Below are 124,657 nucleotides of genomic sequence, written 5' to 3'. Positions count from 1 at the left end.
ATGGCCAAACCAAAAACTTTTCGAAAACACCAAAATAAAGCCATAAAAGCAACGTAACAGTGATCATAGGAACTGTGACCGAATTTTCACAATAAACGACATAAACAACATGTACCACAACACCCTGCAGCCATAGCTGGCTGCATGAGTCACTCCACAACAGCAGGAGCATCAGTCGGAGTATCAACATTTTTCAATGCACCTTTAAGATCAGCACACTAAATCAAAACACAGATCATACTTTGCAGCGGTCATCCGGAGCGAAACATTTTATTTTATTTTAGGCCACTGAATAGCAGTGGCAGCTCGGGGTGGACAACTCCTCTAGAGCATGAGCGGGTGACGTCACTCAATATGGAGTACTCCCCCCCCCCCCCCCACTAAATTTAATGCTCAAGTGACGTCACTTCACATGGACACCTCCCCCCCGTTAATAATAATTAGCGGGTGACGTCATTCCACATGGGGGGGGGGGGCGAGGCGCCTCCTCCCCCCTCCTCGGCGTCAACTCACAACCCTCGCTACAAAGGCAGAACCCTCACGTCACGTGATCTCCGTAACGCTGTTGAGACATCAAAGTAACAAGTATAACCCGTAAAAACAAAGTTTTTCACTATAAATCCTTTATATGCGTGGCGGCTAGAGTCCTCTCGTCCTCTGGCTTGAGATGGCTGCCACCTATGGGTCAGATGATTGTCTGCCAGTATTAAGCAATTGGTAATTAAATATTTAATTTGTTTTCCCTAAACAGTGTAAAATTTAGGAGAAAAAAAATTCACGAATATTAATTGTCTCGCACAACGAGTCTGTGTGCAAAATGTCAGCTCGATTGGATCACGGGAAGTGGGTTAAAAAACGACCGAAAGATTTGCACGGTCGTAAGCAAGCAAGCACGCAAGCACGCAAGCAAGCAAGCGAACTTAATATAAAGGATTTAAAAAGGACGTCATGAAGAACAAGGGATTATAACCTTCAAATGAAATAAGTCTGTGTCACTGCGCCCTTACAAACTGCACACACGAATTGATGAAATGAATATCACGTCGAGGTCTGCTTTTCGCTTGCAAGTTTCAGATTCACTGCAATACCCCCGCCCTTGGACGGGCAAAAGGCTCGTGATACAGGTTCCAATTGAAAATAAACTTTTGACTTCCGGTTGTGACATGCAAAAATTCTCATTGTTGGAACATGTAGGTTTTACTAAATCACGATTAAACTACCGTAATGGAATTGTTTTTATTCCATTGCAAAACAGAAGATTCTGCTCCCCTGCAAAAGCACATAATAGGTGACGTGCAGGAAGGAACTAGTGGTGAGACATTACGCAGAAAGTCATCGTGTGCATGAGCTTAGACACGCACATGTGAATAATAATAAAACAGCGTACTAACAAATAGTTTAATAAAACAAACAAAATGCCTTCGCAACCAAAGTATTTAAGAACCATGAGTCAATGCCTTTCCTAAGTCTCACCAGACCATGTTTGAGGGAGTCTTCAGATTCAGTGTGAATGTGTGTCAGAAGTAGTAGAGTGATAATTACAGCCAAGCAACGAGTATCTTCTCGAAGATCCCAAAGAATAACGAAATAAGTTGTTCCCAAACGTCCCCCTTGCTGTGTTGGTGAATGCAGAGCATGATAGGGTGCATTAGAGTGCTGTACATGCAGTCCTTCCTACCAAGTTATCTTAACTATTTCCCTGGATAAATTCCAAAAGGAGCCCTTAAAAAAGCGTCTTAATGTGCGAATTCTGAACTGGTTATGCTTTAAATTGTAAGCGAAGTTTCCGTCTGTATAATTAGCAGGTCTCCGCAGTTTTAGTTATTGTTCAGTGATAGAAATGCATGATGCTTATATGTACCGAAAGAACCAAGAAGATGTACAGTATACCTTCTAGTTAAGACCTAAGGACGTCCAGTCGACAGCCAAATAGGAGACAGTGCACGTGTAGAAGTGATTTGGGGCCACCAGGTGACATAAATAAATAAAAGCCAAACTGGTCCTTTGTTTTAACTGTAGGAGCTAAACTGCGACGCTAATGTAAAGCCTCCCATGTGTGCTTTGATTAATGCACATTGACAGGCTACAGTTCACGTGATGGCAAAGCACAACCTGTTTTGAGTTTGTCAATCGACTACAAAATATGTGAAAAAAATATGTTGAATTTTTTTGTTTGGGTGCAGATGTGTGGCTGGCAAGCTTTTTTTGCACCAATCTGTGTGTGGGTTGTCTGAAATGGAAATGTTTACTCGAAGGTCATTTAAATACACCGCGACGCCTGTGTGTGTGGTTACTGACGGAAGTGATAAGGCTTGAGTAGGTCATTATCAGAATTGCCAGCTGCACTTATATGACACTCTTTGAGTTATTAACATTTCAAGTATGTCATTTTTTTCAATTATACATACGATATTTTTGTTAATGGACGTAAATGTTGGACTTGAATAAGCTGTGCCACTGCTTATTCACATGGCATGGGTACATTTGGGGGGAGAGCGGAGGTGCAGTGGTTAACGCATAGTCCTGTGGCCATAACTAACATCAGTGGCGCGTGATATCTGAAGGTCAAAGGCCATTACCAAAAGGCATTGGGGTCCTTCACTCAGCAGTGGATTGAAATGGGTTGAAATTGTGTTCTTTTTATTGTGGTGACGTGTAGATAGTAAGGGGTTGCAGCAGTTAGCGGATTGGTTAGAGCGCACTGTCATAAGAACACAGGGCCTGTTAAATTCCTGGCCAAGGCTGACATCATTGCCGAGTGATTACTCAAACGGTCGTGGGCTCCACCTTCATCAACCCTCACCGACCAGCGTGGTAAAGTATGGCCAAACAAGCCCCATGGTGAAGCCTTCATCCGGTCATGGATTGATAAAGGGCTCTGAAATGTTAAAATGATTGACGTTGGTGTGCAATACAATACTGCAGGAAAATACCACCACACTGCTTTGGTTTGGTATGAACTTATTGCGAGAACACATTTTTTCGTATTACTGGGGTGGAAGCCAAATGGATTATGTGTTCTACGTAGGACAGCTACAACCTGGTTCATTGGAGATACTTTTTTTGTAATTCCACAGTAAACTTTCGAATTTGGGGAGCAGCGGTGCAGCAGTTAGTCCACTGCCCCTTATGAACTCATTCACCCGAGTTGTATTTATTGCCACGGCTAACATTCGTGGCGAGCGATATCCAACCCCTATAGTAAAGCCTCCCTATCAGGGTTAAACAACCCCCCCATGGGAGCTGTCATAGATACTCTTAGGTTTTTTCGGTAAAGTCACATAGGTAAAAATAAATAATAATAGAAAAAATAATATAAATATAAATAATAGAAATAAAATAATGATAATAATAGTGCTTTATTATTTTATTTCTATTATTTCTATTTCTATAATTATTTCTATTATTTTTATTATTTATTTTTACCTACGTGACTTTACCGACAAAACCTAAGAGTATGAATCCTTGCAGTCACGAAAGCTTCAAATCTAGCTGTCATAGATGACCGGACACGGCGTGGAGGTTGCCTTCATCCAGCAGTGGATTGACAAAGCACACTCAATTAGTATAATCGTTACTACACGTTTGGTTTTAACCAGACTACGGTTTGTATCTTCAATGGAAGTTTCGCTTTGGCTGTAGAACCCAGGGCATCGCATCATTGACTTTGCCCTGCATTGGATTGAGGGTTGTAACACCAGCAGCTAATTGTGTATACAATACCGTAGTTTATTATAGAACTTTGCCGGACAAACGAACGATGCGGGTGTTGAAACGAGGGATTAGACTCAAAAAATTCCATATGCTGGAATCTGTACAAATGAATGCAAGGCAAACGTATAAGCGCAGCTTGAGAGGTCTAAATGGATAACAGCACGAGAGCATACTTGAGTGCTTAAACTGCATTATCAAGTGATAATTGTCTTCAACACTTGAAGAAATCTTCGCTTCTTCGCGGTGAAGAGTGCAACGGCGTTCACTTTACTCGTCCATAGCCTTCGTGGTGTTGGCAAGATGCTCAGGAAACGCTCAGCATGGTGAGTGGCACGCCCGCACCTAATCCGCGTACAAAAAAACACGCGCTAATGCCGCCCGCACATTCACATGCAGGCACGCTGGCAACCAAAGACAAAGACCCCCCGTATAGCCTTGACAGACTGTAGGGGCAAGTGCTGTTAGAAAGCACCTATAAAGGCCGGAGGAACGGTGGCCAGCACCACGCCCGACCGCCTTTGTCTCCCCAGTGGGCGATGTTTACACACCGCACCGGTTACTCATTTGAGGCTGAGTCGGCCTAGGGGAGGCCCAGGACCGGTTCAGATAATCGTCACTGGTCGTGGCCGTGAGCGGAAATCGAACTCGGGTCGCCGGGTTCACAGCGCAACGCGCTAACCGCTGCACCACCGCTCCCCATAGTAACACACGCGCGCACGTGCGCACACAACCCCACGTGTGAACAAAAATCACTTGTTTACAGCTCTATTTCGTGCAAAACGTTGAAACACGTTGCTCTTATTAATCTCTTCTGAAGTACCCACATTCCGGGAATTCTGTAGCTCCCCAAGTAATTATCATGCGTTCTGTGCAACCCGTGTATCTGTGTAGAAAACTGCGTGCTCAGCCCGAGGGAATTCATTCAGGGCAGCTGCCAATTAAAATGGCCCGTTAAAGGCAGTGAGTGGGGCAACTTATGCGTTCCTGGTGATGCAATAGGTGTTAAGTGCAGAGATTACGGTTATGTTTAATTCACGTCTCGAAAACGTTGAACGCTTCACCATCACTGTTCTCTTAAATGATCATTTTAATCCCCCCCCCCAAAACATTCGTCAATAACACTGCCTTAAAAGGAAGACTATATTAAGGGTGACATTTCAGGAAACGCCCCTTCTTCAAGCTTATGAATAGAGAGGTACAGTGGATAAGCATTAAAGACTGCACTTTACACCATGATGTGCTATGAATAAGGCTCATTCCCGATAACATCACGCATTATCAACTTTTCCTTTTAAGCAGTGTTATTCCAATGTGTCGATTTTGTTGTGTTATTTGTGCTTGCTGATCACTGCCAATGCAGTACAGTATCAGCAAGTAATTATCTTACTTAAAGCTTGTCTTTTTTTTATGTTGGACATACAGTACCTTGTATTGCTCCAATCCATGCTACAGCTGCAAGCAATGCTAAAAAGACATAACACAGTATCAATGTCGTTCTTGATCACATTAAATCGTTTTAACATGTCATATAAGATTAAACCATGACATGCCAAACTTCACAGGTGCAAAAACCAGGCCAGGGAGACCTCGTGTGTCAACCAACGTAGGTGAGTTATATGTAAAAAAAGTATGATAACGATGCCCTTTCGTTTATCCAGGAAATGCTCATTGAGTTTCAAAGACTTCCGTTCAAGAGGGTACTGCATCGGGATGTTTGTGCCAAGCCAATCAATGGGTGTGGGAGGAAACTGGAAAACAGTGCCTGGAAACAACCCTACACGTACAAGGAGAAAAACGTTCAAAGCAGTACCCGGCCGCACCAGGGTCGCAAATGGGTACCCGTTCCCTACCCGTACCCTACCCGAAATGAGTGACAAACGGTGACTCACCAGTGACTCACGGCCCTACCCGTACCCGTACCCGGCCGCACCAGGGTCGCAAACGGGTACCCGTACCCGGCTGGGTACGGGTAGTCGGGTATCGGGTAGGGTACGGGTATCGAATACCCGGTTGCGACCTCTGGTTCAAAGCTCTGCATCGATGGATTATTTCCAATTGTCCTGCCATCACCTGGGCACCTTGCAGTAAACTTCGTTGGGGTTTGGCAACTTCACAGATCTCCGTGCGAGCCACCAAACTTCACCTCCAAAGTGCTGGTTCACAGATGTGCGTCACCGCTCCCAAACTACGATTTAGATTTGTAAATATGCAATACAAATATTTATCGGGGTACAAATATAGTTGTGTCACATCCACTCTTGGGGTTTTGTTTGATTTTATTACACCAAACAAAGAACAGTTATTGCTATTAGGTTCAAAAGTAGGCTTTACAAATGTTTAATGATCATGAAAGTCAACTAACTTTACCGTCCAATACACTATAAACTTTTAAGGTGAATTAACCTTGAATGCTACCTAACTGTAGAGGTTTTTACAAGTCGTGCCGCGCGTTATACGGTATGATGTCCGATGTTTCACTCTACGCGCTGGGAGGTCTTCAGGTAACATTATTCAGGTTCCTGAAGAAGGGCACAGCACATGGAGCGCAACATGCCAGACAATACGCGGTACAACCCTAAAACACTATGGGGACCTCATTTAACATAACTCTGATAATGTGCACATTATCAGAGTTATGTTTTTTTTGTTTTTTTGTTTGTATTATGACTGCAGGTATTGCGGTCTATGCAAACATGACTCCTTGCAAAAAGGTGTCAGTTTTGTTGCCAGATAGAAGGGTAAAGAACCAATTATCAACCCTAAAACAGTTGAACGCGTTTAAAATATTGAACACATTACAACGCCTTCACGGCCGAAGCAAAATTCTGAATTGGAATACTGGGTAATACTTCTTATTCTTGGTTCTTTCGGTAAAGTCACGTAGAATGGAAATAATAAAATAGTAAAAAATAAAACATAACAAAATAATTCTCACGACGTTTCGAACCAAGAAGATGAATCCCTGCAGTCACGAAAGCTTTAAATGGGTAATACGTGTTTTTTTGGTTGTGTGAGGCTTATTTGGTGTTTGTCCTCTATCTTAGGTGGATTAGGAAAGGCAGTTGACATATTGGCAGCACGTTGATGAGAGTTGTGCAATTGTTGGTGCCGACGCTGTTATAGTCAGGAACAATTTCACATCTTTGGAAACGTATTTTTATTTATATTTCCACGTGCTGTTGCTCACACCCATCAGCAAAGCACATACACAACAGACAAAATCCCAATTTTCCTGTGCAAACTCGAAGACCCAAGTACTGTTTGCGAGCACCTTTCAGAGTTGAGAGGTCAAACAAGAGTCCAATGGTGGTGACAGCATCACTTTTAGCCATAATTAATTGACGTCACTGTTCATTCACCAGCAGTTACTGGGTGTTTAATTCACTTGTGTATTGAAATAAGTGCCATACACTGTATATGTGAATAGTTTTTTTGTTTACGAAAAATCAATCAAATGGATGAAATATGTTGATATCCCGTAAAACAAATAATAATGTTGTACCAGCAAACAGAATAGCCCTTTATACTTCTTATGTTTCTGTATACATTGATGTTTTAATGCAATGAATACATTTTAACAATTCGAAATTTGACACGTGACAGTAACGGCTTGAGGAGGCCTTCATCCAGCAATGGATTGATAAAGACGGACGATGATGACACATGAGGAATTCCATCACAGTCGGCTTTAAGGATGCTGCTGCAGAAGCACATGTATATCTGAGCACGCGATGACAGTGATAACAATTAAGAGGAACAATGCTTTATGGGAATCAGCAAGTTCCTCAACTACTGTAACACAAATACATTTCCACTTAAAAAAAGCTATTTCTGCCTGCTTCGAATTGTACATATATTGTATGATACTCAAACAGCAGGATAAGAGTTAGCACACAAAATAAAATATTTGGGCATATTATTTGATCCTGAAGAATGTGTTGCATTTTTATTTAATTATTAAAACAAAGCTCTTTTAAACATGATAGAAGGTAGGTCTCTGGGGCATATACTGTACCATATTGTCCTTACCGAGTGACTTAGCCTACACAAATAATTATAACCAGCTTCTTTTCTAGCCACTACTGAATAAAGGCTTCTCTACACCGTCTGAGCCACATCTGTTTTTTTTTTTACCATACTTCACTAGGGTGGTTAATGCGGGTTTGTGAATGTTGGTAACCCGGAATCTGTCCAGTGATGCTATCTGTGGCCAGGTTCTGACCACAGTGCTGCTCACCGCTGCAATCTACACAACCCTATCATACACACATTCACCATGCCTCGAATGTGGTTGAGGCTTGGCCAAAGTCTCAATTACAAACACAGTCGACTTATGGGAGGCCCATGACCGGTTCAGATAATCGTCACTGGTTGTTGGCCATGAGCGGGAATCGAAATCGGAGCGCGCTGAGTTTGTAGCGCAGCGCGCTAACCGGAACGCCACAAAGACACACACACACATGCATGCACAGCTCTTCCCAGGGGCTTTTTTCGACCATGGGCAGAGCGGCACCAAATGCAGCCACGTGCTGCTGAAATGGAGGCTTGAAGCAGCATGCGCTGCACTTCACAAGGAGTGAGTGACCTCTTAAGCCAGCAAGATGGGAAATCAAAGGGCAATAAGGGGCATTGGGGCAGGACATTGCTTTTTGGAAGGCGGGGGGAGGGCTATAGAGGGAGTGAGAGAGTGTGAAGGGTTAAGGAGAATGCTGGAGGGTGATAAAAACAAGTGTCCTGATGTGCAAAAACAGTGCCTTCACTGAGTAAAACCAGAGTCCCAGATCTAAGAAAGTTGCACTTTGAGCCCCTAGTGAGTGTCAGGTCAACGGTTCATCCCTGCTGTGACCTTTACATTCTATGTGATTGGTTGATAAAGGTCTGCAACCATATGGTCAGGAGATGGACATTACAATACTCTTTTTACGTGGCACGGGCATCGGAATGAGTTTTTTTTTCAAATACATACAGTATTGATAATGACATCCTATAGTGCAGTGATTCTTAACCTTTAATGCAGCCTTGAAACCCTTTGGTTCTCAACCGTTAAAATATGTATATCGTTAATAAATACACAGGTTTGATGAAACTAAGTAGTTGTACTTACCTGCCCGTGCTTAATTTGTTTTTGGATGATTTACCTTCAAAACATTTTGGCCATGTCTTGCACCCCTGGGGGTGTGTGTGTGTGCACTCCAGGTTAAGAACCACTGCTGTAGTGTAATACTTAACAGTATTGCCGCACGATCCACATCATACGACTCATCCTCCCCGTGTATTTTAAAGCAAAAGCTGGGGGGTGAGTCTTATAATTCCCCTTACGTTACATGTGCGTGGTGTCACACCGGGTACACATTTGGAGAATATACCATTGGAACCTCATTTGCCAGTAAAAATATGATAATTGTTTTTTTACCCTTCTATCTGGCAACAAAACTGACACCTTTTGGCGTCATCTGGTCCAACCCATGTGAGACTAGGCTCTAAGGAAAGCTGTCTCGGGTGTGGACCAATCAACTTCAAGGGCAGTGCACATTATCAGAGTTATGTTTTTTGTTTGCATTATGACTGCAGGTATTGTGGTCTATGCAAACATGACTCCTTGTAAAAAAAGGTGTCAGTTTTGTTGCCAGATAGAAGGGTAAAAAAACAGTTATCATTTGGAGAATATGCAGATTACGCACAATTTTGTTTTTACTATTCATCAAATCGTACACAAGAGTCAATGCTCATTTAATTAAATAAGCTAAAGCTTAAGAGTGTGATTGTGCTCATTGTCCACAATGTCACCTATCACCCCCTTCCCCCCCCCCCCCCCATTGTACGGCACTGTTATTGAAGACAGTTCTGGCCCCAAAAAACTGTGCCGTTGCAGCAATGGCTTACTATGAAATATACTCGGGTGCATCTTTCCCTGCGTTTTATACTGCATCAGCTATGTTTGAGCCAGGAGTGAACATACACTACTTAGGGAGGGGTCTTTTCAAACATTAATCACACGCGGCCAGACCCGCTGTCTCGTTTGAATTCCTCACCGGCGTTGCACATCAGCCAATGTTTTCTCTGGAAGTTAGGGGACCCCAGCGTGTCTGGTGGCAATGTGACTTCAAGATAAGCAAAGTCACACAGGCTGCACAACATATTCTTGGTAAATTTCCAATATCTATTTTTTAACAGTCCTTAAAAAACTTGCGCAGGCAACTTCTGAATGTATTTAGAAAACGAGTTGCAACTTCTCTTCTTGCAGCTCATGTATCATTTACAAAAAGAGTCTCATAATATTAACGATTATGTTCATTTACAGTGGGTGCTAACTTTGTAATCACTTTAAAAAATACTTGCAACGTATTGTTGTTGTCTGGCTCTGCAATGTGTAAAAAGGTTTGACTTGGTGTGCGCTGGGAAGTGCTTGTGCTGACTTGCTCACAGAGTTGTTCGGACCGAAGCATTGATCAGGTTAGAAACTACGCAAGGAATGCCAATAAGCCTCCGGGCAAACTGGCAGACCGGTTATTGCCCCCCGCCATTAATTCCACCCCTCGCAAATGAACTGTGCAAAGAGTATCTTGAGGGATTAAATGCACATGCTCTCTGCTTGGTTTGTTGTCACGATGGTACAGTAAGAATATCGATCCATTGATTAACGTCGATGCAAAAGGCTCGCTGTATGCGGACGATGTGAAACTGTGTGCAAATGGAACACGAGCGTTACATTTACACTGATGGAATGAACGAATATAAATGAAAGAGACAACAATACAAAAACAATTGAACCGTGGCCTTAAATTTTTATGAATTCTCGAATCACTGGGGCATCGTGATCATGAAAATTATTACATAAAAATGAAATAAATGTACGGCTTCTTTACTTCCCAACTTGTGTTAACCAGCTGAAACATATTTGACCTGTTGAGTTTCTACAGCAACTAGTCTTATTAGGCAAACCGTGCACCTTAAAAAAGACATAAGTCTTGAAGACCAATATGCCAATCAACTAAAACATGTTTTTTTACGTGAAGATGAAAAAAGTTAGGTTTATTTATGTATTGTATTACCCATATTGATCCACAAAAGCACATGAGTGTATTTATATACAATACAAGTTGGAAACGTACCTTCAGTTTTATTCCTCACCACGGCTAATATCAGTGGCAACTGATATGTGCATCGGTCTATTTTGGACTTGTATCCTGAACCTTCACCAACCTGATTTGACCAGTGTGGTGAGGTAAGGTCATGCGACCCCCATGACTGACATGGCATGGGAAGGCCTTTATCCTGCTGTACATTGATAAAGGGCTGCAAATTATAACTTAGTACACGTAGATGTGCAACCACGACACCAAGGCATCGTGGTTCACTGCCAATGCGTGATACGGCTTCATTGGCCAGATGTCAACAGAGCATAATAACTTTGTTGTGCGTTTTAAACACCCGTCTGCATCCACGCATTCTACTTGCCAGGCCTGTTTATGAGTGACGTTTTAAAATGTTACAGCAGCTAGGCACTATAAATAACAGCAGTATTACCAAATGTACATGCACTTTTTGCTCTTTTTTATGAACAAACGCACAGGTATATGCTTAAAGCTTGAAGCTAGGTTTTAAACGGTATTGTGTGAACTTTAAAGAAAATATTGCATTTCTCGCTTAAGTCCTAAAGAGCAAGCAAAACATTTCAAAATATTTTTTTCTCAATAAATGTTTGCATTATACGAGCCGGAGCTGGATACTTTGATCTCACAGTGAGAAATATTGGACAATTATTTACGGATACATTTTTTAATACCATACAGCCACACTATTAAATGACAGTGTGTGTGTTTTTGAGCTGCAATAAAAACGTCCTTTGATGAAATATGACACTCAAGCATACATGTGCAGTACAACCTCTACACGAAAGCCAATGACCAGTGGGTGTCACGACTCACCCCCAACTTGTGACCGTGATGCCATTCAAGAATCACATTCTCTTGAATAGATCTTTGCCATCTCATTCGTATTGTTTATGTCGTTTTCTGTATCGTTTACATAAAAAACATATTAGTCAGTCAATTGTTTTAATGTCTAAAACAAAAAAGATTCTTGAATACATTCTTTATATGTACCCACATTTTTACCATCTAATTTGTATTGGCTGTCATTGTTTTATATCTTCTTCGAACAGTTTTAGTTTGTTCCAGTTGCCTAAATGTAACATTAACATTTGACATATAATATGCATACAATGATAACAATCAATTCTTATCGAGCCCATTCAACGCATATATCGTGAGTTTTATAAATTAATATTAATGGACGATATTTCTAGATTTGAAGCATTCGTGACTGCAAGGATTCATATTCTTAGGTTTTTTCGGTAAAGTCAGGTAGGTAAAAAATTAAAATTAATAAAAGTAAAATAAAAATAAAAATCACGACGTTTCGGAGGCAACACAAGCTTCCGTCTTCAGGTGGAACCGTCACTTGATACAGCTGTCGTGCTGTGACGGTTCCACCTGAAGACGGAAGCTTGTGTTGCCTCCGAAACGTCGTGATTTTTATTTTATTTTACTTTTATTAATTCTAATTTTTTTACCTACGTGACTTTATCGAAAAAACCTAAGAATATGAATATTAATGGACGATTCGATGCATCATTTACACCCCTGTGATGGACCATGATGTACATTGTGCTGCACATCATGAGTCATTACTGGATTATAACGTGCCTACTAAGCCAACGCATCACATTGTAGGAATGTTGGAATAATCTGCTAACGTGCACAAGGGGTAGCCTCCACAAAAGGCACCATTCACGGATCACCGCAGGCCACGTGATGGGGATAAATGTTCTGCATAAAATCAGCAACAACAAAAAACAGCTAATGCTAAACTGTGCCACAGTGATGAAACAGCTCGGGCAAGCAATCTCCCTGTCCTTTTCGTTCCAATGACAAAAGCTCTCCTCTGACAGCAACAATCATCGCTGAATGACTGTGCCCGAGGAGGGCTGAATTGCATATTCAGGCAGCTCTTGTTGTCGCGTTTCGTAGTCCCATTGTACGTTGCTGCATGCATTGGGTTACAGTCCACCATGTTATGACAAGTGCTGCAACTGGCTAGAAGATGCACCCATCCTAACACAAGCACGTGCACTGCTTCGTGCAATAAACCTCCAATCCTGCTCACCGTGAGTGTCACCGAACCGTGACTGGAATTTCACCTTCTTATGGCCACCTGGAGCGGTGGCGCTATGGTTAGCGCCACCGCACTACGATTCCTGAAACGGTACTGGGCCCTCAACCCGCACTGATCAACATTGTGAGGTATGAGAAGAAAAATAACCCCTGTGACCGTCACGTGGACAGAGAGGTATTTATCCTGAGGAGGGTACTCACAAAGGGCTGTCGAAAAACAACAACAAAATTGAGGGAAGCGACATTTGAAGTGGCGCAAAAACACTCAAGATTGAACGATCGTACAATTATTTTCACAAATCCCACGTAAACCATTCACGTAATAATTATTTAGAGCACTTGAAAACAAAAATACGTAACTTAACTCCCCACCCCCCCTCTCTGACTTCGGTCCAAACACAGTTGTTTGCCGGGAACAACGGAGTTACATTTATTTAATTACTTATACAAAGAATCATAAAATAATGTAGCTATCTTAAACGGGCTAATTTGTCCAGGCAGAGAGTTTTCATCGGATTGTGCGCGGTATGTTAAACTCCTTGTGCTGGGAGGGCGGCCAACAGAGACTGAACTGCGTGGGATTTGGTTGGCAAAGCTCTGCACCAAACCCCAGTGAGGCTGAGAAGGGGGGCTGCGCTGACATGCATTCTGATGCGATCGGCCTTTAAAACAGAGCGCCTTTGTCGATGTATCCTTTATTTATTTCTTTAAACTTCACACAAATGATGCCTACACGAATACGAATACGACCCCACCTCCTCCCTTCCCATTTGCCTCCCCACCCAGGCCAGCCACACTCCACAAACCCCCGTCACTCGTGCACACCAACGCACCCAAGACAAAGATACCCCCCCAAAAAGCCTCGACGAGACCGTTGTGAGCAACTGACCGTCTGCCAGCAACTATGAAGGCCAACGTGGCACGCGATGGAGTGGGCGGCCAACAGCACGACCGGTCACGTTTGTCTCCCGAGTGGCGATCTTTACACACACGGCACCAGGTACTCATTTAGGGCCGAGTCGACATAGTGGAGGCCCGGACGAGTCGCCGCCACCGCCACCACCACCTCCCACAGGCTCATAAAACCCTCACCGCACACGCTGTGGTAAGATGTCTCAGTCATCAGACAGCTGCCTTTCCAGAGGAAATCAAACCATGCGTCGAGTCTTGGGTGTATGAATAGCCTTGCTGTTGAGAGCTATTCATAAATGAATAATTTACATTTCTAGAGTTGCAGAGGTCAGACAAACTATTATAACAGTGATCCGCGCGTGTTTGTGTGTTGTCTCCATTGTTTAAGAATCGTGGTTAAATACCGTGTGCATACAGGACAATATATTAATATTTTTAAAATGATAGATTCTGTTGGCAGTGGTGTAGAAGTACAAAAAAAACACAAACAAATATCAGTAATAGGCTAGCGTTTGCAGGAAATTACACTTCTTGCTAAAAATGTTATCCCATTATACACAGTGTATATATTTCAATGTTATAAAGCCATAATGCCTGTGTCAGTATCACCAGGAATCCATCCACAAGATCTCGTCAGACATCGAAAGCTAAGCAACATCTATCCCTGGCTAGTGCGTGGATGGGCGACCACCATTCATTAAAATGGTGTTTGTTGTAAGCTGCGATGTTGTCTGCAGAGGATAGTTGCAGTCAAATCCATTGCTGTACTGAACCTCTATGCTCCCACCTCCATGCTCCCACATCTATGCCACGCACCTTTCACCAAGCCGTATTGACCAGAATGGTGAAGCATGGTCAAATAATTCCCATGAAACCCATGGCATGGCCATGGCCCTAATGGCATAGGCCCTCATCCAGCAGTAGACTGGCAAACGTGCTCTTCATGTACATATACACATACGGCATATATACAGTCCACCGTCGACACTATTGTGGTGGTATAGCTCCTTTTAGATCCTCACTACATTCATAAAAACACGAGTCAATGCACAAATGCAGTAGACATTTCACAAAGCGTTGTGTGCCGCTCACAACGGCAGATGCCCCCGAGCGGCAATTCCCTTGGCATAGTTCATTGAAAGGGACAGCTAAAATAAACTCAGAATAAAATAAGCCTGCCCAAGAGGATGGATGCATTCATCTGGCTGCCGTTACTGCTGCCCATAACAGAACGTGGTGCCTCAGGCAGTCTGGCACGCTCTGCCACAAAAACCTCCTCCAGGCACACGTGTCAAGATGTCCACCCATACTACACTGTGGAGTGCTAAGCAGCGAGGGCTGTTAACATTGAGAGCCCCTCCCACGCCCCACAGGCCACTCTGGAATTCGTCCAAGCGAGGAACCCTGCCTCCCATACGCATTCTGCCAAAACAACAGTTCACACTGTGGCAGGGACAACTTTCGGCACTTTTTAATTCGCATTTAGATCATGAATCATTATGTTGTTTACATCCCTCACTCCCCCCCCCCCCGTTATCTGCTGAGTTGTGTTGCCTTCATCGTAGACCTTGCATGTGAAGTGTGCTCTCATTTATGTTACAGCATCTGTGAAGTCCTTAATACTCGATTTAAAGTCTCTCTGTCTCCTCGACAGACCTGTTCTCCACCTGAGGACGACTACTTGCGCTGTGGCCGAAACGTCGTGAGAATTATTTTATTATGTTTTATTTTATTATTTTATTATTTCCATTCTACGTGACTTTACCGAAAGAACCAAGAAGATGAGTCCTTAATACTATTACAACGTAGGTTATCGCCGATTGTACTTTAGCTTTAGCTCTCCAACGTGTTTTTGGGTTGTACCGCGATGTCCGACTTTTCGCTGCGCATGCTTCTGTTCAGTTCCTGAAGAAGCCCCCAGCACGTCGAGCGAAAGGCCAGACATCGTGCCGAAAAAATACTAAATTCTGATAATTACTCTTTGGTTCTTTCGGTAAAGTCACGTAGGTATAAAATAAAATAAATCACGACATTTTATACCTATGTGACTTTACCGAAAGAACCAAAGAGTATGGATTCCTGCAGTCACGAAAGCTGCAAATCAAGAATTCTGATAATTACCTACTATAATCACCCAGAAATGTCTGTCCGTCCCGCGCGTGACGTCACTCCACATGAGGCCCACCCCTCCTCATTAATATTCATGAGTGGGTGGATTTTTACACGAACGCAGAGGAAAAGTCGAGCTGAATGAAATAGTTTATTACGCAAAGTCGCTTCAAATATGACGTTTCTTTGCAGAAAGCGACGATAAACAATAAATCTACGAAGCACAGTGCTGCATCCGTGCGTGACGTCACTGCAAAAGAGCCCCCCCCCCCCCCTCATTAACACTGCGATGTGACCCCAGTGACCTGAGATTGTTTCTCAGCCACAGTTAATGGCAGGTAGCAAGTGATACCTGAACCGGTTCCATGGCCCTCTTAATGTTAATATAAAAAAAAAATTCATATGTAGCGTCACCGTTGGTGCAGATTGCATCTCACAATCGCTGAGTAGGAAGTTCGCACACGCTGGAAGGCAGCCAGACGGTGAGCTGGCGTCAATAATTTCCCAAGCTCTGCAGTCCTCTATGGAGATGGTTTCTGCCAATTATTGGGTGTTTATACACGTCTTACTAACCTGTACTGCGGCATTATGTCCCATAGCGGATAAAGATTATTAACTAACTTAACTAACTACAAACCTGTACTGAACAGCACCGTAACGTATGATCAAACAATCCTCCCGACTATCACATCAAGTGGAGGATCTGTCTAGCGGTAGATTTGCGAGGATTTCAACACGATTAATGCGTTATTATAAGCGTTCTTACAATCCAGAACGTTCAGTGGGAGTGTAAAACGTGAGGATACCTTTCCAACTGATTGAAATGGCAAAGTGTTGCACATTGATCTGTGGCATCCTGAAACAGGAGCCCTTGGTGCAGCTTGACTGGACAGGTCAAATACAGACGGCAGTAAGTTGCATGACACGTAAGAAGAGACTTAGACCGTGCAAACAGCTCTTTTGTCCGATCTTGTTTTGGAAATAACAGAGCACCTCTGTGAAGGAGTTCGCTCAGTGGTTCAAATTGCACATCAGTTTGTTTCCTGTTATCGTAGATTGGGGAAGTGCTGATGATTTGCTGAGCACCTAGACATTGGCAGCATTGCAAGTATGTGCTTGGGTGGCCTAATCGTACGGTTGACGGAGGTGATGATGAATCTACTGCACAGTTCTTTGTGTTTGCACTGTATACCACCTCTCCGATGTGTTTTCAGGGTTTTTTTTATACATCAACGTAGACTCAAGGGCACTCCACGGTTCCAATTTGGTGAACACTTCAAGCAGTGAACAACTGTCCATTGTAGCTCATTCCACGGAAGCATATTTGTGATTCACCCTGCGTTCTTGACTGGATATAAACAGGTAACATCATTCTGTACCACGTTGCTCTTCTTTCACGTGACATCATCATCATCATCACCGAAGTGTTTTTTTATTTTAATGGTGATGATAAAAATTACACTTTGGTGATTCTTACGCAGTATGGAGGAATAAAGTTTGACATTAAGATTTTCATATCGAGCCAAGATCATCGGGAGAAATGGGGTGAGTCGCAGTGACGTTTACAGACAATGGTGGCCAGTTGCTTACTCGATGTTCAATTGTTTGCAGTTGTTCACTACATTCAAATCTTGAGTGTCCTTGAGTCACCATTCATGCGTAAACTATTAACTATTTTTATTTCAACAGGTAAGACCCACTGACTAATATAGGTCTTTTTCAGAAGCGACTTGGTCACAAGTGATAGCTCAAGCCACGAAGTGGCTTATCATGTGGAAATTTATATCAGCCAAGTACACTGAATGCCATGATTCTAAACACCAGGCGAGTTAGTTAACATCTCGCACCCGCAGCATCCGTGTGATGTTTTCATGCGGTTGTAATGCCAGAAGGTAGGCTCAAACATTGGGTTCAGTAAACACTTGTGAATGCACACCCTTACGTAAGCAGGCCTGCTTTTAATTTAGCTCTCACTAAACTGGCAACTTTGTTTTTTTAAGCTGACGCAAACCACGTGCCGATATACAAATTCTCCGCCATACGCTTGCACTGCTGGTCATAAATTGTGATACCTAATAATGCCTGATGTAGAACACATGGATGAAAGTCAGAAGCATCACAGTCAACTTGATGTTTGAAACGTTGAGAATCGTATGTGCGTCCGTGAGCTGTACGCATCGACAATCAAATACCATTTGAAAGATAGCGGTCCACCCATTAATAAATGCTTATTTACGACAACCAATTTAATTGCAGTGTTAATTAAGACACCGTGTGCTACATATGCACGTTAAAAGGCATCATTTTGACCGGTAAGAAAACTCAGCGGGCTCGGATGGTGCACGTCGCTGTCAGGGACGGTAGCCGGTGGGCGAGAGTAACAGCAGAGTGGCAGCTAAAGGAGGGAGGGACCTTGTCCGATGGTGGAGCGGTGAAATCAACTCGTGTGCAGGTACTAAGTGGATTGTTACATCTCTGAAATGGAAAGGTCTCGTGGAGGCATTCATCCTGCAGTGGATAGATCATGGTTTATGGTGACGATGATGATGATGATGTAAGTTAATGGAGTGAATGGTTGTGAACTATCTTTTAGGAATACAAGCTAAATACATAAATAGCCCCAATGTAGTGTTCAACGTTTTATGTCCATTTTGTTACAAGTTTCGTGATGTTTTTTTCACATTTTAGTTTTCTGTGTGCATATCTGTCGACACGTGGACTGTAGCTGGCTTTAAATTAAGTTGACGAATCAAGTCGCGATGAAAGTGCAATTTAAACGGAGGTGACGTTCAAACGTACAATCGATCCCCTCGCAACGATGACAATTGGTTCCACGAAACCGGTCGTTTAGCGAGTATATGATATAACACTAAAGGCTTAATTCGTTCCGATAGCATCGAAAGTTACGACCTTTTTCACTCAAAAAACGTACTTCATAATATTTAAACTATGGATATTAGTAGATAAAAATCCTAATAATATTTTAAATAGATAATATTAAAAGAAACATGATTAATCAATGCATTCATATTTACTGAATCTACAACAGCCCGTCTTTAACAGGGGAATGGTCGGTAAGTAAACACATTGGGCTCCGTGGTGGCACTACACTATACACTACACTATACACTACACTATACACTACACTATACACTACACTAATATACACTACACTATACACTACACTAATATATACTACACTATACACTACACTAATATACACTACACTATACACTACACATTGGGCTCTGTGGTGGCACTACACTACTATACACTACACTATACACTACACTAATATACACTACACTATACACTACACATTGGGCTCTATGGTGGCACTACGCTACTCTACACTACACTAATATACACTACACTATACACTACACATTTGGCTCTGTGGAATCCGTCGTTAAGCGATTAGTCGTTAACAGGGGTGGTCGTTCAGCGGGGTTCGACTGTACACTACCATATACAACACCACTATACACTACACTATACACTACTATACACTACACTATACACTACACTAATATATACTATACTATACACTACACATTTGGCTCTGTGGAGGCCTGTCGTTAAGCGATTAGTCGTTAACAGGGGTGGTCGTTAAGAGGGATTCTATTGTATTACATTCGTGTCGTTCAAGAAGTGACCGCATGCAGAATGGAGTGTGAGCTGTGTTAACACGCCCGTGGAGCGCTGGTCACCAACGTAGCCGATGCACGCATCTCAGTTTGCTGCAGGACACGGATAAGCTCTGAGCTGTGGTGATAAGAGCTAAACAAAAAAAACAAGTTGCTAACTCTTGCTCAAGACATTAGGCGAGAAATAAATAAAAACAAATGATCAATTAAAATTATCTGCCTGCTGCACAAATGTACTGCAAGCTCTCTGCCCCTCCTGGTATGGTCACACCCACGGCATGGCTTGTTATGATTATTTCAGGGAGGAAAAACAAGTCTAATCGGTTGTTAGGAATACTTGGAGTTTAGCAAATGTTTTTTTCTGTTCGTGCCAATGACTCCCCATATATGTAGGAGTTTAACAAAATTCCCCGCGCACCCACCATGTCCTCTGCGTCAGAAGCTCATTGTAAACAGGGGTGAGTTCTCCATGGATACAGCCGCTCACCATAACACCTCTGATTGTCACGGTTGGATATATACGGTGCGAAAGAAGTTCAACAATACATTCATATTCAAACCGGCAAAGTTGTTCTTGAACAGGGGAATTAATTTCGAATAGAAAGGTATTGTATGATGCATTTATATGGATATACAGTACATATATGCGGTTAGGACTATGGTTAGATACAAGGGTTTTGTCTTTCATTAATGTGGGAACTTTTAAAGTGGAGCTATTTTCCAAGTCCAAAGGTTCAGTCCCACATGGCTATACCATCCACCGAATAACATTTTAATGTTTGTAATCGGTCAGATAGCTCAGCTGTAAAGCCAGCAACTCACAATTAAAAGGTTGCGAGTTTTTAATCCAGTGTGGGGGTTGACTTAAACCATCTTGGCTTTGGGGTCGATAAAACGAATCAGCACGTGTGCGGAAGTCAACAGTGGTTGTCATATGGATAGACTCGACCCCGGCCATAGGAATCAGAATTTCCACCAATGGCCAAGGGCTGTAAATGCGTACAGTGTTGTTAATCCACTGCTGGATGAAGGCCTCTCCAATTGGTAGGTCGTGGGTTTGGTGAGTCTCAGAAATTATTCCATTAAGACCGGTGTATAGCTATATACAGGGCAGCCCAAAATTCAGGACACATAGGGTTATTATATTTATTTTAACACATCCCATAGGGTTATTTAATTTATTTTAACAAATGTTCAAACTGACTTCCATGATAACATTAATGCACGCATGTATTCTCTTTAGAACTAAATTTAGGACTATTACTAATATTACTGCCACCTTCTTTAGCGTACACACAATCTAATTGAACGAGTAGATTTTCTTTCCCATTTCTAAATATCATTCGAAAAGGAAGACGAAAATGTTGATATTATTATTAATACATACAAAATAACTTAAAGAATAAACAATAAGACTAATATTTTAATGTCAGTGTTAAAATAAGTTAAATAAGCCTACGTGTCCAGGCGTTTGGGCCACCCTGTATATATTAGTATTCAGTTTCATTTATTAGGATTAACCCTGTGAGCCATTCGGCTCTTGATTTGGGTGCAACCGCAACAAACAATACAATTACAAGATACACCTAAAATTAATTGTACACAAATCTAAACATCACGTACGTAAACAATAAAATCGTACAGAAAAAGCACCACCCGTCCATGCTGCGTACAAAAAGTGCAAAAAATTCCATTTCGATGTTTGATCCCAATAACAATCATAATACAATACAAATAAAAAATGTAAGTATAAATCTATACTACATAAAAAAAATCGGGCCAAACCAATCCCCTCTAAAACTTACTAAAACAATGCTATGTAAACAACATAACAGTTTTCCCAACAAATGTGATTAAAAGTTTACAATAGCGACACTGACAACACACATCACAAAACCTAGCATCCTGATTGAAAACACAGCGTTAGTGCTTTCTTTGTAACAGTTCTGGCTCGTGAGTAAAGAGTTCTAAAATCATGCACAGGTGCCAACCTGAAAGCTTTGGAACTCGCAAGTTACTTGGAACCCCTAAGGGGGTCCGTGGTGAAGGCTGCAGCCCAGTCAACACCCATGCACCCAACCCAACCCGACCCTCACGGGTTCCCCAGAAGAGTTTCTCGACAAGGTGCGACTTGCCTGCTCTCGGCGCTTCCGTCACGCGGCCTTGTGTTTGCCACAAGGCCGTATCCATGGAGTCAACATTGGGGGGGGGACCAAATCTTCCAGAAAGAAAAAAAATCTAAATTTGAAAACTAATTTCCTGCCTAAAATATTACAAAATTCACTAACGCATAGGATAGACTTTTTTTTACAATAATGTCTAATAGTGTATTGTATTACATTGCTCTGTTTTTTTTTACCTTTTCTTGTTTCATTGTATGTAATGGCAGAGATTAGGGATTAATAAAGTACAACCATAACAGGGAACATTTTCTCGCTGTGTTTTTCACACCTGATGATGATTGCTTGTGTTGCAGTCGAAACGTCGTGAGAATTTTATTGTTTTATATTTTTGTTATTTAATTTTTTCCCTTCTACGTGACTTTACCGAAAGAAACAAGAATATGAATCCCTGCAGTCACGAAAGCTTTAAATTAAAATTACAACCTTAACCACAATCATATAAACAAAAATAAATGTTATTGCAATATATTGGGGGGGACATTTTGAGCATATTTGAATATTAGGGGGGATGTGTGTCCCCGAAAATATATAATAATTATTACAGCCTTGGTTTGCCAGCAGCAGCTGACTTGTCTGTGTTGACAGCGTCACGTGCCTCGTTCTTCACACGCTCTGCTCCCAGGGCCCCACCCAAAAACCACGCAAGATGACCACACGAAAGCACGCACGTTCGTGCAAGAGACAAAGATCCCCCTATATGATAATATACAGGATCTTGGGGCGAGTGCTCTTCGCGAGAATATAATTATGGCCAGGACGGCACACAAGGGGAGTGGTGCGATAGCACCACGCCCGGCCACCTTTGTCTTCCAAGTGCCGATACAAGTAAATGTGTTACTGGAGGAATCCGATGAGCTCTAAAGCTCTTTTTCACAGATGTCCAGTTGGGGCACGGGGTAAGAACGTTATAAGAACATACGGTACAAACGCATTCCTGCGGAGGGAGCTGGTAGGAACGTTGGGTTGCTCGGTCAATGGCCAGGGTCAACGGCGGTGTGGTGTATTCCGCAAATATGCCCGACTGTGAGGGCGGGCACAAGCCGGCGTGAGTAGGTTAAACGTTGACTTTTATAAGGGCACCACGGGGTGACCAGCCCCTCCCCACCCATCCCCACCCCTCCCACCCCCCACCCAGCCCCACCCTCCCCACCCCACCCTCTCCTCCCCACACAAGCCCCTCCCCACCCTTCCAACCCAGCCCCTCCCCACCCTCTCCACCCAGCCCCATCCCTCAAATGTTTGGATGCACGACGGACGGACACAATAATCCCCTGTGGGCTGGTGTAACCAGAAGGTTCCTACCAGTAAAACACGACATGAGTACAAAGTACGGGAAAGGCAAACAAACCACGCATGAACATACAAACACAACTAAACCATCCCCATCCTACCAGGCAAGGCCCCGTGAGATATTAAATTATTTTTCAGAAGCGACCTGGCCACAAATGATAGCTCAACAAAGTGGCCTATCGTGTGGAAATGTATAGCAGCAAAATAATTGGAAAATAATCTCAACGCATGTTTTCGGCTGAGTCGACCTAGGGGATGCCCAGAACCGGGTCAGACATTCATCAATCGTGGTTGGCAGTGAGCGGAAATCTGACTCCAATTGTCGGGTTTTCTAGCACAGGGACAATGAACACTTGTCCGCTTACCCCTGCGGTCAGTGCGGAAGGATCTGTGTCACAGCCGGATCGTCTGTTTAACCAATGACGCGCCTGCATTACACAGACCACAAGTAAAAAATATATATATTTTTTAAACTTTTTTTTAAAACACGCTTTTATGAAATGAACTAGTAATGGCAGAACTCCACGACTCCAGGAAGTGGCCCCGAAGCTTGCCATAACGTAAGGGACCATGGCCAATTACAGCCAACGCCAGTTGACCGTGGACAATTAGACCCAAGCCGAAACATAACATATAAAAAAAAATGTTTGAAAAATATATATTTTTATGATAGAATATAGTATTGTCATCAGTATGACGTAAGTATAGCAAGTTTAAAGTCGATACCACATTGGGAAGTGGGTTAAAATTGAGTTACAAGATTTGAGGATACAACAACAACGACAACAGACAGAGTGAGTTAAAAGAAAGCGCGTAATAAAAATATAAAATAACCAAACCACTTACGCCAATCTCCGTCGTTTCGACTGGGCACCAAGGTGGCGAGATGTTAACTACCTCGCCTGGTATACAGGATGTCGTGGGTTTTATCCCTGGCGTCTCTATATTTCGAGTTTTCATGTTCTCCCTGTGTGGATTTTTCCTCCGGCTTTGCCTCCACATTTACAATCGACACGCGTTTAGAGCATTTGGCTGCTATAAATGTCCTCATGAAAAGCCACTTTGTTGAGCTACCTTTGTGGCCAGGTCACTTCTGAAAAAAAGCTGATATAGCTCAGGGGGCCTTACCTGGTAAAATAAAATAATAGTTTAGTTTAAATAGTTTAGACTGGCAGCTAGTAGTGCAGACAACTCGTGCATACATCACGCACACACGCACGTGTACGGACGCCATTGGTGTGCCCAGAGAATGTAATTGTGGGTGGGTGGCTGGAAAACCAGCTACATCTACGCATGGAGCATCATTGTTTAAGTTGGGTGGCATCATCGAGGCAGAAGAAGAAGAGGGCGCAGGAGGGAGGGCAAGATTGTTTCTAGGGGGGCGGGAGTGGGGGCAACTGGTTTCGCCGACCTCTGCCCCCTTCCCTCTGTGTAAATATTAAACATTGAAATGCACACTTTATTCAACAACACGGTAAACAAAACAAAAAAGTACGCCACAAACCCCATTCTGCCACGTGCTTTAATAGGTAAATCAATATACGTGTGGTGTAGCTGCCTCACATCATCGCACATCATAGAATTTACCGTGGCACTTTAACCAGATGGTAAAATAAGTCGAGATTCGATGGAATGGTGGGGGGGTGGGGGTTAATGAGAGGGGCAGCTCAAATTCCTACAAACTTCTGCTATAAATAGTTTTTGGAGTATTTTTTTAACCATCTCTTTCCAAGTACTCAGCGTTTACTGGAAAGTTCAGTAAAGGGAGTAAAAAAAAATTAGTTGAACAAGTATGCCTAAAATATTTTAAGTTGTTCAAGAAAATAAGGCTGTATTTACATGGTTGTGTGGCTCGTTTAAATTCTTTCAGCACCTTTAAGCGGGATAACCTTAAATAAAGTCAATGCATGTGATGTGTGTAACGTGGCAATTACACCGATGATCATAATGCTTTTTAATACTTTTCTTAATAAGAAATGCGCTGGATTATTTGCCAATAGGGCCAACACAAAACACCCGAAACAAAACACGTTACATCGAAGAGACACAGTCATTACAGACACATGTCTGGATTCACAGAGACTACTGTGGGCTCAGGTGAAATAATTCGACGGCCATCAAAGGAAGTGTGGTCTTGTAATCCGTGGGGTATGCGAACGCTCACCGTTGTGTTTAATCCTTCACAAATCATCCGCCGAGACAGACAATTCTGCAGTGGCAGACTTCCGAATCTCGAGTTTACGTAATGTCGCGGTGGCAAGACACGGACGTGAATAATACATCAGGTTGTTCCACGCGGTTCGTCACTCTCTTCAGCGCAGCCAGAGAAAGGGGGCACACGAGACGGTCACACACACCACACACACACACGTCCGTACAAGGGCTCTGGGTGAGCATAACTTTCCGCAATCGTTTCCTGTGATGTGAATAAAATGACTCACTTGGGACTACTCAGCGATGGCCGCTCCCCTACAGGCAGACAAATGTCCATTAGCAGACCGGTGCTTAGTCACGTTGTGCTCCACAGGTACAGCTAGCTGCCACTTGGGGTGCACTATATATAAAAAAGCTATGCTCTGAAACTTGCATTTATGTATTGAGCGCAATATGAATGAAAGTATTATTATAGCATTGTTAACATTACTGTGTAAAGAGCAAAAGCAATATTTAAAAAAACTCAAATTTTATTTTTTAATCTACTCTCACGATACACATTGTTATAAATGTTGCCTGTATCAGCCGTTAACATCGGTGTTTTGTTTTTTTGCTGCTGACATTATGTTTGTCAAAATTCTATGACTTTTTAAAGAGTAGCTGGGTGGTTTGTTTGGCTTGTGATGACCATGCTTAGAGCAATGAGTGAACACCGCTGACAATCTCAGTTGTAATCCTGGCCAGTGACCTGTGATTAATCCTGGTTCTCAAGTGATTGAGTTGAGATTCTGAGCCTAGTAACCATTGACCATGGAACAATGTCCAAAAAACTACTAGAGTTTTTACTTAATTTGGCAACATTTTGACTCGAATAATTAAGCATTTACATTTGACTGCCACGTGATGAACATCTCCTTAGCACAGCAGGTGGGATAATGCATTGCTTCTAGTGTGGATAAAAGGTCACTCGAACGCATATCCTAAATTATAGTATGACAGTGTTTCCTTGGTCACCATTAAGGGAAATTTGAACAAGAAACCCATAAACATGTTTTAGCAATTGACTGAATTCGGCTTCATCTGGTTCTGAAGATTAAAATGTTTAAATGTAATTGGTGACTTCCATGTTCTAAATCACTCCGTACAGGGTATGGAGGAGTGTTGTCTAGTTTTTGGTAATACAGTGTTCACTTCGTCAGAATTGTATGAACTTGAAGCCTAGTCGATGACAACATTGTGAAGTCTTAAGTCTGTGAATTGTATTGAGTCGGTTTAGTCGACTGAAGCAGTCATACATTTAGTCAGACTTTTCGTAATTTCCTACCCCAATGTTTTCAGCTCAGCGGATCGGCGAACTCAGGTGCAGGCGTCCCCTTGTTTAACGAACCTTCAGTTTTACGATTTTTTTTGCGTGAACGCAATTTCACAAATTATGGACACTTTTTTAAGTAACGAAATCTAATTTCCACGTTCACGAAGTTTCACTCCGGCCACGCGCCGTGAGAGCATCAAACGAGAAGCCACCTGCGAGGCTACGTCATCCGTCCGCGAGGCTATGTCATCCACCCGTGAGGCTACGTCACCCGTGCGTGAGGCTACGTCACCCGTCCGCGAGGCTACGTCACCCGTCCGCGAGGCTATGTCATCCACCCGTGAGGCTACGTCATCCGTCCGTGAGGCTACGTCATCCGTCCGTGAGGCTACGTCACCCTTCCGTGAGGCTACGTCATCCGTCCGTGAGGCTACGTGATCCGTCCGTGAGGCTATGTCATCCACCCGTGAGGCTACGTCATCCGTCCGTGAGGCTACGTCACCCGTCCGTGAGGCTACGTCATCCGTCCGTGAGGCTACGTCACCCGTCCGCGAGGCTACGTCATCCGTCCGTGAGGCTACGTCATCCGTCCGCGAGGCTACGTCATCCGTCCGCGAGGCTACGTCACCCGTCCGTGAGGCTACGTCACCCGTCCGTGAGGCTACGTCACCCGTCCGTGAGGCTACGTCACCCGTCCGTGAGGCTACGTCACCCGTCCGCGAGGCTACGTCATCCGTCCGCGAGGCTACGTCACCGTCCGTGAGGCTACGTCACCCGTCCGTGAGGCTACGTCACCCGTCCGCTGAGGCTACGTCACCCGTCCGTGAGGCTACGTCACCCGTCCGTGAGGCTACGTCACCCGTCCGTGAGGCTACGTCACCCGTCCGTGAGGCTACGTCACCCGTCCGTGAGGCTACGTCACCCGTCCGTGAGGCTACGTCACCCGTCCGTGAGGCTACGTCACCCGTCCGTGAGGCTACGTCACCCGTCCGTGAGGCTACGTCACCCGTCCGTGAGGCTACGTCACCCGTCCGTGAGGCTACGTCACCCGTCCGTGAGGCTACGTCACCCGTCCGTGAGGCTACGTCACCCGTCCGTGAGGCTACGTCACCCGTCCGTGAGGCTACGTCACCCGTCCGTGAGGCTACGTCACCCGTCCGCGAGGCTACGTCATCCGTCCGCGAGGCTACGTCACCCGTCCGTGAGGCTACGTCACCCGTCCGCGAGGCTACGTCACCCGTCCGCGAGGCTACGTCACCCGTCCGTGAGGCTACGTCACCCGTCTGCAAGGCTACGTCATCCGTCCACGAGGCTACGTCACCCGTCCGCGAGGCTACGTCATTCGCCCGTGAGGCTACGTCATCCGTCCATGAGGCTACGTCACCCGTCCGTGAGGCTACGTCACCCGTCCATGAGGCTACGTCACCCGTCCGTGAGGCTACGTCATCCGTCCGTGAGGCTACGTCACCCATCCGCGAGGCTACGTCACCCGTCCGCGAGGCTACGTCACCCGTCCGTGAGGCTACGTCATCCGTCCGTGAGGCTACGTCACCCGTCCGCGAGGCTACGTCACCCGTCCGCGAGGCTACGTCATCCGTCCGTGAGGCTACGTCATCCGTCCGCGAGGCTACGTCACCCGTCCGCGAGGCTACGTCACCCGTCCGTGAGGCTACGTCATCCGTCCGCGAGGCTACGTCATCCGTCCGCGAGGCTACGTCATCCGCCCGCGAGGCTACGTCATCCGTCCGCGAGGCTACGTCACCCGTCCGTGAGGCTACGTCATCCGTCCGCGAGGCTACGTCATCCGTCCGCGAGGCTACGTCACCCGTCCGTGAGGCTACGTCACCCGTCCGCGAGGCTACGTCACCCGTCCGTGAGGCTACGTCACCCGTCCGTGAGGCTACGTCACCCGTCCGCGAGGCTACGTCACCCGTCCGTGAGGCTACGTCACCCGTCCGTGAGGCTACGTCACCCGTCCGTGAGGCTACGTCACCCGTCCCGTCCGTGAGGCTACGTCACCCGTCCGTGAGGCTACGTCACCCGTCCGTGAGGCTACGTCACCCGTCCGTGAGGCTACGTCACCCGTCCGTGAGGCTACGTCACCCGTCCGTGAGGCTACGTCACCCGTCCGTGAGGCTACGTCACCCGTCCGTGAGGCTACGTCACCCGTCCGTGAGGCTACGTCACCCGTCCGCGAGGCTACGTCATCCGTCCGCGAGGCTACGTCACCCGTCCGCGAGGCTACGTCACCCGTCCGCGAGGCTACGTCACCCGTCCGCGAGGCTACGTCACCCGTCCGTGAGGCTACGTCACCCGTCTGCAAGGCTACGTCATCCGTCCACGAGGCTACGTCACCCGTCCGCGAGGCTACGTCATTCGCCCGTGAGGCTACGTCATCCGTCCATGAGGCTACGTCACCCGTCCGTGAGGCTACGTCACCCGTCCATGAGGCTACGTCACCCGTCCGTGAGGCTACGTCATCCGTCCGTGAGGCTACGTCACCCATCCGCGAGGCTACGTCACCCGTCCGCGAGGCTACGTCACCCGTCCGTGAGGCTACGTCATCCGTCCGTGAGGCTACGTCACCCGTCCGCGAGGCTACGTCACCCGTCCGCGAGGCTACGTCATCCGTCCGTGAGGCTACGTCATCCGTCCGTGAGGCTACGTCACCCGTCCGTGAGGCTACGTCACCCGTCCGCGAGGCTACGTCACCCGTCCGCGAGGCTACGTCACCCGTCCGCGAGGCTACGTCACCCGTCCGTGAGGCTACGTCACCCGTCCGTGAGGCTACGTCATCCGTCCATGAGGCTACGTCATCCGTCCGTGAGGCTACGTCATCCGTCCGTGAGGCTACGTCACCCGTCCGTGAGGCTACGTCACCCGTCCGCGAGGCTACGTCACCCGTCTGTGAGGCTACGTCACCCGTCCGTGAGGCTACGTCATCCGCCCGCGAGGCTACGTCATCCGCCCGCGAGGCTACGTCATCCGTCCGCGAGGCTACGTCACCCGTCCGTGAGGCTACGTCATCCGTCCGCGAGGCTACGTCATCCGTCCGCGAGGCTACGTCACCCGTCCGTGAGGCTACGTCACCCGTCCGCGAGGCTACGTCATCCGTCCGCGAGGCTACGTCACCCGTCCGCGAGGCTACGTCATCCGCCCGTGAGGCTACGTCATCCGTCCGTGAGGCTACGTCATCCGTCCGTGAGGCTACGTCATCCGTCCGTGAGGCTACGTCACCCGTCCGTGAGGCTACGTCATCCGTCCGTGAGGCTACGTCACCCGTCCGCGAGGCTACGTCACCCGTCCGTGAGGCTACGTCATCCGTCCGCGAGGCTACGTCATCCGTCCGCAAGGCTACGTCTTCCATCCGCGACAGCGTCACGGTGTCCCTGCAGTGCAGAAGTAACTCCTCTACATCACCTTTACTCTCATTCCAACATATGGATCTTTTAGCGAGTTCCCTGAAAAGGTTAATCTTTTGAAAAAAAATCATGATTCAATCGTTTCAATAAATATACTCTTTATTTTTTTTGTATTGTGAAAAATTATAAACGTGTATATTTGTGGTTTAGGAGTAGAGTTGGAATGACTGTCTGAGACACATCCATCATTTTCAGTGTTTAATTAATGGGAAAAGCCATTCCGATTTACAACTTCTGCTTTACAAGCGTTTATTTTACTGGTAGGAACCTCCTGGTTACACCAGTCCACAGGGGATTATTGTGTCCGTCGTGCAGGGAGGGGCTGGGTGGGAAGGGAGGGGCTGGGTGGGGAGGGGAGGGTGGGTAGGGGCTGGGTGGGGAGGGTGGGGAGGGGCTGGGTGGGGAGGGTGGGGCTGGGTGCAGGGTGGGAGGGGTGGGGCTGGGTGGGGAGGGGTTGGTCACCCCGTGGTGCCCTTATAAAACTCAACGTTTAACCTACTCACGCCGGCTTGTGCCCGCCCTCACAGTCTGGCATATTTGCGAAATACACCACGCCGCCGTTGACCCTGGCCATTGACCGAGCAACCCAACGTTCCTACCAGCTCCCTCTGCAGGAATGTGTTTGAACGCGTCACTTTCGTAAACCGAGGGATACCTGTAAATCTTATTATGTACAAATATAGACAACGATTATTTTAGGTCTTCCTCAGTGCGTTGCTGTCTCTAATAGCGTCACTACATGATCTCAGTCTTCATTGAGACTTGTTCATTTTGTCTCGCCATAGACAGTCGTGGGTAGTCGGGTGTCATCTTCACCCTTGTGGACATTCATCCTCTCATGAGTGATCATTGACGAAAATTCTCACCACTGATTTCGGTTCACACGATTCGCATTGGTTATAATAAAGCTCGACTTGGGGATACAAAACACTGGTGAATACACTTTTAAAAATAATCACATTAGAATAATCTCATTAAAACAATTGCAGAACATTTCATGGAATGATACGCTCTTCGCACGACCGTAATGCGGATCAGGCACAGACATGCACGATCCCGTGAGGCACAAGGAGACACGAGAAAACATGCAAACTAACAGACACAGTAAGTGGGCTCAATACAGCCAAACAAGGGCAGTTGTTTTAGCAGCGTCCCGCTAAGGAAATGCCTCGGGGCTTTGCTTATTAAGTGTCTGTGCAGTTCAGTTGCGCAGCATCATGTCTGAAGGCAACTGGGGCGGCGTGACTTTGTCTACGTGCCCGTCTCTAGAGTCGCAGGGGCCAGCCCCAACCTCGACCTGGTGACGCCGACGGAAACAAAGCAGATACGCAAACATTGCATCGGTGTCCAAATATGGACGCAGGAGACGGCCGGGGAATAATCTGCGTGGCTACTTAAGTCTGGGCCATTGACATACGCTCAGATGAAACTCAAGACTTTGGTAAAAGCTGAAGAGGGCCAGATGACTGAAAAGGTTCATTGAGCCGGTCTGTACGGATTTTGAACTTCTTTCACACCGTACATAGCCAAACGCGCTAATCGGAGGTGCGGGGTGGAAAGGAAAGGACAACTTAAGTAAACACAAAAAGCAGTTCTAAAGAAACGAGTTTTCAATCTTGATTTAAAAGTGCACCGCTCCAGTGGCTCCCTAATTATGGAAGAGCATTCCAGACGGCCGCAGAAGCGCACCTGAAAGCGCGCGATGCGGTGACCACCGTCTTTGTTCGATGGTTAGCCAAAAGCCCGCTGCTGCGAGAATGTCCGGAGTTTGCGTGATGACGGTTTATCCTCCTTAACGAAGTTTATTGCTGAGTAGCTGGGTTTGAATCTGTGTTTCAGCCACCCGTGATTAAACCAAGTTCCCAACTGAATGGGCGGTGGTGGCAATGCGCGCCCGTAAATCCAAAACTGTGGAAGCGAGGGTTGATAGATCACGATGCGAAACTCCGTTCGCGTGGGTGTCGTGGAGGTGCTATATCCTGGCTTTCCAGCAGAAGTCGGTACAGAAAATGTGGACTACTGGACATCTGTGCAAAAGAGCTTCATTGCTCATCTGATTATTCCAGTCTAAATAAAGATTTTGATTTTGGACTTCCAACTCTGTTGTTGCTCCACTCACATGCGTGTATTTTCTCGGGGTTTTCTGGTTTTCTCTAACGCGTAAACACTCATTCATTGGCTGGAAACACCTTAATATACAGAGGACCGCAGAGCCTTTTGGGGGGGGGGGGGGATTTGTCACAATTCACCAAGTGGCTGCTTCTCCCCGCTTGCAACTCTCATGTATTCTCTCTTCGAGTCAGTGATTACCGTGCGGTGCATTTCAAGTTGAAATAAAAATTACTATTACCGAGTTGACGATCTTAGAGGCCAGCCACCAATGACTGCACACAAGAAAACCGCAACCATATGGAGTTTCACTGAATTTGGCAAAATTCCACTTCTAAGAATTAAACAGTTTGACTGCCATGCAATTAGTGTCTCAATGGCATGGCTTCTGGGAAAGCACACCCCCGAATGTAAGAGGGTCACTGAAAGTATCTTAGAAATAGTAATGTGAGCTCATCTCTAACATGCACTGTTCTACAAGGGTTCTGAATTACATATATTATGACATGATGTCAACGCGACTATTGGAATAAAATTAAAAAACAGACAATAAGAAAGACCATAGTAACAGCCAGTGCACACACGAATGCATTCATTCGCTTTTAAATACAGTAACAAAATGCATTTGGGTGATTAAAACGATATATTCTTATTATATCTCTGTCCATCTCTAAAACGCATACTCATCTCTCTCAGGGCGAAATCCACACTGAAGCTGTCATATTTTATAGTTTCATGGTGATGTTTTTTTCTCGCTAACGTACTAAGTTTGCAGTTTTGTTGAAGAACTGGGTGGCTGGGACAAGGCGTCAACATGGTAGGCGTGCGTTACATCGCGTTCTCATGCAGTCAAAGAAACATTCGTAACTGCTTGTGCTCAGCATTTAACACACTACGGATACAGGAAACTATTTGGATGTTGTTTGTTGCTTCGTGGCGTTGGAATCTGTGCGATGGTTATGCACTTTTTGGTGCGGCACATGACAGTGCCAAGAGACCTCCACGTGACTTAATTACGCCGGATTGTGTGTACTTTGGCGCACGTTAACTGCCTTTAAAGTTCAATCCACACCAATATGCGACGATTTAATTGGATTTCTTGACAGAAAGAGTTTTTTTTTAAAGGACAATTTTAGAAATATAGATTGGTAATGGAAAATAACTGAATGCAATGCAATTAAAAAGCCACGTATTTTTTGCAAAGATTCCTTGGTGTTCAATTTCGCTGGTACAATTTATATATCGAGTAATCTAATGCAATGGAAGCACTGCATTTTTTTTTTCATTTTACCAAGTAAGGCCCACTGAGCTATATAGCTCTTTTAAGAAGCGACCTGGCTGGAAATGACAGCTCATCGATGTGGCTCATCACGTGGAAATGTAGAGCAGCCAAACACCCTAAACGCATGTTTCTAAATGTGGAGGGGAAAAACCGAAGGACCCGGAGAAAAATCCACGCCACCACGGGGATGACATGCAAACTTCGAAGATACAGCAGGCGTCAGGGTCGGGATTGAACCCATGAACCTCCTGCATACCAGGCGAGGTAGTTAACATCTCGACACCTTAGTGCCCCTAACGTGTCAGGTTGTAAGCACGTGCTCACAACCCGGCAAGTGCTTACAGCCCGGGCGTTTAAAGGCCTTGTCGTATTCCACTTCTTCAGGAGCGTGGCGATCGTGCAGTCACTAGCTGTGGGCTTTTCATTTCTAGAATGTTTGTGAATCTCGTAAGTTCTTACGTAAAATAAAGGTAACGTTTTATTTTAGGATACAACGAAATTGGACATTGTTACGCCTCATAGTTTAAGTAAAATTCTGTCTGCAATTTTTTTAGACAGTCGGATAAAATATATTTTACAATGCCACATCCCCTCTTAATCAAGCTTCTGTCGTCTCTCTCATTTCACTACATTTATGTATCATCTGTACATCGGTTTCTTTTTTTTCAATCTTGCAACAGCTCTATGTCTTGTGTTTATCTTTTATGTCACCTCACTAGGAATGTATACTGTAGATTGAAACGGCCCTGCCCCCAAAACAATTCAACCGCAGGGCTCCCGATGGGCCAGCGCCACCACTGACGCCACTTTTGCCTTTGACGGCGAGACCACGACAATGCTGGCATCAGGCACAGATGGCCTCAACGATAGAGTGAGCTGCTGGCAATTGGAAAGTTGCGAGTTTGAATCCTGGCCCCGGGGTTTACTCACGCGATAAACCTTTCCAGGGTACACACTCTTTGGTTGTTTCGGTAAAACCACGTAGGTAAAAAATAAAATAAAATAAATGAAAACAACTAAATTAAATCACGACGTTTCGGGCGCAACACAACGCATGGAGTTCAAACTGAAGCTTTGTGATGCAGGGGGCGGAAGTAGATAAGAAAGCTTCAAATCTAGAACTTTCCAGGGTTAACAAAATGTGAATAAAGCAAACAGTTATTGTCCCCAAGTGGTGACTTGCCCCTGCCATAGGACTGCAGAATTTCAACCACTGGCTCAGGGCTACAAACAGGAGGTGAGTACTGCCTCAAAGCTTATTTGAGCAAGAAATCACCTTCACTTTCACTCGACTACTGAATGCCATCGTTGTCTCTGTGCTAGCATCGGGCACGAGTAGTCGGCCAGTGGGATAGAAAAGTGGAGGAGGCAACGTCTGTTTTGCCAGGCTTGACCTTTGACCTCAAGATGTCACGTAAGGTGCACACACTGAACACACATTTCTGGTTTTGCGAGCTTTCGGGTTCTACGTTGCATTTTTGTCTCATCCGTTAACGAAAGAAGAGCCTGCTGATTTCCCAAGCAGATAAGACGGTTACATGAGCAGCTCTGCAAATCAAGTCAGCCGCAACATATCACAGCTACTTTAATGATCATCTACTACATTTAGCAATGTTTTACGAAGTAACTTTGGTCCTATTGTTAAGTCCGCTGCGTGAAGATTAATTGCATCAGCCAGTGGGGGGGGGGGGTGGCACGTTTCTCCCCAATGATCCGATCGAAATCCCCAATTTCGATCGGATCCTTGGGGTTTATTAGTAATAAATCGGTATTTTGCGATCCCCACTGCCACTGTGTAGCATATTATTATGGGGTCTCCATGAGATGATAGGACAATGGTCTGAGTCCATTATTGGCAATAAGTAACGGCAAAGCAGTTATAAGTTACTCAGATTTGTGCGCAGTTGAGTATACAGTCCACGACTTCCCTGAAGGCATTCACCTTCAGCGAGCGCGATGCCGATCACACAACGCGGTTCGAATTCTACTCTCGATCGATGGCTGCGCAATCGCCGCACACGCTTCGAATAAAAAGCAAGGGGCAAGACCTTACTTGCTAACAACTCCTCTATCATGTTTCATTGCTGGAGGGGTTGCCCCCCCCCCCTACCTGAAAATCCTGGCTCCGCCATTGGAAGCAGTGGCGATGCGGTTGTTTGCTCACTGCTCTGTGAACCTAACGACCAGAAATCCATTGCGAGTCACGGCTAACATCAGTGGTGAGTGACATCCCAACTGGCCCTTGGATCACCCTTCATGAGCCCGCAATGACGATGAGAAAAAAACCCTGACCAACACTGTATGGAGGAGCATTCATCCAGCAGTGGATTAGCAGAGGCTGTAAGTCATTCATTTTCTTTCAGAGCAAAAAAACCTTTGCATTTTTGCTCAGTGGCCAAACGAACCTTACCAGTGTAAAAACCTATTCAAATAAATGTCACAGTAAATCAGTTGGTATATTTCTGAGTTAAAGCCACTAGTTCGTTTTTTTTACAATTCGTGGGAATGTTTTATCTCACTTGCCGTAGTAATACAGTACGAACAGGGTACAAGCATGTCAGTACATACCTCTCCGTGTGTTAAGTTTCTCGACTCTTAGGCTGCATACCTTTGCACACCTGTGCACACCGGTTATTGAGCAAACCATCAAAAGTAACATGCAATCCAAACTGCCCATAAACGTAACTTGCATATTTACAACACATTCCTGCGGAGGGAGCTGGTAGGAGCGTTGGGTTGCTCGGTTAATGGTCAGGGTCAACGGCGGCGTGGTGTATTCCGCAAATATGCCCGACTGTGAGGGCGGGCACAAGCCGGCGTGAGTAGGTTCAACGTTGAGTTTTATAAGGGCACCACGGGGTGACCAGCCCCTCCCCACCCAGCCCCACCCCTCCCACCCCCCACCCAGCCCCTCTCCACCCTCCCCTCCCCACCCAGCCCCACCCTCTCCACCCAGCCCCTCCCCACCCAGCCCCTCCCTCCCCACCCAGCCCCTCCCTGCACGACGGACGGACGGACACAATAATCCCCTGTGGGCTGGTGGAACCAGTGGGTTCCTACCAGTATAATTTTAATTAGAATGCAGTGTGAGCTCGGTCCTTTTAAAACCAAACTTACACTGGGCAGAATGAGGATTCTATTGCAATGCGTCTCATGCCTCTGAACCTCTCCGTGTCCACCGCGGCGTTGGTGACATAAAGTCGTACCGAGATTTCAGCGCGCCCCGTGCTTTTGTCGCGGTCTGTTGAAGATCGCTCGTGTTTTTTTTAGGTTTTTGGCATCAACGTTCTCTTTCACATCGTTTGAACATTGAACTACACGGTAAAAAAAACAGCTGCCTAGTAATAACCGATGATACCTTTTTCTTGATAAGCATTTTGTTTTTGTTTTCATCATTAAAGAACCCCGAAAATACAGGGGAGGATTTAAAGAGGAGGGGAAAAAAACACATAACGTACAACAAGCCAGGCGTAATGCACTCTCAAACATTCGGGAACGAACGAGAGCATACGGACGGGCTCGCTGTCCTACCACGCTCGGGGTAGTGGTTAGCCGGGAGGAGTCTATAAGGGGAAGGCGGGGGGGGGGTAATGTGATGATGGGAGGAGGGGAGGGGGACTATGTAAACAAACAGAAACCAAAATAAAATTACATAAATGTGATGTCCAAGTTGGTCATTCTTGTTATCTCCCAGGAGCAACGAGTACCTTTGTGCTAAGGCTACAACTGATGATTAGCCTTCCATATCCTGCATATCTGGAAGGCTAATGGAACATTGCGGTCAGGGATAAAATAATGAACACACAAGTACAGACGTAGGGCAGGCCAAGGCACCTGCATTGCAAAAAAAAACGAACTTAAAAGCTGCAGCGAAACATGTTCCAACGAGACAGCAGTAAAACAGAACGTTAACAAGTACAGCAATGACCCAAACATCGCAGGCAACTACAGGGAAAAGTTAAGGCCACTTTGCTGGATCTTCCATACCTTTGCCAAAAGGTTGTAATAAACAATGAGAGACAACCACCACGTTCTATATGCTTGTGTATATGGCAATAAGTTGAGGAGCTAAATGCCAATGTAATGGGTGAATTTGGCCTGATGAAGGTTGTATCAAACCACTGCCGAGTGGCCACACTGAACGAAGGTGATTGCCCTCTGTGAATTTGCTCCAGGTTTTAACCCCTGCATTGAAATTCACACACACGAGTCCCGGGCCCCACATGCCGAACGACCAACAGCACCCACTCAGCGTCGTGGTTGCATAACTAAACAGGGCCCTCTAGTGGCTCGCGCGTCGTCAAAATCAGAATTCTGTCCTGTCACCGTATTCTAAAATGAAAATACGGTTCGGGGCCTGTAGCACATGTTATAAAGGGCTCCTAAACTAAAAATGAACACGTAACTATTAAAACACACATTTTTTTAAAACTTGCACAGTAAAGTAATTGTATTTTTTAAATTTGCTATACAGCCAGATAATACGACAAATCGCTAACCTTAAACACCCAGTCGTTCATAAAAGTTGAAGGCAGTACAGTACTATAGTGATATAGCAAGTGCAGAATCACTGAACCGGAATTGATAGCTTGAAAGCATTTAGCGCGGGGCCCTTGAAAGTGCGGGCACGTAGCGTGTGTAGCTACTTTCGCTACTAAGATAATCCGCCACTGAATATAGGGTCGGAGATTTCGCGCTTAACGCACTGCACTTCTGGAGGCTTGGTTACCTGGGGTTGTACCTTTGGTCGTCCGCATTGATTGACCGGCATGGTAAAGTATGGCCAAATAACTTCTGTAACCAATGCACCGTGGGAAAGACCCCGAAGCGCAGTACATTGACGTAGCCATTCAATAAGAGCGGACTGTTTTCAAAAGGACATGCAGTTAATTGTTTAAGTTTAAAACATTTACACAGGGCACATGCTATGCGTATGGGCAACTGTATTACACGTTTGATAAACAACACAGACGCGTTATGCTGGATGCAATCGGTTCACAATGAATCTTTGTTCGTGCTATTGGCTACTTGTGCAAAATCTGGGAGCAATTGCTTCAATGCCGCTTGTTGACATTCTCGAGGAGGGTCACAGAGTGCTGAGTGCATCAGCTTCACTACTTTGGCTTGATGGCAAGCAGGCTCCATCTCACCCTCTTGTGGGGGAGTCCAGACAATGCACAAAGCGATCCCCTTTATCACACGGTGCAAAGTAATGGATATCCAGTATAAAGGAGACATTCTGTCTGCGCTATCGTCTTCACAGGTGAAGTTTGATGGTGGGCGTTGCGGATGAGAAAGCGGTTTTCCCTCTAAGTTACACCCCTTACGTTGTTCTTAGGTTTTTTTCGGTAAAGTCACGTAGGTAAAACATTAAAATTAATAAAAGTAAAATAAAATAAAAATCACGACGTTTCGGAGGCAACACAAGCTTCCGTCTTCAGGTGGAACCGTCACAGCCACGACAGCTGTATCAAGTAAATGAGAGATTGCAGGAGCTACCACTCCGTTTATATAATGGTTGGAAAAGGGGGGGGGGGGGGTAAGGGCCAAATATAGCACACTTTTTATTAATATGGTAAGGTGAGGCTTAAGAGGGTGAGCCTTTGTTATGGAGAGGTACGGTTTGTGACTAAGCCTGGCCTACATAACGAAACGTCGTGAGAATTTTATTGTTTTATATTTTTGTTATTACATTTTTTCCCTTCTACGTGACTTTACCGAAAGAACCAAGAAGATGAATCCCTGCAGTCACGAAAGCTTTAAATCGAAAACCCTTACGTTGTTACGGTTATTGCCGAGGCGAGATGAAAGGCAACGTCCGTGACGTTAATGAGCAGTCACAGGCAATCCAGATCTCAGCCCTCGAAAACCGTTCAAGGCAACCCCGAGGTGAGGCTTAGGCGTGGCTTTAATATTGCCCAGATGAAACCCCTGACCTCATTTTTTTTGGGTGTGGGTTGGGGTCTAGGAGCAACGGTTAACAATTGATTCTGTTGTCCATTGTAGGACATGAATGATGGAAATGTCAAGGGGCAATCAGTGGTCTTTCCTTAAAATGCTTTCCTGAGTGCCCTTCTATCTGCACGCAAAAAAAACCGACTGCGTATCGTACTGTGGGCTATGACAGATGACCCGAGAGTGAGGCCATATATCTTATTCATGGTAAGCACAAATGCCTTTGCTTTCAGACTGAGTGTGATGGATGTCATGCAGTAGTTAATCTGCACGACTTAATTGCAGAGTAAAAACTAATTACGCTAACTTGTTGTGTTTGTTTGTTATTACCGAATGAACCGTTAAGTTTAACAGGATAATGAAAAGGCAAGGAAGGTATGTTGGTTGACTGGTCTTCTTCAGGGAATATGTAGGTTTATACAGATAGCGAGAGGCTTAAATAGAGTGGGGAGGCGAAGTTAGGCGGTGGGTCGTATCATGGACACGCTGCAGTTCCAGCAGCAAAACATAAAACGCACAATTTTGCTTTTAAAAAGTTACTATCCAGATTATCTGACCGAAGTGCTATATTAGTTGTATCATTGTGCGAGTGTTTGATTAAACCTGTTGTAATGAACAGGACTGAATGTGAAGTCGCCTCTTGAGAAACAAAAGGCGGGCACAGTGTGTTCCTGCATTGCGACATGTTTGAACAGGGCTATGCAGAATACTAACGGATGGTTAAAAAAAAGTGTGTATATACACGCCTAATCTAGCGATACATACATATCCCATCACGTATAAACCGCAGCATGTCTGTGACGACAACAACAACAACCAATAAGTGGCGGTGACGTCACCACCACGAAGCTTGTGCCAGGCTAGGTGCACATTGTGGCCACGTGAAGTGTCGAACGCCCGCTGGCAGGAGATCAGGGGGCAGACCCAGGTGCCACGGGTCGACTGACTTTGATGACTGGCTGATGCACCGCATGTACCCCCTACTGTGCCAACTTGCTGTGCTTTAGCCACCTGGCGCTCCGCTCGTTATTGTGAGCGTCGCTCTTCCGCCCTCCGTTGTTGAAGGGCGACTGCCTCCAACTTCTCAGTAGCGTCCTTCACGAGCCTCCTCCACAGAGGCCGATCTTGACAGCGCTGGTACCAATCGTCGGCAAGTCCACTCAGCTCCACATCCTCCTGTACCACATCACTCCATCTCTTCTCTAGCGCGTGCCGCGCCCGTTTAGCCCCCCCTATCCGGCCGAACAAAAGCTGTTTAGGTATGCGGTGGCTGGGCATGCGGGCTACATGACCCAGCCAACGCAGCCTTGGCTGCCGGAGGAGCTCACCGATGGGACTTTGTCCAGATCTTTCAAGGATGTGTGAGCTCCTCACACAATCCAGCCTGATTAAACCCAGGATGGATCGTAGGCAGGCCAGCCTAAATGTTTCTAACTGGTGAAGATGTTCCATTAGGGGGGGTCTACGTTTCACAAGCGTAGAGAAGGGAGGGAATGACTGTGGTCGTGAAGACCTGAAGCTTCGTGCGGAGCAACAGAGCAGGTAGCTTCCACACAGCGTTATGCAACCGATGAAAAGATAATGCCGCTCGACTGATTCGGAGTGAGACCTCTACTGTCAAACCGAAGCCGGTCATGAGCACACTGCCCAGGTATGGGAAACTCCACTCTCTCCACAACTGCCCTATCACCAATTGTGAGTTGTAGGTGTGGAGTGTCCGATGGTACAAATACCCAGGCAGGGTATATCCTCTGAGTGAGCAGCAATTACCAGATCATCGGCATACATAACATGTTTAACACGTTGATTATGAATACATAACATGGTTGAGCAATAGGGAGCCATCCCTTGACCGCACCCGGGTATCGATCAGCCTCCATTGTATCTGTACCAGATGGAAATTCCTCCGGTACAGTCATCGAAGGCTTCACGAACTACGTGGTCGAAATAGATGTTAAATAATGTGGGAGCCAGAGGACATCCCTGTCGCACCCCAAGGTGTACAGGGAATGGTTCCGAGTCCCGGCCACGTAGTTTTACCCGGGCCCGCTCACCATCATGAAGGTCCTTAATGATCGTGAGCAGAGGGTCAGGGACTCCGAAAGCACGAAAACACACACGTGCATAGATTATGGATTTTTATTAAATATGCACGTGTATGCTTCAGTTAATATTATCATATATGTGAATGATTTAAACATTTTGTATTTTTCGATTGTGACAATAAATAGTCAATGTGTTGACAACATTTATAGATATTTTTATTTGGACGCTCTGCAGTTGAGGAATTCCACTTGGGCAAAACACGAATACAATACTTGATGGTCTTGATATCAGTTTTTCAAATTACATTGGCTGGCTGAAGCATAGAGTGCTGAGTGCATGTGGCTAAAGATCAGAAGGTTGCTTTGGGGTTGATAAAAAAATATTTCTATTGTGGAAAGTCATCAGTGGTTATTTGATGAGAAATCACCCCGACCAAAGGAACGTGGAATTTACACCAATGACTCAGGGATAAGATGCGCACAGCCCAATGGTAATCTGTAGTGGCTAACCGCTGTTTGGTCACATCACTTGGCTTCGTGGCCACAGCCACCAATGCTACGCGATTCGCATTTGCAATACGACCGCACTCATGCCGCATAAAGGAAACTCATGTATTGAAGTGAACACAAAAAAAACACCAATCCGACCGTGTGTAACTATCGGCACTTCATGTCATACAAACCCCTTGCCTTCTGCGTCGAGCAATTTTTCACGGGCAGCAACAAAGCACTCAAAGCAGAAGCGCGCGCCGATCCCAGCTGCGAGGGCAACATCATTTAAAGCGGCCGAGAGTGCAATGGATTGACGCTTTTCAGCCGCGACGGCCTCGACTGGCGTACGGAGAGAGGGCCCCCGCGGAGGGGAACAGAAGCCAGCAAACCGCGACCACAAAGGATAAAAGGAGCAGGTGAGGGTGCTTTGGCGAGAGCGTGGAGGGCGAGGGCAAACATCGCGACAGCGCTGCTAGCTGACGCTCCCACCCTGACCGGGGCACCCAAGCCTGGCAACAGTGACTATGCTCATTTTTTTTTGGAACGCACGGGCTTGCAGAATTATGGGGGGGGGGGGGGGGTGTCGAAAAAACACAGAATGCTTTGTACGGCCGAAGAGGGCAATGCACATTCGGTGGTCTGTCAGGGTGGCACGTTGTTAAGGTGAGATGAGGGCTGGTTGTCGTGCGATGCTGTCGATGTTTTCGCTTGTTTTTGTTTTGTGATCGCGAAAAGTCGCTGCGTTGTGTCGCGGTGGTGCTGGTGGTGGTTGTGGTGGTGGTTGGAGCAAAACATCCCACTCTTCCAGTCGACGTCTAAAATGTTAAAAATAAAATAAAACGCGCGGTATGCATTCACCGTGCTGGAAATCGCACGGATTGTTTTGTTGTTAACGTACGTTTTTGTGTTTCACACAGGTGAGCTCGGTGTTGATGAAGACGTAAACATTTTCATCCCCCAGAGATTTAGATTTCGTCGATCCTCCAAACAAACTCATGGCATCAAATTTCCTCCGATACTTCCGACCAAAGAAACCAACGAACACGGTCGCCGTGCAGGCAAGTCCGCTCTCTCCGCATTCGATCCCCAGTCACGAGAATGTATGGGACTTGAACGACGACAACAACAAACAACAACAATAACAAAAAACACATTAACAAAAGTAAAATTGTGAAAGACAACGGCACTCACAGTAGATGGCCGACAAACTGTCTGATTGATGCCAAATAACATTTTCTGTTTTTAATCGTATAATTTTCGTTTATAATATAGGTTTTTGGGTCAGATCGCGTTATTTATAAATGTGTCGTAACCCTCCACCACCCGACACGGCCAAACAGTAAAAAATGTGTCACGTTTTTCAAAGGACAAAATAATTCACTTGTTTAGCCCACCGGTGTGCTGAAGAGAGAATCAACAGCATTAAAAAAATATATATAACGCGATCTGACCCAAAAACCTATATTATGAATAACATTGGTCGCGAAAGCCTACGTGTTGAATTAATTTTCGTTTGTTTCTGGTTTTTCTTTTTATAGACTGAAGAGTCTGAAAGTGACTTTGCACCATTCCAGGCAAGAATACTTGTGCAGTACGACACAATACATTTACAATCCGTGGTGCACAAAAGCGGACACGATTGCTCGCGGGATGTAAACGAGACACTCAAAGCTGGCGCAATATTGAAATAACGGATTTTGCGTCGCGCGCAATAACACGCGCCCGTAATCCAGAGCTTTGGAGGCAAGGGTTAGTGGATCGCGCAAACTTGTGGAAACTCCCCACCACACTGGCTTGCGAGGTGCCCAGGAGAAAGCAGCACAGCAAGTAGATTCAATCAAATGCGTGGAGCTCTGAGCGCTGTCTCCTCGTACGCGATTGGTTTCCCCGTTTTCTTCATCATGCTAAACGCTTGTTTTTGGAATCGGAAGAATGTTTTGTTTTCCCTCTCAATTGCAGGCCCCTGCCTGACAACTAGTCTCCATGCTGGGTAAAGCTTTCCTGCATCAGCAAAGGGCATTGTTATTGTAGGTGGTCAGGTTTATGGCCCCTTTTGAGTGTTGTCCCCATGTACGCGTTGGTCTTCGCGGGTCACGCACGCAGCCAGACAGCTATCACGGAATTGAGCAAACATCCCAAATGTAGACAAAACCTGCTCACCTTATTATTTCCATCATATCTAGAAGAAGAAAAAAAACAATCGTGAGAATCGGAGAGGCTTTCTTAGATAAACAAATTGCATTATTATCATTATTATTATTTATAAAGTAACGTAATAAAAATATAACAAGTCAATCTTTTGAATGATAATTTAATTACGCACCACATAACATCGGGTTCCAAATATTGACACAGGAGACAGTTGGGGAAAAATCTGCGTGGCTACTTAAGTCCGGGCAATGAACAGATGCTCAGATGAAACTCAAGACTTTGGTAAAAGCTGATGGGCGCCAGATGGCTCAGAGGTTATTGAGCCAGTATGTACGTACCTTGAACTTCTTTTTCACCGTACGTGGCCAACTGTGCTAATTGGAGGTGCGGGGGGGGGGAAGACAAGTGAACACAAACAGCAGTTATAAGGAAATTAGTTTTCAAGCTAGGTTTGAAAGTGCACATCTCCAATGGCTTCCTAATGTCGGAAGAGCATTCCAGACGGCCGCGGAAGCGTATCTAAAAGCGTGCGATGCGGTGACCGTCTTTGTACGATCGCTAGCTAAAAGCTGCCGCTGTGAGTATGACCGGAGTTCGCGTGATGTGTTATTCTCCCTGAGATCAGCAAGGTATTGCGATTCTTTTGTGGCAAGCACTTTGTGTGTAATGAGTGCCACTGTAAGCACTGCCTTGTGACCAATGCTGTCCCTCTCACGCAACGTGCCTTCCACACTTCCCCATCGCAGGATGAGTTCATCCCGGGGTTTGTGTCCAGCCGACAGAACTGGAGTGCAGTCAGGGACCACTTCCAGGGGCTGGTGTTGGAGAGAAATGAAAAGGTATGCGAGGCGTCACACACTCGTCCGCTTTTTTATCACGCTCTACGTTTGTATATCTCAACATGGAACGGACACCACGGCTACATTCATATCATCACCATTACCTTTGTCCATGGTCAATCCACCGCTAGATGAAGGGGCCTCAAGGCACCACCATCTCCCACGATCCTGTGTTGTAATGATCCTCCCAGCATCTGCACACGAGTTGATTTCATCGCTCCATCCCCTCGGTGGATATAGTCTCGGATGCGGTTCCATTGCTTGGCTGTCACTCCGCGTTCTTGTCATTCTTGACCGTCGTTAGATTCAACATGCTGACAAATAAACGACGGTCGAAAATGTAATGACCGTGCACGCACGCGCTTGCGAAAACCACAATCAGGGACAAGTTCCGTATTTGTCCATATTATGACAATTCCTGGACGTACACTACATTTTTGTTTCTATATAAAAATGTTTGTGTTTAGTTTGTCGTCCTTCCCCTGTACCTCTGATCAGCACAGTTGGCTCCGTACAGTGCAAATGAAGTTAAACATCCAAACATTAGGGAGTGGAAAGCTGAACAGTGAGCACTTAGCTCAATTTCTCTTCAAGCCATCGCATATTTTCCTTTCCCGGGAATCACCAACGTGCTCTGTCTTGAGTAAAGTGGACATTACGGGCCTGTAACGTCATTATTCACAGTGTCAGGACTTGGCCCAATTCCCAAATTGAAACATTAATTGCCACTGAATTATAATTATGACAAATTGCACGTATTCAACAACAGATGTTCCAATGTATAACCAGTTAGTGGCACATGCCTATTATCTAGCCCTGTGGAGTTAGGCTTGGTGGATAACGAAACGAAACTATTTTTTATTTGACCAGGTAATGCCCACTAAGCTATATAGCTCTTTTTCACAAGCGATCTGGCCACAAATGATAACTCAACGAAGTGGCTTATCATGCGGAAATTTATAGAACACAAATAAATAATCTAAATTAATGTCGATTATAAATGTGGAGGCAAAAAGCAGAGGACCTGGAGAAAATCCACGCGACCACGGGGAGAACATGCAAACTCCAAATATACAGGCGTCAGGCTCGGGATCAAACCCACCACCTCCTGTATACCAGGCGAGGTAGTTAACATCTCGCCACCGTGGCGCCACATAAATGCTTTAAACCTTCCTTCCTGTGGACGTCGAGGTCGCCATACCCTGCACTACAACAAGTTGATGAATATCCATCTGTTTCCATCTGTATGGATTTTATGCTGGTACTCCAGTTTCCTCTGACGTATATAAACTCTCATTAATTGCCTGATAATACCGCGATATATATATATGGAGGACTGCTTGGGCAATTGTTGGTGCTGGCTCACAGCCTAGCTGCTGCCTTCCCAGCTGCCCGGGGTTTCCCTCGCGCCTCCGAGCCCCTCGTTCAAGAGCAGAGGTCGCAAACGGGTTTTGATTCCTTACCCGTACCCGGCCGCACCAGGGTCACAAATGGGTACCCGTACCCGGCCGTACCCGTACCCTACCCGTACCCGGCCGGGAACGGATAGGGTACGGGTATCGGGTACCTGATTGTGACATCTGGGATGAAGCCATGTTGCAGGCGCGGGTGGGTTGATTCTAAGAACTTGAATTGTGAGAAGAGACAAGACGTTGGGAAATGAGTGACAAACAGTTACTCACCAGTGACTCACGGCCTATCCGTACCCGTACCCGGCCGCACCAGGGTCGCAAACGGCTACCCGTACCGGGTATCGGGTAGGGTATGGGTATCGGGTACCCGGTCGCGACCTCTGTTCAAGAGCGAGCGAAAGCTGTGCACTCGACGCTGACTCCCCGTCTGTGGTTATCGCCGTTGTGCCCACGACGCAGCATCTGACATCGATCCACTGGAGCTGGAGACCAAAGGCCAGGGCGGCCAGGCGGAGGCACAAGCTTCGCCTCGGCAGCGGAGCTCTGCAGCTGGTACTGCTCGCGCAAACCTTACCGCACACAAACACGAAGGCCGGCGGTTTCCACCTCTGTGGTATAAAGACCCCCGGACGTACGAGAAGATGGATGTATTTCTAGATTTGAAGCTTTCGTGACTGCAAGGATTCATATTCTTAGGTTTTTTTCGGTAAAGTCACGTAGGTAAAAAAATAAAAATAAAATAAAAAATCACGACGTTTCGGAGGCAACACAAGCTTCCGTCCACCTGAAGACGGAAGCTTGTGTTGCCTCCGAAACGTCGTGATTTTTATTTTATTTTAAAAAATTTACCTACGTGACTTTACCGAAAAAAACCTAAGAATAAGATGGATGTACACGTGTGTATGTATGTATATTGAACTTCTTCCGCACCGTACGTAGCCAACCGTGCTAATCGGTGGCGCGCATTGTTGAGAATATCTCACAACGGCCGCAAGAGGGGAGAACTTCGTGTGCGTGAGTTGTCTTCGAGTGGCGCATTATTGTTCTTGTTGTTGTTACTATTGCGCAACTGACGAAAACCGGTGGCACTCCCAGCCACGACCGGGCCCAGCAGGGAACCGAGACCGAAGGTTTTTTCGGGGTCTTTCTGACCTCCGTGCCCGCACACGGCGCGCAGGGCAACGCGGAAAAGAGGTGCGAGGAGATGCACCTGCGGACCATGGTGATCCGGGAGGGCTCCCAGCAGAGGGCTCGGGCACTCGTCATCGCCACGCCGGCGCAGGCCACCCGGAGCCGCGAGAGAGCGGCGACCTCCACGTGGCCGCAAACGGAGCAGCCCCCGCGCAAGGTGCGCGCGCAAAGTGGGACCGTACTCTCTTTATTGTCAGCCAACGCTGGTATAGACATGGGCATTTTCGTTATTTTAAATCCTTTATATTAAGTTCACTTGCTTGCTTGCTTGCGTGCTTACGACCGTGTAAATCTTTCGGTCGTTTTTTAACCCACTTCCCGTGATCCAATCGAGCTGACATTTTGCACACAGACTCGTTGTGCGTGACAATTTCTTTTCGTGAAATTTTTTTTACAAAATTTTACACTTTTTAGCAAAATTTTTTTTATATTTAATCACCAATTGCTTAATGGTGGCAGACAATCATCTGACCCATAGGTGGCAGCCATCTCAAGCCAGAGGACGAGAGGACTCTAGCCGCCACGCATATAAAGGATTTAGACTTTAGAGTGAAAAACTTTGTTTTGACGGGTTGATTTTTCTATCATGTGCATCAACAGGTGCTTATGCACAGGCATGTCCACGTACACGTGCACCGCGTGCTCTCTTTTACCCCCCCCCCCCATCCAATACGTCATCATGTGCAATAACAGTGGCTTGCGCACAAACACGTCCACGTCGTCGATATGTTCCATTCATTGGCTACCACATTCTGATAAGCCCCCCCCCCTCTCCTCCCCCTTAACTTGTATTTAAGAGCTTGCATCTTGAATCCCTGCCTCACTTGATGCAGCAAATCTGGCTGTGACGGTCCCACCTGATGACGGAGACATGTGTTGCCTCCGAAACATCGTGATTTTTATTTCATATTTTATTAATTTTTATTTCATTTTTTTACCTACGTGACTTTACCGAAAGAACAAAGAGTATGAATCCTTGCAGTCACGAAAGCTTCAAATCTAGAATGGGACCGGGAGCTCGGGACGAAAGTCGCGGTGGAAGTTAATCCTCTTTTTCGTTTTAAGTTCCAGCACGCGGTTTGGCTGCGTTTCTATTGGCCCACACGGGATATTGCCAGGTACGGTTTACGAGCGACTAGATCACCGTTGGGCAGATCTTGGAATATTCTTAGGTTTTTTCGGTAAAGTCACGTAGGTAAAAAATTTAAATTAATAAAAGTAAAAGTAAAATAAAATAAAAATCACGACGTTTCACTTGATACAGCTATCGTGCTGTGACGGTTCCACCTGAAGACGGAAGCTTGTGTTGCCTCCGAAACGTCGTGATTTTTATTTTAGTTTTATTTTACTTTTATTAATTTAAATTTTTTACCTACGTGACTTTACCGAAAAAACCTAAGAATATGAATCCTTGCAGTAACGAAAGCTTCAAATCTAGAACAGATATTGGAAGCTTGGCAAAGACGCGCCCGCTTCGTGCATGCGATTGGAGCACAGGAAGCATTGAATGTTGGGCCAACGTTGGGGCTCAACGTCGATCCAACTGTTCCAAACCACATGCTGACGTTGATCCAGAGTTGCCCGTTTTGCTGGGAGACTCCAGACGTCGTAGGCTCGTGCTGCGAGCCTACAACACAGCAATGGATTCTTGAATATATTTGCATGGAAATTTGAGAGTTACCTTTTCATATGCGTGGGTTTACTCCAGGTACTCCGGTTTTCCTACATGCCAAATAGAATTGGTTAAACATGGCAATGCTGGACCCTACTGGAAAATAATGTTGACACTCATCGAGACTTACCTAGATAAATAAAGGTAAAATAGAGTATTATTATTAGTTAATATATGCACATGATTATTACATTTTGCTTGCAAATTTCTTTTCTCCTGTGTGCCTTTGCAGCCATCGATGCAACACAATTTTTCGATACAAGCAAATGACCTGTTCTCAGACAGGTACAAGGTAAACATTTATTGACGATGCTGAATAGACATGACGTTTCCGTTTGTCTGCACGTGGTTCATTAAACACGCGGTGATTCATCAGTCTCGTGGTCCCACGAATTGGCACGCATCGTTCGAGGTCGCAATACAATTCCAGAATAGATTTACTTCGCGTGAAATGTTTACTGTCATTCGTACGCTTTCTCGTGTGTTTAGTTTGTTCCGCCGCATACGCTCCGTTACCCTAAATTGCATATCATCGAAAATAATTAACAAATCATATTTTTGTTACACGCATAATTCGATATATGTGTAATGGGTTCAATTTAGGCGCACACACTTCTTGGGAGGCAACACTCATTTATTAATTAACACAACGTTTACTCAACAGTTATTCTTACTCTACACATAGGGTGGTGACCACCGACCTACACTAGCTAACACACAATTGTATTTTAGCCGCTCCAGCGTGACCCAGCCAGGTGGTTGCTGGCAGTCCGCTCACTGTAGGTCTTCTCTTCTGGCATCTTCACGAGGTGTCTTCATTCTTCTCAGGAACAGCCCTGCTCTGCCTTCACACCACCCTTATATCTCGTCTCTCTGGCGTGGCCGGCTCCGCCCAGGCCACGCCTCCCTTCCCAGGCCACGCCTCCCTTCCCAGGCCACGCCTCACTTCCCCCACCTCTGGGAAGGTCCGGATCCCTCCAGCACGTGACCCCCCAGGCACCCCCTTGGGGCCCCAGCCCTCGTACGGGCCAACACAGTAGTGACCGTTCTGTCACTACATATGTATTGTAAACGTATTAATCTATTTATTTAAATCAGTTGTTAATCTATGCATTATAACATGCCGAATATCTAAGTGTAATTTTTCAAGCACACACACGCACACAGGCAGCTCACAAAGACCCCAGCCATCAACGTCTTATTGGCAAATTTCCCACTCGTGTGGTGTCTGCCTTCCTGCTCGGCGTGCTCCACTCGTTGTTATCTTGAGCCATCATCTCCCACTTCCACTCCAGAGATCTTCATTCAGTTTCAGTTTTCATTCATTTGGTATAGCCCTGTGAGCCATTCGGCTCTTGAATCGGGTGCAACCGCAACAAACAAAAAACTAAAACATTAACAAACATGCACAAAAAACATCTTAAAGTGACTATGTGACTATGTGCAAACAGAAAATCCAGGAAAAGACGGCAAAATATTCATAACCTGACTCACCACTTCGAACCACTCCCTTCCAGGCCCTCTCTCACAGTCTCAGCCCTGGTGCTACCACATTAGTCACCGTTTTTGTTGTTCTCCAATTGTGGTTTTGCCTCTCTCTTCGATCCGTTCGAGTCACCAATGTGAATCATGACCATCATCATCGTATGCGCGAGTGTGTAACTGCTTGCAAAACTCTGACCTAACCGTCGTGGTGTGTTCCGGTGATCCGTCTGTGTGTCTTATCACACGCATGTGCAGTCCGTGCATGGTCCAAGACAGTGGCACTGGACCCCAGCCAGTCCCAACACCCAGGCTTGCTCCTCCACGCAGACCGACGACCTGCCGGCACAGGTGAGAAGTAAAACAACTCTCCCGTCCGTCACTCGTTAAATCGATCACAGTGAGATTATACCACGTAGGTTTTCGCGCTTGTGCCGGACAGCTCTCCTCCCGATTTGAAGCTTTCGTGACTGCAAAGATTCATACTCTTAGTTATTTCGGTAAAGTCGCGTAGGTAAAAAATTAAATTAAATTAATAAATAAAATAAAACTCACGACCGTTTCGGAGGCAACACAAGTCTCTGTCATCAGGTGGGACCGTCACAGCCAGATTTGCTGCATCAAGTGAGGCAGGGATTCAAGATTCAAGCTCTTAAATACTTGTAATTTTATTTTATAATTTTAATTTCATTTTTTACCTACGTGACTTTACCGAAAGAACTAAGAGTATAAGCTCTCCTCCCGCCAGCGTTCAGCGTGATGTCCGTGACTGAAGAAGCTTCCAGCACGTGGAGATGCACGTGGGACATCGTGCTGAACAAACAGGCAGGTGCAACCTGAAAAGAGTGGAACGATATTGACAATGATGGTCCTGTTCATAGTGGTACTTTATAACGATGATGGCGATGATGCTGTTGATCTGTGGCACAACGATTTAGTGTGCAGGTGGTGAAACTGTACACAGTTCCACAGGACAGAGTGGCCCAGGTGCTATAAATATTGTGGGGTGGGATGGTGGAAATTGGACAGGGGTCCCATTTAATACCATCAGGGCCTGCGCTAACCACACCACGCAAGCCGATGTTGATTTCTATAAATGGAAATTATTTTTCAAGGTCTGAAATTCGTTGCACATTTTTTGTTCATACAGAGAGACGCGATGATCATGACGGATGGGAGCTTTGAACGTTCGTTGGAAACCTCAAAGGCGCAGTGCACTTTTGGCCTCAAGAAGCAAACGGAGGTAAAAAAAATGTGCAGAGCAATTTACATTGCAGTGCTCGGCTAAGTCTTAACACGAAACTGCGAGTGAGATGATTGTAAAGTGATTGCTAGATTTAACAAACGAACAGAAATATGACGTCACATTGTTTTGAGCGTTTGGCCATCACTACAAATCTCGACTGAAAACTTATCTGTTTAAAATGGTATTCTCTCTCTTTAGTTATTGTCAAACGTCTTTTTCACCCATTGATATTAAATATTTCCGCCTTTTCAGACATAGCGCCCTGAGAATGGTTGTTTTAGGGCGCTTTATAAATCGTAAATTATTATTATTATCACGAGGCTATTATGTATGACAAGGCGGTATGCAGAATGCGTTACCTTCACGTGCAAAGCTATCTCGATGTGGTCTGGGACTGTTGTTATTTTTCTGCCTTGCCGAAGCATTCCATTCGGTGTTGACAAATCGGCAGGAATGTATGTGCTTGAGCAATTTCTACCATACTCTTAGGTTTTTTCGGTAAAGTCCCGTATTTTTTATTATTTATTATTTATTTTTATTTTTACCTACGTGACTTTACCGAAAAAACCTAAGAGTATGAATCCTTGCAGTCACGAAAGCTTCAAATCTAGAATCAATTTGTACCACTGCACTTTAATTATATGCTTATTTACATTCGTGGTTTACTTACTTTGTCTCGATCTTGCTCTCGTAATGTTTTTTGTTGTATTGCTTGTCGATGTAACTCGCTGATGCCCGTTTCCGACTGGACATCTGTGAGCAAAGAACTTCATAGCTTCATTGGGTTCTTCCAGTCTAAATAAATATTCTGAATCCATAAATCCAATTATTTGTTGTTATCTAAGATGCGTGCGTTTATTCTGGGACACGCATTGTATCATTGTCTCGAGAGGCATCATGAATATGGTTTTAAAACCGTTTCAGCCGATCATACTCGTTAACCTTACATATCGTTTACTTCTTGAGTACACCCCCACCCTTTCTACACCTCCGATTAGAACGGTTGGCGACGTACGGTGCGAAAGAAGTTCAACAAACATGCATACAACGCGTAATTGGAAAAAGGTCGGTTCTTTGTTTTTTTTAGATGCCTTTGGATCAAGGGATTCAGACATGGTCGCCAACACAAACCCAGGCTTCTGGACAAACCAACATTCTACAGGATGGCCGCATGTGCCAGGACACCCAGACAGGTCCTCCACTGTGGGTGGTAGCAGTTTAGATGTGGCTGGCAGATGATACCCATGAATATATGGACCCAAAAACCCTGGTATTTTTTGACTCTGCATTTTTATCCCATCAACAAGTTGACATAAAATGTCCATGAGCTCAGAACAAGATATTTCACTCTTCACGTACCAACTGAGATGGCATAACATTAGCTGTTCCAACATCTTAATGTGGCCAACAGTAATGAATGTTGTGATAACCACTGGAAATTAGTGGGTTGTCAACTTGTCAATTATTATTCGTATAATTAAACTGTCCCAAGGACTAAAATGCTGATTGTGTTGAGGATGGAACCTTTAAATACACATGAATAGTAGGTTCAACACTGCAGTGCAGTAAACAAAAATCAAAGTAATTTCCTGCTTAATTGAACATTCAGGTGGTAATCATATCCTATTTACAATCATGAGCCAGCGATGGAATTTCTACATTCCCATGGCGGGGACGAGTCTATACATAGGAAAACTACTTCTGACTCCCCTGCAAAGTGGTACTCATGAATAAAAGTGGTAAAAGTAGCATAGTAGCGAGATGTTAAATACCTCGTCTGGGATTTAACATTTCGTGGGTTCGATCCCGATCCTGAAGCCTGTATATTTGGAGTTTGCATGTCTCTCTCTCTCTCTCTCCCCCGTGGTAGCATGGATTTTTCTCTGGGTCCTCATGTTTTTCCGTTCACATTTAGAATCAACATGCATTTAGAGTATTTGGCTGCAATACATTTCCACGCAATAAGCCACTGCATTGAGCCATCATTTGTGGCCAAGGTTGCTTCTGAAAAAGAGCTCGACAGCTTCGTAGGCCTTACCTGGTAACATAAAAATTGTTGATAATTGTAGAACTGCTATCCGTGACGAATTAGAGGCAAACTTTGTAGATCATATCTATCATGTGACCAATAAACTGGCAATTAGTTGTTATAATAAACGTTTTTGGGTTAGATCGCGTTATTTATAAATGTGTCATAACTCCTCCACCACCCGACATGGCCAATCCGCAAAAAATGTGTCACGTTGACAAAAGACAAATAGTTCACTACTTTAGCCCACCAGTGTGTTGAAGAATGAATCCACAACATTTACAATTTTTCTGAGAAAATTGTAAATGTTGTGGATTCACTCTTCAGAGAAAATTTTTAAATGTTGTGGTTTCACTCTATAGTATCTTTGTGTCTTAACATCCATTGTTTAAATATTATAAAGTACGTTTTTGGGTGAAAAAGTGTAACTTTCTATGCTAAATGAACGAATTAAGCCTTTAACGTGTATTTCCTATCCTCGCTTAACGACCAAATCACTTGACGACCGGTTTCAGTGGAACCAATTACCTTCGTTAAGAGGGGTTCTGCCTTATTTTGTTAAACTGGGAACCATTAACTCAGTGAGACACCTCCAACTCGCTCAGTTTGGCTGTGACCCCTTGAGCCGGGAGTGCTGGCGAGCGCGATGTCCAAATGTGTGTCGATGCAGTCATCCACGCTGTTTTCCCACCCACACACAAAAGAAAAACAGTCATAAGTGTGGGCATTCATTTTATCCGTTTCTATTTACAGACACAACTTACTCGTCCGACTATGTCCATTCTGAAACGATGCCTCTGGACGGGGGAATTTTAAATGCTTCACAAACACACTTGCCACAGGTTTGTTTGCGAGGGCACTTGAGTCCACCGATCCTCTCGCCTCTCGCCCCACGGCGTGTTTGCCACTCGTGTTCCTGCGTGACATAACACACCACGGCTTAGTCAAACGTAACAAAAATATCACTTAAATTAAGTTTAAAAAAATGTATGTACACATATAATTTGTTCAGTTATCACTGCGCTCACGTCCTGTTGTTCACTGTTAATGTTTTATAGTATTTTAAGGGGTGTTATTGTTGTTGTTTTCATCGATATAATGTTGCTGTTAATGTTTATTACACGTATTTGTATATTGCTCTGTTAATCCAGGTCTCCCTAGTGAAATAGACTTTTACTTTCAATTGGGTCCTTGCCACATTTGAAATACAAAGATTGAATTCATCGCTTACAATGTCTTGCCGAATATTTCTACGCGTGTCACTCGTCCAAGGCCAATGACGGCACGCATCCAAGTAGCCGCAGTAGTCGCACAGGAGAGGAGGAAACGTTTTCCTTCGCCTCCATCGATTTTTTTTGTGTTCTCAGATCTTTCCCTGGCACTACGCGACACCTCGGGACAGCCTGCCAGCGCAGGCCACGGAGAAGCCGAAGAAACTCTCCATTTTGGTGAGATTTTTTTTTTTTTGCAAAACGACACACTTGTGAGGAAACAGCTTTCGCCTAAATGTTACTGAATATCTCGCCGTTGAAAAAAAGTTACGTTCATGCATATATCGACCAATTTTCATCGTTCCGTTGTTTTTGTTGAAAGGTCTCGCGTCTTCAGGAATGCACACTTCTGTCCCAGCCTTCACGAATATTCGTCATTCGATTGGCCGCGTACTTCAGATGCGAATGCGTCAGTAGTTCTGGCTGGCTGCAGCGAGAGAATTTTTGCCCGATGAAGAACACGCGCACGTTGTACGCACGCATTCCAGGGACGTAGCCACCGTTGCTGTCGGTGGGTGGCTCGACACCCCCAGCGTGGTCAGACACGGCGAAGAGAAGACACCCGCAACATTTTGGACAAATTTTGTGGCGCCTTTTGTTTGTCGGTTTTTCTCCCCTTCAACAAGTTGTCATAATCTTCTTGGTTCTTTCGGTAAAGTCACGTAGAATGGAAATAATAAAATAATACAAATAAAACATAACAAAATAATTCTCACGACGTTTCGGCCACAACGCAAGCAGCCGTCCTCAGGTGAAGAACAGGGCTGTCAAGGAGACAGAGTCTGAATGACAACCCCAGCTTAAAAAAGACGCTCCAAGCCTGGGGTTGTCATTCAGACTCTGTCTCCTTGACAGACCTGTTCTTCACCTGAGGACGGCTGCTTGCGTTGTGGCCGAAACGTCGTGAGAATTATTTTGTTATGTTTTATTTGTATTATTTTATTATTTCCATTCTACGTGACTTTACCGAAAGAACCAAGAAGATGAATCCCTGCAGTCACGAAAGCTTTAAATCGAAGTTGTCATAAGTGCCGACTATGCTGGTGACAGAACCTTGAAACACACAGGAGCACAAGGACGGTAGGCTCAGCACTGAGTATAAGTAGCCAGCAGTTGCGTGGATTTATATTCAATAGCTTCCCAGTGAATTATAACTCCTCTTATTCCCGCGGGTTGCACGTGGCACATGCTATCTGTAACATAAATAATTATACTCTCGAAGAGAGAGAACGACCCAGAAGTGCGAGGAACCGCAGACAAGCAGGAAGGCAGTCACACGGTCAGCCGGCGCCAACAATTAGGCAAGTTCTGCGATCCTCTATATATATTAAGATGTTCGCTGCCAATTAAGGAGTGTTTACATTAAACGGACATCCCATCACAGAATTGTTACGATGCTGTAGTCGCGATCCCATGGGAGGAAACTCGAGCACCCAGGGGAAACCCACGCATGCGAGGGGGGAACACTCTATCCCATACAAAAGGGACAGATGATAGTCCACTTTGCTGTACCGCCTTCTCCTGGCAAGCCAGAAATATGGCACCTCCTCGACGCCTGATTCCAAGAACACAGGATGAGATGTTACTATCCTTTGTGCAAGCACTTCCAAGAGTTCATGAACAGTGAGCCTGGTGAAATTTGGGGAGCGCATCGTCAGTAGTGAACCTTTGGGTCCTAGGGTGTTTCGGCCTTTCATACTATACTCCCTCCCCAAAGGCGGCCAGCGACAGGGTGATCAATCCTACGCTTGCGTCCCATTCCCAATTAGTCATAGGAGTTGCCTTGTTGTTGATAGCTAATATCCCTGCATAAAGTGAGTTTTACAACATTTGTGCGACCCACCAACCCTCGCCTCCGCATCGCTGGGCTACAGTGGCTGCTCTTACGATATCCAGCAGCCACTGGAAGGACGCACTTTCAAATCTAGACTGCAAACTCATATTCTTACGTTTTTTCGGTAAAGTCACGTAGGTAAAAAAATTAAAATTAATAAAAATAAAATAAAAATCACGACGTTTCGGAGGCAACACAAGCTTCCGTCTTCAGGTGGAACCGTCACAGCACGCTTGCTGTATCAAGTATCATCATTTACTTTACCGAAAAAACCTAAGAATATGAATCCTTGCAGTCACGAAAGCTTTAAATATAGAATTACTGCAAAATCATTTCTTTAGAACTTCTTTTCGTGTTCAGTCTGTTGTCCCACCCCCTCCGCCCCCCTTCGCACCTGCGATAAGCGCAGTTGGCAAACGCACGGTGTACAAGTATAACCCGCAAAAACAAAGTTTTTCACTATAAATCCTTTATATGCGTGGCGGCTAGAGTCCTCTCGTCCTCTGGCTTGAGATGGCTGCCACCTATGGGTGAGATGATTGCATGGCACCATTAAGCAATTGGTAATTAAATATAATATTTTTGTCCTAAAAAGTGTAAAATTTTGGAAAAAAATTTTTCACGAACATTAATTGTCACGCACAACGAGTCTGTGTGCAAAATGTCAGCTCGATTGGATCACTGGAAGTGAGTTAAAAACGACCGAAAGATTTGCACGGTCGTAAGCAAGCAAGCAAGCGCGCAAGCAAGCAAGTGAACTTAATATAAAGGATTTAAAAAGAAGTTCAACACGCGTGCGTGTGCGCGCATGCTCCCTTGACGCACGCGCTCCTCCAACAGGCGCGATTCCTCAAGCTCCTGCGCAGGATCAGGCAGAGGCGCGCAGGCAAGCGGCTGCTGCCGTCGGTACGCAGGGTGGCGCCCGCCTGCCAGGCCATCGACACGGTCGCCGACCCCACCTACTACCAGGTGTGCTTGCACGGCCGCTCATGCTCGCGGTTTTGGCACGGTAATTGTTTTTTTTTGTCTTAATTCACGGGGGAATTTATTTTTCTTTCACAGAATGGGGGGGGCTGCCCATCCTCCGCTGCCACCGTCCGCCCCCCACCCCTGCCTAACATGGATTTTTAAAATTAAATCTAAGTCTTGCTTGATATTTTTTTTATCTACAACACCCTGTTCTCAACACCACCCACCGTCTCGGCGTAGAACTATTTCCAAGATTTCACGGACTTCATTGAAATTCACGATTTCCTTGACCACCGTGACCTCCGTGCCAAAGGTCTAGCCAGACTTGCGAGCAATCCATGGTGGGTTTTTTAACAAGAGCTGACGGGTGTTTTTCTTTCGTGGAAACGGTTATATATATTTTTTCACGCTTCATGAATTACGCAGTGGGAATGAACGTGTAATTTATAACGAAGGACCTCAGCGGTCACCGCACTGCACCCTTGAACACACGTACGCGGTGCCCCTTGAGCTCCTGCGTGTGCGCTTGTGTGTGGAGCGGTGGTGGAGCGGTTAGCGCTACGCTGCGCTATGAACCCGACGACCCGAGTTCGATTCCCGCTCACGGAACAACACCGGTGACGATTATCTGAACCGGTCCTGGGCCTCCCCTAGATCGACTCGGCCTCAAATGAGTACCTGGTGCGGTGTGTAAACATCACCACCGGGAAGACAAAGGCGGCCAGGCGTGGTGCTGGCCACCCCACCCCCACGTGTGCCGTTGCCGGCCTTCGTAGGTGCTACTCGCTAACAACACTTGCCCCAACAGTCTGTTACAGGCTATACGGGGGATTCATATTCTTAGGTTTTTTCGGTAAAGTCACGTAGGTAAAAAATTAAAATTAATAAAAGTAAAATAAAAATAAAATAAAAATCACGACGTTTCGGAGGCAACACAAGCTTCCGTCTTCAGGTGGACCTGTCGTGATTTTTTATTTTATTTTACCTTTATTAATTGAAAATTTTTACCTACGTGACTTTACCGAAAAAACCTAAGAATATGAATCCTTGCAGTCGCGAAAGCTTCAAATCTAGAATTACACGGGGGATCTTTGTCTTTTTGCCCAGATGGGCAATGGACCACCGCTATTCTACTGGCCACCGCGCGCGGAGTCCATGCAGCTGCGGATGTCGCCGGCTCAGGCCGACACGCCGGCGTGCCACCCAGCAGCCCCCCACCTCCCCACGATGACACCGGCCGGGCTGTATCCAGACCTGCAGCAGACCCGTCACGTGAACGAGCCCAGCAGCAGGACCCCCGGCCGCCGCTACGCCGCATCCCAACCGCTGCAGCCCGTGCAGCGGGATGGCACAATGGTATTGGCGCACACCCTGGCAGGAAAGCAATTCCCAGGTTCACATCCAATGCAAATATGGCGCAGCCTCCACATTTCGCCGTGCCCCAAACTCGCGAATGTACTAATTGCGATTATGTGCGCGATGTGAATACATAGCTTAAACTGCCACGACCTTGAATGCGACCGACCTCGAAAAGCTGAGCCAGAGACTGCTTGGAAATACCAGGTGTTGTAGGGTTGGGCTACAAGGTGTCGATGTGATGACAGTAGCGCAACATTATTTAATACAACCGAGTGGGGATTTGTGTGTTGCTCCTCTTATAAATTCGTTTTCTCCACCGAAAAGCCAGGTATTCGTGAATGGCTTTGGCCACGCATCCCATTGCACGGCCTGATAAACAAAACATTAACAATGGGCATTAATACTATGATAGCCGAGCGGTGGTAAAGTGGTTAATACGCTGCAGTATGATCCCGGCGACCCGCGTTTCAAGGCTAACATCTGTGGCGAGCGATATCAAAACTTATCCTGCCCCAGCTTCCACGGACCCGCGTGGTGAAGTAAAATAAACAATACACAATCCCATGGCTGACATTGTGCGCTGGGAGGCCTTCCATCCAGCTGTGTATTGAGAATGGCTGGAATATATTTAAAAAGTACCGTTTCGAAAAATGCAAATGCGTTGTTACGCTCGCTTGTCTGTTGTCTTTCATCAGCTACGCTCTTGATCCACTCATCTGAATGTGAAATTATAGCTGTTGTGCTGCATCTACAATCCGCCATACAAAACATGAAGCTACGCTTCTGGCTCGTTTGGCACGGGCGCTCCCGATGTAAACTGCCGGTGGTTGGTCTGTGACAGCAGCCTGGATACCCCAGGAAGCAATGGGCCAGCGAAGCCACGACCCCGACATGGGCCCTGTCCGGGTACGGGCGGGTGCCCGTGCTCTACCAAACGCCGCTGCCTCCCTTCATCGCTCTGAGCCACCAAGCCCGGAGTCACCTCGCGCACGGCTCCCAGGGTCACGACGCCAGGCGCTTCAGCCTCCTGCACCCGCCCAGCAGCATGCTGCTACACAGCACCCTACCTCCATCCAGCACACTGCCTCCCAGCACTGGGAGAAGGACGCGGCAAGAGGTGCGACACGGAACACGGCAAGATGACCTATCGGTAAGTGCCACCGAAGACAGAATTCAGTGGAAGAGTGTCCAGAATTCGACAATGATAAGAATGACAAAGAATGACTAAACATGATTAGAGTAATTGCTGGGTAATGTTGTTTAGCGGGCGGGTTTTTCACAATCCAAGTGTGCTCTTCCGAATCGAGCAATTATTTATCCGGGGTTTTGCAACGCACTACTGCGAACATCTTCAGGAGTTGAAGGTGCTCACGTTGGCGCGCGACAAAAGCTTGAAAGAAGAAATGCCCAACACGCAGCCTAACCCAGCAGAAGATCAAACTTCACTCACGATTTTTGTCTCATCGTAAAAAGTAAAAAAAACTAAAAACTAAAAATGATGTTAATCACGCATCTTTATATTTTGCCATCCAGTTACAAACTCCCATGGGACAAGTGGCGTTGCCTGAGAGAACCATCACCGCGGCCTCCAAACCATTTTGCGCCAACATTCACCCTGGCCGTAGTGGCCAGGACTCAGCCACTGGACCGTGCAAGGCCAACGAGAATCATCCGGCAGCAGCCAACGTCTCGTCACAATCGCAGCCCAACCGGCCCGGCTTGCGCGACCTCACGACCCCCAAACAGAAGAAGAGGCGACGGAAGAGGCACAGGACTGCTCCTTCTACGAGAAAGACCAGCTCGAGCGGCGCCCGCGACTCGGTGTTAACGTTCCACCAGGTCGAGGGGCAGAAACCTCCGGACCCAGACGCGCCCTTCTCGCTCCCGCCGGAGAGCCACGGCTCGGTCGCCCCCGCCGGGCGCCGTCGCAGCTTCCCGCAAGCCGCCAGCCGCCGGCGCAGTTCCACGTTCCAGTTCCATCGCGAGCTCACAGAGGTCCCGGAGGCGGACTGCAGGAAGGAGGATCCGGAGTGGACGTCGCCGATAATTCTGATTCATGGCGGCGGCGGCGGCAGCGGCGGCGATAGCCGAAGGAGCACGAGCCGCGGGAAGGACTGCCCGGGCGTTTTAAAGAAGGCCAAGAGGCACGTTCACCGGAGGAAGCGTGGCAAGAGTAGAGCCAACGCCGCCGAGCGCACGGAGGTAAGGTTACAACATTTTCTCTGCAGGGGTTGCCTATAAAGGTAACCGAAATGATTATAATTGTAATTAGACAGCAGTTTGAGATAGGTTGATACAAATATCCCCTTTATTGCCTTCGTAACAGACCGTTGGGGCGTTACAAAGACGAGCACCGATATATCGAGGCATGAATGGCACACGAGTGGGCGGTGTGGGCCGAAGATTGGTTCAGAGTATTGTCGATGTTTTAGTCGTAAGCGGGAATCGAACTTGGGTCATCGGGTTCGTAGCACAGTCACATGTTGCCCCTCAGCCACTTGGTATATGAAGATTTTATTGCATAATTCCGATCTCGAGAGCACAGCGATATTCATTTAAAAACACCTGAGAGCCCATTTGGACTGGTTTCATATTTTTAAATCCTTTATATTAAGTTCGCTTGCTTGCTTGCTTGCGTGCTTGCGTGCTTGCTTGCTTGCTTACGACCGTGCAAACCTTTCGGTCGTTTTTTAACCCACTTCCCGTGATCCAATCGAGCTGACATCTTGCACACAGACTCGTTGTGCGAGACAATTAATGTTCGTGAAAAAAAATTTCCTAAATTTTACACTGTTTAGGGAAAACAAATTAAATATTTAATTACCAATTGTTTAATACTGCAGACAATCATCTGACCCATAGGTGGCAGCCTTCTCAAGCCAGAGGACGAGATGACTCTAGCCACCACGCATATAAAGGATTTAGAGTGAAAAACTTTGTTTTTACGGGTTATACTTATTTAAAGACCTGGAGCAGAATACAGTGGGGTAACTTAATCACATCGTTTGTCAATGCTGCGTTGGCAGTCTTCGTGCACAAGCACAACTAGCAGTAAACTAGCAAAAAGCTCTCTAACAACACTTTGGCCTGAAAAAAAATATAATCCACGATATTTTGGGCATTTGCCCTTCTACATATCCCACGTGCTGAATTGTTTTGCGTTACAAGTTGATCTTTGGGTGAAGTAAAACGAATGAAAGACACAAAAGTTCTATCGCACGTGCCCAAATACGAACCGAGAATCTGTCAAAAGAGATGATATTTCCCATTCTAGATTTGAAGCTTTCGTGACTGCAACGATTCATACTCTTAGGTTTTTTCAGTAAAGTCACGTAGGGGAAAATAAATAAATAATGCTAAAAAAATATAGAAATAATAATAGAAAAAAAACAATAAATCACGACGTTTCAGAGGCAACACAAGTCTCCGTCATCAGGTGGGACCGTCATAGCTGAATTTACTTAATACAGTAAATTTAGCTGACGGTCCCACCTGATGACGGAGACTTGTGTTGCCTCCGAAACGTCGTGATTTATTGTTTTATTTCTATTGTTATTTCTATTATGTTTATAATAAATTTTTATTATTTATTTACTTTTACCTACGTGACTTTACCGATGAAACCTAAGAGTATGAGATTTCCCATCTCGCAGACGGAGACTCACAACGGCCACCTGCAGCAGCCGGGAAGCTGGAAGGAGCTGCCGTGCCCTGGGGGCCCCGTGGTGATGAGGTCGCCACGGCACAGCCGCCCCTCCTACTCGGGTCACCTTCACGACGGGGCGCAGGTGAGCGCCAATAACCTTGGGGCGCCGCGGTGGCGAGATGTTCACTCTCTCGCCTGGTATGCAGGAGGTCGTGGGTTCGATCCCGACCACGTAGAAGGGAAATAATAAAATAATAAAAATAAAACATAATAAAATAATTCTCACGACGTTTCGGCCACAACGCAAGCAGCCGTCCTCAGGTGAAGAACAGGTCTGTCGGGAAGACAGCGTCTGAATGAAACACCCCAGGCTTGGAGCGTATATTTAAGCTGGGTTGGAGGGGGAAGAGCGCCTTGACAAAAGAATTTGCATATCAACTGATAGGCCTGTTGAATATTTGGAGTTTGCGTCTCTCACTCTCTCACCCAGTGGTTGCGTGGAATTTTCTCCAAGTCCTCCATTTCCCCCCTCCACATTTATAATCAACAGGATACGTTTAAGAGTATTTGGTTGCTATGAATTTCACACGTTGATAAGCCACTTCATTATCATGTGATCAGGTCGCTTCTAAAAAGGAGCTATATACAACTCAGTGGGCCTTACCTGGTAAAATAAAAAAAATAGTTTAGTTCAGTTCAATAGCTAGACCACGGACACTCAGTCAGGGGCAAGGACCCCCCCCCCCATATAATCCCTTGCTCCAGGGTCCATGTCAACCAAACTAGGCCACCGCGTATCATTTTCGAGAGGCGTTTAGGAAACGTCTGGCTGAACGCGCCCACGCACGCACGCAGTTTGCCGTTTTGCGAAATTACATTGGTGCAGTTAATGCATCCCGATTTAACCACAGGGGTATTTCATTACAGTTTAACATTAACACCAGCCACCGGCGCTGTTATTGCAGTGATTTTAGCAGAGCAATGTCAATGTAGGTTTGGATTAAATCTGACGAATAGGGTCAATGCTTACGTGACCTCTGACGTTAGGAAAACCTCCTGTTCAGCCTCTGGCAACGAAGGGTTGTGGTTGGTGTCTTGGAGCAAGCAGTTGTAGCTTTGCATTAAGTCATCAGTGTCCACTGATGACAGCCGTGTCGAGGGATCCCTCCGAACCACACAACTAAAAGCAATTACCAAATGGCTCATGAGAATGGGATAATTATATTCATCATCATCATGCATTCACTATGCTTGGCAGCGTGGCTTCCGAAGGGTATGCAGTTGATGGGAGTAACAATGAATGTGCTTCTCTGACCACCTCAAATAAATCATAACCACTGTTACAAAAAAACCTCTAAGGAAAAACAGGATGGAGTGGCGACGCAATGTTTAGCACAACGCGAGATGAACCTAACGACCACGATTTGACATCATACCTTCACACCAAACTCAAATAACGTGGTGAAGTATGGTCAAACAACTCCCATGACCGATCAAAGCGTGGGAGGCATTAATCTATTCGCGGATCGACGAAGGGACGCAAATGATCGCCAAATCGTTATCATGAAACGCAATTCAAAGTTTTTGTCACGTGAATTATCTGACCTGAGGTTTGTTTACTTTGCGAACTCAAGACTGATGGCAGTCTGAGCACACAGTCCGAATCCAGCGACACGGAGTCAAGCTCTGGAGAGTCCGCGCAGGTACGACGACCCTACTTGAGACAATTACACAACTAAGGAACGGTTGAACTCTCGTGTCACGTAAAAACAGGAATTAATTTCAACCAGGTTTGTCCAGGTCAGTGACCTGAAACACATTCCTGCGGAGGGAGCTGGTAGGAACGTTGGGTTGCTCGGTCAATGGCTGCAGGGTCAACGGCGGCGTGGTGTATTCCGCAAATATGGCCGACTGTGAGGGCGGGCACAAGCCGGCGTGAGTAGGTTAAACGTTGAGTTTTATAAGGGCATCACGGGGTGACCAGCCCCTCCCCACCCAGCGCCACCACCTCCCACCCCCCAACCAGCCCCTCCCCACCTTCCCCTCCCCACCCAGCCCCTCCCCACCCCTCTCCACCCAGCCCCACCCCTCTCCACCCAGCCCCACCCCTCCCATTTTTAGATGCACGACGGACGGACACAATAATCCCGTGGGCTGGTGTAACCAGGAGGTTCCTACCAGTAATATATATGTCTGCGTATGACACACCACATCCAGTCTATACGTCTCACTCTGGCTGTGGGACTCGTCATGTGCCTACTCATAGTGAGAATTACATTTTCGGCGAGAAATTAAGCTCATTGTAAAACGATAAAAAAAATTACTTAAAACAACATCCAGTTCTGTTTTCCATGCAGACAGAGCTGACAAAAGATGGCAGTGAATCGTCAACGAGCCGCTCTGAATCATCGTCAGCATCAACATCAGCTACGGTACGTCACCGTATGCACGATACACTTCGTAAGTGATCACCCGAGATAAGGCTTAACACTGTTGAAACTCCTCTTCTTGGTTCTTTCGGTAAAGTCACGTAGAAGGGAAGTAATAAAATAATAAAAATAAAACATAATAAAATAATTCTCACGACGTTTCGGTCACAACGCAAGCAGCCGTCCTCAGATGAAGAACAGGTCTGTCAAGAAGACAGAGTCTGAATGACAACCCCAGGCTTGGAGCGTCTTTTTTAAGCTGGGGTTGTCATTCATTTTTATTATTTTATTACTTCCCTTCTACGTGACTTTACCGAAAGAACCAAGAAGATGAATCCCTGCAGTCACGAAAGCTTTAAATCGAAACTATTGAAACTATCGTGCCGAACTCAGCAGAATACTGTGTTTGTTGCAGGACACCGAAGACAGCGATGAAGATGAATTAAAGTCAAATGAAACCATTACTTCATCTGGCAATGAATCATCACAGGTGAGAGTGGTCCTGCCATGGAAAGCAAACATTTCAATGAAGCAACCCTCTTGTGGATAAAATGTTGTTTTGGATTGTTCTCTGGTCAACAATCTTTGTCGTGGCATTACAGACAACCCTAAAATCATGAGAATTGTGCACACGATGATGGCCGGTCACACCCGTGTTCATGTTCCACCGCATAGCAGAGGCCTTCTGCAGGGCCAGGCCGATGTCCTGACAGATCTGACTAACTCCCTCAACCTGGTATTGTGGCTTCAATCCTCACCCCCTACGCCTGTTTATCTGGAGTTTGCGTGTCTCTCGTCTCTCCCCGTGGTCGCGTCCACTTTTCTCTGGGTCCTCCGATTTGGCCCCTCCACATTTAGAATCAACATGACGCGTTTACGGTATTTGGCTGCTATACATTTCCACGCAGTAAGCCACTTCGTCGACCTATGATTTGTGGCCAGGTCGCTTCTGCAAAAAGACCTATAAAGCTGTGGGCCTTACCTGGTAAAATAAACAAAAAGTTTAGTTTTGAGTCACGTGGACAACTGGCTGCTGCATGCTCACAAAGGGGAATTAAATTTAAATACTTATTTTCAAATTTCGATTTAAAGCTTTCGTGACTGCAGGGAGTCATCTTCTTGGTTCTTTCGGTAAAGTCACGTAGAAGGGAAGTAGTAAAATAATAAAAATAAAACATAATAAAATTATTCTCACGACGTTTCGGCCACAACGCAAGCAGCCGTCCTCAGGTGAAGAACAGGTCTGTCGGAAAGACAGCTTCTGACAGACGCTGTCTTTCCGACAGACCTGTCTGACAGACGCTGTCTTTCTGACAAACCTGTTCCAAGAAGACTAATTTTCAAGTCCTTGTGCGTTCACCTGTTACTTTGAGCACTCTTGGTGTGCGTATCTTGCAGCCTGAGCCATTAAAAGTGGAGCCACCGCAGATTTCTTTGGACATCTCCGTGGAAAATGAGCCAAACGAAACGGCGGCAAAAGAGGTACCTTGATTCACACGTTGCATTCAATCATTACCATTACCGCTGCAGCATTAGATAGTATACTCTTAGTTCTCTCGGTAAAGTCACGTAGGTAAAAAATGAAATTAAAATTAATAAAAATAAAATAATAATAAGTATAACCCGTAAAAACAAAGTATTTCACTATAAATCCTTTATATGCGTGGCGGCTAGAGTCCTCTCGTCCTCTGGCTTGAGATGGCTGCCACCTATGGGTCAGATGATTGCATTGCACCATTAAGCAATTGGTAATTAAATATAATATGTTTTGTCCTAAAAAGTGTAAAATTTTGGAAAAAAAATTTCACGAACATTAATTGTCACGCACAACGAGTCTGTGTGGAAAATGTCAGCTCGATTGGATCACGGGAAGTAGGTTAAAAAACGACCGAAAGATTTGCACGGTCGTAAGCAAGCAAGCACGCAAGCACGCAAGCAAGCAAGCGAACTTAATATAAAGGATTTAAAAATCACGACGTTTCGGAGGCAACACAAGTCTCCGTCATCAGGTTGGACCGTCACAGCCAGATTTGCTGCATCAAGTGAGGCAGGGATTCAAGATGCAAGCTCTTAAATACAAGTTAAGGGGGAGGAGAGGGGGGGGGGCTTATCAGAATGTGGTAGCCAATGAATGGAACGTATCGGGAGGGGGGGCGGGGCTAAAAGAGGGCACGAGGTGCTCGTAGGCGTCGACGTGTTTGTGCGCAAGTCACCTAGGGCCTCCCCTAGGTCGACTCAGCCTCAAATGAGTACCTGGTGCGGTATGTAAACATCGCCGATAGGGAGACAAAGGCGGTTGAGCGTGGCGCTGGCCACCCACCCCCTCGTGTACTGTTCCGGCCTTCATTGGTGCTCGCTAACAGCACTTGCCTCTACAGTCTGTTAAGGCTATACGGGGGATCTTTGTCTTTTATCTTTGTTGTTGCACATGATAACGTATTGGAAGGGGGGGGGGGCTAAAAGAGAGCACGGGGTGCACGTGTACGTGGACATGCCTGTGCACAAGCACCTATTGATGCACATGATAGAAAAGAACGAAAATGCCCATGTTTATAGCAGTGTTGGCTGACAATAAAGAGAGTACCGTTAAACGCTGGGGATGTTACAATACGCACATGTAAAGGAATATTCCTCATCCACTGCTGGACGAGAACCTCTCCACACCGTGGAGGTCACGGGAGTTATTTGACCGTAAAACCTCCGTGCTGGTCAGTGCATGTTGGTGAGGGGTAGCAAGCAAAGATGTGCAAGTGCAAAGGTTTGTAAGGATGGGTTTTGCTGACCATCACATAGCACCGCAGCAGCCTATCACACCTGGTATGCATGGTGGTCGCCCATCCGAGCATAACCCTGGCTGAGCTTCTAAGTTCTGATGAGACTGAGCACATTTTTTGGGCAATCTGGTCTTCGGACATGTGTATAATTATACAGTTGAAGTTGATAATATAGAGCAGGTAAAAGTTGAATAACGTTATATTTATGCTAAAGCTGCATAACCATTCTTCCAGAGCCAGATCTGCAAAAGCAGACTTTTTTGTTTTATACTCGTTGGTTTTTTCGGTAAAGTCACGTAGGTTAAAAAAGAAAACAAATAAATGAAATCACGACGTTTCGGAGGCAACACAAGCTTCCGTCTTGAGGTGAAACCGTCACAGCAAAATTGCTGTATCAAGGTGATACAGCAATTTTTCTGTATCAAGGTGATACAGCAATTATGCTATATCAAAGTGATACAGAAATTTTGCTGTATCAAGGTGATACACCTGAAGACGGAAGCTTGTGTTGCCTCCGAAACGTCGTGATTTCATTTATTTGTTTTCATCTTTAACCTACGTGACTTTACCGAAAAAACCAGAGTATGAATCCTTGCAGTCACGAAAGCTTCAAATCTAGAAAATGTGTTTTAATCCATCACACGATTGGATTTGGCGAGGAAAATGAGACATCACCAACACGCAAAGTTTTTTGTTGTTGCTGTTGTTCAAGTTTCACTGTCCACAGCCAACCAAGAAAGAGAAGCCTGCGGATAAACTACCGCCAGCCGTCTCCCGATCGGCAAGCCAGCGCAGCGTGTGCTACGGTACGACCATCAGATTCAATAAACGTTCCACGATGTTGCTTTTCTGCGACTTTCCCATTAGGCTCGGTTCGAAATAACCGTTTATTGCATCGAAAAAAAGAGAGCACACATGGTTACCAGCGTAAGCTGCTGGATATTTGGAGTCTGCGTTATCCGTGGTCGCGTGGATTTTTCTCCGGGTCCTCCAGTTTTTGCCTTCCACATTCAGAATCAACGTGCGTTTCGGAGAGCGTTTGGCTGCTTTGCATTTCCACGCGATTAGCGACTTCGTTGCGCTGTCATGTGGCCAGGTCGCTTCTGAAAAAGAGCTATGTAGCTCAGTGGGCCTTACCTGGTAAAATAGAGTTTAGTTTATAGTTAACCAGCGCTTTGAAATTACCAATATAACATTGAGCTCAGTATTTTTATTCTTTTCCATCTCCTTCATCAGCTTCTGCTCCGATGGGGGGTCAAATGAAGTCCCAGCACTTATCCGCTTGGCACCAATAATTCGCACCGCTCATGTTTAACCTGTCCTGCTCCACGTCCTTCTTCCATGGTCTATCCAGCCGCTCTGCATCTCGTTCCATCTCCTCTGGCGGGTGCTGCTCTCATTTCTGGGTCAACTCATGAGACCACAAGCACACACCATCCCAAACGACTCGTCTTTAATTGTCCGTTTCTTGCCACAGGGCCGGATTAAGGTTCTTGTAGGCCCTAGGAACTTGTGTTTTGTAGGCCTTCAGTGATGACTCTTGAAAGTTGGTACTGCTGCTGCCGCATGTTACTACTACCACCACTGTCACTCACTCGATTGTGCGAAAAACACCGTTTGCAGATGTTATTCGCTAATTTTGCACTGAAGACAATCTCGAAAAGTTCATCTCCATTGTTAATTTCTCACCTTGTGAAAAAAAAAAATTGCCATGCCTCTGTATATAAACTGTGCTTATTCTTGCAATATAAATATATTGAAGAAACCTTTATCATACCAAAAAATAATCGGCCCTTTAGTTTTTATAGGCCCAAGGCAGCGTGCCTTTTGAACAGCTGCATGCGTTATTTTCTGTAATCTAGATACTCCCAATATTCCTCTTCACCAACTGTATTACCATTAAATTTACCTGCCACCATCATAATTTAGCATGAACAATTGCAATTAAACCCAGAGCTTAAAAGTCAACATGAGCATATTCTCTGGAAAGACGCTCAAGGTGAAAACTAAAACATCATGCCTGGTGTCAATAAACTTATACAAATTACACCACACACTGGACTATAAATAATACACCCAGACTTGTTTTTCTCAAAATACAAGGGGGTGATAAAAAAAAAAGTGCATCAATCTGGGGAACAGAAAAAAAACACGGCAACCCATGGAATTATCCGCACCACGAGCACAACATGTACCAATCCTCCCAAGCGCGTTTTCCAGGACTGGGCAGCTCGTACTGCGTGTGCGGGGGCTGCTTCCCCGACTGCCGGGCGTACATCGGCCACGCGGGCGACAGCGAGCCGACGCGCAGACGCAAGTGCCAGTCGCTGCTCATGGGCCTCCTGATGGGCACTCTCGTGTTCGCGGCGCTGCTAGGCCTCATGGCAGCCCTCGGTGAGCAATCGGCAACGAAGGTGCTTCATGGTTCACCCTGAACCGCATCCACTGCACAAACCATGGCGGATAAAAAAAAGGGAATACCTGATGCACAAATGGAACATAAAAAAAACTCCAGTAGTGTGCGACTGTGGTCATCCAGATCAGACCGTACGTACATAACGCTGCAAAGCCCCGATCCACAAATAACAGGTCCCTGCGGGGTGGGCTGGTACGAACGAATAACCAAAGAATATAAACATAATGTATTATTACACTTGTTTAGCCAGGAAAGCCTCACTGAGTCTAAAGGTTTTTGTAGGGTCCTGCCAAGTGTTTGCAGAAGGGGGCGATGTTGCTACACCTAATCGGACGATACAAAGGGAGAGTTTGAGGCCTAGTTCTAGGCTTTAGGCCTAGCTGTAGGCTTTAGGCCGCTGTGAGTTAATTTTTTATTTAAATGTTTTAATTATTAATGTAAAAGCTTTAAATTTAAATGTTTCTATTTAAAAACATCAGGGAATGTAACATTGTTAAACATTAACTCCCTTTCACACACGCGGGGGTACGATACGAAGGGAGAGTTTGAGGCCTAGTTCTAGGCTTTAGGCCTAGCTGTAGGCTTTAGGCCGCTGCGAGTTAATTTTTAATTTAAATGTTTTAATTAAAAGCTATCTCAGGGAATTATAAGGGAATGTTACACTTGTTTAGCCAGGAAAGCCTCACTGAGTCTAAAGGTTTTTGTAGGGTCATGCCAAGTGTTTCCAGTAGGGGGCGATGTTGCTACACCTAATCAGACATCGGACGGACGATATAATCTATTGTAGGCTGGTTCACTTCGTTCCTACCAGTATTATAGAGACATCACAGAAGATACACTCCGCTCGCTGCTCCTGACGCAGTCATCTGGCTTGACCACCTGAACGCGAGATTGTAGTTGTTGCTCTGCCGTCGACAGCAGTCGTACGAAAGAAGACCATCGCATCCCCCCCAGCTCCTCCTAAACCGCTCAACTCCGAACGCACACCCGCACGAACTTTCGGCAAGATTTTTCCACCTACGTGTTACTCAGCGGTGTGTTCAGCATAATGTTCAAAGTGCGGTGGACACTCTAAGGGCAGGGAAGGTCATGAGAGCGAGCCGTGTCCAGTTTCACCGCTTGCGTGCAGGCGATGAACATGCACACACAAGAGAATGCCACACTATTAACAAACCTACCGAACACCAGCAAGCCCGCAACTCTTAACGAGGTGAGCGGATGGAGGTGGGCGGAGAGGGGTGGCAAAGATTTCGGGGTGAGCGGTCCTCTCAAAGTCGCGCGAGCCTTTGATGAAGCCGTACCTCATCCACTTTTCTACCCAATCCTCCACTCTCACCATCTTCATCATTCACGATATTAGGAAAGCACTGCACTTTTAAATCCAGATTTTAAAATACTTGTTTATAACCGTTTAGTTTGTCCTCCCCCCCCCCCCACCTCCGATCGGCACCATTGGCTACGTACAGTGCGAAGGAAGTTCAACATACATACGTAACAGAGGGTCAAACGTGTGCTCCAGTCAGTTTCTGAAGCTTGTGCAGTGAAACATCACACGATGCCGAACACACAGCACAACCTGAGAACACATCGGAGCTATACGGCAGAACCGTGAGAACTTGAGCAGTATAACCTCTCCCGAATTCTTGTTCTCCCATGGGAACATTTTGTACCCTCCCACCCCACGGCTCGCCACTACATTGGTTGGACAAAGGACGAAACATACGGACTGTCTAATGTAAAACTATACGAAAAGAAAACTAGGCAACTGTTGCACAAATTCGTTTGCAAGGTGGTTTAAAATGAAAGTTTCAGTCGAAAGTGTATGAGAAGACTTGTATGCATTTGTTTGTTATAAGGTGAAGTACACTCACTTAGGAGTGATTGATCCTGTCCCTTGCCAGGAAAGGAACAGCCACCACTGAGGTTTCTCATCGTGAACACGACCAACAGCACGGAGGAAGACAGGACGTGAGGACTGCTGTTCGCCATTTGACAGTTTAGCCATGATAACACTTTAATGTTTAAAAAAACATCAATGTATAAAATTTTAACGTCCAAAATTGTTGCATCGCAAGGCATATTGTATTACACTACCGTATGTTAAAAAACAGATACCAACCGTGCATTTGCATTTTACTTGGAACTTTTTTTCCGTTTTTCTTGTGAAAATAAATCTTTTTACTGTGTGAACCCTCTCTAATCATTGTCTATGGCAACTGAAAAAAACTATTACAATATCTATAACGAAATATTCATTTATAAATGATATAACACAAACTCAAATAGAAGTACATTTTTTTTATTTTCCACGGACGGTTTATACATTCTGCCACATGTCAACTCATACTTCAAGCAACTGCAGCACCTGCCCACCGGCAGATCAAACTCATTGAGCGATCGCTTACGACTCACACCGAAATGTTGCGTATAAAAAAGGTATTAACCTTCAAGGCCCACTGTACGCTCGTGATACAGCGACTCTTTCATACATTCCTGTTTGTCTAATCGTCTTCCTGCTTGGATTTCTTCTTTTTCTTCTTCTTCTCCGAAGAGGGCTGCACGCAGACAATAAAGACAACCAGTGAGTTACAACAGACTCGATCAGAAACACGACTATTCACGCAGGGGCAAGTGGCTCTATCCACAAGCGGTAGAAGGTTGAACGTCTACCCCCCCACCCCCACTTCAGTCAGTTGAGGGGGGGCTACCCCCCGCACGTGAGGGAGGGAGGGGGGCCATCCCCCCCTCCCTCACGTGCAAAAGGGAGGCACGCAGGAGTGGGGACTGTACAGGTAGTCCTCTACTTTCGATGGAGATGCGTTACGACGACCCCATCGTAAGTCAAAAATATCGTAAGTCGAAGATGGCCAAGCCTACCTAGGAGTCTTAAAGAATGGTGATAATTTAGCAAGACAGAGCAATTTAGAGTACCGTACCGTATAAACTATAGACTGTATGTATTTATTAATTACAATACTGTATTGCACAGTAAAATGTAAAAAAACAAGGTAAATTCTTAGCTTACCTATATGAACTGCAATTTAATAGAAAGTTTTTTCAGGAAACAATCCTATCTGCTATAAAAAAAAACTTTTAACATGCGTACATCTCGTACCTCGCACGCTGCTGCGTTTGCCTGCCGCGCGAAATTTAAAACATTTTACAATTTTGTCGTATCGCTATCGCCATCGCAAGATCGAAATATCGTAAGTCGGACCATCGTAACTCGGGGACTATCTGTATTATAAAAAAAGTTTTGCTGGCTGGTTAGACGGAGGGGGTGGACCAGTAATGTCCAAAGGGCGTGCGCGCGCGGGGCTGCGAGTAGCCTCCAAAGTTTTGCAAACGGCTTCACCTGCGCAGGGGACACGCTGGGAAGCTCTTCCTCGTCCTGCTCTTGATGCTTTTCCTTCTTAGATTTCTTTTTCTTGCTTGGAGTCTCCGTCTCTTTAGATTTGACGAGAGAGGGGCACACGGCAATTAGACAAAGTGGAATTAGTCACGCGCAATGACCTGCGTTGCACGCTTTACGGACGCCACGAAAAAAGTCTGTTCAAAGGGCGAGGTAACAACAGCAATATTTGCATTTTTAGCGACCGGAGGAGGGGGGGGGGCAGGAGCAAACCGGTTTCAGCAGGGAATACATAAAGCGGCAAAACGCAACCGCATTGCCCATGCAAAAAAACGGCGTATGCTATGGAAATATATGCAAATAGAGCAGCTAGCTCCTTTCAATGCCTACCTTCCACCTCCAGGGACTTTTCTTTCTTCTTCGGCGTTTTGTCTGCAACGTCCTCGTCGCTCTCAGACTCGGCGGCCGCGCGTTTCTTTTTTGACGACGATGGGGTGGAAGCTTTTGTGAGCCCCGAGGGTTGAAAAGCGCAAGACAAAAAACAAATCGTGAATCTCACATCACCGATGCAAAAATGAGGGTTGAAAATGTCAGTGCACGAGGGCCCGTCTATAGCAAGTGGCACGTCAACTCTCGTAAAGATTATACTTTACGAACAAATCCTTTAATCTTAAGTTGTGTTGCTATTCGGGACTTGCCCTATAAAAAGGGCCAAATCGATCAAAGGAGGGTTACCAAAAGCCTCAAAGATGAAAACCAGCGCTAAAAAGGATTTAGAAAAAAACTGCGTCATCTCACAGCGAGGCTTGAAATGCAGTTCAATTATTGATCATTACTCTGAAGAACACTGCTGGGACACGTGTTGTAAAAGCAACGGAGAGAATCCGTATGCGTGCGCGATACGTTTAACCTCGCTTCGAGAGCATTCCGAACACAAGCATGTCTCCCTCGATCCTCCCCCCTCCCCACCTTCTGCCTCGGAAGCCTTGTCCTTTTTCTCCTTCTTTATCTTTTTTGGTTGTTGCTGCTGCATGTCGTCAACGTCCTCCACCTCCTCGATCTTGCGCTTCCTCGACACCGACGGGAGCGTTGAGTCACCGGACGGGTCGTATGTCCTCACCATGCTGGGGAGAGAGGGAGGGGGGAGGGAAACAAGACAAACCCCGTCCAAACCAGCTTGTGATCGAACCGAGACAAACCGCGTGTGAAAAAGGTCAAACTTACTCTAAAAAAACCGCACACCTAAAAAAATCAATAACCTTTACACGCGCGTACGCATCGTCAAATATTCTGGAGGACAATTAATTGTTTTTTGTGCTCTTGCCGTTTTTATTTTGTAAAGCAAGGCCCTCAGAAGAGGTAGTGACTGATAAAACCCTCATTATTAATCAGGTTATCATACAAGTATCATCAGCGGGCCGCATATAAAAAAGCAACACATAGGCAAAAGCACAACTTTATATTCACATAAGTTGTAAAAGCCTCACGGAGTCTCAAAGAGCGATTTTCAGGGAGCGGGGTCCTGCTACGTGTTCACAGTCAGGCAGTAAAAAGGATTGGTTTGTGTTTTTGCAATTCTGGAGATGTGACAAAAGCTTAACAACAAGGCCTTTGTCCAGCAGCGGATTGACCATGGCTAATAATAATGATGATGTACACCTAACTCACCTCTTGTGCTGGTACTTTTCAAACTTGGGCAACGCTTTGCCCGTGCCGCTGATTCGCTGAATCTGAAAATGAATCAGATAGGATAAAACAAAAAGTCTTAAGATGGCTATGTAAGTGGCAAGGCATTGTAGCAAGCGAGGTTCTCAACTGTAGTGACAAGCTCTCAGGATTTAACAACACTGAATTTTTTGATTTAAAGCTTTCGTGACTGCAGGGATTCATATTCTTGGTTCTTTCGGTAAAGTCACGTAGAAGGGAAATAATAAAACACAAATATAAAACAATAAAAATTCTCAGGTGTGAAATCCACAGCTGTGGATTTCACACCTGATGATTGCTTGTGTTGCAGTCAAAACGTCGTGAGCATTTTTATTGTTTTATATTTGTATTTTATTATTTCCCTTCTACGTGACTTTACCGAAAGAACCAAGAATAACAACAACACTGTTCAGCACAATGTCCAAACATGCTGGGGGAGTCTTTTTCAACGGTTTTATTTAACGTCACTTGTGTTTGTAGTGGTCAAATCTTGTGATCAATCAATCAATTCCACATTTTGCACACGTACTCAGATCCGGTGACAATGCATGCCTGTATGAAAATCGGCATCAATTCATCAATTACTTCGCTACTTTAAAGCAATTAACATTTTTGTATGGACGCCTTATTATTTGTATATATTTTTGTGTAAGTCAAAAACGCAGTGGTCCCTAAACTGTGGAATCGGCTCGCACAAAACGCAGGCGCCGTGTGTCTCAGGCACCAATGACGTACCTTCTCCGACCGTGAGCTAAACGTAAGTTGTTAATAAAACCGTTGATTTTAAAAAACTTTTTTAAAGGAGTTTTCCTAAGCAACTTAATTGCGTTCCTGAGGAAGCTGCAAAACGGTCCCGTCACGGGGAGTGAAACGGGGGACATGTCGAAGGACGCACGCGGTAACCCTGAAAACACGTTGAATGAGTTGCGCAGTGTGCGCCCCACGCAGTAACCGTTTTATATTCACATTTTGTACGAAGGTTAAATAAGACCCCACATACACACTCGGGCAGGTGCAGCAGCATTTCTTACCCCCTTGTCTTCCAGCTCCCGGAGCCTAGCCTCCAGCTTGGTCCGGTTTTCAAGGCCCATCTCGGACGTCGTATCCTCCCCAAGCGCATCGTAGCGGATCGCCAGAGCGGACTTTGCTGCAAGCATTCGCGAGATCTGTCACGTAAAAAAAACAAAGCACTCGTGGTTTGGAAAGCAAATACAATTCCCAACTCTTCCAAGCTGTCTGGGCCAGTTTCGAAACAGTAGGCCAATATGTTTTAGAGAGGCTTTCTAGAGCTCCCACTAGTGGAGCATTGGCGTGAGCAAGCACTTGCCGGGCTACACCTTTGGCTTTTATAATTACCAAATCGTCCTCGGATGCCCATGACAATTGAATGCAGCTGTAATAAATGACGAATATGCATTCGCTAGAAATGCCTGCACTTGACCAGATTACTTAAGCAATTCCCAGTACGTGGGGGAAATAATAGAGGAGTTCATGGGCAATCAATTGGTCGTGCAAGCATTAAACATAAAAAAACACTTTAAAAATTACAACGTAAATTTCCTCTCAACTGCACAAAAATAATATTTATGTTCCTTATATTTTACAAGGGTAGGCTCAATTTAAGTGCCAGGTAGATTATTACACAATGCAGAACCAAACGATGGCAACGGCTTTAGGAAGCCTCCACACAGCAGTTTAATGGATCATGGCCAACGATGATGCTTTGCAACAGCCTTTAAAACACTACCGCAGTGTACTCACCTTTCCTTTGTTCTTTGGTGTCGTCTGTCCCACCAGCGAGGCGTGGTAGATGAGGCCGTACTTGGGAGTGTCGTGCTGGGTCTTGAGGGCCCTGAAGAGAGCCTTCTCTGCCCCCAAGATCTGTACCGTAGAAGCCGGGTGCTTTGCCAAGTTCAGCAGGGAGCCTTTTAAACGATGGCACAAACAGAGCGAATGAGCGGACGGAATTCACAGAGACGGCAAATGTGCCCCGAACACGAACGATATCAAAAAGCAATGTTCCACGAAGTGACGCCAGTGCCAATTTTCCACTGGCAGATGCGAGCCATGCCAGCATTGGGCCCTCTTGTCGTAGACGTGCGGTTTGCCGCTGGCTATTTGAAATGAGAAGCTGGCTTCACAAGGCCAAGCGGCGGGGAATCACCTGCGTGGGCGATGAGACGAGCTCCCACCAGCTCTCCCACCATGATGGTGAGGTTGGGAGCGATTGCCATCATGCGGTTCTTCAGGTAGTCGTACAGCTGGGCTCGGTACTCTGTGATCTCAATCACCTGAAAGGCGCACGTACCACAACGAAGCAAACGCGAGGATAGATTTTAGCTAAGATTTTGTCATGTTTGTTTCGAACTAGGCGAAACAAACCAAGGTCCATCCTCTAACAAGTTAGCGGCAAAGGTTTGAGTCTGAAAAGCAAATCAACCTCTTTGCCGATTAGATTCCCTGAAGACATCTTAAATACTCGTATTGAGTTATGGCGATTTTTAATCGTTTACAAAAGCAGCGACGCGTACACAAATCCTTATTGGAGAGTACTCCCTCAATAGTGGTAACTTTAACACAACATACGCATAAGTGAAAGTATTTCCAGATTTACACGCCAACAACAACCGAGTTGCTTTCCTAGTGCACGTTAGCATGCTGTCCATGACGTATGTATGTGCAGCCCGCAAACGTATTCTATTAACTCAAAAAAAAGGTGGGCAACACGTTGAACAGATTGTCCACCAATGAAATCGGTTGGTGTGCAAGAGCTAGATGGATTATCGGAGTGCACGACCAAGAGATATGGGCTATGGCCTGGGGAGGCCTGGCATTTATCCATCAGTGGCTAGATCGTGAACCGGTGGCGACATTCTACAAAACACCGATGCAATTGTGAAGAAGACTAAAAACACAGCAGGGTTCCTCGGACCTGTTCAGAGAGGAAGGTGATGTTTGTGATGTCCTCGTCCGACACCTCGGTGCCCATGGAGATCTCCGCCGCAGCTTTGACATCGGCTTCAACCTCCTCGGGCACGATGTCCGACAGGTCTGTGGTGGCTGCGTTCGTTCGGAAACCTGCACCGGCAAACACACCAGAATGTAATACCCTACACGCACGTGACAGCGAAACGAACCGTGCTCCTAGGGACCGAATGCAAACGCGAACAGGGTGCCTCACACAAAGACACATTTGTTGTTACTTAATTGCTTGCACTCTAAACATATCTGCGTGGTTATGATAGTTAACTAATATAGATATTAATATTATATTTTTTTATAATGACACTTTTCCCCTATAGTATGCAGCCTCCTTTTTTCCAATGGGCATGGCGCAGCAGGTCAAGGCTCAAGGCCTGAAGAGCTACACTGGATATGGGCAGGAGTGAGATTGACGATAGCAGGGGTTTGATAGCAACAGATATACAATGACTAACGATGGTAGTGAAGCAGGCCTCAGTTGAGGTAGTGACTGATAAACCTTCAGAATTCATCAGGTTATCGTATGAGCATCATCATCGGCCGGCATGGTCATAGCAGAGGTGCCATTCTAACACTCGTAACAGTGTATTTATGCAGAAGCTCATCGCAGCTCAGCCATGGTGGCAAGGGCAGAGCTAGTTTTGCTTCTTGGCGTTGGTAAGAGCAGACGTACCCATCTTCTTGATCGTCTTGCAGTAAGCCAGGTTGTCGGTGACCACCTTTCCCAGCTCGGGGAAGTGCCAGCCGTACCACTCCCGGCAGCGCATGACGTAATTGTTCAGCTCCTTGTCGAGATCATCCAAGAGGGCTGTGTAAAAAAATAAAGCAAAAAATCGGCGAGGTTATATATTATTCGGAAAGTTTTTACTCGTGTAGGGAAAAAAGAAAGAGGAACGGCAAAGGGAAGGGAGATTTAACACGTAGGCTTTCGCGACCAATATTATTAATAATAAAGTTTTTTGGTTAAATCGCGTTATTTATAAATGTGTCGTAACCCTCCACCACCCGACATGGCCAATCAGCAAAAAAAGTGTCACGTTGATAAAAGACAAATAGTTCACTACTTTAGTCCACCGGTGTGTTGAAGAGTGAAACCACAACATTTACAATTTTTGAGTACGACATTTCGCTGGTAATTGCATCGGGCATTCTGGCGAATTGCCCGATGATGCTGGATGCAATAACCAGCGAAACGTCGTACTAAAAAATTGTAAATGTTGTGGTTTCACTCTTCACCACACCGGTAGGCTAAAGTAGTGAACTATATGTCTTTTGTCAACGTGACACTTTTTTTTTGCTTATTGGCCGTGTCGGGAAGGGAGATGTTGGGACGCATGTCCGCAAAACGCGACTCGGAATGTGGAACAGGAAAAAATAAGGACCACCGGGCAGGAAGGGGAGGAGGACTGATCAGGTCAAGATGTCGGGGGATGAGAATGTGGTGAGAGGGGAAGGAATAATTGGGAGAGAAGGAGCAAGCGTAAGTGAGGTGCACGGAGGAGCAGTGTTTTCACAGGGGGAAGAGAGAAGGGGAAGGACTAAAAAAAAGTGGGGGTGGCCACACAAGTCACACGATTTATGGGAGTCTCAAGCCGATTTCGCTTTAAGGATTGTGATTGCATTCCACTTGTATTTGAAGTGGATGCAACTATTCTCATGGTATCACTTACATATGGCCTGGACAATCATCGTGTCCACCTTGTCCGGGCTGAACTTGAGCTTGTACCGTGATAAGCTGACAATAAAATGTGAAAAGAATCAGACATTAGGGGGACATGCAGGAAACGTTCCTGAAAAGCCAAAGCAAGATTATTTGTTATATACACTGCTTTAGAATACAGCTAAAATTGCGAGCGGCCAGAACATCTTCATTCATTTCCCGAGCTCGTTATCATTAGACCTATAACGACTCGCCATCCTCCAAATCAGTTGAATTGTTACAAGTCAATTAAATGAAAACAAATATGTAAACATTGTGGTGCATTATAGCACCTTTAGTGGATGAACTATGAACATACAAATCCATTAAAACGAATTTTACACGATCTTTTCCCCTACAGTAAAAAAGCAGGCCTCAGTTGAGGTAGTGACTGATAAACCTTCAGGATTAAGTCAGGTTATCGTATGAGCATCATCATCGGCCAGCAGGGTACATTAAAGGCACACAACGTGCGGTCAAAGAACTCTACAAAGAGACATTGTGAGCAAAATCATCGAATCATTTACACCTCTTGTCATCACAAAAAAACGTTCACATTCGTTAACTGCTCATTAAGGAATACAAACCTGCAGACCAATATTATCCAGCAGCATTTGTTTAAGCAATCAAACTCTGGACCGGTGTGACCTACTGTTCAATTAAAAAAGCACCCAAATGTTTACATAGAATGCTATTGCCAACTTGTTTAACAAGATGAGACCTAGAAGGCTAAAACCGGTCCAGAGTTTGCTTGCTTAAACAAATGCTGCTGGGCTACATTGGTCTGGAAGGCTAATATGCTAAAACATTTTATTTATTTGTGGCTATAAAGAAGTAAAGAGGTCTGTTGATAGACATTAACAGAGCTGTGACTCTCATGGGTCTGGTACCTGTGCGCAAGACCCAAGGACATGGCGCTCATCTCGCGTGGATGGAGGCCCGTGATCAGGCTGTCGATCTGCGAGCGGATGCCTCTCATGAGCTCCGTCACCGCCGTGTTGTAAACACAACTCATGTTCAACTTGTCCTGAAACCAAGTAGAACAATAGTGCCGGTTACACGGGACCTCCTCCCAGCTGAAATCCCACCCACCACAAAGAAAAGGACATCAAAGCACCCGGAGTAACAGCTACTTTGACAGTTGCCTCAGAGGTAGTGACGAATTTCCAATAGATTCTGCATTTGTTATCAGATGGAAATGTGATGCATCATTGGCAACGTTCAATTCGATATTTCAGATGTAACGTTTTAAAAGCACCCTTCCCGAGTGTTGATCGACACCAGGAACGATGTCACCTGGACTTCCCTCCCATCATCTTTTTCGCAAGATTTATATCCCCTTACTCAAGACATTAAATGTGTTTGACCAATAATCTATTACACCTTTGATCGTACCATGCATTGCTGGCCGCTTGCCATTTTTGGCCTATGATCGACAACCCACAATTAAAAAAAAAAATGCAATGAACCAGGCAAGAGGGATAGACTAGTTTTAATTTCACCAGCAATGAAAGTTCAAATTAAGTATGGTTTACTAATAGGGTTTTCCCCTTTTTTTCTGGCAATAAAACTGACACCTTTTGCAAGAAATTATGCTTACATTAACCACAATACTTGCAGTCAAATGCAAACAAAAAACAATACTCTGATAATTTATATGAGACGAGACTCTAAAGAAAGCTGTCTCTGGTGTGGACCAATCAGTTTCAAAGACAATGCATAAATCATCAGAGCATTGTTTTTTGTTTGCATTTGACTGCAAGTATTGTGGTTAATGTAAGCATGATTCCTTGCAAAAGGTGTCAGTTTTGTTGCCAGAAAAAAGGGGAAAAACCCTATTAGTATATTTTGCTACTGGCAAAGGAGGTCCCATGATTAAGTATGGTTGTTGAATCCTTACCTTAATGGCTCCTCCCAGCTTGGCATCGGCGACTGCCAGCTGCTCATGCGCTTCTTTCGCCACCAGCTTTTTGAGCATCTTCTTCAGAGCTTTCCCCACCTTCCCTTCCACCGCCGCTGTGGCAGCTGCAGAGAGACGCCCGGCAGAGGTCGCAAACGGGTTTTGATTCCTTACCCGTACCCGGCCGCACCAGGGTCGCAAATGGGTACCCGTACCCGGCCGGGTACGGGTAGCCGTTCCCTACCCGTACCCTACCCGAAATGAGTGACAAACGGCCACTCACCAGTGACTCACGGCCTACCCGTACCCAGCCACACCAGGGTCGCAAACGGCTACCCGTACCCGGCCGGGTAAGGGTAGCCGGGTATCGGGTAGGGTACGGGTATCGGGTACCCGGTTGCGACCTCTGACGCCCGGTCAACTACAGCGGCGTTTACACTTGGCAGAACCCAGTCAGACACTGCTATGCGTCTCCTAAATAATTATTCAACGTACCAAGTCACTTCTGAGGCAATACACTCCATGGAAATGGCATTAAAGTGAATTGTTCTTCTGAATAATACGTCACTCACTTATGCAGAATTGTATTATGCCCTGAATACAATTGCAATCACCTCATATCATTCTAAAAGCAGCCCACATCATCAATTCTTCAAAGCTCAGCAGGTCCAAGTGTTTTTGGTGCTTAGATGGGAGACTGCCAGAGAACAGCAGGCGTTGCAAGGCTTAGGATGGGGACGTGGCCAGATGGCTGGAGGGCAATGTGGAGCACCTTGAGGGTTTTCTCCGGGTACTGTGGTTTACTCTAAGATGTAAAATACAGGGTGCTTCAAAAAAATGTTAACACTTCCGAGAATTTGCAACAATACCACAAGAAATGTGCCTCCGGGCTCTGGAGACCACCTGGAGAAGATTCCAGGCACGCGTTGACAATGATGGCGAACAAGTGGGGACTTTGTGAAGCTATTAACATACAATTGTTATGTTACAGTGTATTATCCGTTCTTCTTCCATGAAAAACGAGTCCCATACAAGAGTTAACATTTTTTTGAAGCACCCTGTATTAATTGACGGATGTGGTCAGACTTATATCTTCAAGCAAAAACCTTCCTGAAAATAGTCTTAAAAACCGATTAGTTTTTTTTCCTGGGAAAAAGACATGACGTTATTGTACGTAAGACTGTGCATGGGCATGAACATAACGTCATTGTTCTGTTGTCTCAGTGGTAGTGACGAATAAATCGTGCATCACTTTGCATTCAGTCTATAAATTCATGCATCATCGACAACAGTTTGCGAGCAGTGTAAAAAAAAATTGGCTAAATTGTACAAATTCAAAGACCGTTGTCCAAAGCCAGTGGCCTCACACGAGGATCACTCACCTGCGAGCGCGTCTGTTGTGTCTTTAAACTTTTCAAAGTGCTTCAGCTTGACGCTGCACAAAGTTTACAAGTGGGGGGGAAAAATAAAAATCATCCAGCGTATGACCAGACAACAGTGGCATTTCAACAGGGTGGATGGAGTAGCTAGACCAAGTAACTAGTTTTATATACTCCAGCACCTTAAGAGTAATCATGACTACTCCATTGATGAATTCTGTTTTACTATGTATAGCCAGTTGAGAGCATGGTACCATCACTATTCCATTTATGAATTATGTTTTACTATGTACAGTATAGCTAGGTGAGAGACTGATATTGCAAAGGAGACCTGGATTAAAAAATCAACACAGGAATGAACATAAAAGGTAATTTACATGGTCGATACAAACGAAATTCTACACAACCATCTCTTGAGTATTCTATAGATTTAAGTGTTTTAAAAAGAGACTGAATTCACTTAAGACACGCGATTAAATGAGATGTAACGATCCTTGGTAGATTCCCTTACTTTGTCTATTACATGACACTCTTTTTGCATTGTAAAAGTACCTTATGTAAACCATTAACGGGTCGTAAAATCCTCACATTCGTCACTTAAACTGCCTTGAAAAAGTATATAGTTTGCAACGTTTCGGTCGATTAGTCTTATTCAGAACGCACGGGGAGGCCAATTACTATTCTAACATTAATTTAAAACAGACCCTATAACACAATCCCATGCACGTTTAGTGGTTTTAAGACTCGATTTGAATCATTGAGTTTGCGAACTACCACCAATCTAAAAAAAATATCTTTCCAACCGCTATTCACCTATATATGCCCAATGTAAAAGTACAAATCCATTAAACAGAATCGTGGTCCCGGAAAAGTTTACTATCGAAGAGGCAGGTCAGATCAATCAATTGGTACTCCAAGCGCTGTACAAGGTGGTCCATATGTCTTGTGACCCCCCCCCCCCCCCCACTTATTATAAACTTAATATTTTTAAAAGGTAAAGTTTATTTAGATTAATATGCAAAGGGAATAACATGTTTTGGGGTCAATTAATTGGGGGATGGGGTCACAAGACATCTAGACCACCACCCTGTACTGTACTTTCAAGGCGGATTCACAGCTGCATATCTTACTCTAAGTATAAAAATCGATGCTAAACTTTACAGCTATTATTCACTTTTCTCTCCACGGTTCTTACATCTTATTCGCCTTCTCCGCCGTCTCGAAGTTCTTCCAGATGTTGTCCGCCTCCTGGATCTTCTTTTCGTCCAGCACCTGAGCACGTGGCAAGAGGATGAAAGCTAGAGGTTTGGCGCTCGCTCGTTAAAACACGCCGGGTTCTTCACCAGAACCTACAACATATTTATCCGAGCAAAAACCCCTTACAGTCTCCAGACCCAATATCGGTCCTGCATTTTTAAATCCTTTATATTAAGTTCACTTGCTTACTTGCTTCCGCCCGTGCAAATCTTTCGGTCGTTTTTTAACCCACTTCCCGTGATCCAATCGAGCTGACATTTTGCACACAGACTCGTTGTGCGTGACAATTTATTTTCGTGAATTTTTCCCCCAAAATGTTACACTGTTTAGGAAAAAATAAATTATATTTAATTACCAATTGCTTAATGGTGGCAGGCAATCATCTGACCCATAGGTGGCAGCCATCTCAAGCCAGAGGACGAGAGGACTCTAGCCGCCACGCATATAAAGGGTTTATAGTGAAAAACTTTGTTTTTACGGGTTAATTTTTTAAAGACAATGAATGGGAACGCGCCCGTCTCAGGCGAGAGATGGAGCGTTGGAATCAAAGCGTGTGCCAGCAGGTGCTCTCGTTGGGATTACATCGCAGAATCGTGAGATAGCTGGCGTCTAGAGTTCTTCATCATCCAGCAGTGGATTTCAACAGTTGATGGATATTTCTTTAAGCAAACTCGAAACTTCATTCGAGCTCTCATAAGCAGGATCAGATATTTGTACCAAATGACTTTCGCGACCGACATCATCCATAGTTTTATGGGGTTTGTATCGCGTAAATATAAATGTGTCGTTAAACCCGCCACCACCCGACAGAGCCAATTATTAAGGGTTGTTACGTAAACATAACGTGTCAAATCGTTACTACTACAGCACCCCGGTGTGCCTGGGAGTGCAAATCCACAAAATTAACAATCCAAGTACGACATCGCGCCAATAATTGCAACTAGCATCATCAGTAAAACATTGCGATTGTACAAAAAAATTCAACAAGCACCGCACATAAACTACGCAACATCACCAAAGAACAAGCTATGCTAGGTGGGGCAGTGGGAGGGGGGGCCAGGGCAAGAAGAGACGGGAGACATTCCAACGCATAACGGCATTGCGGTGGTGGGTGGGGGGGGGACCACGTTTCGGCTTAGGCCGCGTTCATTCCGCCGTCAACGCGATCGGGTAATCGGCGTAGGGGGCAAGCCGCAGCAGACCGCGATTGTCGGCCGGGCGAAGGCCGCTGCCACCAACGGGGAGAGCCCTCGCGTAGAACACCCGCCAGCCAACGTGGAGCGAAGGCCGCAGGAAGGCCCCTCGGCCAACTTGCAACCACGTGTCAGGCCAAAAATTTAGGCCTTAATTTTTGTTTTTTTTCTTTCGCGCAAAAAACACACTCTGGTACAGCGGACGCTTTTTACCTTAAAGATGGCATAGCCCGCCGCGGTCTCGAACAGGACGAGCATTGTCGCTGCGTTTTTGGAACGTTGCAAAAGCGGCGACGTTACAAACTTTCGACGGCTTCTGAAAGCGCCGCCGTCGTCGCTGCTGCTGCTGCGGTCCCGCGCACACAAAAACTCCCCACGTGTTACACACGAGTGCCGCGACCCCACTGCGCATGCGCGGAGAAGGCTCGTGACGTCACGGGGAATATGAAGCGCGGTGCGGTTGGTTGAGGGGTGGGGGGGGCGGGGCGATGTGGGGTGGGGCGATTTTGGGGGGCGGGGCGATGTTGGGGGGGCGGTTGGGAGGGGCTGGTGGGGCGGGGCGATGTTGGGGGGGGCGGGGCGATGTTGGGGGCGGGGTGATGTTGGGGGCGGGGCGATGTTGGGGGCGGGGCGATGTTGGGGTGGGTGGGGCGATGTTGGGGGGCCGGGTGGGAGGGGCTGGTGGGGCGGGGCGATGTTGGGGGGCCGGGTGGGAGGGGCTGGTGGGGCGGGGCGATGTTGGGGGCGGGGCGATGTTGGGGGGGGCGGGGCGATGTTGGGGTGGGTGGGGCGATGTTGGGGGCGGGGCGACGATGGGGGGGAGCGGTGGCGCAGCGGTTAGCGGCAGACTCAACGTGCTCCGAACGCAGCCGACCAGAGTTAGAATCCCGCTCACAGTCGCCAAACAACCAGTGACGAACATCTGAACCGGGTCCCTGTGGGCCTCCTACCCACCCCCCCCTCCTTAGGTCAACTCAGCCTCAAATGCAGTTGACCTGCTGCGCTGTGCAGTAAACATCGCCACCGGGGCAAGAGACTCAAAGTCGACAGGGCTCGGTTTGTCACGGCCACCCAAACCAACCCCGATGTCTCGTGTGCCAACAAGTGGCCCGGGGTCTTTCAGAGACGCTGTCTGCACGCTACTTATCAACTTACCCCCCCCAACCCCCCCGGATAGTCTGTTGCAGGCTACCCAGGGGACCTTTGTCTTTGTATGGGGGCGGGCGGGTGGCCGTGAACTGGCCACGTGCGTGCCCCGGATCTAGTTCGTAGACACGTGCGCGCGGTGTCCCCATGTGCGTCCCCCAAATGCGCCGCGTTCATTTATTTTTACCCCTTAACGTTGTTGAGAGGGGTTCGTTCCTAAAGTGCCCGCCGAATTCGTTTTGCTCCATGAATGTATCGTTGCTTTGTGGTGCTGGTGGTGGTTGTTGTTGTTGTTGTGATCGCCGGGTGCTTAACCTCTGATCGGCGTCGTTATTAAAGCCCCGTTTTTTGGGATATTTCTCAATTGCAGTTTTTGTGGGCGAGTGGGATCGATTCGGTGTGCGGTGGGGCGACTCGCGTTGGTGAGTACAGAGTCCAGCCGCGATTCGTGTGTGCGATGCAGGTGTCGGTTTAATCATCTCGAGACTGATTATTGGCAAATGTGTCACTCTGTACATTATGCGGTGCTGTGTTGTTATGCAACCACGGCTTACGTTGTAATACATCAACGTTACGCTGTCCACAAGAGGTTTTGTTTGGGTTAGAACGCGTAAATATTATTGTGTCGTTAAACCCGCCACCAGCCGACGGCAGCCAATTAAGTAAGATTTGTCACGTAAACAGAACGGGCCAATTCGTTACGAGTTCAACACACCACAATGTTGTGGATTTACTCTCCAACACACCACGATGTTGTGGGTTTACTCTCCAACACACCACAATGTTGTGGGTTTACTCTCCAACACACCACAATGTTGTGGTTTACTCTCCAACACACCACGATGTTGTGGGTTTACTCTCCAACACACCACGATGTTGTGGGTTTACTCTCCAACACACCACGTGGTTGTGGGTTTACTCTCCAACACACCACAATGTTGTGGGTTTACTCTCCAACACACCACAATGTTGTGGGTTTACTCTCCAACACACCACAATGTTGTGGGTTTACTCTCCCAACACACCACGATCTTATGGGTTTACTCTCCAAAACCACGGTGTTGTGGGTTTTCTCTCCAAAACAACAGGATGTTGTGGGTTTACTCTCCAACACACCACAATGTTGTGTTACTCTCCAAAACACCACAATTTATTTGGGTTTACTCTCCAAAACAACAGGATGTTGTGGGTTTATTCTCCAACACACCGATGTGCTGAACTTGTAAACGATTTGGCATGTTTTGTTTAAGTGACAAACCTTACTAATTGGCTGTGTCGGGTGGTGGTGGGTTTAACTACACATTTATATCTACGCGATCTAACCTAAAAACCTCTTATGGATAATATCAGTCGCGAAATCCTACGTGTTAAATTAAATAATCAGGTTAAAACGAATTGGCCACTTTGTGCAGTCTGGGCCATTACAAAATGTGAAAACCACTAATGGTTACCCAGGCGTCAAATGGGCTAGAAAACATATCGGGTAAACTCACCTGGTAACGGATGTGTCCATGTTTTCTAATGCGCTGTGGGTTCTGTCTTCCAACAGGATTCTGATGCGTCAGACATGCTCGGCAGGCAGCCCTTTCACGTGAGGAGAATCGTGGCACAAGGATGCTTCTTCTACCTAAAAGTACAAACGACCCATTTACAAAATGGCTGGGTGGTACCCCGTACCCTCTCGAAAGCAATCGGCCACCTTGAAGTGTGCGGGAAGGGGCAGGTTCGCTGCTGTCAAGCAACCAGTCATCCCGCGGCCCGCGCAAGTGTGTCGGAGCCCTCCGCCGAGATGATGCAGAAGCTGGACGACCTTGGAGTGGATCTCGCACTCCACAGGCAGGCACTCGGCGTTCTGAAGAAGCTGAAAGGCAGCGTCGACTTGATCGATTTCCTCAAGGGCAAAGGGGCCTCTCAGCAGGTGGTGGCCAGCATCGTGTGCAGGTATCCGCGCTCCCTCAGCCGCTCTGCCGAACACCTGGAGGAGCGGTGGACGCTGTGGAGAAAATTCTTCAACTCCGATGGAGACGTCCTCAAAATCGTCATGCGCTCCCCGGAGGCCTTCTTCCGTTCCTCGGACAACGCCACGTTGGCGGAAAACATCGAGTACTTCACGTCGCTGGGGCTCGCCAAGAAGGACATTTTGCGCATTTTCTCCACCGCGCCCAGGGCGTTATCCAACACCCCGGAGCTCAACAAGCAAATGGTGGACTTTTTGAAATGTACCTGCGTCTCGCTGGGAGGTGGCGATCCCGACATTTTTGTGCAACAGGTTTGAGTCTTTTTGTTGTTTATAAATTTTGAGTTTACTGACCCAGGACGATCTGAGTCTCAAGGCTCTTTCTAGGAGGTTCCTGCATTGGGATGTTGTTTTTAAGGAGGGAACCCCTAAAGATTGAATTAAAATTGGAATTCGTTTTTAAATCACATGCCTTAAAGATAAAAATGGGACAGCGTGCAAAAGCAAGGACTGACTTGTTAGCCGCATCTCCTTGCTGCACATAAATGCCAGAGTACTATACAGTATCTCCAGTAACTACTAAGAGCTGTGTTTTTACCTTTTATATTTATTTTTACGCTGAATAGTAGTTGAGAGAAATTTTCAATGGACTAAGTTAGATTTTCGATGGTTCTTCATGGTACTGTGCACATTCGTTCTAAACGCTGTGGACTCACAAATTCGTTTTACCCCTCGCGCAGATCATTTCGCGGAACGTGTACATCCTCATCCGTAGCACCAAACGGGTCAAGACCAACATGGAGTTCCTGGTGAAGCGGCTTCAGCTCACGGACAAGGAGCTGCTCGGCTTCCTGACGGCGAACAGCACCGACGCGCTTGACATGTCCAGCGAGAGCCTCAAGAGGAAGCTCGAGGCCTTCTGGAGCGAGTGCCTTAAGCAAGGCTGCAACGACCAGGAGGTGAAGGTGTTCTTCAAGAAGTACTCCTACTTCCTCTACTTCTCCCTGGAGAATCTGCTGGAGAAGTTGCGTTGCTTGCTGGCCTCGGGTATCACCATCCACCAGGTGCTGGAGAGGCCGCGTTGCCTGGAGTTCAGTTTGAAGACGCTGAGCCACCGCTTGCAAGTCCTCCAGAGCGTTGGCTATGACTTTGAGAAGCACGGCATCAACATTTTGAACAGCAACAAGTGTAATTTTCAGGCAAAGTTCACAAGGCTGCAGCCGGATGCATCCTGACTGAGAAATGAACATCAGAGTCGGTGTACTGGAATTCTTTTAATATTGACGCATCGGTTAATTTGCAGATGAGATGCCAGACTTGAAAACATTTGTCGTAAAATATTTGCTATATTTACGACTTGGTTTCCGTGTTATTTGAGCAAAGCTGCGTTGAAAATAACCCTCAGAATAGAGGTTTTGTGCTGAAGCAGTAATTTTCAAAGGAAACTAGTAGCTGTGAATTTTTTCAACTTAAATAAAATGTTTGGTCAATGTTCATGTGTCTTCATGTTCTTATATGTATTTGAATTTAGCTGAGAATTTCAAACATTTCACTGGGGAGCATTATGACTGGAGGCTTTGCAAATTTTCCCGCCAAATTTATTTCAATTAAGCCATCTTAATGCCAGATAAATAATCGATTTGGAAATCTCACCCGAGCGGTGTGCCCCATGTGTCAGAACAGCTCACAGAAGCCAGCAGGAATCTCCCACCTGTAATTGGACATCGTTATGCAATTGAAAAATATTTGATGGGTGAAACATGCCCTTGGCACAGTTTGCAAAGAATAATTGATTGAATTTTTCTCTAGATTTTTAAATTATTACCAAACAAAATTCTGTGTATTTTGTGTATACTGTGTATTTTGTAATTGGATCAACAAAGAAACCTGCAATAATACAGTTGTGTACGGTTATAATCTCATAATAGGATGCATATTTCTAAATTCCAGTAATTATTTTAAAACATAGAGTTTGTGCCAAAATGATTGTTTACTGATAGGTAAAACACCAACTCATTGCTGGCATCGATCACAAGTGTTTGAGGTCTGCCTTTGTCCCCTTTACATTCTTATCCATCTCCAGCGCTTGCCCCACTGACTCTTAAACGCCTCCATGTCCTCGCTGTTATCATCCATCCTGCTCTCTACTGCCAGCAATTTCTACTTCCTGTTGCAACCTACTCATCGCTTCCTTTTCTGCGTGACCGAAACCACCTTTGCTTGTTTCCTATCAATTTTAGCTTCATGAACAGCGCCACTTACCACATTCCCTCTTGGATCTACTCTACATATTCGCTAATTCTCCAAGTAATTTTCCATGTATTTCGTCTCCCCACATAGCATTTATATCATATGCCAACGACATACAACAACAGAGTGCTTCTTTTAGAATGTTTCTTGCATGTCCAGCACCATGAGAAGTTTAAGTGGACTCATATTCTTAGGTTTTTTCGGTAAAGTCACGTAGGTAAAAAATTTATAAAAGTAAAATAAAAATAAAAATCAAGCTTCCGTCTTCAGGTGTTGCCTCCGAAACGTCGTGATTTTTATTTTTATTTTACTTTTATTAATTAAAATTTTTTACCTACGTGACTTTACCGAAAAAACCTAAGAATATGAATCCTTGCAGTCACGAAAGCTTCAAATCTAGAATTAAGTGGACTCGCTAAAGAACCGTTATGGACTCCAACCTTTACTGACAACTGCACTGTGTACACCCTTTGTACCTGGATTTTCCAGTCTTACGGTACAAGTCTTATCAGATGGATTTATATCTCTGGCACTCCCTTTTATTTCATGCTCCACCACATGAGCTCACTCGGTAATCTACCGACAACAATGATCTACGAATACCACTATGCAGTAAAACACCGTAGATTGGAAATACTAAGAATATGTTTCAGCATTTGCTTTGAATCAGAATATATTAGTGCAAACAAGCTACAAAACAGCTTTACCCTTCTTGAGGTACTCCAAAAAGGTTCTAAGCAACATTTTTGGCAGTTACAACCTTCGTGAAGCAACCCAAAATATGAACATCCTATATTTATAAAAATGGCTTCAACTACTAATTATTAACATTGCATGTACTGTATATGCCAGTATGTTAGCTTTATGGGCTATTAGCAATGAACGCATATGTAGATTTAAGTGCTGTGATGCTTTATATTAAAATCGACTGTTACCCTATCGAGTACACATGGAACGTTAACTCAATTTGACAATTCGATGAAATTTGTTGAACCACTGAAGCTGCAGTTGGTGAAAGTGAGCAACCATTAGTGACCACGTTTCAATGGCAGGGGTGGGGGAACATTTTCCTATCCAAGTGTGGAATGGGACATCAAAACTCACTTGGCAGGCCACACAGCAGCTCTGTTTAAACTGCTTATTTTATTTTACCAGGTAAGGCCCACTGAGCTATATAACTTTTTCAGAAGCGACATGCCCCCAAATGATAGCTCAACAAAGTTAATTATTGCGTGAAAATGTATAGCAGCCAAATACTCGAAATGCATGTACCTAAATGTGGAGGGAAAAACCAGAGGACCTGAATAAAAAGCCACGCGACCACGGGGAGAACATCTAAACTCCAAATATACAGGCATCAGGGTCAGGGATTGAACCCACGAACTCCTGTATACCAGGCGAGGTAGTCAACAGCTCCTAGCCACCATGGTTCCTCACGGTGTGGGTCACGACATCTGGACCACCCTGTACACTCATGAAGTTCCTGAGTGTGATGCTAAAATTAGAAACACGGTGGTGTATCGAGGTCAAAGATATTCCCTTCTGGTGCCGGATTAGTGCGATAAGATGCTTGTAGTAATGGATACATATGGTTTGCGGGCCGTTTCGAAATGGTAGGCCATGTGACCGATGGGTCATATGAAATAAAACCATGGACGGGCATTCGGCCTGTGAGACCCAGGATATGACATTTCCCTGTCGGTGGGACCTTTAGCGGCTCAGTCAACGTGCTGCCCTGCTTCCAGCTCTGGTCGTTGCAGCCCCAGCATCTGCAGGAGCTCATAGTACGAGTAGACCCACGGCCGAGACACGTCCTGCGTTTGCTCCATCCCGCTCGTCTCCAGCCACAGCTCACGGTGGAACATGAGGTGGCGTTCCAGCTCCGCCTGCTGCCTGTAAAGAGGTTTTCACGACGTCGGGTCAGGGAGCCATAAAAGAAACGCTGGCCACGTGATTTAAACACGGTCGTGGCTCCTCATTGGTTTGTTCACTGGTTGCGCAATTGGTCACATTCATGCTCGTTAAATGTGTAATCTTTGATCCGGTGCGTTTTATTGATTTATGAAGCCTTTTGGAGCTGCTGCTGTCCATAGGCTGCCTAATTGGACTTTCAGTCGAAAGCCACTGGGTTCAACCGTTAAACAAGGTTTTATAATATTGGACGTGTTCATCAAATATTACCAGTGCTCAGAAATTAAAATGTCACGCTGTGTTATGTCTCTTTAAAAAAAAAATCATATCATCAAGTGTAGGAAATAATGACTCTCTAAAACCACTTTTATCGTATTGAATACATTATTTGGTGATGCTGCATTGGCAGTGCTGCATTGGCAGTGGGTGCACAAGCACAATAAACACAGACTCAACACGTTCGTCAACAACACTGCCTCAAAAGGAAAACTATATAACCAATGACATTTCCGCTACGAAGAAGGGCCCATTGCCAGAAACGTTCTCTATCCCGCAATTTTTCCTCTCTTGTGCAGCGTTATTGGCAAATGCGTTGAGTTTTTGTGAAGCAGTTCCCCGGCAGAGATGCGCGGATCTCACTTGGCCAGAAAGTGGGCTTGTCGCATCGCCTCCTCCATGGCGAGACGAGCCTCTTCCTCCATCACCCTGCGTCTCTGCTCCTCCGCGAGTCTCCTATGCTCTTCCTCCTTCCGCCTCCGTTGCTCGTACTCCAGCCGCTCCGACTCGTCCATCTGCGACAGCATCAGCTCCTCCTCGGCTCGCCGCTCCGCCTCTTCTCTTTCCAGCCGCTCTTGCTCGGCTGAAATTCGGAGATGAGAGTGCGCCGACATTGCCGGTTCGTTCGTGCGGTGTTCGATAGTGTCGGTGTGACCGTGCTCTTACACTCTGTTTGGCCGTGAGGAGCGATAGTGCAGCGGTTAGCGCTCTGCGCTATCAACCCGGCGACACGAGTTCGATTCCCACTCACGGCCAACACCGGTGACGATTATCTGAACCGGTCCCGGGCCTCCCCTAGGTCGACTCAGCCTCAAATGAGTACCTGGTGTGGTGTGTAAACATTGCCACTAGGGAGACAAAGGCGGTCGGGCGTGGTGCTGGCCATCCACCCCCTCGTGTACCGTTCCGGCCTTCATAGGTGCTCGCTAACAGCACTTGCCCCAACAGTCTGCTAAAGGCTATACGGGGGTTCTTTGTTCCACTGGTAAATTTCGAATGGTGAAGGGGGCTGGGGCCCAGGATGGGTTTAGATTTTGCTTGCCATTGACGTGACACGTGATCATTGATGTGAGACATGGGGTGCGCTAACATTTGCACCACTGCTCCAGCCCCCCACTGCTGTATCATTATAAGAGTAACACCGATTAGAAGAGATAAGAATTCCCACACTATACCTCGCCGCAAACGATCCACCAATCAGCAACGTGCGTGGCAAGGTCGATCAGCAGAGGTATCCGTTGACAATGCTTCACCCGCCATGTTGGTGGTAAGATGTTAACTACCTCACCTGGTATACAGAAGGTCGTGAGTTCGATCCCGACCCTGACGTCTGTATATTTGGAGTTTGCATGTCTCTCTCCCCATGGTCGTGTGGATATTTCTCCAGGTCTTCTGGTTTTTCCCTCCATTTAGAATGAACATGCGTTTAGAGTATTTGGCTGTTGTAAATTTCCGCACGATAAGCCACTGCGTTCAGCTATAATTTGTGGCCAGGTAGCTTCTGAAAAAGACCTATACAGCTCAGTGGGCCTTACCTGGTAAAATAAAAAATAGTTTAGTTTTCGTTAATGTGCTCGATACAGGAGAGAGAGAGAGAGAAAGAGAGAGAGGGTGCGAGGCTTTCACCTTTCTTCAGGGCCTCCTCCTCCTGCTTCCTGCGCTGGATCTCGAGCACCCTGCGACGGTGCTCCTCCTGCTGCCGGCGCTCACGCTCTCGCTCAGCCTGCTCGCGCTCCATCCGCTTCGTCTCCAGCTCCTGCACCTTGAGTCGCTCCAGCTCCTGCTGCAGCTTCTTCTGCCTGAGTCGGACAAGGAGGGGGGAAAGGGCAATTTGGCAAATAGCTCACTTAGCTCGTCAAAACTGAACACATGGCCAAAAGTTTTGACGATAAGTTTGAGTATGCGCTGGTTAACTATTGTTCATACCCTATTCGTTCGTCACTGGCACATCCAGGCCGCGTGGTCACTGCGCCATCGTGGTACAGGTGGCTTTCCACTGGCTATGTGTCAGTACCAAGTCCACGTTATGCTGGCCTCAAAACAATTGAATCTGGTTTGAGGCAAAGGCAGGGCCCCAGACACAGGGCTAACGACCCGTCCGTTGTGTGCGACGTCGCGACAACTCGAGCAGCGCAACCGCGTCACCTAGATGCGTTTCAAATCGCTTATTGCGTGCGATGGCAGCGGCAGGCCGACATCACAGTTCTGGTTCTGTAGTGGAAAAAAAAAATATCAAGGGACGGTGACTCAGATGGCTCGGACATGTACTCAGAATGAACTAGGACAAAATATTGCCCCTAAGATGGGCACCACCGGGCAAAAGGAAACCTGGGAGACCCGAGGCCACGCGGCGCAAGACAGCGTAGGACGAGCTGGTAGCAGTGATCAACCTCTCTTGGGGTGAGGCTCAACATGTTGCCAAGGACAGGAAGAAGTGGAGGGAACTCACTGTGGCCTCATGTCTCATAGGGGATGAAGAGGATTAACTAACTAACTAACTTTTCGATTTAAAGCTTTCGTGACTGCAGGGATTAATCTTCTTGGTTTTTTCGGTAAAGTCACGTAGAAGGGAAGTAATAAAATAATAAAAATAAAACATAATAAAACAATTCTCACGACGTTTCGGCCACAACGCAAGCAGCCGTCCTCAGGCGAAGAATGAAGCACCACCAAGCTTGGAGCGTATATTTAAGCTGGGTTAGAGGGGGGAGGTGGGAAGAAGAGCGCCTAAACAAAATAATTTCCTCTTGATATGCAAATTATTTTGTTTAGGCGCTCTTCTTCCCACCTCCCCCCCTCTAACCCAGCTTAAATATACGCTCCAAGCTTGGCGGTGCTTCATTCTTCCCCTGAGGACGGCTGCTTGCGTTGTGGCCGAAACGTCGTGAGAATTATTGTATTATGTTTTATTTTTATTATTTTATTACTTCCCTTCTACGTGACTTTACCGAAAAAACCAAGAAGATATAACTAACTAACGCGGAAAAAAACATCATGGCACCTCCTAAGCTGTTCGGAGCTAGCTTGGCATGGCTGGGGTTGTGCAATGGGAAAAAGAGGTGTGAGACTATGTCGCGAGCTGAATGTGTACGAGTATGTACTGGTTAAAGTTGGAGAATGCACTGGATACGTATGTCAGAGTACATATTGTATGTTGAACTTCTTTCACACCATACGTAGTGGGGGAAAGACAACATATTGGCTGATTATGTAAAAGTACGCACTGGCCGAGTGTACAGAAAGTACAGGCGGGCTGCGTACGTAGGAGGACAAATAACTCTTGTTTTACCATCATACAATTTCCTCCTTTTAAACGTAATTGTGTAGCCGCACAGCAATGCTGCACATATTGTCCGTGCTGTCACGGCTGCAGTATTAGCTTGGTGCCAGCAGTGAGAGCCGGGCCCTGTGCGGTGCAGTCAGTCCCGTCCCCCTCACCCACCTCGCCTCCTCTTCACGCCGGAGCCGTGCCTCCTCCAGTTCCGCCCTCATGACCTCCTCCCTGTCCTGCTGCTCCAGCTCATGGAGCCGCTGCGACTCGCTCTCCTGCCGCCGCCGTTCGACCTCCAGCCGCCGTTGCTCCGCTTGCGCCGCCCGCCGAGCCTCGCGCTCCGACAAGGCCGGCGATCGCCCGTCCGACCCCGGCTGCCGCTCGCGCACGCACGCGGTTCGAGTCGCTCAGCTGCTCGATTTGGACAGCGTAGGCTTAGCCTCTGTGTATGTAATGTACCGAACTTCTTTCACACGTCGCCTACCGTGCTAATCAGAGGTGCAGCGGAAGCACAACAAACTGAACACAAAAAGCAGTTTCAAAGAAAGGCGTTTTCAATCTAGATGATTTTAAAGTGCATATGTTCCAGTGGCTTCCTAAAATCGAAAAGAAGAGCATTCCAGAGAGCCGCATCGCGTGCTTTCAGATGCGCTGACCGTTGCTCTGACCGTTGTTGTTCAATGGCGAGCCAAAAGCGGTTGCTTCGAGGAGTTCCCTTTAAAGGTTTACGTTCTTTGGCGAGACCAGCAAGGTGGATCGTACAGGACGGCGCTTTACCAAGTTCCATTCAGAACGATATCAAACGATATTGTGCACTGCCAGTGACGGTACTCAAGTGTTCAGCTGTGTGTGGCTTCTCCAACAGACGACCCTGTTGGAGGAGCCATATCAAACGATAATATTAAAAATATATATTTGTGGCTAATACTATGATCGCAATTTTTTTTTTTTGGCCACGTAGTTGTGTTTTGCCCAAAATTCAAGTGAAAATAATTGTAGCATAACAGAAGTGGTTTCACCCGATATTGAAAAAAATATGGATGAAGAATAACAATGATATATAAAAAAAGAAGAATGCAAACTGCTACGGTACTAGCCGTGTCTAAAAGGGCTCGTTTGCTAAATTGGTCAAACCAGCTCAAATTAAATATTGAGTCTGATAATGGCATCAAATGAGAATCATGCAAAGCAATGGCAACACGAGTGGATGGCAACACGAGTGGAAGGCAACAGAGGCAGAATGTGTGCCTGAGAGAAAATATGGACTGAAGGGAGTGCAGAGGGCGCCACTAGAATGGAGAGAAACGACACGGAAAAAACATCAGTAACAGATGGAACGTGGCGAAATAAAAGTAAAAACAAAGTCAATATCACGTGACAGTTGTATTGTGCAGTCATTGCTGAGTCCATGAACTCCCTATACTTCAGAAACCAATTTAATCACAGGTGGCAGCCAGGATACGAACCCAGGATGTGAGTAGTGCCGATGCAGCATGCTGACCCTTCCTTGGTCCATCAGGCCACCTCCAAACAACCATCTTCAAGAGAGTAACTACGTCATGGAACTAATTTATACTCTTTGGTTCTTTCGGTAAAGTCACGTAGGTATAAAATTAAATAAATCACGACGTTTCGGGTGCAACACAAGCGTCCATCATCAGGTGGGAAAGCATGGTTTGCTGCTGAGGCAGACTGTTTTAAAAGGTTTGAAATAGGTGTAGCTCATGGGTTATAAAGAGTGGCCGGAGCTAGTGATGTTAATGTGTGAAATTAGCATGTAACTGTAAGATAGGAACTAATTTACTTATGTACTCGGATTGATCTGGCACAGTACTACAACGCATATCTGCCTCTGGGGACTGAGATATAGGCAGATATGTGAAAAGGTCAGATATCTTATTGGTTCTTTCGGTAAAGTCACGTAGAAGGGAAGTAATAAAATAATAAAAATAAAACATAATAAAATAATTCTCACGACGTTTCGGCCACAACGCAAGCAGCCGTCCTCAGGTGAAGACCAGGTTTAGTCAGACGCTGTTTCCCCGACAGACCTGGTCTTCACCTGAGGATGGCTGCTTGCGTTGTGGCCGAAACGTCGTGAGAATTATTTTATTATGTTTAACTTTTTTATTTTATTACTTCCCTTCTACGTGACTTTACCGAAAGAACCAAGAAGATGAATCCCTGCAGTCACGAAAGCTTTAAATCGAAATTTAAGGTCAGATATGTGAACATATATATATATAAAATTATATACAGTTACACCATGCACAATACGGCACCGGGCGTCAGTTAATCGACCGGGTGGATATGTAACGGCTAAATGTGCGACGTTTTGCCGTACAGCACAGCACTGTTCAGCAGGGTTCCTCACCTCCTTGCCAGGTTCAACAAATTGGTCCTCTGACGTTTGGCTGCCCAGTTTGCGGGCCTGCGCTTGGCTCCCCCTTCTTCCTTGGCGATGCCGCTCAGTCGCGTCGTCTTGGAAAGCAGAGTCGTCGTCTCCCCCCGAGTCCTGATCGTCCGTTTCCCTGCTGCCGTCCTTTGCCGGCGGCCCGGCGGAACGCAGCGATGACTTCTTCCTCCTCTGCTCGCCACCGGATTCTTTTTTTGACGAAGGTGGTGCTTTTTCCCCATCGGCTCCTTTTTGCGTCGCTTCGCTCTTCCTCGTTTTCCTGGGTTTGCCTAAAAGGGGGGGAACGTGAACGCGCATTTCTTTAAACGTGTCGAAAATATTTCGCCCGTGCGGCGATCGTTTGAGATGGGACGTCTCGGTTTGTCAAGTGTCGATTAATTGCTTGAACATCGATTCTCACACTCGCAATACATGCACTGAATAGCGATCGTAAAGAAACAACTGTTATTTTTATCATTTCGACGATCTCGTAGGATCTCATCAGATCTCGGAGGCTAAGTAGGATGTTGAGCCTGGGTGGTGCTTGGGTTGGGCGTCCACCATGCATGAAACAGGTTTTGTAGGCTGACGCTGCAGTGTAGGGCAGTGCAGCAAATCCGTCGTTCTATACCATGCTCCAATGTCTATGCTTCTCCTTCATCCCACACTGAAAAGTGCTGCAAAGTATGCCTCGTATAACCCCTACCATCTGCATGGTGTGGAAAGACTATTACTCAGCAGTGTATTGATAAAATGGCTGTACATATGCATCATGTAAACACTCATTAATTGGCCGATAACATCTCAATATATAGAGGACTACAGATCTTGCAGGGAGGGGGGGGGGATTTAGTGCTCGATCACCACCTGGCTGCCTATGCCATTTGCCTGTGGTTCCACGTGCCTCTGAAATGATCGCCTCTATTATAATTATAATCTTAAGAATCGTATCAACGGGTTGATCCAACATTACATAACTGGATGCAGCTGAAGCTAAGAGTTACGTAGAAGAAAAACAGGACGGGGGATGTGTAACGTTTCTTGTGCGACTCGGCGCTGGAAGTCATTTATAATGTCTCACCTACAACAAAAGCACTCCGTTCATTTTCGTTCACTTTGACTTTTGTACTGCCCTCGGACTTTTTAGTTTTCGTTTCTTTTGCGATTCTCGTTTCCTTGTGCAATCAAAACAAAGCAGACCGTTAGAATAAAACACACGCGCTAATAACAAACAAATAACAACTTGCTTGCAATGCTTCCATTATACTATAGAAAATTAAATACGGAGCTTTTATTAGCAGACGGTTAGGAATAAAACACACGCGCTAATAACAAACAAATAACAACTTGCATGCAATGCTTCCATTATACTATAGAAAATTAAATACGGAGCTTTTATTAGCAGACGGTTAGGATAAAACACACGCGCTAATAACAAACAAATAACAACTTGCATGCAATGCTTCCATTATACTATAGAAAATTAAATACGGAGCTTTTATTAGCAGACGGTTAGAATAAAACACACGCGCTAATAACAAACAAATAACAACTTGCATGCAATGCTTCCATTATACTATAGAAAATTAAATATGGAGCTTTTATTAGCAGACGGTTAGGATAAAACACACGCGCTAATAACAACAAATAACAACTTGCATGCAATGCTCCCATTATAGAAAATTAAATACGGAGCTTTTATTTTATTTTTCCCTATTTTTATCATTTGCAACTCTACAGCGAGCAGTGCATCACCCAGAAGATGACGTCACAGACCTACCTCTGATGCCACTTCAGTAGCCCTCTTTATCGACGCAAGGGACACCTTTTAATGCTCTGAAAAAATTGGTCATCACTTGTCAAACTTGTTTTTTTTAAGGGTGGAGGCTTAAGCGTAGCCAAAAATGCCCAAATTTCGTGCGATTGGTTTGTGCAGTCATTGGTAATTGGTTTAATCACACGTGGCCGAAACCCAAAATCAAGAACAAGGATATCTTCGGTGTGCTGGTCCTGAGCCACTCGGCCACCTCAGGAATAATGAAAACTGAGCTTGGTACGTAGACGTCACCCACTTATATACCATGACTGTGAAGCCCTTTGCACGAAGCGGTTTAATGCCAGTGCCAATACCGTAATTGGTCTAATGGACCTCCCCCCCACCGACCCTGTGTGTGCCCTCTTGACTATTATGCCTCCATCTATCCTAGATAATAAAATCCCCTGTTCGATGTGGGTCTGCCACAGTTTTATCCCGATTTAAATATCTTGCTTCTGTGTGTGCGCACAGTAGACCAAGATGGTGTCTGCGTCCAAAGAAAACACGCGAGTTTTGGCAATTGCACAACCCAATCAAATTGGCACCAGATCCCTGGTGTTACAAGTTGGCAGCAGAGCCCTCAACCCGCCATGTATAACAGAGCTGGGACAATTAACCCACAGAGTTGTGCAATCAACGAAATATGATAATCGACCACTTTTGGTGCAGCCGATTACTGGGGCCCCGTTTAAAATGGCGGTCACCCCCAACAACCCATGCTCAGTGTGACGCAGTTGATGATGCCAAAGACATCATACACCCCCACCCATCACCTCCCGTCCAGCGGCACACGTGGGAAAAGAGCGAGGTTTTTCTCCCCATCTATTTTCTGTCCAACTAATCGAGGAATCGAATCATAATTAATTAAATAGATAGCCCATATATTATTGCTTACACCAGGATAGGCCTGGCTGGAACTAGCAGCACGTGTCTCTAAACCCAATTTTAATCCATTTGCGCGATCGGCGTCATGTCATGGGATGAAGTATCTTTTTGGAAATATTTCAGAGCGCTGCAGCCCTGCGTGTTCGAGAACAGCTCACAGAAGCAGTTTTTTTTTACAGGGCTGCCACTGAGATACGATCCAGTGAACTATTTTAAAGACATATCTCCCGTATAGCCTTTACAGACTGTAGGGGCAATTGCACCTATGAAAGCCAGCACCACTCCCGGCCGCCTTTGTCTACCTCGTGGCGATGTTTAAACACCGTGCCAGGTACTCATTTGAGGCTGAGTCGACCTAAAAGGGAGGCCCAGGACCGGTTCAGATAATCGTTGCTGGTGATCACCGTGAGCTGGAACCGAACCCGTGTCGCCGGGTTCGTAGCACAGCGCGCGAACCGCTGCACGATAACGTTCCCCACAAGAACTATTTTAACCACACACTAGGAGGCGCACTTGCTGTGACATGTTTGTCACATTGAATACAGTACTTTAATAATTGTCACATGCTGGTATATATCTAAATGAAATGAAAAACCAATGTATCGCGATGGGTTTTTTTGCGTAGTCATTGGTGAACCAACTGAGGCCATCAGCTCACACTTGAGAGCCCAATTTAATCATGAGTGGCTGCACCAGATTATGCCCAGTATCCTGGTGGTGCCAGCTCAGTGCCCCGACCTCCTTAACACCCTGCCACCTCATAAGACGCCTCGGGTGATACCTATGGATTATTAAATTGGTTCAGCATTACATTACTCATGGATCTCGATATCCCATGACAGTGCTTGTTTAAAATCATGGACCGCTATGCCATATTCAAACCCAGAGGATCTCAGCATTGTTAGCTCAGTGCTCTTGACGACCCCTTTTGCCACCTCCCACGTGCCTCGGTTGTGTTACTCACAGCTCTCGAGGGTGCCTCTGCGTTATCACCCACGCTGTCTTCCCACGCGTCGTCCGGGTCGTTGCTGGATGGCCGCCTCGCCACGGTGTGGCTCATCTCCCCCGTCGAACCCTCCCGCACGGACGCGCGCTCCCGCGTCTCGACAGAGCGCTTTGCCGACCGCCTGTCCTTGTCGTCCCTTGCCTCGGGGCGTTTACCTTTCTTCGACACAACGGCCTTGTTCTTTCCAGTTTCTTGTGCTGATCTGCCACGAGATTAATAGTGTTTTTAAAGCCCATTCCACAGATTTCACTGAACAAATAAAACGTTGCTTAGTGATGATCGTACCGCCTCGAATGTCAGAGCGGTTGCTGAAATGCATAACGCAACCTATTTTTGTGTGCACGAACTGTCAACGCAAATGCACACCTTAATCGCCGCTGTTCAGAGAAGTATAAGTGCGTACAGGATTGGCAGTCTGGGGAAGTATGTATCAGACATTGGGTAAGTGATTAATTTGTTTTGTACACCGTGTTTTATTTTTCTATTTAAAGCTTTCGTGACTGCATGGATTCATATTATTGGTTCTTTCGGTAAAGTCACGTAGAAGGGAAATAATACAATTATAAAAATAAAACATAATAAAATAAAATTCTAACGACGTTTCGGCCACAATGCAAGCAGCCGTCCTCAGGTGAAGAACAGGGCTGTCCGAAAGACAGCATCCTAATGAACACTGCTAAGCTTGGCAGCGTATTTTTAAGCTGGGTCGGAGGAGGAGAGCGCATTGACAAAGGAGTTTATATATCAATGATATGTAAACTCCGTTATCAATGATATGTAAACTCCTTTGTCAAGGCTCTCTCCTCCTCCGACCCAGCTTAAAAATACGCTGCCAAGCTTAGCAGTGTTCATTAGGACACTGTCCTTCCAACAGCCCTGTTCTTCACCTGAGGACGGCTGCTTGCGTTGTGGCCGAAACGTCGTGAGAATTTTATCTTATGTTTTATTTTTATTATTTTATTATTTCCCCACACCGTATTTTGCTCGTAGCTTGTACTAGTGTTGAAAAAGGCACTTGCTGTGTGCACTTAATTACCCCCTGTAGTTCATCCCACCACGACTGTAAGGATGAAATGAGTACATTTCAAGGTGGGTTATGTCTGCGTAACATGGCCTGGTTTCATGTTTACGTATCCACATTTATTTCAGATCAGGAAGACACTGGTGCAGCTTGGCAGCATATTGTGTGAGTGTGTTCGCTTTAAGCCACATGGTTTTAGAATTCACATTTTCAATATGTGCTAAATATACATTTAGATTGACAAATTCAACAAATGCTCTTGCCTCTCATGGTTCTGGCTGGTCTCAGACACGTGATTATTCATATGCTGTTCCTTTGAGTCTTTAAATGCATTTGAGAGCACACTTGAGCTGTCTTCATCAGAACGGAATGATTCTGGATCATCCATACCTACAGGCAAACGGAAAAGAAAGATGTACCAATTCAAATCAGAATACAATATTATTTCACAAGATGCATTGTGGCATCCCAGGACCTTTCGAGATGTCGACTGTGTGTTGAAGCCTTTCATCCAGAAATAGATGGGCAATGGCCCATGATGATGGTGGCAATACAAACAGACCTTTGTCTAGTAGTCTATTACAAATATACACAAACAAAACCTCCGTTGCATTTCATTATCCTTACATTCTCCTTCTCCCGCACCTCCGATTTGCGCGGTTGGCTAGGTACAGTGCGAATGAAGTTCAACACACACATTTATCCTGCATGAATTCGAAGAGGGAACAGCTCGGGATGGCTGCCGCTCAAAAAATGACGCACCCTGGGAGGGTAGGATGATGGAGACGGACGTTTTGCTCCTGCTTGGAGGTCCCATCTGCGTTGGCGTCTGCTGCGACCTGACGATCCGCCGTCCGGTGCGGCCGTCCTCTACAATAATGGTCTCGTTGGGACTCGGCGATGAGTTGAGCTCGCGGCTCCACGTGTCGAACTCCACCTTGACCATCGATTCTGACGCCGGAGGCAAAGCTGCAACATTTCATTAAATTACGGCAATAATAATACAAAACCACGATATTTTACTCACGATGCATCGTTTCAGCCAGGGCTTTGTTTCTCTGACGTCGAACAAGGGTTGTCATAGGGCTGCGGGAGCTACGTGGCGGGTGGCACAGGGCAAAGCTGAACAATTCCATCGCTGTGCTGTGCTTCCAGACTCCTGCGTTTTTAAAAAATCCTTTATATTAAGTTCACTTGCTTGCTTGCTTAGGACCATGCAAATCTTTCGGTCGTTTTTTAACCCACTTCCCGTGATCCAATCGAGCTGACATTTTCCACACAGACTCGTTGTGCGTGACAATTAATGTTCGTCAAAATTTTTTTTCAAAATTTTTACACGTTTTAGGACAAAAATATTATGTTTAATTACCAATTGCTTAATGCTGCCATGCAATCATCTGACCCATAGGTGGCAGCCATCTCAAGCCAGAGGACGAGAGGACTCTAGCCGCCACGCACATAAAGGATTTATAGTGAAAAACGTTGTTTTTACGGGTTATACTTGTTCCTCCTCGCCTTTACCAAACCCACACCGGCCAGCACGGTGGAGTGTGGTCGAGTAACCCCCATGACCCGCAGAGTGTGGGAAGGCCTTCATCCAACAGTCTATAAACAAAAAGGGCTGTACACGTGTACATGATCTACGTATGTTACCTGTGGATTATATGCTAATCTTTCAGTTAGGCAAGCGGAGAGAACAAAATGACAAAAGAAACGAGATGGCAAAATGTGGCGTAAAAAAGTATCGATTTTTTTATCAATCTGCCGCTCTGAATCATGATCATTCATAGAATCATAGTTCCTAAGGGACTGCATTATTACACGCCGATGTGAGCACTTGTTTTTTGATAAGAAGCAAGTGGTAATGACATTGTTGACAAGCTGTGGAAGGGAACATTTACACTGCTGTGATGACGGCCCATTGCCCAAAGCATCACATATTATATATTGTTTGATATTAATGGCAACGTAAATTACTAATGTGTTGAAGTTGTTGTCCTTCCTGAACTACAGTCAAAGTTTACTTCTACAGCAAACACAACTGTAACCAACTGTACCGAGTGTCATTTGAATCGTCCAAATTCATGAATTATCCAACAATTGTATTACGCTAGCTTACAATTGTATAAGCATAAACGTAAACCTTCATATTCTGCACTTCTTCTTTCGTACGGGTTAATAACAGCAGATTAAAGATGTAATTTTAGATTTGTTATGCACTCAATTGTCTGTTCAGACGCAGAGTTAATCTTGCCCATTCCTTTAAAGGAGTGAACACATTCTGCACTGTATCTCACACATGGTTCAACCTGTGGAATTATATTTTAAATTCATCAAGGGCTTAGGCTTAATTCTGCCCAGATTAGCTACATTTACCTAGCGCAGGAGCCGTGATTGTGGTTTTTAATGCCCAGCTGCACATCAACAATACGTGTAATTGTATTGCTGTGTCTGCAAACACTCGCTAGCTCCTTTACAACCAGAGTTGGCCTCATCACAACGCATTGTATATGGGCTTGTGACTTGTCGTTTAGTTCTCACGCCACAACTAGGTTTCATCCACTCGTGATTAAACCAGTGTTCTCAAGTGTAGCGAATTTATGGTCTCAGGCCGGTCACCAATGAGAGAATGGTCCACAGACATGGATATCACAGATCGATTGCTTCCATCCCCTTTTCACACGTGGTAGAGGGTAGTCATTTCCCTATGAGAGCAATGGTCGTCGCCTGACTGCTTGATGGTGTCAATCCGGCCACTGCATAAAAAAAAAAAAACCTCCACGACATTTAGTACTGCAAACTGATTTGACTGAAAGAAACAACTCTGATAATGGTAATGATATGCACTGTCCTTGAAGTTGATTGGTCCACACCCGAGACAGCTTTCCTTAGAGCCTAGTCTCCATTGGTGTTGGACCAGATGACGCCAAAAGGCGTTTAGTACTGCAAACTGATTTGACTGAAAGAAACAACTCTGATAATGGTAATGATATGCACTGTCTTTGAAGTTGATTGGTCCACACCCGAGACAGTTTTCCTTAGAGCCAAGTCTCCATTGGTGTTGGACCAGATGACGCCAAAAGGCGTCATCTGGTCCAACACCAAAAGGCGTCATCTGGTCCAACACCAAAACGCGTCATCTGGTCCAACACCAAAACGCGTCATCTGGTCCAACACCAATGGAGACTAGGCTCTAAGGAAAGCTGTCTCGGGTGTGGACCAATCAACTTCAAGGACAGTGCATATCATTACCATTATCAAAGTTGTTTCTTTTTGTTTGCATTTTGATTGCTTGTGTTGTAGTTATTGCAAACATGATGCCTTGTATAAAGGTGTCAGTTTTGTGCCAGTTTAAAGGGTAAAAACCTACTACTATATTTTGCCACTGGTAAAGGAGGTCTCATAGCGATTTGACTGAATTCCAGTTCTACGAATTGAAATATTGCTTTTACTGTCAGGGTATGCGGGGAAATTATTCCCCCCTGCTGTGTAGGGTAGAGGTCATTTGAAAGGAATCTCAGTGGTAGCTCTTTGATAATTGCTTCTGCGGGCCATTCTCTAACAACGGAAGAGATGAACTGCTTTGCAAGTAATTCTAACGGATCCTTTGTCTCATGACTGCAGATACAAAAATATGAAGAGAAAACAAAAATAACAGCTCACCCATGCCCGTGCCAGGTTCCGTCAGTTCAGACATTGTCACGGGACTTGTAACAAACAATCCACTGTCTGCAGCTCCCTGGTAACGTGCAGAAACAAAATAAATGACATCAGACTACATCATTGCCCTCGCTTTGCTGTAGATACTAGAGGCATGCGATGCTTCATTTGACTAAAAAAATTAATTATCACGCTCAAGATACATGTATCGAATCGTGCGAGTGTCGATTATTTACAACTTATGAAAATGACACGTAGAGATACATTGAGCGAACGAGATTGTGAAACTGAGAGAGAGAGAGAGCAAAAGGGAAACAATGCAAACGGTAAAGTAAAAACATTGATAAAGTTGCGGCTCCGAATGTTGAAAATTCATCTAATTTTGGAGTTCAATACCATGAGCTATAGAGACTTGGTAAGGAAGCATTAATTAAGCAGAGAATGAATCACCGCGATTGATGATGATGGTTATGCACACGCATGTTTTTGTACCTGGGAAACAGCAGAAAAAGCAGTGGTCCCCTTCTCAGTTTTTGTGTCTTTATCAGTGTCAATGTCACCTGAAAGAATGCAACAGTGGTTAGTAAAAGACATGTGTGAGAATATCACTAAATTCGTGGCAGTGAGTTTGTGCATTGGATTACGTGGGCTCTGTTTGTTGGAAACGGGAAGGTCTTGGTAATCCTCGTCTTCCATCACCCCAGACTCGACTGACCTCACATCTTTTTAAACACACACACACAGACAGAGATTCTTGTTTAGCCATATAGACTGTTGGGGCAAGTGCTTTTATCAGAACACCTGTTAAGACTGTCATTGCGCAAGAGAGCATCTTAGTTTTTGCAGTGCTGATGTTTACACAACGAGTCAACCTAGCAGAGGTCCAGAACAGGTTCATATATCACTCACCACTGTTGTTAAACAATGTCAGGAATTGAAGCAAGGTCACCACCGAGTTCATAGCACAGTAACCGCGATGCCATTATTCCGTACAAACATACAAATATTTGCTTTACATTTCCCCACTCGTGTCACTGCAGTCTTAAAAGACATTTTACTGCACAGGACAAATGGCAGCATTTGTTTTAACAAGGCGAGCCTAAACAAAAGACAGACGGAGCGATCTCACCTCACTTCCCACTGCAAACATTAACTCGTTTTCTCCCGAGAGGATTGCTGCTGTCTTGTAAAACGAGCATTTTTTTTATTTTACCAGGTAAGGCCCACTGAGCTATTTTTCAGAAGCGACCTGGCCGAAACATCGTGAGAATTATTTATCATGTTTTATTTTTATTATTTATTATTTCCATTCTACGTGACTTTACCGAAAGAACCAAGAAGATGAATCCCTGCAGTCACGAAAGCTTTAAATCGAAATTTGGCCACAAATAGTCGCTCAACGAAGTCGGCTTATCGGAGTGGACATTTATAGCGGCGATCAAGATCTGCGCGTGGTGCTAAAGGTGCGGCCGGCGTACCTTCGTCTCCTCCTCTCCGCTGCGAGGTCCCCAGGAGCGCGTTCCACTGCCGCTCGTGTGCCGCAGCGTTGTGCTCCACGCTCACGTTGAACACGAGCACATCTCCAGCGCCGTCTTGCCCTTTCGCGTCGATGTAATAGGCGGCTCTCACCAAAGATAGTTTGATGATTTCCCCGTCGGGACCCAGGACAGCACTGCCCATGAAGTCTCCTCCCGTGTGTGTGGCTATAAGATGCACGCGGGGTAAAGGATGCACAAAGTATGTTTTAGCGTAAGATTGATCTGTAAGGGTACAGTTAAAAATTAACCCGTAGAAACAAAGTTTTTCACTATAAATCCTTTATATGCGTGGCATCGGTTTTATTTTATTATTCATTTCTGTTTTTCTTGAGTAAGAGTTTCGTTTTTATCACATTGGTATTTTAAATTAAATATGAATTTTTTTTTTCCTAAATAGTGGAAAATTTTGAAAAACATTTTTCACGAAAATAAATTGTCACGCACAACGAGTCAGTGTGCAAAATGTCAGCTCGATTGGATCACGGGAAGTGGGTTAAAAAACGACCGAAAGATTTGCACGGTTGTAAGCGCGCAAGCAAGCAAGTGAACTTAATATAAAGGATTTAATAATGATGATGCCCACCGGACATCTGTGGAGCTACTGGACATCTTTCAAAAATAACGTCATTGCTCATCAGATTTCTCCAGGATAAACAAAGATTCTGATAAGCATAACGCTTCATAATCAACGTTTTTGGGTTTAGATCGCGTTATTTATAAATGTGTCGTAACCCTCCACCACCCGACACGGCCAATCAGTAAAAAAGTGTCACGTTGACAAAAGACAAATAGTTCACTGCTTTAGCCCACCGGTGTGTTGAAACGTGAAACCACAACATTTACAATTTTTATAATAACGCGATCTAAACCCAAAAACGTTGATTATGAATAATATTGGTCGCGAAAGCCTCCGTGTTAAGCATAACGCTGGTGAAAAAAAGGTGATTCGTTTATAGGTAACCAACTAAAATAAGGGATACATTAGGCAAAAAACGACATTTTATTCTTAAAGCCTCTGCACGTCTCTCACATAGCTCAACACATATATTACATCTCTTCACACTCTAACTTGTCAGATATGGAGCGATCACTTTCACCATAATCAATCACCTGTTGAGAAGAGGGTGATAAGACATCAGCAGGCATGAAAGAAGTTCAACATACATACTGTACTTTCAGTAAAGGTGTAGGTTTTCAGTTAATACCATAGTCTCCGGATTATAGGACGCATTTTTTCCAACTATATTAAAGAAAAAGGTGGGGGTGCATCCTATAATCTGGCAGGCATATGTGTGTCCGTGTGTGAGAGCAGATTTGCATGACTGTACTAATACCGGGCACAAGTTGGCCATGTGTCTTACTTTCCGGAGGGAGCTATAATCCGTAGAAGATGGTTACAAGTGCTCGTCACGAAAACAAATTCAGCGTTCACGTATTTTCGCCTTGTTAGTATTAATACAACAACAAAAAACACCGCAGAATCACCGACCTCTCAGCTCTTCGGGTAAATTCCCTTTCACTACGGTCGTCCCTTCGCCACCTGCGGCCTTCGCGTTGCCGCCCGAGGCCTTGGGGACGCCTTTAGTGACTCCGCCGTTGAGCTTGTTGCTCGAACTGTTGCCCGATCCCTCGGTGCCGCCCTCAAACGTGATGCTGCAGGCTCCGGCCTTCACGCCGCTGCCCTCGGCCGCGTCGCCGGGCTTCATGCCGCCACCCCCGGTCCTCGCGCCTGCTGCCCCAGAAGCGGCGGCGGCACCGCCAGGCTTAGCACCGCCCCGTTCGGCCTTGGCGCCGCTAACCTCGCCGGCACCCACGTTAACCCCGGTGGCCACTGGGGGAAACTCGAGGTCGACGTCTACAGTTTGTGCTACCTCTGAGGAACAGGAAGAAAAAAATATGATGAGAATAATATCTCGCAATAGCAAAAAAGAGGGGAGAATACGTGTAAATGCATCGTTTCGAGTAGTAAATTACTACGCAACTGACAAAATCTGGGACTTTAAATATGCCGGGAAGACTTTTAGATTTTCAGGGACAGCGATCTCAAAAAGGGGATATTCCTAGGAAAACCAGGATGGGTAGAAACCCTACCTATGTCCTCTGGGTTGATGACGATGTCTCTGCCGGCCTTGTCGCCCTTGATGCCCATGTCTTGTGCACCCTTGCCTCCCTTGTTGCTTCTCGCACTGTCATGGCTGCCGGGCCCCTTTTTCCCAAGAAGCTGCCACTCATCTGAAGGATGAGGGTAATGAATAATCGCAAACAAATATATTTATACACCGGTATCCCCACATACACATCTTTAGATGAATTCAAAACAATTGTTATTTAAATCATACGAAATCTCATATCGAGCCACGATTTTCAGATTTTTCATGTTAATCCAAGAATCTAGAACAGATTCCATATGAAATTTTATTAACATTTAACACGTGAAAAAATATTTGAAACACTGTGGCATTCCCCACACATTGACAGTTTACTGTCCCTATAGTCACATCAAATACAAGGGTGCTTCATGTAATGCTTACATTGAGAGCTTTCACCTGCAGCCATCTGGCCAACAACTGAAGGTCCCTCCACATCCGTCGCTCGCCTGACCGGTTGTCCTGAGCTGCTGGCAACGACCGCATCACCCCAGTGAACACCTGGTGCTCCATCTCTCTCTTTAGCTGCACAGACAGGCTCATCTCCAGGCGGCAACGAAACTTGAGCTTTGGTCGCTCCACGATCCGGGGAACGATCCCGCTGTGGCTTGACGAAAGTGACGGCACCTTGGTCGGCTCGTGCCATTCTATTCACTCCAGCGTCTCTGGCAACTTGGCCGTGTCGGGCGCCGCCTGTTGCTGGCTTTGCCCGGGCCGCCTCGAACGGTGTGACGCCCCCCCGCGTGGCCCCCTGTTTGATTAAGCCCCACGTTCTACCAACGCGGTCCTGAACGGGGCCGATGCCTTGCCCCGTCGTGGGTGACCTGCCCCGGGAGATGGACGGCAGCAGTGGTTGAGGAGGTCCCTTCCTCTGCTCTGCCTCCCCCTCCGTGTTATCCCCGGCCTGTTGCTTCTGGGGAGTGGCAGGAGGCTCCATCGTAATGAGCGGCAGCTTCACGCCATCGGACGTTGGCTGCCGGTGCACGAAAACACACAAAGGCGCGTAGGTGGTTTTGCTCACGGGCAAATGTGCATGCTCCGCCACCACGTCCATAAGGGTGATCTCACACCGTTAATTTTAGAACGTATGTGTTGCTGGTCTTCGAGGTTAGACCACGTGTCAAACATTTGTTCTCTCAAACAAGTGTGATCCATTTCCAGGAGTTGAATTGAAGAAGATAACCGGAGCGATTTGTGGTGGCGAAAGCTTGAGAGAAGTAAGGCTCACCACGTGGCCTAACCCCCAGAAGAAGATCACATTTTGCTCATACTATTATGCTGCTTTACGCCAGTGCCTTACGAGCAATGTCAAAGTCATTGTTGTTGGTCATCGGATAGGGGTGAGTCGGTAGTTCAGGTAGAGTTATTACTCATTAACTAGAAGACAGGGCCTCCAAGCCAGATGTGCAGGTACAGCAGTTTGTGGTTTGGCCCTCACTTGTGCCAGCGAGTCATCAAGTGCAGTTAAGTCAGTTTAAATCAGCAAGTGTGAACGAGTATAATGTGGTGTTGGTACAGATGTGGATTAGCAACGCGTTGCATATATACCTGCCGAAAGGCTTGCACACTTTCGTTTTAAAACAAATTGCCCTCATAGAAAACAAATGTGATCATAGCATGCTGGCTACCAGGTGAAGGGCCCCAGCATATGTTACAAGTGATCTGGTTTACAGTACCAGCATAGCCTAGTCATATTCTTAGGTTTTTTCGGTAAAGTCACGTAGGTAAAAAATTACAATTAAAATTAATAAAAGTAAAATTAAAATTAAAATCACGACGTTTCGGAGGCAACACAAGCTTCCGTCTTCAGGTGAAACCGTCACAGCACGATAGCTGTATCAAGAGCTGTACCTAAGAATATGAATCCTTGCAGTCACGAAAGCTTCAAATCTAGAATAGCCTAGTCAGTTACATAAAAGACAATTGAATGACGTGATAAGTATGCAGATTGAGATCACTCACTGGCTTTCTTGCCGGTTCCTTCGAGATCGTCTCTGTGACAGCAGGAAAGCGCGACATCCCCCTGTCCTCTTCTCCATATCCCGAGTCTCGTTTGTCCACAGCCAGAGCCTTCGCCGAAACTTGTCAAAAGACAAGTTTTTCGGAAAATGCGTTAAACTTCACAGCCATGTAAAGTCGCATTGAATGAGAAAACAGCGAGGGAAGAAAACAACAACGTTGAGATGCGTGAGAGAACTAAACTGACGAAACATGTAAGGTGTTGATCAGCACTAGATGCTGGGCTTGGGAAACCTGTCCAACAGTACGTGTGAAACCTATCTCATTAGCGTTGATATGTGAGCGGGCGCTATTGGGGGATACTGTAATATTGTCGACGTCTGTGAAATAAACTTTGATATCCATGTGCTTATCCACAGATAATGGCAGATAATAGGATGGATGTATTGGCACTTCTAAATCCCTCTTTTTATCTGGCAAAAAATGCAAATGGGATTAATTGATCACTTTTGAGAGACTGCTTTTGAATGACTTATCCATGGATAAATGTAAGGAGTAAGGAGCCATCTGCAGATAACAGGATGTGTCACAGATCAACAGAGCCTGTGGTTACTTGAGATGCAGGAAATATGACCACAGACAAATCGAGGTGCATTGTATTTCAGAATGTGATCATTGGTGATTTATGATGCTAATGATGATGTTACTACTGCTGGTGCTGATGATGATGAAAATGATGATTACTATCACCCCATTAGGTGTTTTCAGGTTGTACCGCATTCAGGAATGGAATATTCAGTTTTTAAAGAAGCTTCCAGCATGTAGGACACAGTGCCAAACAACACGTGGTACAACCCACATACTCACCGGGTTGTACGACCCGAAAACCTATGGGAATGATATTCGGCACAACCACGAAAAACCTACGCAGTGATCATTACCATGTCAGGATGATGTATCTTTGCCGTATAGTGCACTAAGTCGGCATGTAAGTCGTTAAAGATAAAAACTTACTGCTGACATTTCCTGCGGTTTCCAGCGAGCGAGCCACCATAAAATGATGCGAAGGATCTGTTTTCCTCCGGGCTGCGGAGATGAGAGGTGTCAATGAGAGTCCGGTGAAGTGGTGGGGGTCTCTCCCGCACTGCGGGCTGCAGTCAAAGGCAAGGAAAATAAGGAAACAAAAGCCATCTTTTTAAAACACGGTTGCACGGCCATGACAAAGTCAACATTTAACCTACCCCGCATTGTGTAAGAACTTAAGGACATTGAGAAGAATAAATGCAGCTTATCTCGTCTTTAAAAAAAGAATATATATTTTTAACCCAATATATAATGTGTATATGATCAAATAACATCATATAAATGTTATTCCATAGCTGCATGAAAGGCTCCACATTGCAGTGTCAGTCATGGGGGTTGATTAACCATACTTCCAACATCAGCATGCTTTGTCGGTGCGGGTTAGTGAAGGTGGGTGTTATGAATAGTTCAGATATCGCTCATCATCGACGCAAAAGAGCGTTGCCGGGAATCTCAAGGTACGTCACCGTGTTCCTAGCGTAGTTGGCCTAAACACAGTTTTATAATAAAGCAGTATGTACCAAAACACAATGAAAAAATGTGAACTTAAACTTCTCCACTTACTGATATATGAGCACCAATAGGAGGTAGCCTGCTGGATTTTAGGGCATCAATCCTGCTTATGGTTTCCTGTAGACAGATATACAGATGCCCTTTAGGGAAAAAAAACAGGTAAAAAGACCACTGAGGCTAAAAGTATCTCTTTCAAGGGAAACCCGGGTCACAAATCAAAATCGTTAGTTCATTTGGGCATTCGTGCCATTCTTCGAGCACACGGCTATCAAGAAGGTGTGTTCGCACAGACATTTGTAGTCTGCGGTAGTCTCACAGTGGGTAGCAATGTTTCTATGTGGATTCACCCAATTAGGTAAAATAATACAATGCCGATTTAAAGCTTTCGTGACTACAGGGATTCATCTTCTTGGTTCTTTCGGTAAAGTCACGTAAAAGGGAAATAATAAAATAATAAAAATAACACATAATAAAACAATTCTCACGACGTTTCGGCCACAACGCAAGCAGCCGTCCTCAGGTGAAGAACAGGTCTGTCGGAAAGACTTCAGACGCTGTCTTTCCGACAGACCTGTTCTTCACCTGAGGACGGCTGCTTGCGTTGTGGCCGAAACGTCGTGAAAATTATTGTATTATGTGTTATTTTTATTATTTTATTATTTCCCTTCTACGTGACTTTACCGAAAGAACCAAGAAGATAATAGAATGCCGTTCGCATTCACAAATAAAGGCAAATAGTAATCAAGCACGATTGGAATATCAACGATTTAACATGTAGGCTTTAGTACAGACATTGGACAGGAAATGCAAGATTAATGGGCTCGCATAATGTGCGTTGATTCATGAATCCCCCCCCCAATTTCGTGCAAGAAGAGTGCACAAGTGTTGCCATCACATCTACGCCTCTATTTAAGGAACGAAACAGGTGGACTTCTCCACAAATCTGTCTGTCGCCTGATGAAGCTGGTTGTAATTACTGGCGAAACGTCGTACTCAGATTGTAAATGTTGTGGCTTGGCTCTCCAACACACCGGTGTGCTGTACTGGTAACGAATTGGCCACGTTCTGTTTACGTGACAAACCTAATTGGCTGTGTCGGGTGGTGGCGGGTTTAACGACACATTTATATATTTACGCGATCTAACCCAAAAAAAACCTGTATTATGAACCTGTAAGCAATGTAAAAAAAATCATTTAAAAAACCTTAAAATAAGTGTGAACTGTAAGAGTTTACATCTTTACATCCAATTTAAAATATTATTTTTAACCGATTGCTCCACCACTGAATTCTCCATCCATCTATCAGACTATTCCGACTCATCCATACTGTAACCAACCACAGAACAGCAGGTGATGACACTTCTCTTTCTGTTTCTTCCCCTCTCGCACTGCTCCTCTTTGGAATTGCATCGATTCTCTCTTTTCCCAACATCATGTAACCTTGCTCAATTCAAGGTGTATTTACTCTTAACTATCACTTAGGTCTTCAAAAGTGTGTTTGTTGATGATAAAACTAAAAAACACTCAAGAAATAAAAAAAACCTTTTTCCATCTAACCAAATTAAGGTGCTTTACATCTGCTGGTGCCACTTGAGAAATCCATCATATTTCAGATTCAAAGTGCAAATGTGCCACAGCCTCTGTGACCGTACCTTCACGATGCTATCCTGAGATGAAGGCTCAAGCCGATGTCCGTTCGCGGACTGATCAAAGCATTTGCCGATAACGCCGCACTGGCCGCTGTCAGGGAAACTTGAGGCACCGGCGCCGTCCGGCAGTGTCATCTGCTTGCCGGAACCCTGCTGCTTCTCCTCCGTTTCATCGCCTGCAAGGCACCGCGTGCCGTCGTGATTAAGGAACACATTTCAAGGATAGGGGGCCATCAGTCGCTGGGTTGCCATTAAAGAAGTAGGAGAAATAAGATCAGAGTGAAGAGCTGGCACCACTGAGATCGTGGGTTCAAATCCAGGCAACCGCCACCTGTGAGTATAATGGGTTTCTCAAGCACAGCGAGTTTATGGTCTCAGCCCGATCGCCTCAGGGAACGAGAGCGGAAAGTGTGATTTTCAACCACGTGGCGGCGAGTCTCTCTCTCTGCCCCCCCTGCTCTGAAGAAGGCCCATTGCCCAAAACGTCAGCCCGCCGTATATTTATCCGATGTAAGGCAGTGTTCATAGTGCACGTGGTTATTCACTCTAAACACCGAGTTCTCACACACACCTCGTTGTCGTTGTTTAATTTTTCCCTTCCGGTTTTCTCATTCAACACGACTTACATGGCCGCGAGGAGTTCGAAATTGGGGGGGTGGCCGGGGGGGAAATAACCACAAATGATGACTTCCAACTTCTTCTTAGCCCGGCGCCTGAATCCCTCTGGCCCGCGGGCACTCGTGCAGTTGCGCCACCCGCACGCTCAATAGCTAACGCTAATTTGTTTACACCGCGACTTCACGATAACTCTCCGATGCGTTTCCGGGCCGTTTCCACGTGTCGTCGGGTCCCAGACCTTCGTCGGGAACCGTCGATGCAACGTCGGACATTCTGCCAAGCAACTCGCGGTAAGCCCAGCAGCATATCGGAGAGCTGCATACAGCACAACGGTGGAAAAAAATCCACGTAGTACAGTAGTACTACTACATCACGATGCTCTCTGGTAACCAGGTGATTTTTTTGTGTTTTGTTTTGGTCACCGTCGGCATACCGCTCGCATAGCTGGCAACGGTCCTGCATAACAGGGTATGTCCGGGTGCCTGCAGCATGCTGCTTGTGAGCTGATACGGCTGCGGCGCTGCAGTAAGGTCATAGTGAGCTCTTCTAAAGGCGCGTGGGCTCCACCTGCCCTCCCGGTACAGCGTGGAGTATGAAATCCGACCTGTTCATAGCCAAAATATGCACAGAGGGGGAAGGGAAAAACACATATTATGGCTGTAGTGGTGATTAAAGCTGCAAGGATTCCATCAACTGTCACCAGTCAGGGTTGTGGTTCTATTTCAGAGTTATGTTTGCAACACTTGAGGCCTCTAGTGGCTGGAAGGTCACGTGAACTCATTAAATACAGGTATACAGTTGACTAATTTTCCTTTGGCTCTCTAAATGAAACAGCCACAATTTTGACTATTTTGAGGTGGTGGTCTAAAACAAGGCTGTGCGCATTGTACAAAGCAGTATGGTTACATCAGGTTATATGGAAGGCATAATGGTTATTACAATATCCACTGGTATTCTGAGTCTTCACCAAAAACAAATATCCTCCATATAGCCCTCACAGACTGCTGGGGCAAGTGCTGTTACCAAGCACCTATGAAGGCTGGTGCGGCACACGAGGGGGTGGGGTAGCCAGCACCATACCCGACCGCCTTTGTGGCGATGTTTACACACCGCACCAGGTACTCATTTGAGACTGAGTCGAACTCGGGGAGGCCCAGGACCGGTTAGGATATTCGTCACTTGGTGTTGGCCGTGAGCGGGACTCGAACTCAGGTCGCCGGGTTCGTGGCACTAACCGCTGCGCCGTCATACCCCACGCTGAATTCTCACCACACACTCCACCGCAGAAAGGTCCGAGGGTTCGCACCCGAATTGTGGAGCTTGAGCAGCAATGCTTCATCCCAGGAGTGAAACCAGTTGCAGAGGTAGCGGCGTGCGGAGTAGCCCGGCCGAATCCTGCTCGCCGTCTCCGACGGAAGGGACTGAATGCTCGGGCAATGCTGGCCTCCCACAATCTGCACACCACAGAAACCTCCTTTTTTCCACCGCATAACCAAACCGTGCCGGGGCCGTGCCGAGTCAGCCCGGGGCGGCTCACAATGTTTTTTTCCAACTGCAGAACCCGAGCCATGCTGCTGACGTCACACGAAATGAACGAGTCGATGACGCGGGGAAGAGCGTGTTATCACTGTACCAATGGACATTACAGGCAATCCACGAGTTAAGGCGCATGCACGATGATCGTGATTAACTCGGTCACGGACCCTGTTTGGCCCCCGAGTCAGAATCAGATGCTTTATGAGGCTCACGTTTCACGGTTTTGTTCGAGCTCAGCTTGGCAATTAGCCAGTGGAAACCTACCCACACATACCGTGAGAGCCCCACGCTGGCATGGCTGTGATGTGCCAGTGAAAACTGGATAAGAGAGAGAGAGTCCTGTTGCTCTCAGCTGCCCTGGTGAGAGACGTTTTCCGCTCAAAGTATAGCCGCAGTAGACCATGGGGACAACACTGAAGTGCCGATATCCTGCACACTCGGGTGTGTATTTCTCTTTGTGGGGAATCAAATATTTCCCTGAGCCACCCATCAGAAGGGCTAGTTGAGTCTGAAGGAAGTGCGCGAGGAGCCAAAGTCTACACATGCGTCATCATCAGGCTCATAATTCACGTGTGGTATGACACCGAGCTCTCAAGATAATACCGCCTGCGGGAGCAAGTTTGGTACAGAGCTATAATAAGATGCACTTAAAGCCCCATGTGTATGCACTTGTAATTATGTCTAAATTAGCCTTGCAAAGTGGCACTCCTTTCAAAGGGACCCTAGAGTGTTTTCCCATGTCTTTTTCGCAAGCACAACCCATATTTCATTTTCTTCAGCGAGGTGTGTGGCGTTATTGCGATATTTTAATGGACAATTATTGCGATACTGTGAACCATCACTACATTGCTTCCCATTTTGATCGTGATCCGTTTTGAAAAAAGCGGCATAATATTAGATAATGCATAACAGATCAATGAATTATATCCAGAGAAATGTGCAAGGGGCTGTTCAAATAGTGATGAAGCGGCCGAGTAAGCATTGGTTATCACATTTTTTGTCTTCGGTCAACAAGAATATTGGTTCAATGATATGCCTGCTGGAGGTCTTTTAAACATGCTGTCTTAAGTGCTGCAATTCTGTGGTATAAACCTTTCGTATTAATGATGTTTTGGCACACTACATGATTCTGCGTAACCAATAGCGGCGAGAAACAATTGATTCATGTCATAACAAATGTTTTAAATTGGGTAAGAATCTATTAATTTATTTTGGTACGTGCTGCATGAGGTCGATAAAATGGAACATTAATGAGCTGCGCTTTGAACCCGGCAACCTGAGTTTGATTCCTGCCCATGGCTAACAAGTGGCTTCAGGTATAACGTGAACCCATCCCGCACAGCGTTTCAGTTAAATAACTTAACAGCCTATTCTCAATCCACTGCTGGTGAAATGCATCACGTGCCATGTTGGTCATGGGAGCTGTTTGACCAGACTGACCAATGCAGGTTGGTGAAGCGGGAAGGGGGGGGCTATGTGACGAGGTTTCAAGTAATGATTCGGATATCACTAGCCTCTGATTTTAGCTGTGGCCAGAAATTGAACTCAGGTCGCCGGGTTCAGAGCAGTGTGCTCACCACTGTGCCACTACGTCATCAAGTTTCTATTTGCTATGTTCATGCTACAGCGCTTGTCCAAAGGCCAGACTGGAAAGAGGACAACTAAACCAACAATGTTTCAAACTGTTTGGCCTTGCTACTGTGCAACCTCCCAATCAATGTTTACTCAACATAGTAGCCAATGGTTTCTAGCCCAGAATGTTTGGCCTGGTCGACTGAGGATAGTGCCACAGTACTTAATTCTAGATTTGAAGCTTTCGTGACTGCAAGGATTCATATTCTTAGGTTTTTTTCGGTAAAGTCACGTAGGTAAAAAAATGTAAATTAATAAAAGTAAAATAAAAATAAAATAAAAATCACGACGTTTCGGAGGCAACACAAGCTTCCGTCTTCAGGTGGGACCGTCACAGCACGATAGCTATATCAAGTGAGAGCTATTTTACTTTAATTAATTTTAATTTTTTTACCTACGTGACTTTACCGAAAAAACCTAAGAATATGCCGCAGTACTGTTTGCCACACTCGGTATGAAACTACCTCAGGAGTGTCACGAGAGTTTTCGTGGCAGATAAAGCCTCAAAAGCTGTTGCTGACAAGTGCTTCGCTCACATGGGAGCAGCAGGTAGAAATTGAGTTTGATTGGAAAAAAAATTGGCAAAGCTACCAATTTTTTTTTTATTAAATGTAATGGAATCCCAGACTACCCGTATTGTTATCCGTTATATTTACTGAATCAATGACATTGAACATAAAAAAATATATGTATAGGTAGCTCGGCGGTCAGGGTGTTGAGCCAGCATAGCAGAACAACTTGTAAAAAGGTGTCAGTTTTGTTGCCAGATAAAAGGGTAAAAAAACAATTATCAGAACGACTAGGGTTGAAATGTGGGTCCAAACAAACTGTGATTATGCCACATTACCAAGTGTAGAGAGTGGATGGTCTCAACTCAGTGACTGGACCAACTAAAAAAAGATCATCATATTAATTTAGATTTTCCATTCAAATTAGCTAATGCGCAGCTTTGAATTGTTTTAGCATCTCGGTGTGACTGGCATGCAACTAATCTGCATCTGCAGCAGCGGGGCAGGGAGGGTGGAAAAGTTGCACCCCTTCCGAGTGTGGACAATAAAGGTTACTTGAAGAGTGCTGGAGGTATTTCTGTGACATCTGCTTCTGCTGACCAATGCACACGGGGGGCAATTGCAGTCCTTTGCAGGGATCCGAATGAACACTTTGTCTTGTGGCATTACATTTTGCGGACAGCACAATTATATCTTCTTGGTTCTTTCGGTAAAGTCACGTAGAATGGAAATAATAAAATAATAAAAATAAAACATAATAAAATAATTCTCACGACGTTTCGGCCACAACGCAAGCAGCCGTCCTCAGGTGGAGAACAGGTCTGTCGAGAAGACAGAGTCTGAATGACACACCCCAGACTCTGAATGACACACCCCAGACTAAATAAAACATAAAATAATTATTTTATTATGTTTTATTTTAATTATTTTCTTACTAAAACATAACAAAATAATTATTTTATGTTTTATTTTTATTATTTTATTATTTCCATTCTACGTGACTTTACCGAAAGAACCAAGAAGATGAATCCCTGCAGTCACGAAAGCTTTAAAGCACAATTATCATAAAAGTGACGATGACGACCGAACGACGAGCGTGGCATTATCTCACCTGTCTGCATCCATATATCAAGATCGCATCGGTCAAGTCGCTGAGGGTTTTCAGTTGTGCGGTGACGGCATCTGCATTCCTGTCCGGGTGTGCCGGCCTTCTCCGCGCCGCCCTCGCTCTTTGCTGAAGGTGAGCTTTCTGGTTGAGCTGCGTTTGCTGGTACAGCAGGGCCTGCTGATTCAGATGCTCCTGCTGGTGGGGTTGGACCTGCTGGAGGAAGCTCTCCGGCTGCGGGAGACTGGGCTGGTGGCCACGCCGCTGGTGACGGCGAACCTCCTCCTGGTAGAGATGCGCCGGGTAGGCGAGCTCTTCGGAGTAGAGGAGGAGGGGCCCCTTCCGAGTGGTGTAGGTTTTGGCCAGGCCACCGGTGGGCCAGTAAGGGCAGCGGCACGAGGGATGCCGGCCTCCAGTCACCCGCCAGTTCAAATAGTCCTCGGGGATTGCAGAGAAAGCAAAGAATGACACGTAAATTTTGCCCAAAAAAATTTAACCATGGGCAATCTGGTAATTCCTGGGCTGCAATTTGTACAGGTGTTGGATAGTACAAAGCAAACTTCAGGAATTCTAGATTTGAAGTTTTCGTGACTGCAAGGATTCATACTCTTTGTTTTTTCGGAAAAGTCACGTAGGTTAAAAAATAAATAAATGAAAAACATCATGATTTTATTCAGTTGTTTTTCAGTAATTAATTTTTTACCTACGTGACTTTACCGAAAAAACCAAAGAGTCTAAACCTCAGGAAGTGGAGGCCATCTCGGCCAGGATGAGAACACAAACTGCCCCTGCGGTGAAGAGCAGACGATACCTCATCTGCTCTATTGTTGTCTGATAGGGAAGCTTTGCTGCTGATAATGCTTGTGATGAAAATCCTGCTGTTGCTACTGATGATCTTGCCCCCAGCTGTTGCTGCTAATTTCATGATGATGCTGCTGTTGATGCTGCTGCTGATCATAAATGCATTCACCACACCTTACATGAATGCAGATGGCTTTGTCCATAATAAACGTTTTTGGGTTTAGATCGCGTTATTTAAAAATAATAATATTGGTCGCAAAAGCCTACGTGTTAAAGATGGCTTTGTGTTGTGGATGAACGTACGTACGTACGTGCGTGAGAGAGTTACCTGAGGCTCGAAGTACACCTCCACCTTCTCCTGGCCATTCCGAACGAGCAGGCCAATGCCTCGGCTTAGCAGGGACAGAGGCATTCCTCTGTCACTGTCCAGCATGACGCCTCAATGCAGGCTCCCTCCAGACCGAACCAACTCCACCTTGTCTCACGCTTGAATGCTTACGAGAGAGAGAGTGCCAACCCTAATTAGCCTCGGGTGCCATTTGTTTTGCTATCAAATTAATGAATCGCATGCTCGTGAATTAAAATGACAATGTGTTACACGATTAGGTTTTGTTTTAAATGTCAATATTCTGGAATCGTTCAAGGCACCGTTCTTTCAACGTGGAGAATTAAGAGACAACATCGCGCCCATGTGTCGTGTCACCGAGCAATTGACATTATCTGGATCACGAGAGGATCCGCAAAGTAAAGACGCGCCCTAAAGTTGTGGTAATGAAGTTACACAAATTCGGCTGCTCACACACCACATACACAACCTGCACGAGACGAGAGGGTGCGTCTTATGATCCGGATAAAGAGGGTGGATGCAGTTTGTTTGATAACAATTGTAACGAACACAACCGGTTACACCGACACAATAAATGGAGTTCATCGTATCAACTGAGTTAATGATAAATTACACCTTGATTTACATTATAACAAGCTTGTTTTAAATAAATAAACGTGTCGACCTTACGTACACTTGTTACACGGTACCTTTCCTCCAGTTGAACATAAATTGTGGTGTTACGGGATTACTTGTTGTTGACACTGGTCTCATATCCCAACGTAATTCTTTACCCCCCCGCCTCACGAAACACTCATCAACTAAAAAAAAGTATTCCCTTTTTGACACCGCACTAAAATAACACTTCTTTTAAAACGCTTCGATGGACACAGCTAAACCCCCATTTCCCTTCACAAATCGTAGCGGCGTTATCTGAAGGGGAAACAAAAAGAAACCGATAATTTAATAGCAATTAAAAAACACCGTGTTGAAGAGGAGGATGATGATGATGAGGAGGAGAAGAAGAACGCGAAGCGTGCGTTGTGTTGCCGACTGCAATGCATCTCCAAACTCCCACCACCACCACCATCAAAAGCCCTCTCTCGCGTTGCCAGGCTCGGGAGGACTCTGTAACTACAACGCCAATGCTCGGCCGGCCTTGTGCACAATTCACTTGTGCATCATTGGCTCGCCTTCTTTTCAAAGCAACCTTTTCGTATTTAAACCACCAACCCCCCACCCATCCACCCGTGGAAGAATAAGAATGAAAAAAAATGGCAAAGCCACAGTGGGTAAGAGCTGTAAAGAAGGAGGGTTTGGCCTGCGTGGGCTTTTCTTGAATGAGCCGGCACCCAACTCTCTCCCCTCCAACAGATAAATGATTAACACGATGTCTACTTAAATCGCAATGCAGCAAAGTTGTTTGTTCGTTGCACAATATTCCTCAAGGACCACCGCATCCCCACCCTCCCAGTACCACATTCTCGACAATAATTGAATGTGTGTGTGTCTCTGTGTTCCATAAGAGGATTTTTGGGGGAGTTAGATCGAGTAAATATATAAATGTGTCGTTAAAACCCGCCACCACCCGACACAGCCAACTAGTAAGGTTTGTCACGTAAACAGAACGTGGCCAATTCGTCACTAGTACAGCACT

General features: G+C 45.7%; 4 protein-coding genes and 4 non-coding genes across 8 annotated transcripts; 2 read left to right on the top strand and 6 right to left on the bottom strand.

Moving 5' to 3' along the window:
• Positions 1 to 41,784: 41,784 nt before the first annotated feature.
• Positions 41,785 to 72,704, top strand: LOC133357439 (uncharacterized). The gene is made up of 24 exons (XM_061575391.1): positions 41,785 to 42,465; positions 42,720 to 42,860; positions 43,341 to 43,376; positions 44,700 to 44,792; positions 46,664 to 46,756; positions 47,382 to 47,552; positions 49,300 to 49,359; positions 50,808 to 50,900; positions 51,700 to 51,792; positions 52,883 to 52,988; positions 54,578 to 54,666; positions 55,192 to 55,272; positions 57,770 to 57,898; positions 59,006 to 59,254; positions 60,099 to 60,407; positions 60,791 to 61,459; positions 62,911 to 63,045; positions 64,538 to 64,606; positions 65,261 to 65,335; positions 65,748 to 65,822; positions 66,731 to 66,814; positions 68,834 to 68,912; positions 70,327 to 70,500; positions 72,424 to 72,704. The coding sequence occupies exons 2-24, from the start codon at positions 42,798 to 42,800 to the stop codon at positions 72,492 to 72,494; spliced, it is 3,096 nt and encodes a 1,031-aa protein (XP_061431375.1). The 5' UTR covers positions 41,785 to 42,465; positions 42,720 to 42,797; the 3' UTR covers positions 72,495 to 72,704.
• Positions 72,705 to 72,805: 101 nt separating this feature from the next.
• NOP58 (NOP58 ribonucleoprotein) lies at positions 72,806 to 86,403 on the bottom strand. Its single transcript, XM_061575398.1, has 16 exons — positions 86,205 to 86,403; positions 84,737 to 84,813; positions 83,545 to 83,597; positions 82,163 to 82,287; positions 81,153 to 81,289; positions 80,234 to 80,298; positions 79,237 to 79,371; positions 78,514 to 78,659; positions 77,746 to 77,872; positions 77,343 to 77,506; positions 76,613 to 76,747; positions 75,543 to 75,604; positions 74,844 to 74,998; positions 74,265 to 74,375; positions 73,878 to 73,969; positions 72,806 to 73,077 (listed from the first exon to the last, which is right to left on the bottom strand). The coding sequence occupies exons 1-16, from the start codon at positions 86,247 to 86,249 to the stop codon at positions 73,024 to 73,026; spliced, it is 1,683 nt and encodes a 560-aa protein (XP_061431382.1). The 5' UTR covers positions 86,250 to 86,403; the 3' UTR covers positions 72,806 to 73,023.
• Positions 79,030 to 79,109, bottom strand: LOC133359041 (small nucleolar RNA SNORD11B). The gene has a single exon (XR_009757144.1). It is a non-coding gene; the product is annotated as a small nucleolar RNA SNORD11B (small nucleolar RNA).
• On the bottom strand, positions 80,630 to 80,710 carry LOC133359044 (small nucleolar RNA SNORD11B). The gene has a single exon (XR_009757145.1). It is a non-coding gene; the product is annotated as a small nucleolar RNA SNORD11B (small nucleolar RNA).
• LOC133359034 (small nucleolar RNA SNORD70) lies at positions 81,397 to 81,487 on the bottom strand. Its single transcript, XR_009757143.1, has one exon. It is a non-coding gene; the product is annotated as a small nucleolar RNA SNORD70 (small nucleolar RNA).
• LOC133359026 (small nucleolar RNA SNORD70) lies at positions 83,371 to 83,458 on the bottom strand. Its single transcript, XR_009757142.1, has one exon. It is a non-coding gene; the product is annotated as a small nucleolar RNA SNORD70 (small nucleolar RNA).
• An 863-nt stretch (positions 86,404 to 87,266) lies between the features above and the next one.
• Positions 87,267 to 90,586, top strand: MTERF1 (mitochondrial transcription termination factor 1). The gene is made up of 4 exons (XM_061575368.1): positions 87,267 to 87,286; positions 87,508 to 87,559; positions 88,687 to 89,406; positions 89,835 to 90,586. Exons 3-4 carry the CDS (start codon positions 88,705 to 88,707, stop codon positions 90,327 to 90,329), a joined length of 1,197 nt encoding a protein of 398 aa, XP_061431352.1. The 5' UTR covers positions 87,267 to 87,286; positions 87,508 to 87,559; positions 88,687 to 88,704; the 3' UTR covers positions 90,330 to 90,586.
• On the bottom strand, positions 90,547 to 124,092 carry KIAA2012 (KIAA2012 ortholog). The gene is made up of 25 exons (XM_061575381.1): positions 123,983 to 124,092; positions 123,004 to 123,169; positions 121,881 to 122,312; positions 118,399 to 118,546; positions 117,526 to 117,696; positions 116,478 to 116,650; positions 114,877 to 114,942; positions 114,251 to 114,380; positions 113,233 to 113,351; positions 111,655 to 112,243; positions 111,215 to 111,355; positions 110,613 to 110,996; positions 109,064 to 109,288; positions 108,230 to 108,307; positions 108,078 to 108,145; positions 107,589 to 107,664; positions 104,688 to 104,894; positions 104,189 to 104,315; positions 102,863 to 103,106; positions 100,279 to 100,372; positions 99,177 to 99,487; positions 96,974 to 97,176; positions 95,158 to 95,330; positions 93,895 to 94,114; positions 90,547 to 93,237 (listed from the first exon to the last, which is right to left on the bottom strand). The coding sequence occupies exons 2-25, from the start codon at positions 123,106 to 123,108 to the stop codon at positions 93,063 to 93,065; spliced, it is 4,659 nt and encodes a 1,552-aa protein (XP_061431365.1). The 5' UTR covers positions 123,109 to 123,169; positions 123,983 to 124,092; the 3' UTR covers positions 90,547 to 93,062.
• Between the last annotated feature and the right edge of the window lie 565 nt (positions 124,093 to 124,657).

Source organism: Lethenteron reissneri, chromosome 7, assembly GCF_015708825.2.
Source record: "Lethenteron reissneri isolate LAM-NWPU_2019-01 chromosome 7, ASM1570882v1, whole genome shotgun sequence".
Classification (NCBI taxonomy): domain Eukaryota; kingdom Metazoa; phylum Chordata; class Hyperoartia; order Petromyzontiformes; family Petromyzontidae; genus Lethenteron; species Lethenteron reissneri.
This window is presented reverse-complemented; position numbering and strand designations above follow the sequence as displayed.

Coding starts and splice junctions, on each gene's coding strand:
- MTERF1 (XM_061575368.1), top strand. CDS start 88,705: ATGCTCGGCAGGCAGCCCTTTCACGTGAGGAGAATCGTGGCACAAGGA. Junction 89,407..89,834: donor CCGACATTTTTGTGCAACAG/GTTTGAGTCTTT, acceptor CCCCTCGCGCAG/ATCATTTCGCGGAACGTGTA.
- KIAA2012 (XM_061575381.1), bottom strand. CDS start 123,108: ATGCTGGACAGTGACAGAGGAATGCCTCTGTCCCTGCTAAGCCGAGGC. Junction 107,665..108,077: donor CTTTTTCTGCTGTTTCCCAG/GTACAAAAACAT, acceptor GCACGTTACCAG/GGAGCTGCAGACAGTGGATT. Junction 97,177..99,176: donor TTGTTGAACCTGGCAAGGAG/GTGAGGAACCCT, acceptor CGCGAGCGGCAG/CCGGGGTCGGACGGGCGATC.
- LOC133357439 (XM_061575391.1), top strand. CDS start 42,798: ATGGCATCAAATTTCCTCCGATACTTCCGACCAAAGAAACCAACGAAC. Junction 65,823..66,730: donor CTGGCAATGAATCATCACAG/GTGAGAGTGGTC, acceptor CGTATCTTGCAG/CCTGAGCCATTAAAAGTGGA. Junction 66,815..68,833: donor ACGAAACGGCGGCAAAAGAG/GTACCTTGATTC, acceptor CACTGTCCACAG/CCAACCAAGAAAGAGAAGCC.
- NOP58 (XM_061575398.1), bottom strand. CDS start 86,249: ATGCTCGTCCTGTTCGAGACCGCGGCGGGCTATGCCATCTTTAAG. Junction 78,660..79,236: donor CAAGACGATCAAGAAGATGG/GTACGTCTGCTC, acceptor TTGCCGGTGCAG/GTTTCCGAACGAACGCAGCC. Junction 77,507..77,745: donor TCGTCTCATCGCCCACGCAG/GTGATTCCCCGC, acceptor ATCGTTTAAAAG/GCTCCCTGCTGAACTTGGCA.